The sequence below is a fragment of the Hyperoodon ampullatus genome, assembly GCF_949752795.1.
Source record: "Hyperoodon ampullatus genome assembly, chromosome: 1".
Classification (NCBI taxonomy): Eukaryota; Metazoa; Chordata; class Mammalia; order Artiodactyla; family Ziphiidae; genus Hyperoodon; species Hyperoodon ampullatus.
Genome location: NC_136914.1, coordinates 80,234,182 through 80,378,360, shown reverse-complemented (window position 1 = coordinate 80,378,360; position 144,179 = coordinate 80,234,182). Strand labels below are relative to the sequence as shown.

Genomic DNA, 144,179 nt, shown 5'->3' with positions numbered 1-144,179 from the left:
AATTTAAAAGGCAAGATCTGGGAGAATATAGGAAACCAGAGGGTTGATTCTCACATTTACAGCCACTTTTTTCCTACAAGTATTTGTTCTGAGATGCTTCAGAGCCAAGCAAAGCTTTCAAAATAGCTGCACTTCTAAAGAGGGGGGGAAAAAGAGAATTTCAGGACTTGACAAGGAGGGAGGCTAGTAAATAAGCAGGCTTTTGGTTTGGACCCCAAAAGTGAACTAGAAATATGCCAGTCCTCACAAGGGTGAAAGTCCAGCTCTCAATCTCCAACTCTGATTGGATTAGGCTGGTCTCTGTAACCTGACCATTTGTCAGAAACAAAGGTAAATCTTTTCTGGAACAAGATAATGTCAAACAGATCCCAACAATTATCTCTGATTTGTTTTATATACAAGAGACAGGTCATGGATTGATAATTAAAAGAAAAAATAGCCAAAGAGCCATAGTTACCAAGCATAGACTTTAAAATAATTATACTTATTTTTTAAAATATTTAAAATTCCGCTTAAACAACTGTGAAACACAGTTGAGATTTTGACTGAGAACTAGAAAATAGATATAAGAAAATAACCATACTGAGGCAAGGTGACAAAAAGGATGGAAACTAGGTATTTTAAATATAAACCTTATCAAACTAATGAAGTTCCCTTTTGTTACTAATTTTCTAATTTTTTGTTATGGATAGATGTTGCCTTTTATCAAATGTCTATTCTTCATCTATTGAGGTTATTCTATAATTTTCCCCTTTATATTATTGGAATTTTCATATTTTCTATTTCTTACATAAGTTTTGATAATTTTTTCGTAGGATTTTGTCCATTTTTATCTAAATTTTCAAATTTATTGGCATTTTAAGTTCTGTAGGATATTCTGTTTGTAAACTCTAATTTTGGTTATTTGTACCTTCTCTCTTTTTTTCTTTTCTTATATCTATTATTTTTTTCTTTACAGTTTCCTTGAGTTAATCTGCTGTTCTTTTTAAAAATCTCTTACATAAATTTGTTCTTTTATCACTTTCTGGGTAACGCAAGAAACTTTGACTGTTTCAACTGCTTTAAACATCTTCCAGCTAATATTATATAGACGTTAGGTATTTTAATTTTCTATATACTTTAAATGTCAAAAGACTATTTTCTTTTGTTTTGTACAGTAGAAATTTGGCATTTATTTAGATTTCCATGAGTGTTTGTGCTTTCCATTGCTAGTCATTCCTTCCTGCATCTGTGACCTTCTTCTGTCCAGGATCATTTTCCTTCTGAGGGTCTCTTTAGTCAGGTTCTCCAGGTGGTGAATACTCAAGAGTTTCTGTTTTTTTGAAAAGATCATTATCTTCCTTGTTTTTTGAAGCGAAATCATCTGTTCTGAGTATATGTCTATTTGTTTGTTATTTTTTATGAGCCCTTTGAGAATTGGGGGAAAAGGGAGAAAAGAAAAAAAACAAGGTCATGTGCCGTGATTTGAAGCTTGTATGAATAGAGGGGGTGAGCACAGCTGAGACTAGCAGGAAATGAGACCACAAAGAGATTTAGGACTAAATCACGTAAAGTTTTAAGGATTTCTTTCTTTTAAGGTTTTTACTCTAAATGAAGTAGAATGTCACTAGATAGTTTTGAGCAAAAGGTTCACATGAATTTACTTATATTTTTAGACAAAATTATCTCTAACCTATCTTCTGTACTTAGAATAGATTGGGAAGTGATTTGAAAACTGAGATCCCATTTAGGAATCCATTGTAATAATCTACATATAATATGATGAAGAGTTGAGCTAAGATGATAACAATGGAGTGGAGAAAAATGGTTAGATTAATATATTTTTAAGGTAAATCCAAGAGGTTTCACTGATGGATTGAAATGTTTGGTATGAGGAAAAGAGAAAAAGTCGAAAATAACTCTAGGGACTTCCCTGGTGGCACAGTGGTTAAAACTCCATGCTTCCAATGCAGGGGGCTGGGGTTCGATCCTGGTCAGGGAACTAGATCCCACATGCATGCCTCAATTAAGAGTTTTCATGCCACAACTAAGGAGCCCACCTGCTGCAACTAATACCCTGCACAACCAAATAAATAAATTAAAAAAAAAAAACTCTTAAGTTTTTGACCTAAGCAATACAAGAGGGAGATTTTCCAATTAATACTTGGATGGTAAAGGGACAAATATTAGAGGTAAAAATCAGAAGTTCATATTGGTTATAGTGAAGAGGGAACAAGACCCTGCTTTCAGACTGAACAGATACTAAAATGTTGTTCAGTTCACCCTAGGACCAAATGAGTAAGTCTGGAAACATTCTGGTATTTGCCAAATTGATACTGGAAAAAAGGCTAACTCATTATAATTTCTATTTTTGCATTTTAAAAATTCATCCAATCATTTCAAAATTAAAAAGACTCCTCTGGGGAGGGGTGAATGAGTGGAGCACAGAGGATTTTTAGGGCAGTGAAAATACTCTGTATTATACCATAAGGATGGATTCATGTCATTATACATTTGTCCAAATCCATAGAATGTACAACACCAAGAGTGAACTCTAATATAAACTTTGAACTTTGGGTGATTATGATGTGTCAATGTAAGTTCATCAATTGTAATAAATGTACCACTCTGGTGAGAGATGTTGGTAATGGGGAGACTATGTGTGTGTGAGTCAGCTCTGCTCATTTAAAGTACAGAACTTAATTATGGTACTTTCTTCCCCTTGTCTATATGTGTTTATCCACATCTAAATCTTAACCACCTCCTGAAAAGACTACTATTTTTTATTGCTCTTACATTATAATCCCAATTCCTGTGTCTCACTGGTTAAATGGTAGTGCTTCATTAAAGATAGTTTAGAAGTTTTGATTCTAACCAAGTTTTCCAGCTCTGTGGAGTTCTAGGACAAAATGGGATATAATGTTGTATCTTACAATGGTCAGCCTATCCATTTGGTTATAAAATCTGTCTTGCAGTGCACTATGGAACTATCTCGCACAGTTAATCTAACATATAAGAGGTGGAAATGAACAAATCAGCTTCTTAGATCTTTTAAAACTTGTAGGTGTACCTGTGCAAATTGGCTTATGAAGATTTAAAAGGGCTTATATAAATTTAAGATATGAGAACTGACAAATTTCCAAAGGAAAAAATAACTTTAATGCTTTAAATATGCTCATTATTTAAGGGGAAAAAAGTTATGCAATAATAACAATGGCCTTTTGAATTATTTTGAAACCTCATAAAGCCATTAAACTATGGGCTGTGGGTGCATTCATTGTTTTTAAGTGATTTAACAAGTTTCAATAATTGGTATATAGCTCTAAAAAGGGGCACATTCAATTAATATATTTAATCAAGATGAATTATTGGAAATTATACTGGTTTAATAATATGCTTTCCCTCTGATTTTATCAGAATATAAAAATAATAAAATGTAAAACAATGCTAGAAAATATTAATATTCTAACTTATGCAAGACTTTTCTTACTTTTTCAATAGAAAGCCTAAATAACTGGAACTTTCTAAGCTTCCTATTCTGGCTTTACTGGTCAAATGCACTAACACTGATGTTATATATATTTCCAATTATGAAAATAAAAACATGTTTTTAACCAAATTTATACATAATAGCTAAAGTTTTTATAAAACAGATTGATTATTACAACTTCCGATAGTGCTGTAACTTATGTGAATCTAGAGAGCTATCCTACTCAAATAATTTAGATAAATTCTAAAAAGTACTTTATTTTTATAGAACTTTGTAATGTCAATGTCAACAGTGACCATATTGTTTTTTAAAGAATGACTCTAGGGCTTCCCTGGTGGTGCAGTGGTTAAGAATCCTCCTGCCAATGCAGGGGACATGGGTTTGAGCCCTGGTCTGGGAGGATCCCACATGCCACGGGGCTACTAAGCCCGTGCACCACAACTACTAAGCCCGCGTGCTGCAACCACTAAATCCTGCACACCATAAAGCCTGTGCTCCGCAGCAAGAGAAGCCACCACAATGATAAGCCCACTCACCGCAAGGAAGAGTAGCCCCCGCTCGCTGCAACTAGAGAAAGCCCGCACGGAGCAATGAAGACCCAATGCAGCCCAAAATAAATAAATAATAAATAAATAAATTTATATACCAAAAACTCTAATTTTCTCTCTAAGGCCTGCAACTGAATTTGAGTACTTGAAAGTCATTAGTGAATAATTTTTTATTACAAAAAATAAAAATTCCTATAGAAATCAGTCTCCCTAAATCAAAGAGAACAATATATCCCTAAATCAGAGAGAACAAATATACAGACTTGTCATATAGTATTACTTACAATCTTGCAAGAATATTCTTGCATATACAGTTGACCCTGAACAACATGAGTTTGAACTGCACGGGTCCACTTAAATGTGAGTTTTTTTCACTGTGTCCATACTAAAGCATTACACCGTCCATGGTTGGTTGAATCTGCAGCCCTGGAACCTCAGATTGGGAGGGCCAAATGCAAAGTTATATGTGGATTTTGCGAGGGAGGGTGTTGGCATCCTTAACCCCTGAGTTGTTCAAATGTCAACACACATCTATGCATTTGTGTCTTATAAAGGTTAAACCACAATGCTAAAATCAGTTGTATATAGACAGTCTTATTTATAAATAAGTTTAATTATATTTTAAGGCCAAAAAACAGAGAAACTTTAAATAATATTGTCATCTAACATTGTACAATATGACTATGCTTTATGTTTAAATATATTATGCCATATCAAAAAAAAGAAAAAAAGTCTTAATTATAATAAAAAGGAGAGAGCTGATAGGTAAATGAAACATGTGGCCTTAGATTATACTTTTAGCTTTTAATATGAGGGGGAAAAATAAGTACTGTTTGGCACTTATGTAAATATTTTACTCAGTAAATCATAGCCTTTTTTTTTTTTAATGTAGACTTTCAAGTCTCATGAGTCTAATTTTGTGCTTTCATGCTGTCTTTTACCACGCCCCTAGTTGGTTTTAAATAGAGCAATAAGAATTATTCACTCTAAGAAAAACTAGAATATTCAATATGTATTGTTAAACTGTGCATATTTATTTTAAATATTACATGTTATTCTGACTAACAAAGGGGGCAACACACCAAAAATTCTTTGTGTTTTGAGCAAAACGTTCTGACAATGATTTTTAATAATGTCTTTCCTAATTCTGACCCCAGTTGTTTAAAAAATGAAATTGTTATGGTATTTTTTTTTTTTTTTTTTTTTTTTTGCGGTACGCGGGCCTCTGACTGTTGTGGCCTCTCCCGTTGCGGAGCACAGGCTCCGGACGCACAGACTCAGCGGCCATGGCTCACGGGCCTAGCTGCTCCGCGGCATGTGGGATCTTCCCGGACCAGGGCACGAACCCGTGTCCCCTGCATCGGCAGGCGGACTCTCAACCACTGCACCACCAGGGAAGCCCTGTTATGGTATCTTTTAAACCTAAACTATTACTAGATTTTCTCAGGTGGCCAGTGGCCGACCATAAATACTAGTTCATAAAAGGTAGGACAGAGGAGTTCATAAGTGGCATACTCTTCGAATTTTATTTATTTTTGATTTGTTAACTCAAAACAATTTGAAACCTCTTTTGGTTACTAAATACAGGATTCAAAAATACATTCACAAATCAAAAGAGAGTTCATTCCTCCTGAGTTAATGATATATAAGTAATGTGTTATTAAGACATTACTTTTCAGACCGAAAACAGGCATACTCATGCTCGCATAAAAGACTGACACTGTATCTATAATTTGATAACAAAAATGATTTTGCTCCTATATTTAATTGACTTATAATTGTAACATAATTTATACTAGAAAAAAAAGAGCACTAGCACTTAGAACGCTGGGGAATGGTGCCAAATTGGGGATTCAGTGTTGGTTTTTACAGGTCAGACTATTCTGATTACTGCTCTGGGTCCATTGTCCATCATGGTAACCACACTCGCTGTGTCTTTGGTGCCACCACTTGTCCCCTGCCACCCCAGGATCCCATTATCCTCATTGAACTTAGAGATCCCAGTTTGATGATGACAGTTCCCACTGGCATTTCTGACCTGCAGAGAAAAGAGACCACAGAGTTCTGCAGGGTTACGGGGCTCCCTCACAATTTCATCTTATTCAGTTGCGGAGGAAGGTGCATCCTCTGGCCCCTCCCAAGGTGGGTGAGCACATCTTAACGTGATAAAAATACTAACTTTCCAGTCTCCTTAAGCCGATGAACACCCTCCTCTAAAGTATACCAAGACAGTCTTGGCATTTCAATTTCCTTTAGTGTAGGCCATGTTTGAGTCCATGTTTCAGTTAACCAACCAAACAACTAGAGCTTTTTCCAACCCCTCAAGCTAAAACTTTGAATCCAGAATCTCTTATATTGGGCTCATATCAATAAATTTAGCTTGATCCAATTGTATATTCTCCCACCATGATCCTAAACCTTTAAGATCCATTCTCACACACATTCCCAAGATTTTTGTCTATATGAATGGAAAAAAAAAAAACCATACAGTTCTTTTGATCTACAGTGAACCTCTTCTTGGGTTACAATCTCTACCTTAGCCTTTGGAGCCTCCTGTGAATTGAGTCATAATAATAGGCTTAGCATCAAAGAGGGGTGGGTAGTAAGGGGCTTGTCCTGAGAGGAATTAGTAGGTACCTTGTCAGTCAACTACTTCTGGGAGGCCATTATGGTTTCTTTAGGCAAAGATGAAAGGGCTGCTTTTCCTGGCAAAGAAGACTTGGCAGAATTTAGGGGTTCAGTAGCCCCTAAATTATTGGGACCTACCTAAATGACCCTCTTTTAAATTTTAGGATTTTATTACTTCCCAGTCAATGCCCTCACTTTAACAGAAGACACCCTGGGAGGTTGGGAATTCTATTTGTATTGTAATTCAGTCAGTCACAGGATGAGACTCTGGGTTTGGTTTTCAGAAATCTTAGCCCTGAAACTACAGTTGACAAAAGTTTCTTTTAGGGAAGATATAGAAGCTTTAAAGTTATTTATACAAAGCTTGTGCTGGGAATTTGAAGTCTGGAGATTATCCTTTTCTTTCTCCACTTTCTATAGTTCAGTTACGGGCTGACAATCAATTTCATTATGCTACTTAGTTTGACTAAAACGCCCTATAATAGCAAATACATGCTCATCCAGAACTTTTCCTTCTGTAGATATTTGACTAGTAATGTCCAATGCAATATTTTGCATACTTCTGTTGCCACATCAAGCCATAGACTAGGTGCTCTCTTTACTACTGGAAATGGAGTCATTAGTGCCTTAAATCTATCAACTAGAGAACCAATTCCAGAAAACCCAGAACCAATTCAGAAAACTCATCTTTCATATTCTGTTCTTCTAACCTACCAAAATTTGTATTAGTCGGTGTTCAACAAAAGAAACAGAACCAGTAGGAGGTATATAATCATAGATTTATTGTAAGAAATTGGTTTATGTGATTGTCAGGACTGACAAGGCAAGTCCAAAATCTGTTGGACAGGGTGTCAAGAAGGGCAGCCTGGAACTCTTAGGCACATACTGAAGTTGCAATCATCTTCAGGGAAACTTCAGCTCTGCTTTTAAGACATTTCAACAGATTGAATCAAACCCACTCATTTATCTAGAATAATTTCCTTTACTTAATGTCAACTTAATTTGGACTTTAATCACATCTACAAAGTACCTAGATTAGTGTTTGAGAGATAAGTGGGGACTGTAGCCTAGCCAAGTGAACACATCAAAAGACCATTATTTGCTTCTTTGTTTGTTTGTTTTTTTAGTATAGAGCATGTACTACTTTTGTAATTAAAAATAATTATGACTGAAAGCTTCTCTGTTTAAATGACAGCAGACATGTTTAGACTGAAGTTTGTTTTCTTCTTTGTACTTTACTTAGGCAATAACATAATTGGATCCCTTTTTCTTCCCTCATTGACCTTTCTTTCATATTTGGCCCATTTTCCTTGTGTTTGAACTGTCAAAGACGGGTTATGTAGCACACTTAACAGTTTTTAGATGGTGGTTCCAAATTAATACAACTTTCATAGATAGATTTCTTTTCCTAAAATGATAGGTTATACCCTGAGATAATTTTACCTTTAAGTCCCAGAAGCTCCATCAAAGCCATGAATCATTCTTTATAATATTCTCTATAATATTCTGAACTTTAGGTGAATAAATAGTGCACAGTGACTATTGGTTAATGAAACAAAAGACACATTAATTTAAAAAATAAAGGGGGAGGCACTTTGCCCTAGTTTCTGTAACAACAGAGGGATAACCCAATTCTACACAGTTTGATATTCAGACTCTTCATTAGCATGGGCTTATTTCCATGGTAGATTCAATTATGCTAAAGGCATAATGCGAAGTCTTTTTAACACATTTTATATAATTTAATTTTGCTCTGTAATCTTGTTTGGTCTCTGTCATTTTCTAAATAGTTCAGCAGCAAGATTTCAAACAACTATCCACATTCACATTGATTCACTTTCCAGGAAATCTCAGTGCTGTCTCTTTTCATTAGAAAAGAAATGACTAACCAGTCAACCAGCAATTTTTGGTGTCCTTGGCAACAAAACAGGTGACTTCTTTTCAATAAAGACCCTAGAGAAAGTCATTTGTGTTCCGAAAATATTTTTCTCAATATTTTTAAAGGAAAAAAAAATGCCATTCTACTAATTGGATCACCCTGGACAGAAGCCTATTAAAAGTATAATGAGAAACAAATCACACTTAAAAGAATGCATAATTTTAAAATAGGAGGAAGATGTTGCATAGAAATTAACACAGAGTATCCACCTATTTGTTATTTGTGAATTATTAAATAGGTAACTGGTTTTTACCCTTAAAACTTTTTAGTCTATTCCTGTACTTTTTCCTTTATCATCTTCATCAAAAACTGAGAATAAGTTCTGAGGATCAAATGTACAGCATGGTGACTATAGTTAATAATACAGTATTGTATACTTGAAAGTTGCTGAAAGTAGGATTTAAGAATTATCACCACAAAAAGCTGAAAAAAAAAGGAGTTAACTATCTGAGGTAATGGATGTGTTAATTATTTTGATTTTGGTAATTATTCCATTTTATTCCGTGTGTGTATGTGTATATATATATATATATATATATATATATATATATATATATATATATATATTCATCTCATTGTAGACTTTAAATATATACAATTATTTGATATTTGTGAAATATTCATCAATAAAGTCAGAAAAAAAAAAAAAACTGAATGGGAAAGCTGTCCTATATAGAATTGCTTCCTAAGAATTATTGGTTTGAAACGGAAGTCTTTTCATACAACTTGACCTCCAAGCAGTTGTGGAAGGAAATTGTTTATATTCAATTGGTGTATTTGTCGTCTCTGTCTGAAAGACATGGGTAGAGCTTCCTGCCCAAGAATGATCTGATGCAATCTGAGGTAATGTCTGTAAGGAGATGTTATTTTCGTCTCCCTGAAACAGAAGATTCCCAGGCTGGGTGGGGTGAACCAGGATATGTATATAATTCTTTACAATTTACAAAGCATTTCCTTAAAGTATCTTAGTTAATCATTTAATCCTCACAGTAATTCAATAAATTAGACACTATTGCCTATGTTTTTAAAAAGAAGTATTTGAACCTTTGACAAATTGAGTCCCTTGCCCAACTTCACATAGCATTTAGCTCATTTCTGACTCTCAATCTCATAGATTTTTCTGTTAGAATGACCTTTTCTCTCAGATGAGATAGTTTATGCAATGCTTCTGTGTTAGTCTGCTAGGGTTGTCATAACGAAATACCACAGACTGGGTGGCTTAAACAACAGAAATTTACTTTCACACAGTTCTGGAGGTTGGAAGTCCAAGATCAAGGTGCCAAAAGGGTTAGTTTCTGAGGAAGATTCTCTCTCTGGTTTGTAGACAGCTGGCTTCTTGTTGTCCTCACGTGACCTTTCTTCTCTGTGAACTCGTGGAAAGAGAACTCTCTCACCTCTTCTTATAAGGACACCAGTCCTACAGGATGAAGGCCCTACTCATATTACCTCACTTAACCTTTATTACCTCCTCCTACCTTTGTAAGCTCTATTTTCAAATACAGTTATATTGGGAGTTAGGGTTTAACGTATGAATTTGGGGGTACACAATTCTGTCCATAACAGCTTCCTTACAGAGAGATAAGAATCTGTGTGCTTCATATAGACTCAAAGATTTTTACAGTCTGAAGGAAATTCATTTTAAAGTAAAATAGAGGCCCAGAAAGAAAAATAACCTATTAATATAAATCATCTAGTAATAGTAGAATTGGGACTAGAACTCTGTCTTTAATTTTCATAGCACTACCCTTTCCATTAAACAATTCATGTCTTATGATGTTATTGTTCATATGAAGTTCCACACACAAAGCAGAAAGTAGATGCAAACTCATCAATTTGGAAGGGACTTCCAAGGAGACCAGTGAAATTGATCTAAATTGTAAATTGATCTAAGGCAATGTGGGCCCTCATAGTTGCTGGCTTTAGTTTGGTATCAAAGCATCCAGTCTTTATTGTTAGGTGAGTGCTAAGAGCTCTCCTCCAGACACCTATGGCCAGGTATCAAAGCAATCATTAGAATAAATTTTGTACACATACAAATGTTAATTAGCAAACAGAAACTAAGACAGCCATGCAACCTGTCCCCTTAAGCTCAGTGAAATCCCAGCTTTCTGTCCATGGTTAAATGCTTTGACTATGCTTGGCATGAAAGCTTCTCTGAGAGAAAATGTGACAATATGCTAGAGACAGGAGTCTGCTTATTTATTTGTAAGCAATGTACAATTAGATTCTTTCAAAGTAGCGACTGAATACCAGCCACCTTGGGAATAAAAATCCGAGACCCATCAAAACCACACAGATTGCTGGGTTCACTCTTTGTGTGAGGGCCAGTGTCTCTATGGTGTTTCTAACCAATATAGTCTTGACCATTACTCACTCCATTAATGAAGTCTTTTTTGTAACATCTGTGATGCTAGGTAAATAACACCTTGTGTTGATTAGATAAATAAAGCTCAAGTCTCCTGACAATATCTCAACAATCTCTTTCTTCATCACTTACTCTGTTCTTAGCCCCACTAACTTTCACTAAATTTCTTATTTGAATATACCAATGGCATTCTAATATACATTTATATTTATAATTGGTTCTGTTTCTCTGGAGAACCCTGACTAATACATCTATGTGTGCCCCAAGACTTTAGTGATATACATATATAAGACATTGTTCTTACACTGCTAGGATTGTATTACTAGGATTTCTTAAAAATATCTCATCTAGGGACTTCCCTGGTGGTCCAGTGGGTAAAATTCCACGTTCCCAATGCAGGGGGCCCAGGTTCGATCTCTGGTTGGGGAACTAGATCCAGCATGCATGCTGCAACTAAGAAGTCCGCATGTTGCAACTAAGAGGTCTGCATGCCACAACTAAAAGTACCGCATGCCACAACTAAGACCCAGTGCAGCCAAAATAAATAAATAAAATTAAAAAAAAAATCTCATCGAGACAACCCCTGGTTATATAATACTATGAAGCCTTAGACATAAAAGAGAAGTCTAAGGGCCAGTCACTTGGTTTAAGAAAAAGGCTACAGTGATGACTTTTAATCACCAGAGAACACCACTGGCTCAGCCATTGGTTCTATAATGAAGAGATATTTTATTATCTGGTGCATAATTAAGATTCCTTCACTTATTCAAAAAAGCAATTACTGAGCACAAAATATGTTCTAGGTCCTGGGGGTTACAGCAGCGAATATGAGAAATAAGGTCTTTATTACTGATCTTGTTTAGGTTTCACTCAAAAATGATGGTTTGGGCAGCCTAAACTAGTTAGAATTAAGACACAAACAAATGGAAGGAAATCCCACACTCATGGAATGGAAGACTTTATATTGTTAAAATGCCTATACTACCAAAAGCAATCAACAGATTTAATGTAACACCAATCAAAATCTCAATGACATTTTTTACAGAAATAGAAAAATCAATTTTAAAATTCATATGGAACCACAAAGGACAAGGGATAGCCAAATCAAACTTGAGAAAGAAGATATCCACAACTGATCTTTGACAACAGTATCGGAAATACACAATGTGGAAATGACAGTCTCTTCAAAAAATGGTACTGAGAAAACTAATCTCCAAAATATATAAGGAACTCCTACAACTCAATAGCTAAAAAAAAAAAAAAAAAACAAAAAAAAAAACACTGGTAACTCAATTTTAAAATGGGCTAAGAAGTTGAACAGATACTTCTCCAAAGAAGACATACAGATGGCCAGCAGGCACATGAAAAGATGTTCACCATCTCTAATCATCAGGGAAATGCAAATCAAAACCACAATACCATATCACCTCACACCTCTCTGGAAGGCTACTATCAAAAAAACAAAAGACAGCAAATACTGGCAAGGGTGCAGAGTAATTGGAACCCTTTCACACTGTTTGTGGGAATGCAAAATGGTACAGCTGTTATCAAAAACAGTATGGAGGTCCCTCAAAACTTAAAAATAGAACTATCATATGATCCAGCAATCTCAAGTCTTGGCATTTATGTAACATAATTGAAATCAGAATCTCAAGAGATATTAGCACTTCTATGTTCATTGCAGCACTATTCACAGTAGCCAAGATGTGGAAAAAACCTAAATGTCCATCAGCAGATGAATGAGTAAAGAAAATGTTGTATATATATGCAATGGAATGCTATGCAGCCTTGAAAAAAGAAAACTCTGCAATATGTAGCAATATGGATAAACCTTGAGGAAATTATGCAAAGTGAAATAAATCAGTCACAGAAAGACACATACTACATGATTCCACTTATAAGAAGTATCTAAAATAATCAAACCTACAGAGTCAAAGAGTAGAATGTTGGTTGCCAGGGATTTGAGGGAGGGAGGGAGAAATGGGGAGTTGCTAATTAATAGGCAGAAACTTCTAGTCAAACAAGATGAACGTGCTCTGGAAATCTACTGCACAACATTGTACTTATAGTCAACAATAATGTTTTGTACACTTTAAAAATGTTTTAAGACTGTAGATCTCAAGTCAAGTCTTATAACAATAAAATAAAACAAAAATGATGAAATGCTGGGGCAGGGGAGACTACTGTATGCCATTGTATTTGGACTGGGTATTCAACAGTGAACAAGACAAGGTTGTCTTACTTATTGAATTTACAACATAGTAGGGAACACAAAATTAATTTTTAAATGTCCAATTATGACCAGTGATAAGATGGTAAATAAATTGCAAGGTGATACCACAATACACAATAGGGTAACTTTTTAGAGTTTAGCAAACGCTTTTCTGAAGAAGGTGAACATAAGGATGAGTAGAAATAACCTGCAAAAATTTTTCCAGGAAGACATTCTAGAGAGAAGTAACTGAAAAGAACTCAGTTAACCATAGCATGATATGAGAATGAAGGAAGAACTATCTAAGCACAAAGAGGGTCTGGCATAGAAAAGTGGCTGCTTAGGAAGCTCTTCTAATTTTCTTTTCTTTGTGGTGTTCTGGGACATAGCTGTTAATCTGGCACCTAATCCAGAGTAACCTCAGCCTTAAAACAGCCCCATGACCAATCCAGAGCCATTGACTTTGGGACATCTGGATGTTGCTTGTCAAAACAAAGTAAAACTCACTGAGGTTAATTAGAATGAGACTGACTTTAGACCTATAATAAGTTAAATAACAATACACATGACTCATAAACGGCCAATGATACAAAACACGCCTAGATCCAGGACAAAAATGCAAGATAACACTACACAATCAAAATCAGTTCCATTTTAAGTTAGAATGGCAATTAGTATCTCAAAGGTACTAGAGATAGGGGAAGGACCAATAAGAAATCAAGGTACTCTCATGAATCTGAGGGAATGTGAGATTAGAGATTTCAGGTATATTTAGTTAGCTTCACGAATGAAATAACTAAATTTGTTATAGTTCTGCTTTTTAAAAATAGACCCAAGAAATCACTCTTTTTTGAAAAGTGAAATTCTTTTGCAAATAATATATATTATTAAGCTTACATATTTTTTTTTTCTTTTGGCTTCCTAGGAAAGTGATTTGAAAACTGGCTGAAATTAAACATTAAAAGAAATTTCTTTAAGAAAAGACTCACAAAAGCTGAATAAGAAGATAAAAGAATGCCAAAACAGAGACAGGGAAAAAAGGATAGTAGTACATGTAATTATTTAGTATAATTAGTAATCATCTGTTGAAGACCCACTAAGTGCCAAAAACTGGATTAGACTCTGAAAATGAAATAATGACAGTATTTTTTGAAGTAATGTTTGCATCTTATCATTAGGATTTTCTGAGTTTGATCGGGGCAAGAAATATAAAAATAATCACAAAGCAACATGATAAATACTGTAATCCAGAATACAATCCAAGGTCAGGTGTGAGAATAGTTAACTACCATTATTTTTGCCTTTTCAGTATTTCTTACCCCTCCATTCTCAGGTGACAGAACTCTTCTTTTCAGAGAAAAAACATTTCATGTGGCTCTGTAAAGCCATTGGAATATTTCTTATGACCCCAGTCTAGCCAAACAGGGCTCTGTAGAGCTCTGGTCAGAGTGACTAGTTCAGTAATGATCATGTGCTACATGCCAGACAAATATGTCTTTTTGTGGACTTTTCTTTAAGGACTATCCTTCCACTGAGGTCAGTAAGCTTGAAAGATATGTGTAGGGCTTCTGGCAGCCATTTTGTGAATCACTGCAACAGCAGAGATAACAAGAGATACAGAACCTGAAGGAGCCCCAAGACTTAGCCATGCCTAAAATCGACCATACCTCATCACATCCAAGAAATTTAGCATGAGGTTTTTTTCCCTCCCACTTGTAAGTAAAAATAATTCTGACTTACACAGTGGACATCACTATACTACAGTCAACTAGTATATACATTTTTTTAAAAAGAAAACTATCTTGAATTTCAATCTTGAATATTTCATTAAGGAATTATAAGGTCATAATTTTTCCATTCAAAGGCAGACATGTCTAATGACTTCTGATTTTTTTTGCTTTGTTGTTAGGTATATCTAAAACAGTTCAGAAACATAAAAGAGAAAAGCAAGTTTAAAAGCAAGTTTATGAGATATTAGAATACAGGACTGCTGAGATTATTCAAACAACACAATGGCTTGTGCTGGATTTTAAGATTGTGAATCTGGCATGAAGGTAAAAATACACACAGCAAATGAGGTGGATTATTGAGTGTGTGGAGAGAATCTAATATAAAACTCATTGTAAAATTTACCTATTAACAGCTTAGTCCACTACACATTCACTCATAAGTGTATCTTAATAGACCACAAAATGAAAGAGAATGTATGAAGTGTTTAGCTCCCAGAATAAAGCTGCTGGAGTTGACAAGTTCATTTTTAGTTTTCTTTTTTTTTTTTTTTTTTTTTGCGGTACGCGGGCCTCTCACTGTTGTGGCCTCTCCCGTTGCGGAGCACAGGCTCCGGACGCGCAGGCTCAGCGGCCATGGCTCACGCGCCCAGCCGCTCTGCGGCATGTGGGATCTTCCCGGACCGGGGCACGAACCCGTGTCCCCTGCATCGGCAAGCGGACTCTCAACCACTGCGCCACCAGGGAAGCCTGGCAAGTTCATTTTTAATATTTGATTTGAAAATCTTGGGCACAGCAGTAGCAAGTTAAGATGCAAATTAAATTTTTCAGGAAACAGCAGAGATGCACATTTTAATTGAATTTCCCATGAATAAAAGGTTATAAAGTCCCCACTGGAGGGGAAGCATCATTGTTTCACAGCCTGAATTTCACTTTGGGTGGTTTGGGAGGAAGACTTAAAGTTATCTTTTTTCTTATTTTGTTCTCCAGTTTGAATTAAGAATCTCAGAATATTATCAGAAGGACTAGCAGAACATAAGCTTTTTTAAAAAGCAGTCAAAGGCAACCAGGTGAATGAGTTCCATGTGATTTGAGACCTGAAGCAGATGCCTTGATAAAGGCAGTTCATTCCCTCAAGGACACCTGCCCAGGTAACGCTGGGCTAGTATTTGCATTTAAATGCCATCTGCAAATTTTTCTCTCTGAAAAATCTCAGTGAGCCTAAACTAAATATTAAATCCCTTATTCTTTGACCACCTAAGGGTAGCCAGCCTTTTCTCCTCATGTACAGGTAGCTCTTCACAGCTTCATATTCAACTTTTAAGACAAATACAAAAGGTTAAAAATGCTATTATCAACTCTACTAATGTTGTAATGAATTACAATATTCTTTCCCTGAAAGACCCAGAGGCTCACACATGATAGGCTCCCATTTCGTGTCTGATGCTTTCTCCATAATGCTATAAACATACAGATGCATGAGAGTTTGCTAAGACAAGAGCAGTAGAACGAAAAATGGTATCAGGAATTGCATCTTGAAAGGGAAAAGATTATCATGTTCTTTTACTGATGACAGGGATGAGATTTCGGAGTGAAGCTCCCAAAACAATATCAATAGAGAAACGACAGGAAGGGAGGTGAGAGTGTGGCTTGGGTCCAGAGCCCAGGGCTGTAATGTTGCAGCTGTGTGAAGTCAGTCCAGTTCCAGGCTGAGCTGGTCACCACAGTGACAGCTGGGACAAGAGAGGAATGAGACTGAGAGACACTGAAGCCGTGCAGAAGAGGTGTTTGCTACATGGGGACTGATGGAAAACTTAGATCCAGGTTTGTAGCCAATGAATGCAGAGAACATATGCCATGCATTGTGTATATTAACTCCAGTTGTTTTAAATTAAAATTTTAATTTTTCGGACCTTTACCCAAACTTACTCCATTTATTTTTCTTTGCCTTGAAGCAAGCAGGACTTTGCACCTGTAACCAAATTTGTAACAACAACAGCAACTAAACCCCACTGTGGATAGACTATACTATATGCAGTTTATAAAGGGCTGGTAAAATTCAATGTTGTATACGATGAACAAAGAAAAAATCTGACATTTCGTTACATTTGAGATAGTTGGAATTCTACCAGTACAAACCTATGGTATCAGAAACTTCTTTTCCCTCTTATAACAAAAGACTTTTAATATATTGAAAATGCATTTTGACTTTCACCTTTATATGTTATTTCTATCTTAGAAACTCAATAATTATTTCATAACTTCTGAAATGTCCAGAATTAAGTTTTTATTATATGTGTGTAAGGATATGTAGAGTATGTTGTATGTACTACATGACATAAATACAAATAACATATATATACATATACATATATATGTATATGGAGAGAGACAGAGAGGAGGAGTTGGGGAGATTACATACACTTTATTATGTGCTACTCTGATGAAAACATGAAGTTGATGTTTATATCATTTATTCTAATTGGTCTAATGTGCATTTTAACAAATTACATTAAACAGAAAGCCAGTTGCACTTCAGTAATGGCACTGTCCTGATTAACAATGATCCAGAGAAGAAATTACATTTCAATTTAGTCTGCAGCTATTCCTAGGAAATGTAAGCTATTACTGTGTGGAATTTTGCACATTTAAATATTTATGATTGGTTTATAAATATTTTATACTTTAATAATTCTGTAGATTAAAAGTAAATGAAAACCTGCTATAAATACATACTAGAACTGAACAATTATGTGAATGGATGGTGGGTGGTAGGTGCCAGGTTTCTCAGTGTTATAGTGGAAGGTTACAGATAAGCAAAGCCAAGAGGCTATAATGATCTACATGGTAGTGGATTACAGTTGGAGACATCACTATGACTCATTTAGCTTAATGTAGTTTCAAATGGTTACATGTGGAAGTATATATAGATATGTGTATATACATAGGCTAGTATATACACATACATCTTGCTTTGTCAGCTGAGAAGGTCTAGAAACAACTTGGTAGCAACAAGCACACCTAGTGCCCTGATCTTGGTTGCTGATACCATTCTCCAGTAAAAGACACCAGGGCTCCTTGGATCCTTAGAGAAAGGGTTGACAGTAATATGGGCAGGAAATATACAAGATGAGACTGGAGCATTTTGTGGTGTCAGAAAGTTAGGAAGTGCTAAAAATTTTAAAAATAAATATAAAAACTATGTTGATGGGAGTATGTTAAAAGCACTATAGGAGCCTAATGAAAGAGCTCCAAATGCCAAAGTTAAGCAACAAAATAAGGTATCATTAGATTATAACCCAAAGTATAAAGCAAGTACCAATGAGTCCACCCTAATATAAATAAATGGGTTAGACTATAACTCCCCGCTCTTTAGGTGTGCATTGCATATAACAACTGTTATGGGTTGAATTATGTCCCCCCAAACTACATGTGTTGAAGTCCAATCTCCTAGTACCTCAGAATTTGACTTTATTTGGGAATACGGCCATTGCAGATGTAATTAGTCAAAATTAGGCCATACTGGAATGGGGGGGGCTCCTAATCTAATATGACTAGAGTCCTTTTAAAATGCGGAAATTTGGACAGAGTCACAAGCACAGGGAGAACACCAACTGAAATGAAGGTAGAGATCGAGGTGATGTGTGTACAAATCAAAGAACTTGAAAGATGCCAGCGAACCGCCAGAAGCTGGGAGAAAGGCATGGAACAGATTCTCCCTCACCACACCCAGAACAAGCCGACTGCTTGACCTCAGATTTTCTCACCTCCAGAACTGTGAGACAATAAATGTCTGATATGTAAGCCAGCCAGATAGTGGTGTACTTTGTTACGGTAGCCCCAGCAAACTAAACTGAAGCGACTTCCTTTCAAAGAGTAGAATGTGGAAAGAAAAAAGAGTAACTTTACAGTGGAGGAACCTGACAAACACCATCTCAGCCAGGTGATAGAGGTTAACATCAATAGTGATGAGTCACATTTATTTAGCCTTAATGTGATGTGATGAAAAGGGCACTTTCCCTCTGTGGTCTTCCTCACAAAAACCCATAACCCCAGTCTAGTCATAAGAATAATATCAGACAAATCCCAACTGAGGGACAGTCTACGAAATACATGACTGGTACTCCCCAAAACTGTCAAGGTCATCAAAATCAAGGAAAGCCTGAGAGACTGTCACAGCCTAGAGGAGTCTAAGGAGACCTGATGACTAAAGGTAATGTGCTTTCTGGATGGGCTCCAAGAACAGAAAAAGGGCATCAGGATAAAAGTAAGAAAATGTGAATAAATTATAAACTACAGTTAATAATTTGTCAATATTGGTTAACTAATTATAATAAAGGTATCAAACAATATAAGATGTTAGTAATATCTTATTACTTATTAAAGAATAAGAAACTGGGCCTAGGTTATATAGGAATTCTCTGTATTCTCAACTTTTATGTTAATCCAAAACTTTTCAAAAATTGTTTATTTTAAAAAGTAAATGAAAAAAATTGGATCAGCTACACATCTGGTACTGTACTTAAAATGCGTAAAGCAAAGTATTGTGAAATACAGGTATATTTTATATGAAATTCAGTTTGCAGTAATTCCCAACATGCTCATAAAAGCCAATGTGAACATTAAATAAAAAATAGTGTGATCATGAATTATTAATACAAATTATGCAGTTCAGTGAGGCAGAATGACATTTCAAACATGATCTCTAACAGTTTTTGTATCCTTTCAAAATTGAGACTAGTAAATCGTTTTTCCCTGTCAGTTTACTATCATAATATTCTTTGACATATTATCTTCAGACAGTTACATAAACAACTTCTGCTTCATTTCATTTCAGTTGAATAATTTTTTATGTTCTATAGTAAAGACTTAAAAAAAGCAGAGTCAAATATTTATCAGTATTTTTTAATCCTGTGTATTACATGCAAAATCAGGCCTGTTTTGGGATTTGGGACAGACTTGTCAATTTCAGGCTATTGCTTTTTAAAATCAACAGAAGGCAAGGTGGACAATTTTAAAAAGCATCTGAACCTCTAAACTACTAAGTCGTGTATTATATTAACTTTCCCAACAGGACAAATTTTTTCCATAATTACTTTGTGTGTGTGTGTGGGGCAACATTTAAAATCTACTCTCTTAGCATAGCTTTCAAGTATATAATACAGTATTGTTCACTGTAGTCATTATGCTACGTATTAGATACCCAGAATTTGTCTTATAACTGGAAGTTTGTACACTTTGACCAATATCTCTCCATTTCTCCCAGCTCCCAGCCCCTGGCAACCACCATTCAACTCTGTTTTTATGAGTTTTATACTCTCTACGAGTTCAGCATTTTTGGATTCCAAATATAATTGAGTTCAAAGGGAATTTGCCTTTCTCTGTCTGACTCATTTCACTTAGCATAATGCCCTCAAGGTCCATCCATGTTGTCACAAATTGCGTGATTTCCTTCTTTTTACTACTGAATAATCTTCCGTGTGTGTGTATATTATTCATTCATCTATTGATGGACACAGGTTGTTCCCATGTCTTGGCTATTGTGAATGATGCTACAATAAACATGGGGGTGGAGATATCTTTTCAAGATAGGAAAAACTTTTTTTATTACTTTTTAAAAATTGAGATATAGTTGATGTACAATATTATATAAATTACAGGTGTAGAACATAATGATTCACAATTTTTAAAGGTTATATTCCATTTATAGTTATTAGAAAATATTAACTATATTCCCTGTGTTATACAATATATCCTTGTAGCTTATTTATTGTATACATAATAGTTTGTACCTCTTAATCCAATACCTCTACCTTGCCTCTCCTCCCTTCCCTTTCCCCACTGGTAACCACTAGTTCTCCATATCTGTGAGTCTGTCTCCATTTTGTTATATTCACTAGTTTGTTGTATTTTTTTAGATTCTGCATATAAGTGATATCATACAGTATTTATCTTTCTATGTCTGACTTATTTCACTTAGCATAATACCCTCCATGTCCATTCATGTTGTTACAAATGGCAAAATTTCATTCTTTTTTATGACTGAGTAATATTCCATTTTATGTATGTATGTATACCACATCTTTTATATCCATTCATCTGTTGATGGACACTTTGGTTGTCCATATGGAACACTTTGGTTCTGTATCTTGGATATTGTAAATAATGCTGCTGTGAACATTGGGATAATGTATCTTTTTGAATTAGTGGGATTTTTTTTTTGGATATACACCCAGGAGTGGAATTGCTGAGTCATATGATAGTTCTATTTTTAGTTTTATGAGACACTGTCATACTGTTTCCCACAGTGGCTGAACCAATTTACATTCCCACCAACAGTGTACGAGGGTCCCCTTTTCTCCACATCCTTGCCAACAATAGTTTTTGGTGGTTTTTTTGATGATTGACATTTTGACAGGTGTGAGGTGGTATCTCGTGGTTTTAATTTGCCTTTCTCTGATGATTAATGATGTTGAGCATCTTTTCATGTGCCTGTTGGCCATCTGTGTGTCTTCTTTGGAAATATGTCTTTTCTGGTCTTCTGCCCATTTTTCAATTGGGTTGTTTGTTTTTTTGGTGTTGAGTTTTATGAACTGTTTATATATTTTGGATATTAAGTCCTTATCAGTCATATCATTTGCAAATATTTTCTCCCATTCAGTAGGTTGTATTTTTGTTTTGTCAGTGGTTTCCTTTGCTGTGCAAAACCTTTTAAGTCTAGTTAGGTCCCATTTATTTATTTTTGCCTTTATTTTCTGTGCTTTAGGTGATAGACCCAAAAATTGTTGCTTAAATTTATGTCAAAGAGTATTCTTCCTATGTTTTCTTCTAGGAGTTTTAGATATCTGTCTTACATTTAGGTCTTTAATGCATTTTGAATTTATTTTTGTATATGGTGTTAGAGGGTGTTCTAAATTCATTCATCTACACGTAGCTGTCCAGTTTTCCCAGCACCACTTATCGAAGATACTGTTTCTTCCCCATTTTATATTTTTGCCTCCTTTGTTGTAGACTAATTGACCATAAGTATGTGGGTTTATTTCTGGGTTCTCTATTCTGTTCCATTGATCTGTGTATCTGTTTTTGTGCCAGTACCATACTGTTTTTTTTTATTTTATTTATTTCTTTTTGCGGTACATGGGCCTCTTACTGTTGTGGCCTCTTCCATTGCAGAGCACAGGCTCCGGACGTGCAGGCTTAGCAGCCATGGCTCATGGGCCCAGCCACTCCGCGGCATGTGGGATCTTCTCAGACCGGGGCACACACCCGTGTCCCCTGCATTGGCAGGTGGACTCTCAACCACTGCACCACCAGGGAAGCCCTACCATACTGTTTTGATTACTGTAGCTTTGTAGTGTACTCTGAAGTCAGGGAGCATGTTTTCTCTAGCTCCATTTTTCTTTTTCAAGATTGTTTTGTCTATTTGGGGTCTTTTTGTTTCCATACAAAATTTTAAATTTATTTGTTCTAGTTCTGTGGAAAATGCCCTTGGTATTTTAATGGGGATTGCATTGACTCTGTAGATTGCCTTGGGTGGTATGGTCATTTTAACAATATTGATTCTTCCCATCCACGAACACAGCATCATCTTCAGTTTCTTTCATCAGTGTTTTATAGTTTTCTGAGTACAGGTCTTTTACTTCCTTAGATAAGTTTATTCATAAGTAATTTATTCTTTTTGATGAAATGGTAAATGAGATTGTTTCCTTAATTTCTCTTTCTGATAGTTTGTGGTTAGTGTATAGAAATGCAACAGATTTCTGTATATTAATTTTGTATCCTGCAACTTTACCGAATTCATTGATAAGCTCTAGTTTTCTGGTGGTGTCTTTTGAGACAACACTTCTTAAGAATAGATTAGAAACATTTTATTGAGAATTATATGTCTGGAAATAAATAATTTCCATCTTGCTTCTCATGTTAATCATAATTAGCATTCATCTTTTGTTGGTGAATCATCCCAGTTTCAATGAGCAGAGAAGTGTCAGTCTGAGTGTTTTTGAGCTATTATAGGAAGTAGACCTTACAGAATTGTTGAAAAATACAGGTCCAGAAGAGGTGTTGGATCAGAGGTTGAGTCACCAACCAGTCAATTAGAGAAGCCATGTCCTACCAGCCATAGATGTAGGACCATGAAAGGAGAGTTTGTGGAGAAGACTGTGAGCAACCATTGCTTCTGAGTAGCTGCTGAATCACTGAGTCCACAGCCAAGTGTCTGGGGGAGACCCTGAGGTCACTGCTGGTCAGCATGGCCAGGAGCCAAAGAGGAATGACCTCAAAAGTTGCTGTGAGGAATAATAATGAATGTCTATGAAAACTCAGCACACAATGTTTGGCACATGGTTAGTACTCCATAAACATAAGATCCATGAAGGCAGGGATTTTTTTATCTGCTTTGTTCATTACTGGAACCACAGCTCCTATCCCTGCTTAGTTACATTTTATATAATTAACTGATTAATAGCAGCTGCTTATATTGCTGTTTTTGTATTTGTTGTTAATGTAAGGTCACGTGGTTTATGACGTTCATGAAAAGTAATATCATGATTTCTTTTTAATCTCCAACCCACCTAGGCAGGGCCCATCCTTAAAATATTTAGGGAAGACAGGTGTGCTGTTGAGTTTCCAATATATCAGGTGTTTCTACCTTCTTAGTCTATGAGAATCAGTCTTTTCTAACGTCCTTATTATTCAACAGCATTTACCCCTGCCCCCCATCTCCCAATTCGTCACATGAATGCACTCTTAAAGGCTTGTGGTAGTCACTTTTGATTTTTACTTCTCTCCTTAGGCATTGTAGCATAACCTTTGCTGAACAAACTTCTGTTACTTCTCAGCTCTCAGAGTCTATGTGTAATACTTTATAACACTTAAAGTCATGTGTCATGCTTTCTCCTCTCTTCCTGTTAGTTTCCTGGGTGTATGCCCAGCAAATGCCATTGTTGTTTCACCTAACCCTTGCAGTGTCCAGCATATAAAGTGGGGACAAAAGTGTGCCCTTTTAAAGGCTACAGCCATTTCTAAATTCTAGGGTGAATGCCAACATCCTCCCTTTGCTCTTTTAAAGAGCTCTTTGATGACTCTTTTAGCCTTGCATATATAAGGACATGAGAAAGTGAAAACACTCATGCTTCAGACCAAGCTATTGCTAATATTTAATCATATAAAAGACTGCTTATTTTGAGTTGAGTTAGTCTTTGCAAAGATTATTATGTTGTTAGGATACATTGTTTTCTCTGGCTAAGAACAAGTAGGGAGGGTGAATTAAGAGCTGAGAAAAGATGAATTTATTCCAAAGAAAGAGAATCAAGCTCCATTAATATGGAAATAAGCCAGCAGCTGACAAAGATGTGTCTAGTGGGAAAATTTAGATCAAAGATAATGAGCCAACACATTAGAGGAAGAAAATTATCAGAGAGCCAGTTTTAACCTTTCATTATCTAGATTATAATTCCCTTCCATTTAAGAGAATGGACTCTACAGGCAGATTGCCTGGGAATGAATCCTGGGTTGATCACTTATTAGTTAAATGTCTTTGGGAAATTTATATATCTTCCCCATGTTTCAGTGTCTTATCTAGAAAGCAGGGATAGTGATAATACCTTTAGCATAGGATTGGTGGGATAAATAAGTGAATATATATACAGTGTCTAGTCCTAGCAAGTGCTGAATGTATTATTGTTATCATTACCAACATTATGATTATCCCCAAGAGTTACTAAAATAATAAGGATAAGAGTATCGCTCTAGCTATGTTTAGGGGCCTGTGTCCATGTTTTGGGATGAAGTATGTTCAGGAATGAGAAAGTGGTGATGAGACAGCTGGAGGCAACCTGTAAGACAGAAAAGAAGTGATATGCAAGACAAAATGGATTTCTAGGACACACAAGGAGTGATCTCAGAAATACTTAGGAAGAGAATTAGACTTCTTGCAGTTATGTAGTATTGGAGCTCAGATTATTGTTGCATGTATATTAAAAGTAATAAACATACTAGAGGGCTGAAGAACTTCAGGACACTGAGGTTTTGATTATTATTTTAATATTTACATATGTCACAGACAATTTATTGGTCACTGTGTGAGCCTAACACTTTCTAGGTGTTAGAGATACAGCTGGAACTTACATTTTGGTTGGAGAGAAAAATAATGAGCTAGTAAACAAATACAGACAAGATAATTATGGATGGCGATAAATGCTATTAAACAGGGCATAATGATAGAGAGTAATTTCTAAGCACATACTTTCCATAAGGTTATCAGGAAAGGATTCTCTGAAAAAGAAGTATTTAGGCTGAAACCTAAAATATGTGAAAGACGGAGCCTAAAAAGCCAAGAGAATAGTTTACCAGGTAGAGGGAAAGCCAAGTGCAAGTGTTCTGGAGCAAGAAAAGCTTGATGTGTTCAAGGCACAGAAAGGAGGCCAGACTGGCTGGAGTTTAGTGCAGCATGGAAAGCAGTAAGAGATGGTGCAGGCAAGAGAGGTAGAACCCAGGTCATGCTCAACCTTGAAGGCAAGGGTGAGGATTGTGGATTTTCTTCTAAAACAAGGAAAAATCATTCATAGGTTTTAAGTGGGGCGGGGGGTGAAATAATATATTTTATGCCTTTAAAATACCGTAGATGAATTTCCATGTTTCTAAAGCAAATCTCTCCACTGATGCCCAAGATCAAGGATATCAAATTGTCCTCTCTAGTGGATTTTTCCCAGTAACACTCAAATATGCTTTTTTTTCTACCATCTTTTAAAAAATGTTCTCAATCCCCATTCCCACTTTATTTACCATCTAATTTCTCTCATTTCTTTTACATTAAAAAGAAGGAAGGAGGGAAGGAAGGAAGGAAAAGGAAAGGAAGGGAAAGAGAGAGGAAGGAAGGAAAGGAAGGGAGAGAGAGGGAGGGAGAGAGAGGGAGGAAGGAGGGAAGGAAGGAAGGAAGGAAGGAAGGAAGGAAGAGAGAAAATGACTTGAAAAAGTTGTCTGTACTCTTCTACTGCAAGGTATCTAATTCCATTCTCTTTTAATCCCATTCTAAATAGACTTGCACCCCCACTCCACAGAAACTGTCCTTTATCATGGTTATCAATGACCTTCATGTTACAAAGCTACCTTGTCTGTTCTCGGTGTTTTATCTCAGGTGACCTATCAGCAACTGTTGCCGCTGTTCATACTACCTCCTCCTTCCGTCACTGGCTTTCAGGATAACACGTTCTCCTAACATCCCTCCGACTCTTTTGGATCCTCAGTCAATTTTGATGGTTTCTTCTTGTCTCCTCAGTCTCTAAATGTTGGCATCTCCTGCACCACTATTCTATCTATATTCCCTAGATTACTTTATCCATTCTTGTACCTTTTAAATATCATTTATATTTCTGAAGTCTCTCACATTTAGAGCTCCATCTTGAACCTCTACCCTGAATTTCAGACCCACATATGTAACTGTCTACTTAACACCTTGGATGTCTAACAGAACATGTTAAAGCAGCGGTCCCCAACCTTTTTGGCAAGGACCGTTTTGTGGAAGATGATGTTTCCACGGCCGGGGTGGGCGGGGAGATGGTTCAGGCGGTAACGCGAGTGATGGGGAGCGGTGGGGAGCGGCTGATGAAGCTGTGCTCGATCACCACTGCTCACCTCGTGCTGTGCGGCAGGGTTCCTAACAGGCTGCAGCCCGGTACCGGTCCGTGGCCTGGGGGGGTTGGGGACCCCTGTTTAAAACGTAGCTCCTGGTGCCTGTCCCCCACCTGCACAAAAAGAAATGGCTCCGTTCTGTTCATGGTAGTTTCATTGTTCCAATTGCACAGGCCAAAGCCTTGAAGCCATTCTTAAAGCCTCTTTTATCCACTTTATTGTCAAACCTGGTTGGTCCCACTATCAAAATATATTCATAAGCTCTCTGGTTATTTTTACTTCCACTGTTGCTATCCTTGAAAAAACCACTATTATCTCTTGTGTAGATGCTTGCAAATTGGCTCCTAAATGTTACCTCTGTTTTTATTTTTGTTCCCCTAAATGTATTCTTACTATAGCAGCCACAGTGATACTTTGCAAACAAATTTCTCGTCATATCACTCCTAGATTTAAAGAGGAGTGGTTTTGGTAGATTCAGTGGTGTCCCTTCCCACTCAAAACAAAAACCAAAGATTTTTTTTTTTTGTCTGTAAGTTACGAGGGTGTACATGATCTGGCCCTTTTTGACATCTCTAAGTATTTTCTTCTCACTTACTCTGCTCCAATCACAGCGACTGCCTGGCCATTTCTCAAACATTCCAGGCATGCTTCTGCTTTATGAGCTTTGAACTTGCTCCTTCCACTGCCTAGACAATTCTTCACCTAGACATTCACATGGGTGGTTCACTAACTTTCAGCAGATAGTGATCAGCCCGGAAACACAAACCAAATGAAATCTTTCAACAGAGAAGATTTGATATGGAATTGGTGAAGCAGGTGAAGGACAGGAACAGCGAAAAGCAACAGTAAGGTTAACACCAGATAGTAAAGGCAGGAAGCAGCTACCACCTCTATAAGTAGGAGAAGCGAATGGAAGGGTTTGGGGCTATCAGAACCCAACAGCTCAGAAGAGTGGCCATGGAGATGTGGCTCAGACACCTGAGGCTGGCGTGCTGATCATCTGGTGTTGGGACCTCAGGAACTCAGAGGAGGAACCCAGAAGATTTGGTCCCATATTGCAGAGCAAGAACCATTGCCCACATGCACTGATGCCTCAGAGGAGCAAATGAGGGGGCTGGAGAACTGAGACCTAGAACTGTGAATTGGATGTTGTCAGGGGTCAGAATGAGACTGGTTCTGAAAGTGCCAACAAAAATGGAAAAATAGAATCAACTTTCTTCCAGAAGGTGCCACTTCTAGAGTGATGCTGACAAGAATAGAAAGCAAATAGGAATGAAGAAATCCCTTCCTTTCTTTTCCTGCATTCCAGTATCTTCTTAGTGAACTCTGTTGGGAGAAATGGTAAGAAACCAGCTGACAATAGAGAAATATAACTTATAGAGCTCCAACCATTAACCTGCAGATTATAGAATCACAATGACTTGATTCCTGGGCTCTGTTCATAGAGAGAAAGTCTGACTCAGTAGATGTTAAGTGAGTACCAAAAAATCCCAAAATCAGTGTTGCTGTTGTTGTTTTTGGCTGCACGGCATGCGAGGATCTTAGTTCCTTGACCAGGGATCGTGCCCCCCTGCAATGGAAGCACAGAGTCCTAACCACTGTCTGTCTGCCAGGGAAGTTCCCCCCAAATTTGTGTTTTTAAGGTATCCAGGTGATTCTGAAATTCAGCTAGATTTGGAAACCCTGACCTGGAATAACCCTTCATTCTCTAGTAAGGAAACTGAACAAAGAGGAGAAGTGTCTTATGGTCTATGATGGCTTATTTTTATGTGTCAATTAGCCTGGGCCATGGGGTGCCCAGCTATCTTAGTCAAATGTTATTCTGGGTGTTTCTGTGTTTTGGGGTGAGTTTAACATTGAAATTGGTGGACTGAGTAGAGCAGTTTGCCCTTAAAAATGTGAATGTGCCTCATCCAATCAGTTGTTCTATTCAGGCCTGCATAGAATAAAAAGGCTGACACCTCCCTGATTAAGAGAGAATTCCTCCTCCCTGACTGTCTTTGAGCTGGGACATTGGCTTTTTTCTGCCTTCAAACTGGAACTGAAACATTGGCCCTTCCCAGGTTTCAAGGCTGAGGGCTTTGAACTAAATCTACACCATTGGCTCTCCTAGGTCTCCAGCTTGTTGAATGCAGATCTTGGAATTTTTTTGTTTGTTTGTTTAAGGTGTTTTTTTTTTTTAAACTGAAGTTTAGTTGATTTACAATGTTTCAAATGTAGAGCAAAGTGATTCAGTTGTATACATATACATATATATATATATTTTTCAGATTCTTTTCCATTGTTGGTTATTAGAAGACATTGAATATAGTTCCCTGTGCTATACAGTAGGTCCTTGTTGTTTATATATTTTATATATAGTAGTGTGTAGCAGATTTTGGGATTTGTCAGCCTCCATATTTGCATGATCTCATTTTTTTTTTTTAAAGAAGATGTTGGGGGTAGGAGTTTATTAATTAATTTATTTATTTTTGCTGTGTTGGGTCTTCATTTTTGTGTAAGGGCTTTCTCTAGTTGTGGCAAGCGGGGGCCACTCTTCATCGCGGTGCGTGGGCCTCTCACTATCGCGGCCTCTCTTGTTGTGGAGCACAGCCTCCAGACGCGCAGGCTCAGTAGTTGTGGCTCACGGGCCTAGTTGCTCCGCGGCATGTGGGATCCTCCCAGACCAGGGCTCGAACCCGTGTCCTCTGCATTAGCATGATCTCATTTTTATAATAAATCTCTTTCTATGTATATTGGTTCCGTTTCTCTGGAGAATCCTGACTAATATATGGTCTATAACTCTGCAGTAAAATGTAAGAAAAAAATGAAAACTTCTCTTCCTAAGTATTTGTCATCAACAATCACTGCGTGCTTAGCATGGATCATTTGTTCTTCTATAGTTGGTTTATTGATCCACTGGGTATAAATTATGTTTCACATTCACTTGAATGAAAACATAATCACACATATTAGATTATAATGATACACTGTAGTTTTTCCCAAGTAATTAGGAGATGGCCATTAGGGCACCACAAAGCCCAGCGTTTAGCCCAGTGATGTCTAACAAATTGTTAGACGTTAGACAATGTTAGATCTGGAAGAGAGAAAGATAATAGCAAATGTATAAAATATGTGGGTGATGCAAAGATTATAAATGATACAACTAACAGAAAGGGAAAAAATGGAGTAAGCATTACTTTCAGGGGATTTTATGTATACAGAATGAACAAAGTGGGATTGAATATGGAAAAAATATCCCAATCAATGTGGTATGAAGTGAGGAAAATATTCCAGTAAGATGCGAGCCATTTGAGAACAGGGTATGATTGTCCTTTTCTGTGTGACTGTGGGGAAGCTTCTCTGTGTGTTAACAAGCATGTTTGGTGGCAATAATAGCATGTTTTCAGTCTAGAGCACTGTGTCATAAACCTATATGATTTAGATTTAAAAATACCCCAGACTGTTGATCAAAGGAACAGAATCAATGCAGGCGAAAGGCACTCTAAATTTACCCTGTCCTCCATACATTTTGGAACACCATAGTTCTAAACTATGAAGGCTAGAATGCCCATGGAGAATAATTAGAATAATTGTACTTTAAGATTCAAATCTGGGGCTATCTGATTACTTCTTTTCCTGATAGTTTCTCTTCTCACCAAATATATTAAATATCTTAATATATTGCTCTTCTTCCCCCCAATATATTAAAATATAAACTATTTTTATTAAACTTGCTATTTATTCTCAAAGAAAACAGAGATAATTCTTGGTATTTCAAACCTATGAGAATTTTTCCTTGATTTCATACACTGCTGTTCTACTGACAGCAATAAGTAGAAAAATACATGCACAGGACTTTGCATGACATCTGCTGGTTAAGAGTGTACATTATACAAGAGCTCATGTTTCTCCAGACACATCAGTGAGTAACTTCTCAAGCCTGCCCATGTAAAGACAATGCCCACAGGACCAGAAGGCTTCCTTTCACCCAAAGTGTTCCATAGATCCATTCTTTAAAGGGCAGAATTTCATTTTACATAAGTAAACACTAATAAATTAGAAACCAAAAGACAGTCTAATTGGGACATCCAAACCTCCTCATCTCCTGTATCTGATTATTTTTTTGAGTACCATAGCATTTCCTCTGAAAACACATTAACTTAGCAAATCAGCAACTGCAGCTAACTTAAAAGTTGGTGAATGACTGAAAGCAGCAGTGAGTTCTAGTAACACAGAAGGTGTGTGATAGGGATGCCACCTTGTAAGAGATCAGTATGATCTGAGGGTCAAGAGGTAGCCCTCACCAGCCCAAGATATTTCTTATCATTACCTTAAGTTACACTATTAGAAGATTATATCTTTAGTTTAAGGTATATCCCTTATTAATATGCAATAATATAGTTTATCCATTTGCAACATAATTAGAATTACTTTTGTACTCCTAACTCTCCATTTGCCTCTCATCTGGATCCAGTCTCTGACCTCTGCAACCCCAGGTCTTGACCACAGCAGACTGCATCACCCAGGCTCCCTTGCTGTCTGGCTTCTGGGTGGGTTGGCCAGTGTGAGGCAGCAGCAGGAGAACAGGTGGCAGGAGGAGTGAGATATCATGGTGTTTTTCTTTACTCCTTCTCTGCTTGGGTGCTGTGCCTTTGGCAGGGGCTGTGTCTCTCCATGAGCATAACTCCTATCTAGGGTTCTTCCTTCTGGGTTCAGGAACTTGCCATTGTTAGTTTCTGAGTGTCCCCAACATCCTTTGTTATTCCCGTAGCTTTGATCATGCCTCTTTAAGTAATGGCTTCAATAATGGCCCTTTATTTGAACCCTATCCTTATTTACCAGGACCTTTAATGATAACGTTCTAAGGGAGACCCACTTTATATAAAAGGGAAGAAACAAAAGGAGAGGAGGGGTAATAGAAGAAGGAGGAAGGGTGATGAAAGGTCAGGAGGCTACAACGGTGGGCTCCACACTTTATTTGGGATAGACTTTCCCCAAATGACAACACCTAGGTATGTGATAGCTCCTACTCTCCAAATTAATATTCTGTGTCTGGGGGTGATTTTTGTATATTACTCCATTAGAACTTAAGCTCTATGAGAGCAGGGTAGTTTTTGGTTTTGTGTTGTTTCTTTTTGACTGTTTTGTCTACTAATAACCAAATAGCTAAAACTGAGCACATAGTAACTCAACAATAAGTATTTGTTAAATTGGAGAAGTAACTGGATTATTGTTGGAATGCATAAATTAATGGATGGATAGATGAACAGTCATTCGCTGATTCATTTTCTTTAAATAGCCTACATATCCTTGGATCCTATCCTGACTATTTCTTCGAGACACAGTGATATGTACCAACTAAGGTGCACTCATAAAAAATAGGGGATGCTGAAATGATGTTCTGTGATAGCAAAGGATTCTACTTAATTACATTTAACATAAATACACTGTACATCAATAAAAAAATTAAACTTCCCAGTTATTGCAAAGATTAAAACCATGCATTATAACAAACAGGTTTTTATGTTTGTTTGTTTTGTCGACTGGGTCATTCCATCATTGGATGACTTGAATAATATATATATATATATATATATATATATATATATATATACACACACACATACATATATATACATATATATATATACACACATATATATATATACACATATATATATATATATTTATACAGCAGGTTCTTATTAGTCATCCATTTTATACACATCAGTGTATACATGTCAATCCCAATCGCTCAATTCATCACACCCCCACCCCCACCCCCCTGCCACTTTCTCTGCTTGGTGACCATATGTTTGTTCTCTACATTTGTGTCTCAATTTCTGCCCTGCAAACCAGTTCATCTGTACCATTTTTCTAAGTTCCACATATATGCGTTAATATATGAAATTTGTTTTTCTGACTTACTTCACTCTGTATGACAATCTCTAGATCCATCCACGTCTCTACAAATCACCCAATTTCGTTCCTTTTTATGGCTGAGTAATATTCCATTGTATATATGTACTACATCTTCTTTATCCCATTCATCTGTCGATGGGCATTTAGGTTGCTTCCATGACCTGGCTATTGTAAATAGTGCTGCAATGAACATTGGGGTGCATGTGTCTTTCTGAATTATGGTTTTCTCTGGGTATATGCCCAGTAGTGGGATTGCTGGGTAATATGGTAGTTCTATTTTTAGTTTTTTTCAGGAACCTCCACCCTGTTCTCCATAATGGCTGTATCAATGTACACTCCCACCAAGAGTGCAAGAGGGTTTCCTTTTATCCACACCCTCTCCAGCATTTACTGTTTGTAGATTTTTTGATGATGACCATTCTGACTGGTGTGAGCTGATACCTCATTGTAGTTTTGATTTGCATTTCTCCAATGATTAGTGATATTGAGCTTCCTTTCATGTGTTTTTGGCAATCTCTATATCTTCTTTGGAGAAATGTTTATGTAGGTTTTCTGCCCATTATTGGATTGGGTAGGTTTTTTTTTTTTTTGATATTGAACTGCATGAGCTGCATGTATATTTTGGAGATTAATTTTTTGTCAGTTACTTCACTTACAAATATTTTCTCCCATTCTGAGGGTTGTCTTTCTGTCTTGTTTATGGTTTCCTTTGCTGTGCTAATCATTTTAAGTTTCGTTAGGTCACATTTGTTTATTTTTGTTTTCATTTCTATTTCTCTAGGAGATGGGTCAGAAAGGATCTTGCTGTGATTGATGTCATAGAGTGTGCTGCCTATGTTTTCCTCTAAAAGTTTTATAGTGTCCGGCCTTACATTTAGGTCTTTAATCCGTTTGGAGTTTATTTTTGTGTATGGTGTTAGGGACTGTTCTAATTTCATTCTTTTACATGTAGCTGCCCAGTTTTCCCAGCACCAGTTATTGAAGAGACTGTCTTTTCTCCATTGTATGTTCTTGCCTCCTTTATCTAAAATAAGGTGACCATATGTGTGTGGGTTCATCTCTGTGCTTTCTATCCTGTACCATTGATCTATATTCTGTCTTTGTGCCAGTACCATATTGTCTTGATTACTGTAGCTTTGTAGTATAGTCTGAAGTCAGGGAGTCTTATTCCTCCAGCTCCATTTTTCTTGCTCAAGATTGCTTTGGCTATTCGGGGTCTTTTATGTTTCCATACAAATTGTGAAGATTTTTGTTCTAGTTCTGTGAAAAATGCCGTTGGTAGTTTGATAGGGATTGCATTGAATCTGTAGATTTCTTTGGGTAGTATAGTCATTTTCACAATGTTGATTCTTCCAATCCAGGAACATGGTATATCTCTCCATCTGTTTGTATCATCTTTTATTTATTTCATCAGTGTCTTATAGTTTTCTGCATACAGGTCTTTTGTCCCCTTAGGTAGGTTTCTTCCTAGGTATTTTATTCTTTTTCCTGCAATGTAAATGTGAGTGTTTCCTTAATTTCTCTTTCATATTTTCTATCATTAGTCTGTAAGAATGCAAGAGATTTCTGTGCATTAATTTTGTATCCTGCTACTTTACCAAATTCCTTGATTAGTTCTGGTAGTTTTCTGATAGCATCTTTAGGATTCTCTATGTATAGTATCATGTCATCTGCAAACAGTGACAGTTTTACTTCTTCTTTTCTGATTTGAATTCTTTTATTTCTTTTTCTTCTCTGATTGCTATGGCTAAAACTTCTAAAACTATGTTAGATAATAGTGTTGAGAGTGGACAACCTTGTCTTTTTCCTGATCTTAGAGGAAATGATTTCAGCTTTTCACCATTGAGAATGATGTTGGCTGTGGGTTTGTCATATATGGCCTTTATTATGCTGAGGTAAGTTCCCTCTATGCCTACTTTCTGGAGGGTTTTTATCATAAATTGGTGCTGAATTTGTCGAAAGCTTTTTCTGCATCTATTGAGATGATAATTTCGTTTTTATCCTTCAGTTTTTTAATATGGTGTATCACATTGATTGATTTGCATATACTGAATAATCCTTGCATTCCTGGAATACACCCCACTTGATCATGGTGTATGATTCTTTTAATGTGCTCTTGGATTCTGTTGGCTAGTATTTTATTGAGGATTTTTGCATCCATGTTCATCAGTGGTATTGGCCTGTAGTTTTCTTTCTCTGTGACATCGTTGTCTCGTTTTCATATCCGGGTGATGGTGGCCTCATAGAATGAGTTGGGAAGTGTTCCCCCCTCTGCTACATTTTGGAAGAGCTTGAGAAGGATAGGTGTTAGCTCTTCTCTAAATGTTTGATATAATTCACCTGTGAAGCCATCTGGTCCTGGGCTTTTGTTTGTTGGAAGATTTTTAATCACAGTCTCAATATCAGTGCTTGTGATTGGTCTGTTCATATTTTCTATTTCTTCCTGGTTCAGTCTCGGAAAGTTGTGCTTTTCTAAGCATTTGTCTATTTCTTCCAGGTTATCCATTTAATTGGCATATAGTTGCTTGTAGTAATCTCTCATGATCCTTTGTATTTCTGCAGTGTCAGTTGTTACTTCTCCTTTTTCATTTCTAATTCTATTGATTTGAGTCTTCTCCCTTTTTCTTGATGACTCTGGCTAATGGTTTATCAATTTTGTTTATCTTCTCAGAGAAGCAGCTTTTAGTTTTATTGATCTTTGCTATCATTTCCTTCATTTTTTTTCATTCATATCTGATCTGATATTTATGATTTCTTTCCTTCTGCTAACTTTAGGGTTTTTTAGTTCTTTCTCTAATTGCTTTAGGTGCAAGGTTAGGTTGCTTATTTGAGTTGTTTCTTCTTTCTTGAGGTAGGATTGTATTGCTATCAACTTCCCTCTTAGAACTGCTTTTGCTGCACTCTATAGGGTTGGGTCATCGTGTTTTCATTGTCATTCGTTTCTAGGTAATTTTTTATTTTCCCTTTGATTTCTTCAGCCATCTCTTGGTTATTTATTAGTGTATTGTTTAGCCTCCATGTGTTTGTATTTTTACAGATTTTTTTCCTATAATTGATATCTAGTCTCATAGTGTTGTGGTCAGAAAAGATACTTGATATGATTTCAGTTTTCTTAAATTTACCAAGGCTTGATTTGTGACCCAAGATGTGATCTATCCTGGAGAATGTTCCATGAGCACCTGAGAAGAAAGTGTATTCTGTTGCTTTTGGATGGAATGCCCTATCAATATCAGTTAAGTCCATCTTATTTAATGTGTCATTTAAAGCTTGTGTTTCCTTATTTATTTTCATTTTGGATGATCTGTCCATTGGTGAAAGTGGGGTGTTAAAGTCCCCTCCTATGATTGTGTTATGGTTGATTTCCCCTTTTATGGCTGTTAACATTTGCCTTATGTATTGAGTTGTTCCTATGTTAGGTGCATAAATATTTATTTACAATTGTTATATGTTCTTCTTGGATTGATACCTTGACCATTATGTAGTGTCCTTCTTTGTCTCTTGTAATAGTCTTTATTTTAAAGTCTATTTTATCTGATATGTGAATTGCTACTCCAGCTTTTTTTTGATTTCCATTTGCATGGAATATCTTTTTCCATCCTTCTCTCACTTTCAGTCTGTATGTGTCCCTAGGTCTAAAGTGAGTCTCTTGTAGACAGCTTATATATGGGTCTTCTTTCTGTATCCCTTCATCCAGTCTGTGTCTTTTGGTTGGAGCATTAATCCATTTACATTTAAGGTCTTTATCGATATGTATGTTCCTGTTACCATTTTCTTTATTGTTTTCGGCTTTTATTGTAGGTCTTTTCCTTCTCTTGTGTCTCCTGCCTAGAGAAGTTCCTTTAGCATTTGTTGTAAAGCTGGTTTGGTGATGCTGAATTCTCTTAGCTTTTGCTTGTCTGTAATGGTTTTAATTTCTCCGTTGAATCTGAATGAGATCCTTGCTGGGTAGAATAATCTTGGTTGTAGGTTTTTCCCATTCATCGCCTTAAATATGTCCTGCCACTCCCTTCTGGCTTTCAGAGTTTCTGCTGAAAGATCAGCTGTTAACCTTATGGGTATTCCCTTATATGTTATTTGTTGTTTTCCCCTTGCTGCTTTTAATATTTTTTCTTTGTATTTAATTTTTGAAAGCTTGATTAATATGTGTCTTGGCATATATCTCTCTGGATTTATCCTGTATGGGCCTATGCGCTTCCTGGACTTGATTGACTATTTCCTTTCCCATGCTAGGGATGTTTTCATCTATAATCAATTCAAATATTTTCTCAGTCCCTTTCTTTTTCTCCTCTTGTTCTGGGACCCCTATAATTCGAATGTTGGTGCACTTAATGTTGTCCCAGAGTTTTCTGAGACTGTCCTCTATTCTTTTCATTCTTCTTTCTTTATTCAGCTCTGTGGTCATTATTTCCACTATTTTATCTTCCAGGTCACTTATCCGTTCTTCTGCCTCAGTTATTCTGCTATGGATTCCTTCTAGAGAATTTTTACTTTCATTTATTGTGTTGTTCATCATTGTTTGCTCTTTTTTGTGTGTGTGTGGTACGCGTGCCTCTCACTGCTGTGGCCTCTCCCATTGCGGAGCACAGGCTCCGGACGTGCAGGCTCAGCAGCCATCGTTCATGGGCCTAGCCGCTCCACGGCATGTGGGATCTTCCTGGACCAGGGCACGAACCCGTGTACCCTGCATCGGCAGGCAGACTCTCAACCACTGCACCACCAAGGAAGCCCATTGTTTGCTCTTTAGTTCTTCTATGTCCTTGTTAAATGTTTCTTGTATGTTCTCCATTCTATTTCCAAGATTTTGGATCATCTTTACTATCATCACTCTGAATTTTTCTTCCGGTAGACTGCCCTTTTCCTGTTCATTTGTTTGGTCTGGTGGGTTTTTGCCTTGCTCCTTCATCTGCTTTGTGTTTCTCTGTCTTCTTATTTTGCTTAACTTACTGTTTTGGGGTCTCCTTTCCACAGGCTGCTTGTTTGTAGTTCCCATTGTTTTTGGTGTCTTCCCCCAGTGGCTAAGGTTGGTTCAGTGGGTTGTGTAGGCTTCCTGGTGGAGGGGAATGGTGCCTCTGTTCTGGTGGATGAGGCTGGATTTTGTCTTTCTGCTGGGCAGGACCACATCTGGTGGTGTGTTTTGGGGTGTCTGTGACCTTATTATGATTTTAGGCAGCCTCTCAGATAATGTGTGGGGTTGTATTCCTGTCTTGCTAGTTGTTTGCTATAGGGGGTCCAGCACTGTAGCTTGCTGGTCGTTGAGTGGAGCTGGGTCTTAGCATTAAGATGGAGATCTCTGGGAGATATTTTGTTGTTTGATAGTACATGGAGGTGGGAAGTCTCTGATGGACCAATGTCCTGAACTCGGCTCTCCCACCTCAGAGGCACAGGCCTGACCCCTGGCTGGAGCAGCAAGACCCTGTCAGCTACAGTGCTTAGAAGAAAAGTGAGAGAAAAAGAAAGAAAGAAGAAAAAATAAAAGTTAATCAATTTATTGAAATAAATTTATTTTAAATTATTAAAAATAAAAATAATTTTAAAGTACTGAAAAAAAAGGAAAGAAGGAAATAAGAGAGCATCCAAAGCAAAAAGTAAATCCCCTGATGATAACAAGTACTAAAAAGTATAAATAAATAAATAAATTAAATAACGGACAGACAGAACCCTAGGACAAATGGTGAAAGCAAAGCTATAGAGAGAAAATCACACAAAGAAGTGTACACATACACACTCACAAAAAGAGAGAAAGGAAAAAAAATATATCTTTTGGGATGTCTGAGGTCTTCTGCCAGCGTTCAGTAGGTGTTCTGTAGGAGTTGTTCCACATGTAGATGTATTTCTGATGTATTTGTGGGGAAGAAGGTGATCTCCACGTCTTACTCCTCCACCATCTTGAAGTTCTCTCAGGGTATCTAATTCTAACTTCCTGCCCTGATATTTAGGGATGCCAAATGTCAAAGAACAAGACTGTCTGCTGGAGGGAAGTTTCCATGACAAGAAATCCAGCTGTGTCCCATTTCTATTCCTTTTAGGCTCTTTTTGTACTGTTTCAGTCATTTCAATATGAAAAACAAAGTGTCCTGAAAACAATATACTGATAAAAAGGGACATATTTGTTACTGTTTCTCCACATTTTTATCAGTTTTATATCTATAACTCTACTTTTCAAATTTTATTTTGCATTGAACCTAATATACGTTTCAGCATAATATACTGATATGGTAAATATATATCCGATTAATCAGTTTATTTAACAGCCTTCATTTCCAGTACTCCTCCATGTAGGAAACAAGCTTCTTCCTTCTTTGTCTCTCTGATTCTTTAGTTCTGAAAGAATAGGTTGCCCTGCTTGGAGAATTTAGCCTACAGCTCCACCTAGAAGCCACAGAGAATCCATTATATTTTATTAGTATTCTTGGCAAAGTATTAAAAGGAAAAGTCCAAAATAATGATGGCAGACACCTGGCCATGTCTGGTTTTGTTTACAATTATATCCTCAGAACCTAGCAAAATGTATGGCACATAGTAGACATTCAAATAATATATGCTGAATGAAAGAATTACTGAATGAAATCTTCTCTAGAAAAAAAATGTTTTCAAGTTGTTGAAGTCACAGCATCTAACACTCTACCCAAATCTAGCTGATTGGTATTCAGTAATTAATTTGATGAGAAAACAATCATGAATGAATAAATGCAAGAAATGATCTCCTTTGAAAAATGCACAGATGTTCAACAGGGGTGGATACTACCTCACATTTGCTTTTCTCTATTAAGAGAGAGATTCAAAAATTGTAATCTGTCTGCTGACTCTATCATCCTAATATAGTCAAACGAATACAGTCCCTGTTTGTCTGGTGAGCAGAGTACTATGGAAGCCCCAAGACTGCAAGCTGATGAATGGAGAAGTACTTTCCCGTTGATCCTTCCAAGCTGTGCAGGGCAGCTTTGGCTCTGCATCTGTTTCTGTTGCTCATGGTGCCGGTATCACCACAGGTGTACTTGCTGACTTCTCAGCTGCAAAGGAAAGTATATTTTCAGAGTCCAAGGAAAGATGGATGTGTTTTCAAGGATATTTCTGGTGTTCAGTTGTCAGATTAATGAATGGAACAGATATTTCTACTAAGGAAAAAAAAATGATAGAGTGGGTGTTTTTCTCCAAAGCAAGGACCACATCCCTCAGTCTCATGCTTCTGCCAGAGCTCAATAGTGAGACACACTCCTGTTCTTACCTACTTGGCCTCAGTGTTGATCCAGGTGCTTGCTATTCAATTGTAGAGCCCTTTATAGTCAGCCATAAGTTATCTCTACTTTGACTCCCAATTTACAGGAAAAACCATCCCAGAAGTAATGTTTCTTTTAAAAACATTGACATTTAGGTATTCTACTATTCAAAAAAAATTTTTCCTGAATGATGAGCAGACACTAATTGCACTTCTGATCTATCTACAGAAAATTGAAGTAGAGGTATTATATTATAATTCTTCCACATTAGAGTGGGATCTTCTTGAGGAAAACAACCTGATGTATTCATCTCTTTATGCCTGATAGTATAGATGTTCAATAAATGTTTGCTGATTAGTTTGATGAATGGATGGAGAGACAGATGGACAGATGGGAGGGACCTGCATATACCAAGGCCAAGCAGCCCTCAACATGGAAACAGTGTGAGGAGGAATCATCTCATTTATTTGCCCTTGGTCCCAGAGATGTAATGCTAAATAAAACATCTTCCCAGTGCTCAAAGAGCTTACAATCTAGCTGATAAGTGATGCAAGTGATGGAGAGTTTGTTCACTAACTAGTCTTTTGGAAACAGTTCCTTTAAATGGAAATTCTAAAACACTTTTGGAGAAGTGGTATCAGGTAGGTGATCACAGCAGTATCTTTCTCAGTCAAGAATGAGCGGGGTGGCAGGTGAGGTACTATAGGGAGGTAATTGACTGCCTTTGGCCTCAGTTGGGATGAATCATACTTAAATTAGAATATACGGTAAGTGAGAGGTGATTCAGAGCCTTCCCAGAAACCAGGGCTGAGATCATTGCCAGGCTAACTGGGAAACATTTTTTAAATTTGAGAGCATGCCATTTGGTCTCTTTTCTTCCAGTAGAAAATATTCTATACTATTACATGGAACTTTTTACCTCTTTATGTTCGTGTGAATTTATTGTCTTTTTTCATCAGTAATGATAATAATGGTAATAATTTTTACTCACACTTTTTGTATAAAAATTGAGTTTCATGTATGTTTCATAAAAGATTTTGATGGAAATGTATGAAAAATGCTACCCCAAAAGAGCAGCCTCACAATTAGGCAAATTTAGTAACCTTCTTTGTGGCAAGAACTGAAGGAGGCCAAGAAAGCTCTCACACACTCTACCACTGGCCAAAATGTCTGAATTTGCCCATTGAAATATCTATATATTACTATTTAAGTGTTTCAGGCATTCAGAGGCCCCTTGTGAGACTGATAGCAATTATTAGTATCAAATAGTCTTTAAGTTGAATTTGCCAGATATGTGATACATGAGCCTTCATGACATAATCACTCCCTCCTTCACTTTTAAATTGGTCACAGCATTCGTGGTGGTAGAATCCTCAGAACAGACTTCTAGGCAGCCATGCCAAGGGATTAGAACTGAACTACAAAATGATACATATTTGCTCTCCCAGCTCTAAACAGATCTACCGAGAGCTGGCAGAGATTAAGAGATTCACCTGCCTTGATCTCAGTATAAAGCAATACAAGTGATCACAGAAAAAAATCCCTGTGACAATTTTGTGATTATCAATTATCAAAATGTTAGTCACTCCAAAGGAAAATATAGCAATAATCTGGGCTTCTCAACACTTGAGATAAATTAGTGATGTAAAATTAAAGAAAAGCACAAGGAAGCATTCATCTTCGTACAAATTGCTTGTATGAATAAATGCTCCATATCCATTTTGAACATTCTCATAGAGGACCCCAAGGGAATTGAGTAAGCATATATGTTTTGCCGTAATGAAGTTTCCAATCAGAAGGAAAGTTATATTGTTGAGCTGTGAAAACATAAAATACCATTAAGGAACTGAGTAAAAATATAAACCCAGGACTGAGAAATTCAGAATTTAAAAAAATAACTTGACAAAGCAATCTACAGATTCAAAGCAATCCCTGTCAAACTACCAATGACATTTTTCACAGAAGTAGAACAAAAAATTTCACAATTTATATGGAAACACAAAAGACCCTGAATAGCAAGAGCAATCTTGAGAAAGAAAAACAGAGCTGGAGGAATCAGGCTTCCTGACTTCAGACTATACTACAAAGCTACAGTAATCAAGACAATATGGTACTGTCACAAAGACAGAAATGTGGATCAGTGGTACAGGATAGAAAGCCCAGAGATAAACCCACACACATATGGTCACCTTATTAAAGGAGGCAAGAATATACAATGGAGAAAAGACAGCCTCTTCAATAAGTGGTGCTGGGAAAACTGGGCAACTACATGTAAAATAATGAAATTAGAGCAGTCCCTAACACCATACACAAAAATAAACTCCAAATGGATTAAAGACCTAAATGTAAGGCCAGACACTATAAAACTCTTAGAGAAAACATAGGCAGAACACTGTATGACATCAATCACAGCAAGATCCTTTTTGACCCACCTCCTAGAGAAATGGAAATGAAAACAAAAATAAACAAATGGGACCTAATGTAACTTAAAAGGTTTTGCACAGCAAAGGAAACCATAAAAAAGACGAAAAGACAACCCTCAGAATGGGAGAAAATATTTGCAAATGAAGCAACGGACAAAGAATTAATCTCCAAAATATATAAGCAGCTCACGCAGCTCAATATCAAAAAAACAAACAACCCAATCCAATAATGGGCCAAAGACCTAAATAGACATTTGTCCAAAGAAGATATAGAGTTTGCCAACAAACACATGAAAGGATGCTCAGCATCACTAATCATTGGAGAAATGCAAGTCAAAACTACAATGAGGTATCACCTCACACCAGTCAGAATGGCCATCATCAAAAAATCTACAAACAGTAAATACTAGAGAGGGTGTGGAGAAATGGGAACCCTCTTGCACTGTTGGTAGGAATGTAAATTGATAGAGCCACTATGGAGAACATTATGGAGGTTCCTTGAAAAACTAAAAATAGAACTACCATACAACACAGAAATCCCACTATGGGGCATATACCCTGAGAAAACCATAATTCAAAAATAGTCATGTACCACAATGTTCATTGCAGCACTATTTTCAATAGCCAGGACTTGGAAGCAACCTAAGTGTCCATTGACAGATGAATGGATAAAGAAGGTGTGGCACATATATACAATGGAATATTACTCAGCCATAAGAAGAAACAAAACTGAGTTATTTGTAGTGAGGTGGATGGACCTAGAGTCTGTCATACAGAGTGAAGTAAGTCAGAAAGAGAAAAACAAATGCCGTATGCTAACACATATATGGAATCTAAAAAAAAAAAAAAAAATTGGTTCTGAAGAACCTAGGGGCAGAACAGGAATAAATACGTAGATGTATAGAATGGACTTGATTACACAGGGAGGGGGAAGGGTAAGCTGGGACGAAGTGAGAGACTAGCACTGACATATATACACTACCAAATGTAAAATAAATAGCTAGTGGGAAGCAGCTGCATAGCACAGGGAGATCAGCTCATGGTTTGTGACCACCTGCTACCTAGAGGGGTGGGGTAGGGAGGATGGGAGGGAGATGCAAGAGGGAGGGGCTATGAGAATATATGTATACCTATAGCTGATTCACTTTGTTATACAGCAGCAGCTAACACAACAACGTAAAACAATTATACCCCAGTAAAGATGTTAAAAAAAGCAAAAAAATAAAAATTAAGTAAATAAATTGACAAGTAACATGGCATAATAGTCACTTAACTGTTTTAAATGCAGCATTTCCCAAACCTGTTATTTCCAAACGATCTTCAAATGTTTTATCATTTCTGCATACTACTTGTATAATTATTTAAATGAGATTTAAAATTAAATTATTGAAGTATACATTTTATTTTAGAAGAGTTTTAGATTTTTAAGAAAATTGTGAAGATAGTACAAAGAGTTCCCATATACTCCACATCCAATTTCCCCTATTTTTAACAGCATACATTACTATGATGCATTTGTTACAATTAATGAACCAATACTGTTATATTAATATTAGCTGAAGGCCATGGTTTATTTGGAATTCCTTAGTTTTAACTTAATTTCTCCTTCATGTTCCAGGATCCCATCCAGGTTACCACATTATGTTTAGTCATCATATCCCCTTAACTTCCACTGTTTTGATAACAGTGACACTTCAGAGGAATATGGGTCATATATTTTGTAGAGTGTATCTCAACTTAGATTTGTCTGATGTTTCTCTTATGAGGAGTTATCAATTTTTGTGAGGAAGACCACAGTGGTAAAGTACCCATTCTGCTTGTTACTACATTGTTGCTAGTCTGATGGTAGAAGGAAGCAGGATCCACCATTGCCTTGATTAAGGTTCAGTCTTAGGTAGGCTCTGTATCACTGCATCTCAGGTCTTTTAGTGATCCTTCCCCTCCCTCAGTGGTAAAAGATATCTTATGGCCTGGGCCCTGGAGATTTCCTGCCCGTACCAAGATGTAGAGAGCTTTTTTCCTTTTCCATTTTCCAAGCCACAGTGAGTCTTGACCTGTGACCTGGATGTGGCAGGATTTGCTGCCTATCCCTCAGTAGCTCAAGGCTTTTTTTTTTCCCATGGGGAGAAGCATCCAGGTGGACCCTCTGTCTTTCCCCTAGTAGTGGCCCTTCCCCTTTTCCACACCTGGACCATGAGGGAAGCTTCCTCTCTATTCTTACCTCCTCCCAGTCTTTCTGTGCGCATCCAGTGGAGAGCTGTGGAGAAGAGCCTCTGGGTGGGTGCAAATTCCCCTTGCATCTTCAGCTCTGAGGGGTTCTATACTCTCATACTCCACTTTTAGCAGCTTTTCACTAAAATTTTTAGCTGAATTTCTCCTACCAACATGCAAGAAATCCCCATCTTCCACATGTGATCTTTCCCATGAGTCAGTGCATAAGGCCTGTATCTCCTTGAAAGTACCTGTCTTTCCTTTGCATTCAGGCTAGTTGGTGGACTTGCAACTTCGTCTCTGATGGATTCAAGAAAATGTAGTTAATCTTTCTGTTTCTGGTTGTTAGGGTATAAGCAATGCCTTTCTCAGACTTTTATATCCTAAGCAGAAGCCAGAAGTTCCCAATGCATTTTAAAATGAATGCATAATAATTTTAGTGTTCATCCATATCCACCTGGAATCATCTAGTTTACTGCCAGCATTGTTAAGTAGCAGAATTTGAAATATGCTACTATACTGATAGGTAAATGGACTGGATATCAAGAAACTTGGATCTACTCCTGCTTTGCCAATAATTAGGTGCATAGCCTATGGAAAGTTATTAAAATACCCTAAACTTTAATCTTGTCATTTGCAAAATGGAGGTGTCACGTAGATCCCTAAGAGCCTTTCCAATTCCAACTTCTGTTATATTTCATATTTTTGTAAGTAAACATATTTTTCACTTGCTTTTAATTGTGTGCACATTGTTTATTGAATAGAGAACTGAAATTAGAACTCAGAGAGACAAATTTTCCCTAAGAGCAAACTACTTCCTGGCAGCAAGTTGGATACTTGATAAATTGCACCGAATGTTAATTGTTACTTTAATAAGTGAAGATATTAAATAGCCCACAAAAAGTTCCTCTGCTTTACTAGCTGAGACCATTAATTTAAAAAATTGACTAAATATTGGCAAAATGTAGACAACAATAACTCCACAAGTTGAAAAATTATAAAAAAGTGAGTTTTCTCTAAATAACTCCCATAGAATTATACCCCAGATTTCTAAGAGTTTATAATTCACTTGAAAGATTAAATTATCAAGAATCTGAATATTTTCATAAGATGTTATATGTATTTGTGTTCACTTTAGTGTTCATCATTTTATCCTAAATGAAGTATCCAAATAAATACTACTTCCAACTATCCAAAAAAAAAACCTTAAGTGTTATGTTTATCTGTCAAGATTTCTATTTGTCTTGACTTAAGAGATAAATAAGAATTACTTGTTGAATATTTACTACAGTAGAAAAGCACAAGATTTAATATAATTTATAATAGAGGAAAATATATGCTAGCATATTTATTCTTTGGTTGTCTCCAGTAGCAATATTGAATTTTTTCTTTTTTTTAATTGAAATGTAGTTGATTTACAATGTTGAGTTGGTTTCAGGTGCATAGCAAAGTGGTACAGATATATATATCTATATATCTAGATAGATATATAGATATATATAGACATATATATATTACTTTTTTAGATTCTTTTCCATTATAGGTTATTATAAGATATTGAAGACATGTCCCTGTGCTATACAGTAGGTCCTTGTTGGTTATTTATTTTATATATAGTAGTGTATATATTTTAATCCCAAACTCCTAATTTATCATTCCCCACCACTTTCCCCTTTGGTAACCATAAGTTTGCTTTCTATGTCTGTGAGTCTATATCTGTTTTGTAAAGTTCATTTTTATCATTTTTTTAGATTCCACCTATAAGCGACATCATATTATATTTGTCTTTCTCGGACTTACTTCACTTAGTATGATAATCTCTAGGTCCATCCATGTTGCTACAAATGGCATTATTTCATTCTTTATTTTTTATGGCTGAGTAGTATTCCATTTTGTGTGTGTGTGTGTGTGTGTGTGTGTGTATCTTCACATACACATCTTCTATTGATGGACATTTAGGTTGCTTGCATGTCTTAGCTATTGTAAATAGTGCTGCTGTGAACATTGGGGTGCATGTATCTTTTCAAATTATAGTTTTATGTGGATATATGCCCATGAGTGGGATTGTGGTATCATATGGTAGCTCTATTTTTAGTTTTTTTAAGGAACCTCCATACTGTTCTCCATAGTGGCTGCACTAATTTACATTCCCACCAACAGTGCAGGAGGGTTCCCTTTTCTCCACACCCTCTCCAGCATTTATTATTTGTAGATATGTTTAGTGATGGCTATTCTGATTGGTGTGAGGTGATACTTCACTGTTCTTTTGATTTGAAAATCAAAGCAATATTGAATTTTTAATCTACATTGAGTCTCTTCTTATTCTCAAACTTTATCTGATAAATGTTGGCATAGAATTTATGTGAATGTCTAATATTACATTAGAAATATTTTTTATTATGTAGCTAAAATACAGGTTTTAATCTGACCATCCCACTGACCTATCATACTGAGTATTCCCTGATTCTTGTGAGAGAGCAGTGCTCCTGACTGACCTACATGATGGTTTCCAGGTGAAATGTGAGGCACAGTTCCCTCAGTGTCTGAAAGCAAGACTCAGATTCCAGGTGAACCTCCCAGATGTGCTGGTCCCAAATCCCTACCCTTCTCCTTTGCGGTGTTGTGTCAAACCCAGTCACATTTGTTGAGTGCACGCTATGCACAAAATATCAAAAGTGATGATATAGTGAGCCTTAAATATAAGTGAGACAGTTTCTCCTTTTAATATGCTTACAGTGTCAAGAAAAACAAAGGAAGACAGTACCCAACACTGCAAGGATGAGTGTCAAACCCAATACAAGAAAGCTCTTTAGTTTCAAATATCATACCATATATTTTTACAGTGCTTCATAGCGATGATTCTAAAACCTAACTGATAGTCAGAAAGACATAAAGGACCTATAAAATCAGGACAACCAGCTTTGGTCCCAGGAATCTGAATTTTTAGAAAACTCAACAATGACTCTGATAGTCAGCCAGGATTGGCAGCCACTCTTAGAGTTCAGCAAAGTGAGGAACATTTTGTTTAACCAATTTTTTTCTTCTGGTAAAATGACCACATTGGTATTGAGTGAAATGCCTTAATTAATGCTTAAGTGTAGAAAGAAGGTAAGGTTCTCACCCAAGGTTGAGGTTGATGGTACCAGAGCTTTAAGGGAGAAGAGATGATGTTCATCATAAAGATGGAGGGGTGTGTTGATCACTCTGTTCCTTGTCACCGTGAGTGTCCCAGAGCCTGGTACCCTCCTGGTCATGAGGCTCTATTGAGGATGGTCCAAATACTATGAGGTGGAGGTTTTATCATTCATTTTGGGTGAGAATCTTTCTCTTCAGAAACATGTGAAAGAATCTAGGACAGTCAGCGCTCTGTATCCTCCAGTTCCACATTCATGAATTCAACTAACAGTGACTCAAAAGTATTCAGAAAAAAAATTCCAGAGAGTTTCAGAAAGGAAAACTTGAATTTACCATGCATGGACAACTATTTATGTAGCATGTACATTGTATTTACAACTCTTTACATAACATTTACGTTGTATTAGGTATTATAAGTAATTTAGAGATAATTTGAAGTATATGGGAAGATGTTTATAGGTTATTCACAAATACTACACAATTTTATAAAAGGACCTCAGTGAGTTTTGGTATCCATGAACCCACTGGTATCCTGGAACCAATCCCTCAGGAACACTGAGGGATGACTCTATGCTACAACCATGGGTGAAGCCAGCCTGTGTTTAGGACAACACATTGACAACAATGGATTTGAGAGAATCACTGAGAATTAGTATAAAAACTCCAAAGCCCTCCCTTTATAGGAGAGGATGCTCTAAATTTTTCCCAACTTGTACACTTAACTGACATATTCATTCTATTATCTTAACTACTTTGAGTTAAATTTTGCCTTTCTTGTACCCTAAACCGACTTAACCAGTTTAGTTATTAAATATTTACTGAGCGCCAATTTTGTGTTACATACTATTCTCAACACTTGGGAAATATTAAAGAACAAAATAAAGAACCTGTCTGCATTTTGGTGACCAATAGCCCACATGTATACCACAGGTTACTATTAACTGGAAATAACTAGTTGCTTCTTTGGCGGTGGGGCTGCTATAGTGTTTGCACGTAGCCAATAAATCTAGTTCTTCGATTAATGTGATCATTCATTCAGTAATGATTTATGGAAGCCCTATGAACTAATCATAGTAATTAATCTATAACCGTATTAATTAATCCATATTAATGTATTTTTTGGGTAATGAGCTTTCTTTCCTAGATAATAGACTATTTTAACACAGTTCAAATGCCTCTGCTTCCAGGAGGAACTTAAAATGAGAATGAAGAGGTTTACATATTTCAACTTCCTACGGAAGATTGCCTGCTGTGTATAAGAGAACAGACATTATTTTCACTCTCATCCATGAGTTAGGTTTGCGATGTTTACGCAAAACATGATTTTGAACGGGATATATGTTATATTAAATGCTACTCTTTTCCCACTGGCTGGCATTTCCTTCAGGCCCCCATTAGGTCATCTTTCTCTCTACTTTCTATCAAAGCTCCCTCTAAGGGAAGGCTTATAAATACATGTTGCCCTGGGGGAAGACTGTAGCCAAGGCCTCTTTTGCTTGGTCAGCATCGGAATGAAGTCCAGTCTAGCTGACACTCTCATATTCTCCGACACCATGAGAGCTTTGCACATCTACATTTTTTTAAAATAAATTTATTTATTTATTTTTGGCTGCGTTGGGTCTCCATTGCTGCGCGCGGGCTTTCTCTAGTTGCGGCGAGTGGGGGCTACTCTTCGTTGCAGTGCACGGGCTTCTCATTGTGGTGGCTTTTCTTGTGGCGGAGCACAGGCTCTAGTCACGCAGGCTTCAGTAGTTGTGGCACTTGGGCTCAGTAGTTGTGGCTCGCGGGCTCTAGAGCGCAGGCTCAGTAGTTATGGCGCCCGGACTTAGTTGCTCCGCGGCATGTGGGATCTTCCCGGACCAGGGATCGAACCGGTGTCCCCTGCATTGGCAGGTGGATTCTTAACCACTGCACCACCAGGTAAGTCCCTGATATTTTAATAATTATATTCTATGGGCTATAAATTGTTTAAGACAGAAAACCTTTTGGTTCATAATCCCATTCCACTTTTTAAAATGGAAGACATCAAAGTGTTTTTTTCTTGTTGGTCATATCTGGCTATAGTTACCATATTATAATTAAAACAAAGTTCGTGAAATATTTATTAATTCATTTAAAAATACAATTATAAGTCCATTGTATGTTAACAGAAATAACATTTTCTTTAAAAATACTATATTTTCCAAAACAGAAAAATAATAGGGAAGAGTGGCATGGTTTAAATTTTTGCAATTTAAACAATTTACATTATGTAGTCTCTGGGAAACTCCACTGTATATTAATATAAGAATGAGAATGAAAAAGGCAAATAACATGTTAGTTATATTGCTGAGAGTTTTGACCTCATCTTCTGAGACCCTCTGACAGAGTTTCAGGGACCCCACCACTACCACCACATTTTGAGAACTGTTGCCCTAAGCGATAGTTAAGATAAAAGAAATATCAGTGGCATTTCACTGTAGTGTCATCTACAAAAGTAAAAATAACATGGGAAAGGTTAAATTTAATGTATAGTTTCACCTGTCCGGTCATGTAGCTTGATGTTTACCTGCTCGGGTTCAAAGATGAGAGAAAGGCTTCCCCCAGCACCTTCTGTTCTGTTGCTATCAGATCTTTGAACGGTGCTGGTACAATCAGAATGGTCCTGGTAGGTGAAATATGACTTGATCTCAAAGTCTTTATTATACCCATCCTTTAGGAAGGGAGTTCACGTCTCCTGTCATGAAGCCTCAGGCAGATAGGGGAAGCCTATGACTTCTATTCAGACTGGTGTTTTCCAGTTTAAAATTAAATACATAAAATTACAAAGGAGAAATTATATTGAAGTTAAGGCATCAATATATTTTTAACTGAGATAGAATAGTCTCTGTTCTTTTAGCAACTCATAAAATAACAAAATCTAATGAAGTAAAAATAACCAATGTCATGTCAAAATAGCGATATGCATAAACCTTATCTTAAGAAACTGAAATCTGAAACAATTTGAAATAATTGGAAGGTGATAATAAAATATCCCTGATTTCTATTGTGACAAGGCCAGGTGCTACTACTATTTCTGTGATGTATTGCCTATATTCAGCATTGGTTAGTAAAAACACAAATATAATTTTTTTTCAAATATAATTTTTAACCCATCTTTTTTCATGAACTCTCTGAATTCTATCCATAGATACCTTTGAGATCTATGAACTCTAGGTTAATGAATATTCTTTTAGGGAGCAGTGTTTCTCAAAATGTGATCCTCAGACCAGCAAATCACAATTACCTGGAAACTTGTTAGAAATACAGATTCACGTGTCCTACCCCAGATGTACTGAATCATTTACCGGGGTCAGGGCCCAGCAATCTGTGTTTCAACAGATGCTGATGCACACCAGTGTTTGGGAACCACTGCCCTAGCAGTCCATTCTACTCAGGAACAAAGTATGTCCTACCTTAAGGAAGGGGCAGGCAAGCAAGGCACATAGTCAAGAATTGGAGCAAAATGGGACCCTCTTTGAGGTCACGCAAACTTCCTTGTATCAAAAGGTGCAACAAGAAACATAGAACACTGGAAAAATAGAAGAAGATTTGGGAACCGTCTATTCCAGGAGTGTTATATTGTTTCATGTTAAATGATAACTCAATGTTAGAAAGTATATTGAAAACCACTGAGTTTAAGAATGAGGATTTTGGTTGAACTTGAATGAACGATTGTATGAATTGTGTCACGATAAACTATGTGTTATGGATACATGTAGAGATGAGAGAATAACAACCCTCAAGTAGTAAATATGCTATCTCAAATATATCCAGTCCTTTCAACTTTAAGTGAAAAAAAAATGAGACAAAGATATTAAGGGACTTGCCAAAAGTCAACAGTGAGTGAATTTCAGAGCCTTAACTAGAGATTCAGGACATCTGACCCATAATCTAATACTGTTACTTTCACATATGTCATAAGGCAGTAGATTGACAGCCCATACTGTGCAATTTTTACATACTCTAACCCAGACTGTTCTCCAAAAGGCAGAGTTGCTCCTCTGCAAGATTTTATAAACTAGGTAAATATAACTCCTTATTGTATTCTATTCAGTGACTAGAAGTGGCAGTTTAACTTCTTTATACGTTATTCAAAACAGTGCAAGGCCCAAACAGACAAGACATGCATGAACTATTCTCTTCTAGAAAGACAACTTGAGACATTAATTGAAACAATGTTACCGAATCCAAAGGTAATTACATTCCCAAATACATAAGAAGAACGAAGAAGAGGGGAATTGTTTTCTTGAATAGAGATACATAATTCAGTGTAATGAGTTAAAAATGAAAGAAAAGGAAATTGAACCTGGATGAAGGGCATCCTGACAGCAAATACTAATGAATAATGGAGCACACTTCAAGAGAGACACAAAGAAGATCCATTACTTAGGAAGCTTAGACTACTTTCTCATGGCAAGATTTCCTTTCATAAAACTGTAGGATGGAAAACCAGTTTACTGCTTTTATGCCTTATTTTTGTATTTGGAGTAATATTTTACATAGATCTTGGAATGGGGAAGGGAGTCTCTTAAAATAAAGGTCATTTATTTTCCACGTATTTTAGTTTAATGATATTTCATTATAGATACATATTATGAATAGGGAAAATTGAAACTATTCATGAAGCTTTTGTTACAGAAGAATAGTAAGGTTAAATAAGAAAGGATCTTGAACAAAAATTACAGGGATTTGTCCAAAAAATTTCAAATTGCCAGTGAATATTTAACCCATGCTAGATAAATAAGAAGAAAAGAAAAAACATAACTGAAGAGAAGTCAAGGTTATGGTAGAAAATACATACATTGACATAAAAGACAATAGTAATGAAAGTGCCCTTATACTTGTTCATACTATTCTTGGGGGAAAAGCTTTTGCACAGACTCCTGAGTCTCACATAAGGAAATAATGAAGAATTCTAGTCCAACTGCTGCAGAGACTTGTGTAGTCATAAGAAAGTTTTAAAAATGGAAATGTCTAAATTAAATTTTCACAGCCCTGAAAAATATCTCACATTCAAAGTTATATATTATGGTTGGACCACTACTGCCACAAACTTTTACCTAGAGTCAACGAATAACTCAGTGTATCTGGAAAAATTAATAAAATTCATAGAATAACTTTGAAAAGAAGGGACTTGAGAGGTCATGAAATCATAGAAAATATAATCATAAGCTCTGATTTAGAGGACAGCTTAGAGATCCTCTATTATATTCATTTCTCATTGCTTTTTCTTTTTCCTTATTTTGCCTTGTTCTTTATTGAACATATTTCTAAACCCTACTGTCATACTTTCCTACCTTTTCAAGCAAATAATTCTGAACATAAATTATAGTTTGATTAATGATGACTCAAAGTTATTAGCCTAAAGGAGAATTCATTAGTTTTCTCTTGCTGTGTAGCAAATTATCACAAACTTAATGACTTGAAAAATACCTATTTATATATTTATAGTTTCCATGGGTCTGGCACAGTTTAGCTAGTCCTTCACTCAAGCTTGGTCTCAGAAGCCTGAATTCAAGATGTTGGCCAGCTGTGTCCTCATTTGGAGGTATCGCTAGGGAAAGATACACTTCCAAGCTTCATCAGGCTGTTGATAGAATTCATTTCCTTGTGGTTATAGGACTGATGCCCCATTGTCTTGCTAGCTGTCATCAGGGACTGCTTTCTTCTCCTAGAAGCTACACTTAGATCTTTGCCATGTGGCCCTCTTTATCTCAGGAATTGAGAACCTTCCTTATCTTGAATTCCTTTCATGCTTCAATTCTCTCTGACTTCTTCTGAGATCAGCTCATATGACTAGGTCAGGCCCAATTGAATAATCTCCTTATTTTAAAGTCAACTGTGCCATGTAACATAACCTAATTCTTGAGTTAAATCCTTAATATTCATAGTGCTGGGGATTATTCAGAGTATGTATGATAAGAGAGTGAGAAATCTTGGGGGTCATCTTAGAATTCCATCAACCACAGAGTCAGATAGAGAGGGATTTAAAGCCTAACTTCACCACCCAGTAATATAATAGGTGCTTAACAAATACTTCTTGATTGGGAATTCCCTGGTGGTCTGGTGGTTAGGACTCTGTGCTTCCGTTGCAGGAGCACTGGGTTCGGTCCCTGGCCAGGGAACTAAGATCCTGCAAGCTGCACAGCATAGACCAAAACAACAACAACAACAAAACCAATACTTCTTCATTGAATAATGAGTTAGTGAATAAATGAACAAATGAAAAAGGGAATGTGTAAATGAATTAACATTTCAAGACCTCTTTCATCATCTAGGAAAGAAAAATAATAGCATCTAATTGAAGGATACTTATGAGAATAAAATGAAATGACATGTAAAAAGCTCTTGGCACACCGTCAGCATTCAATAAATTGGTATCTATTACTAGTCTTTCTTCAGTGCCATAGCATTTGGACTTGTCCTACCTATAATGACTTTCACTTCCCCCCATTTGCTAGAGCAGTCTGCTGTTAACACCAACGATTCCAATCGTTGCATTTTTGCTGCCCTTCTCTTCACTTTTTCTTCTTTATGCTTTCCTTATAAAGCCCATGGCTCCACTCCTTTTCTTAAAGTCTGATAGCATTGATAACCAATCATACTTTTTTCTTCCTTATGCTTGGTAAATTAATTGCATCAATCAGGAAACCAGGGAGTTACAATGAAATATATTTTTCTCACATACTTTTTATGCTGTGTGTCACAAATAGGCTATGAATCTCTTCCATACTCCAGGATCCAGGCTGATAGAACATTCTTAATTGAGACATTGCTGATCTCAAAGCAGAGAGAAAAGAAACATGATGGAACCACTCGATGGCTCATGTAGCTTCTGATCAAATATAATACTCATATTTCACTGGGTGCTCTAAATCACATGACCAAGAGTAACAACCATGGGGCAGGAATGCATTGCTTTCCCACAAAGAGAAGTGGCAAATGTTTTAATACAATCAATCACATTTTAGTATAGTTATCCTTATATATTGACTGTTTTCAGCTCTGCTTATTTTTGCTTAATGTTCAGGGGCTGCTCTATTGCCATCACACTGTTGTTGGTTTATGTGTTTTGTGATGCTTTGTGGAGGGGTAATATTCACCTTTTTTTTTCAGAATTTAATCTCAGAAATACATTATATTAAAATCACAACTAAAAATATTCTGAAAAATATCATTTGATTATTTTTAAATAATAATCTTAATTCAGAAATCCACTTTGAATGTATGTAAGCCAATTTTACTTACTGGCAAACCATAGCAACACTTTATTCAGAACATTTTAAAAGCTAGAAGGTAATTATTTAGAAATCAAATCAGTTAAATCTGTCTACTTTCTTAGAAAGTGAAGTGAGTCAAAAATACATTTATTCCATAATACGTTCAATAGTTTATACTTTTAATTTTTATTACGAGATAATTTCAGGGAAATTGTACACAACATTTCCTATGGTCAGTAATAGACTGCAGTCTTATTTCCCTTGCTTTGACTGAAGAAACATAAGATACCATGTAATATAAAGGCCTCTAAAAATGCAGGAGTTTCTATATACTTTGTTTCTTTATATCAAATGAGAAGTAGACATTTCAGAACATTAGAGCAGAATTTAGCCAGAAAATGATGTACGATTACACTAACAATATATTGGCCATAAGTGAGGTTATGCCCCAGAATAACTTATAAAAAAATTTGTAAGCATCATGCAAAACAATCCCTTGACAACATAAAGGGATTTCTCTGTAGTGTTGAATGTTTCCTTAATGTTATCTGAGACACAGAGGCCCTCTTGTGGTGGCATCTAGGCATTTGCAGTGACTATTTTTTTAAGTTTCAACTTGTCTGGCACAGACATGGCCTTGCAGGTGGAGCAAGGCCTGGGTCACTTTCAATTTTTGAGGCCCTCAACATATATAAAAATGGACAAAAAGATGTCTACAAAGAATATAATATAGTGCATTTAAAATTTTTAGCACACCTAATACAATGAAATATAAATTTGCTCTTTAAAATTAGACAAAAGTTCAAAAATACTAATTCACAGTGTACAGTTGGGTGTGTAATCTATTAATGGGACCAAATTTAAAGGCATAGAATAATCAGCTTCCAGGGGAGTCAGTTCATCTTTGTGATTTGGGCACTACTGTTCTCATTAAGACAGATTACTAAAACTCTGTATTTAGTTCCTCTGGGTCAGATGTTCCTCCTTCCCAGTTGTCCCAGTTCCCTGCCTCAGCTCTTTATGCCACCCTGCCTAGTCTTGTGAACAAATGAATTGTCTCAAAAGAAGACTATAAACTAAGAGAAAAAAAATCTTTTATATTCAGCACAGCACAGAACCTGCTCTGGTTTTTTTTTGCTTTCCTTCCTGTGTTACTCTTGGGTCCATGCTAATCATGAAAAATAACAATAAAGTGCTTTGGGCAGGAAGTAAATAGAGTAGGCAACATCCTTCAATTTCTACGTATGTAAACATCACTTAAGGTATTCACTGAGAATACAGATTCCTCAGGTCTACTGCCAAAGTTGCTGACTTAGGGGGCTGAGCTGTGGTCCTGTGAAACTGAATTTTAACACCCATTCCGGTTTTTCCAGATCCATTTGGCCAGAAGAATGATTCTTAGCCTTGGCTGCAGAATCAACTGTGGGGGATGGGGGGGCGTGCTATAAAATTCTGATTTCCGGGCTTCCCTGGTGGCGCAGTGGTTGAGAGTCCACCTGCCGATGCAGGGGACACGGGTTCGTGCCCCAGTCCAGGAAGATCCCACATGCCGCGGAGCGGCTGGGCCCGTGAGCCATGGCCGCTGAGCCTGCGCGTCCAGAGCCTGTGCGTCCAGAGCCTGTGCTCCGCAACGGGAGAGGCCACAACAGTGAGAGGCCCGCGTACCGCAAAAAAAAAAAAAAAAAAAAAAAAAAGATTCTGATTTCCGGGACTCACTCAAGATTACTTCAATCAGGATTTCTCAGGATGGGTCCAGGAACCTCCTGCTGATTCTAACATGCAGCCATTGAAAACTACTGGATTAGAGCACAGAAGCATGGATGTCGGAGCCCAAACAGCCTAGGACTACCAGGCACACACTTAAAGTTCAACAAAGTTGGGTTGATTGACTCATTGCAATGAGGGAGTTTACACACCAAAGGAACAGTGGTGTCTCAGTGAACAAAGGCAAAGACAGAGTTATTTTAGGTCATAGACATAGGATGGAGCTGAGTGTTTTGACCGGCTCAAAGCAAAGCAGAGCTTGTGTAAAGGGATCAACATCAGGTCTGCACTGCAAAGTGGGCCTAGTGTTCTGTTTCCTTGGAAACACTAACATTAAGACAGATGTGCAGTGTTGTATCCAGAAATCCTTTATTTGATGCTCTGCATCCAGGTTGTCAATCAAGACTGCTTTTCTTTGTCAAAGTGACTTAAATCCTCCAGGCAAGAGAGGGATATTTCTTTCTTATGGATATGATTTCAAACAGCAAAGTTTCTGATAGTCTGTGATTTTGGAGAACAAAGTTTCTCAGCGTGTAAGAAAGCAGTCACTCAAAGAAAGGGACACTTTACAGCTGTGGTGTGTTTGGGGGAGAAAAATCGGATCCTGGTAACTTTGCAGCAGGTTTCATCTGTGTCTGTTATTCCAACCTGATGAATGACAGAGCAGATGTTTAGAGTCCAAGCTAAATTTTACCTTTTCAGACAGAATATCTGCCCACACCGTGTTGCTTCCAGAAGGAAGATGGAACAGGAAAAGAGGGTCCAAGCATGTCAGTATAGAGATGTCATTCATGCATTAAATCAACAAAGACTTATTGAGTCCCTACAATATGCTGTGACATGACAGGGTAATGGAAATTCAGTGATGAACAAAACTCAGTCTCTTCCCTCAAGAAACTTACAGACTGGTTGGAGAAAAACACAGATAAATAGGCAACTACAACAGGGTAATAGAAGTGCTATAACTAGACTTAAGAATAGGGTGCCAAGGACAATTAACCGAGTCTTGGTTATTCAGGAAACTGGAAAAACGTTGCCCGAGGTTATGGAAGAGAGAGGGCTATGGACAGGAGAGGGGCGAGGGAGCCAGGGGCAGAGTGTTGGAAGCAGAGGAAAAAGGACTTTGTAAACAGAATCATCTGGGGTCTGATCCAGGCTCTACCACTGACTGGGTATCACTGTAACTCTGAGCTGCAATTTTCTCATCTGTAAAATGAGAATAACAAAACAGAGAGACATTCAGTGAGTGCCAGACAGGGTTCTAAGTAATAGGATTACATCAATGAACAAAAGGAACAAGCTCCTTGACCCTTGCATGACATACACTAAGGTGGTGATTTACAAAAATAAATAACTGTAATTGAAATATGTTATTTAGTATGTGAGGTAATAAATGCAAAGTGAAGAAAATTGAAAGTGCCAGTGGAGGACACCAGGGAGAAGAGGCGAGTTGAGGATAAAGGATGTGATGTCTGTCAAAACGCCTTGACGTAGCACAGGGGCATTCTGAGGAGGTTAGGGCCCAGAAGCCGGTTTAGCCAAGATACAGGGGAAACCCGAGACCTGCGTCAGCCACTTTTTCGACCTCACTCAATATTTCCCTTTTCTTCTGACCTACTACTCTTCCAAATTCTTCTAAATTCAGGGAGCCTGACTATGTACCTTAGATGAACTTCTCATTCTAAAGCACAGCTCTGGGCTATACCCAAGGGAGAACCCTCATCGGGGATATTTCTGGGCATGTCATCAGACAGCAGTTGACATTTCTTGCAAACACTGATAACAGTGAGAGTTTAAGCTAGGACCCTCTTTTGCTCATAAATTTCTAAATTTCCTTTAACTTATTCTTCCCCCTTTCTTTTATGCCCTGCTTCAAGCCAAAAGTTGATTAAGACAGTGGTTCTCAGCACCTTCTTTCAAGGTTCATGACACCCTATTTTTAAGTCCAGTGACAGTACTTGTACTCTCCTGACCCCTCTCTCCCATGCCTGGATGTATGTGGAAGGAATTTTGTTTCTCATACTTACTAGGGTCGGGCGGAGCTCTGTGTATTTGGTGGGCAGAGCTCAGGGTGCTGAATGGCTTACAATGCATGAGCCAGTTCAGGTCACTTAAAAAATATTCCATTCAGGGCTTCCCTGGTGGCGCAGTGGTTGAGAATCTGCCTGCCAATGCAGGGGACACGGGTTCGAGCCCTGGTCTGGGAAGATCCCACATGCCACGGAGCAACTAGCCCCGTGAGCCACAATTACTGAGCCTGCGTGTCTGGAGCCTGTGCTCCGCAACGAGAGTCCGCGATAGTGAGAGGCATGCGCACCGTGATGAGGAGTGGCCCCCGCTTGCCGCAACTAGAGAAAGCCCTCGCACAGAAACGAAGAGCCAACACAGCCATAAATACATAAACAAATAAATAAATAAAATTCAAAAAATATATTCCATTCAAAATGCCAGTAACACCCCCACTGAGAAACACTGGGTTAGGAAAATAGAGCTTTCCTTGCAAATTTTAGCTATTTCAAAAGTTGCATCATGATGCCCTCAAAGTCTACCTCACTTGCTTATTAAGGTATTTCTATTTTACTCTAAAATACTTCAGAATATACAGTGTGATATTGTGTATGCATTCATTTAGGTTACATTTTTTAGGAATAATCAATTGTTCCAGTCATGAATTTATACCCCAGATATGGTAAACATCTGATCAAGATAACTATGATGTAACATCACAGGTTTTGTTCCTTAGAATAATAAATGTTAGAAGTATTTTAATTTATAAAATGTGGTACTTAATGATTAGCAAAATGATGGTTGTAATGGGTTTTCATTAGTGAAATTGATATTAATAGAGCTATGTAGATCAGCTCTAAATGGTAGAAGCATTCTTACCCCTTTATGGTATAAAACAGGCATGTCGGTAATGATGCCCAAGGCTTTATTGCTAAATGGTCCTGTTTGGCAGCCACTATTTTGAAGCACTCTTGATGTGCCTGAATAGCCAAGTTGTGGTAATGTGGCTCTACTTATTGGTGATTACTGATACCTACTGCAAATAGCACAGTATTTGTGCATCACCAGTTTGTGGTAGGTCAATATGCAATATGATCCTAATCAGTCAGTCTCTTAAACAAGTCTAAGAGAGCATTTAACTAATTGAGTTGGGACAACTATCAATGATCACAACCCCTTCCCACCTCCCAGCCCTTCCCCCATCCCCATCCTCAAAACTAATATCTGTTTGTACTGCTGATATGAATTAGAAATACTGTTTTGCAAAATGAGAAGTAGGAATAGAGAAAGTTTAGGCAACATGATATGGTGGGAACCAAACCAACAACCTAACTTTGAGTCCTGTGTCACTCACCTGTGACCTTAAACAAGGCACTCAATCTTTCTAATCTCCAGTTTCCTCTCTTGTAAAACTGGGCTGTGGACCTACCTCGTAGGACACTGGGAGAATTAAATAAGTGAATACTTGTAAAGGGCTAAGCCGAAAGAACTTGGTTCATTACAGGCAGTGAACAATATGATGATCTCATTCATTCGATCTCCCTTTACGCAGAAAGCATAACCCAGGGGACTGTCTCTTACTCATTTTTGTACTTCTGGCATTGAACAGATTGCCGATTGCCTGACCCAGTGTTTGCATTCAGTAAATATCTGTTGAATAAATGAATTTAACATTCCTTTTTTTGGAAATTAGCTATATTTGCTAAGTTCTCTGACATCCTGGAATCTGTCCATATGCTATATTACTCCTCCTTTTGATACTTTTTAAAGATGGCAATGCCACTAGAATATGCTCTATTCATTAATAGAAGAAATATTGTAAAATATTTAAACCAATGTCTGTTTTTTTTTTCCAATAAAGCAATTGAAGACAATCCAGGCTTACCTAGGATGTAGAATTTCATGTTATGTGCCTCAAGTTGATTAATTTATGTAATTAATGTACTTAAATATACTGTTTTCCTAAGATTCCTCATAACCTGATGATTAGAATATAAAATGGCAATTTGGCAATGTGTTTCAGGAGCCTTAAAAATGTTCCTAATAAGTAATCCCATTTCTAAAAATGTATCCTAATGAAATAATAATTTATATACATATGTAGAAAGATGATCATTGCATCGTTATTTTTATGAGAAGAAGGAAGTCATCTGAATATACAACAAGAGGGGAAAGGCTAAATGAACTATGGTAACCAATTGTAGTACTCTTTAAGTATATGTTTGGAAGAAATTAATATATATGTTCACTAAAATGTGTCTGAAGAAAGTTCATATAAACCCCATTTGTGATAGCTCCAAACTGGAATCTACTGAAATACCTATTTACAGTGAAATGGATGTATAATATATAGTATCTACATATAATAGAATATTATTTATTAATGAGAAGGAGCAAACTATGGCCACATAAACAACATGGATGGATTTCAACAACATATATTTGAATTTGAAAGCCAGACATAAAAGAATATATACTGTATTATTTCACTTCTTAAATTTTCAAAAATAGGTAATACTAAAATTAATTATTCTATGGCTATGAAGTGAGATATTATACAGCTATTAAAGCATTTAAAGACATTGGAAAATGCCCATAATTTAATAAAATTCAATAGTATTTAAATAATAATATATGACCCCTATTCTGGAAAAAAAAAAAAACATGTAAGTTGCTATTAGAAGTACCAGTCAGGGTCTCAATAGGAAACACATGATACACTCAAATTAGGATAATTAGAGGAGGCTTTGTCTTAAAAGGGTGGGTAGGGTATGGAGAACCACAGGGAACAGTGCAGCAATATGGCTGTCACTACCGCAGACTGGATGGGACATGAACAGAAGTGGTTCCCAATCCCAGGAGAGAGCTGCCCATAGAGGAGAGGGGCAGTGGCCTTTGGGTGAGGGATGCATCCCAGCTTCAGTGAATTCAAGGGAGGAAGAAAGGGGATCATCTAACTCACTCTTCTCCCTCCTCCCAGCCTCCTGCTGGGGCTCCCATTAACCAAGGCCACCCAGAAGCCAGAGCATCACCAATGTGGTCCCTACAGTTCAGCCCACCAGACAGAGAGCAGGATGCACAAGGGTAGAGCATGGATGTGGCACACATGCCACATAAGGGACTGATAATTCCTTTGGTTACCCAAGGGAGAGGAGGTGCTGCAGAGATGATCAATTTTTTTTTCTTTATATACCTTTATATTATTTTACTGCTGCCATAATACATGCATTTTTTAAAATTCTGGGGAAAAATGTATGTCAGCATGTGTGTGTGAAGGGATATGTACCTGTGAGTGTATGGATGTAAATGAGTTTGTGTGTGTGTGTGTGAGAGAGAGAGAGAGTGCAGGTGTGTGAGGATGTGTGTGTATGTGAAGGTGTACAGGTAATGTGAGAGGGTGTGTGTGTGTGTGTGTGTGTGTGTTGGGGGGTATGCATGTTGACGAGCATATGTGTGCGTGTGCTGCAGGAGGGTGGTGTGTATGCATGGGTGGAGGCATATGTGAGGGTGTACACGTGAATCTGAGACTGTATGTTGTGTAAGGGTGTCTGTGCGGGGGAGACGTATATGAAGAAGTGTGTCTGTGTGAGGCGGCAGGAGTGCGGTGTGTGTATGTGAGAGTGTATGAATGCAGGTGAGAAGGTACAGGTGGATGAGAGTCTGTCCCTATAAGGGGCAGGAGTGTCTGTAACAGGTCTGTGGGAGGCTATGCGTGTGTCTATATGAGTGAGCGTGCTTGGGGGGTATGAGGACACAGAGAGGGGGTGTGAGGAAATGTGTGAGTGAGTGATATGTCTGAAGAGATTTGCATGTATTTGTGCATAAGTGTGTGTGCACATAGGTGTGTTTATATACATCTGCATACACAGAAGTAGAAACCTTTCCTTCCAGGAAAAAAGAAAAACTGGAGGAAAATATTTTCATAATAGTAATCTCTAGTGGCAGAAAAAGAGGCAAATTTTATTTTTGTGACTTCTTTTTTACTTCGTAGTCAGAAAAACAATGAACATTTTAGTCTGTTTTCTTCATTCCAAAGATATGTGACAAATATTGTACCTTTCTGGAAACATGTAAAAATGATAAAAATCTTGACTGCTGAAAGGTTTCTTAATAGGAACGTGTTTGAAAATTGGAATTTTCTTTTTTAACATATAACCAAATAGATCTCTAAGTCTCTGGTTAATTTAATAGAAGGAAATCCTGCCTTTAAATCTGAGAACCATATACATGTTTAATTTTTCATGTAACTAATGTAAGGCCCATTCATGTCATGCTGTTACAGGAAGCTAAAGTGCTTTAGGGTTTCCAAAGCCTCAAAACATAAACATTAACAGGAATTATCAATGATGGAAGGGCTTAGGTAATTATTATCTTTTTCTTTTAGTTCTTGTTTTTTGACAGGTGGTTTTTTTAAAAAAATAATGCTCCTGTAGGGCTTATGTAATAAGGTTTCTGTCAAACTGATTTAGTAGCAGGTTGTTTTCCTAAGTCGGTGCAAAAGGCCCTGAGTTCTTTCACTTATGCTCCATGGTCTCTGAGCTGCCCCATTTTACTAATAACATACGAGGTTTTCCCGATTCTAGGCTAAATCTTATTAATAGTTTGTGGGAGTAAATGGCTGAAGTGTTCTTCTATTTTTAATTTATTTCAACCTTAGATGTTTTCTTAAAGTGATTTGCTATCATCAGCATCAGGCGTCTGCAGCCCAATTTATTTTGTATTGTTATCTGTGGGCTCCATGGTATGCACATAATGTGAATCAGTTGCTTGGAGTCCTGGGTAACTAGTTTACTTTTATGTAGATAACAATAAAAAAAAAAAGGGATTCTGTATACCATACCTTTCCTTTACACTTAAAAAGCAACCCCAGCTATTAAAATACACACAGGGCAAACTCTATTACAAATGCTATTAAGTTTGGCTGCAGAACATGTATCACTGAACCATGAGTGAGGATTCAAACCCACAGATGCTTTTTATTGTCTGATTAGTGCTTCTTCATTTGTCTCAATAACACATCTATCAAAAAGATTCACTCCAAACAACAATACTTGGAAACCGCTAGTAAAATGTTGACAGTCTTCAAACCAACTATGACCCTTTTTCTAGGGCAAAAGAAAGAGCAACGGGGCTGAACTCTGCCACATCAGACCACTGCTGGGGTTCAGTGGACACTTTATTTTCCCACTTGAATTTGAGCTCTTCTGAAAGGTCACTCCTGCCGATCTTGCGGAGATGACGAGCCAGAAGGCGAAGTTTGTCCGTGGAATTTGGGAGTGATCTTTTCCAAAAGCAGAGAAGTTCGTGGGTCTGTTCTGTGAGATCATCAGGGTTCTTCAGTTTGATGAGCTGAACTGTGCTGCGACGAAGGGGGAGGGCTGAGGAGAGACACAGGACGTTTTCTTCTGAGAGCTCGCCTGCCAGCCAGTAGAGCAAGTTGTCCCACAGGGCTTCTGCCAGGCACACGTGGGACACTCAGTGTTAGGACCCTTTCATGGAGGGTGTGCTCATCTAACCCTCCAACTGTTCACAGGAAACTTAATCTCTGGTTTGGCCTCTGAGAAGCAGAAAGATTTGGGACCACCCAGATGGACAGTTGAGAGCCTTTGAACCCCTGCCCTTTCTGGGGTCTTCTTCTGAGGGAACCACCTATTGTAAAGGGTTAGAAATGCTTCTCAAATTTTAACTTCCCTGAGATCCAGTAGGGCTCATTAAAATGGTGTTTAGGCCCCCACTCCAGATAGTCTAATTAAGTAAGACTAGGATAGGGGCATTTTTAACAAGTTCCCAGATGATGCTGATGCTGAGGTCCCCAACCACACTTCAAGTAGCACGATATTAGAAGACATTTTTAGATTCAAAAACTACTTCCCTTAATTTGTACTAACCTGATGCATAAATTATAGCAGCAGCTAGTCAATCCTCATGCCCCAACCCCCAACTACACACACACACACACACACACACACACACACACACACACACACAAACTCACCAAAATTCAATATCCAAAGAGAAATTCTGTGGAAGGTCCATTTCACCAACATTCCCCCTGGCTTCTGGATTATTTAGAGCTACACACATCTCTGAATATATCCTGTAAGTTCAGCATACCCCTTCCCTTACCCTGTGACTCCTGGCTACCACCTAAACTCAAGATTCCAATTTTCTGTTGTTTGGTTGTTATCTATTTTATTGTGTAGTTTAAAATCCATCACTCTCAGCAAACCCCTCAAGCCCTTCTCTCTCCTTGCACACATCAGCCCTAACCTGCATCACAGTCATTTTCTCCCACTCATGCAAAACTCTGCTCCATTTTCCCCAGTTTGGTGTCAGAAAAGAATTCTATGTCTGCCACCTTTTACTCTGTTCTTTCCGTCTACCTACTCACATAACTTGCACCTGCTTTTACACTCTAAATCATGCCACTTTTCTGTGAAAGCTACGCAGGAAATGGAGCCAACACATCCTTCCCCTCCACTGCCACTTTCAAACCAACAGTCTGCTTCCCCCTTGCAATATATTCATTTTAATGTCCATGCTACATGGGTAGGCTTTCCTCTCCCCATCCACATCATCTGTCTTCTGCCATTGGCAGGCAGCAGCAACAGCAACCCTGTTGATAGTCAGTCATACCTCTGACCACATGATTTCTTAATCTTGTCAACATCACTGACCTGTGTGGTGTCTCCATATTAAAAACTGACTTACATGGCCAGTTCTTATGTTTCATCAGCAGCCAGAACTATTCCACTTCCATGGCTTCAGCTGCTCAATATTACTGCCCTAAACTTCCACAGCTTCTCTTCCTTTGTTCCTGCTTAATATGTTTCTTGCCCCATCACTAATACAGCAAGTCCTTTGACGCACGCAGTCATTCCATCATCTCTGCCTAATTCCATACTGCCCTAATGATCAGCTGTGTAGGTCAATAATGGTCTTGCATCCACCTTAAAATCTGTTGTCCTCTTTAGCTTTCAATGTTCTCAATTTGTCAATCGCCAATTCTGTCTTACTCACATTGCAGTCAAATACAGGGATGCCCAGGGTTATGAAATGATACTGAATGTGATCAACAAGTTCTATGCTTTGTACACAATTTAAGCCTTTAGCAGCTTACAAATCCATTAAAACTCTGTTTCTTGAATTCACTTTAAACTTTTCCAGAGCAATGACATAACACTTTCCTTCCATCCTTAAGCCCCAATCTCACTCTTATTCTGTTTCACTCGGCCAGTGTCAGTCTCTCCTAACTTTCCCCAAAGCCATTTGACCTGAGTTCTCATAACCTCATTTTCATTTCAAAATCACTTTCTTACAGAATCTCACTCCTCCATGTTTGCTGGGTGCCATCCTCACAGTGTTTTTCATCTAATAATTTCCCTTCACAACTCTTCCTTAACCTCCTCATCAGGTTCTTTCCATTCTTCCCACAGGCACTCTCAGGCCTCCCCTTTCCTTGCTTCTGCTGCTGTTTCAAGCTCTCAGGCTATCTCTCCCCGTCCTTTTACCATAAAATCTTTTCATGCCTATTGTAAATCTGATGCCTTAAGTCCATCACTATCAACTCACTCCTTAAGCCCTTGCTTTAGAGGTTATATAGCCTCTTTAAAAAAAATTATTTTATTAAAATATAGTTGATTTACAATGTTGTGTTAATTTCTACTGTACTGCAAAGTGATTAAGATATATATATATATATTCTTTTTCATATTCTTTTCCATTATGGTTCATCACAAGATGTTGATATCCTCTTTTAAAACTCTATTAAAGCCTTATTTTCCAATCTTTTTAGAGCCCTCCTAAATACTACTTAGAGCAACTGATTCTCAGTCTACATCTTCTCCGACTTCCACAGAGCATTTTACTCCTTCCCTCGGGCTCCATGGCCTGCCCTGCTCTTCCTCTTCCCTCTCTTTTCCCTTTGCTGACTGTCTTCCTCCTGATTGTGCTGAATTACTGCTTCCTATCTCAGGCCCCTTCTATTTCTGTCCCCTCCCCTCAGTGAATTCACCAACTGCCTTAACTATCTCCTCTACGTGAAATATCCCATATCTACTATATCTTCAGCTTTGACTCTGTTTCCCTAAATCCTGGTACAGGCCTACCTTATTTTCTTGTATTTTGCTTTATTGCCCTTCATGGATACTGTGTTTTTTACAAATTGAAGATTTGTGGCAACCTTGCATCAAGCAAGTCTATGGGCACCATTTTTCCAATGGCATTTGCTCACTTTGTGTCTCTGTGTCACATTTTGGTAATTCTCACAGTATTTCAAACTTTTTCATTATTTTATTTGTTATGGTGATCTGTAATCAGTGATCATTGATGTTACTATTGCAAAAAGATTATGACTCGCTGAAGGCTCAGATGATGGTCAGCATTTTTTAGCAATAAAGTATTTTTTTAATTAAGGTATGTACATCGATTTTTAGACAGAATGCTGCTGCACACTTAACAGACTACAGTATAATGTAAACATAATTTTATATGCACTAGGAAACCCAAAAATTCATGTGACTCGTTTTATCATGATATTTACTTTATTGTGGTGGTTTGGAACCAAACCCACAATATCTTCAAGGTATGCCTGTATACCATTTACAATATTCATCTCCTAATTGTCTTTACCAGTTTATACTAGAGCCAATTCAAATTCCACATTTCTAATTTTTCTTTATTGGGGTATAGTTGCTTTACAATGTTGTGTTAGTTTCTACTGTACAGCAAAGTGGAGTTCCCTGTGCTATACGGCAGGTTCTCATTAGTTATCTATTTTATACATATTAGTGTATGTATATCAATCCCAATCTCCCAATTCATCCCACCCACCCACCCTTTTAGCCCTTGGTGTCCATACGTTCGTTCTTTACATCTGTGTCTCTATTTCTGCCTTGCATTCCTCTGCACCATTTTTCTAGATTCCACATATATGCGTTAATATATGATATTTGTTTTTCTCTCTGACTTACTTCACTCTGTCTGACAGTCTCTGGTCCATCCCACACTTCTAAAATTGAAATCAACTTTTGTCTTTCCCTCTCTCCACCTGATCCTTCACTCTGTTCACTTTCTTAGTGAATGTGACCACTCAGCTGAGTATGCTAACACATGAAAGATTATTCCCATTTCTCAAAGCCTATTTCTTATCACCTGTACTCAAGTTTTACTGGTACTAACCCTAAACATATCTTAGATATTTCCTCCAGTTTCCAGCCTTACTGACTCAATCTTAATCATGTCCTACCTCTTTTTTTCTGGAGTACTCCAAGAACCAGGGTTCTAACTCATACCCCTGCTATCAGCGTAGACTGACTTTAGTTTCCTACACAACTAATAGAGAGAAGTGTTCAAAGTTTAATCTGATCTTATTCATTCCTTGTTAATACATCTCTTGTAGCCTCCTTCATTGTCTGAACTTCTTAATTTGCATTTAAAACTTTCATAGTTTTGTCCTGCTCTAACCTCATCTACCATCATCCTGCAACAGCTCAGATGGCATTGGTCATGCAAGACCACATTGTATAACAATTTAGGACTTCCTGGTACACTTAGGAAAGATCACTATACTCTTGTGGTTGTTGACAATAATAGTGGGAGTACTTTTATTTGAACATCAAGTTCTTCAATAGTTAACAACATTATAAACTTGCTGGGCTTTCACCTACTGCTATTGTTGTTTTACTGGGTTTTTTTTCTTTTCGTTTCTGGGGTTCGGGCTTTGGTATTTTATGTTTTGTTTTTGCTCTGTCACCTGCTCTCTCTTTGAAAATAATTTTATTGCCTCTGAAAGAGTGTATAACTCTAAGGTTTATTTCTAACCTACTCACTTCTAATAATTCAGCAAAGCTTGTATATTTTCTGTACAAGTCCATAAAGATAACCCCTGAATGAAATGTTAAGCCATCAGTGGTGAGACTGACACAGTAGTCAAATGCATTCAGCGATGTCTGTTGAAGACTAATAGATTATCACAGTAGTAACAATTAACATCACAAAATGAATTGTTTCAAAGGCTAAAATAGAATAAAAGTGTCAAATTCTACCCTGAAATATGCATCATTGTTATGTAATTGTATTACTTATAACCACAATCAAATTTTACATGTTTCCTATGTGGTTTCATACCTCCATATATACCTCTATTTAAAATCTATTTTAAGATTTGAACCCTAATAATCAACATTTCAGGACAAACTGTAGTAGTCTATTTACCAAACAAAGTAATTACTAGTTATCTTAGTTCAATAATACTTAGTAGAATTCATATTTCTTGTAGATTTTAATAAAATTTTAACTACATCTACATTCAAGAATGTTTTTGTTTATATGTGCATGACTTAAAAAGGAAAACTCATTTATTAGGCTGATAATAAATGATTATTTATTAACTTATTGTTAATTACAAAGTTCTCTATTCTTTCTTACCAAAAGATTCACATAACATATAAAATATAAGAGAAAAATAGCACCATCATAATGAAGACAGAGCAAGTATTCCTTACCTAGAGGATCTGTAGAAATTCTTTTGGTACTCTGTGGGCGGTTGATTAATTTTTCATGCTTTAGGGAGAAAGGGACACAGAATAAGCAGAAGAAATCATTAATTTGTGAACAAGCTACATATAAAAGTCCATCTGAACTTCACCCCTATTTGGAAAAGTCCTGAACTGCATGCCTTGCAAAATTAGGTTGTGTATTTGTGCATGCATGCTCAGCAATTGCTTTCCTAAGATAAGGCAATATATATTAACCCAAATCTTTCAGAGAATTTAAATTTAGGAATGCACAATTAAATATTATTTTAGCATTCACATTAACTCTCAATAAACATTTTCTAAACTAAAATTTAAAACTGTTAATACTAGCTAACAAAGATCAAGTTACCTCTATGCTACAAACACAGTATTTTGTAAAAGCTGTCATGGGCCAGGCATCTTGCCTCAACACTCAGCAACAGGCCTGGTACTTAATGGGTACTCAAACATTAGTTTTTGTGAATAAATGAGTGAATCAGGGTGCAGACATGGTGCTAAAAACAATCAAATCTTTAAGCAGGTATTATTCTGAAACCAAAACTTTGTCAAGGAGAAATCAAATATATAATCATTACTTTTCTACACTGTCTGCAGTTTGTTCTCATTAATATGGGATCATGAAAACAGCACAGGAGGTAAAGTAAAAACATCTGGGTTTGGAAACCTGCTCAGTGCTCTGGACAATTGATTTCCCCCCTCGGTCTCAGCTCTGAAATGTGATTTCTTATCATGCACACACACACATCAAAAAAGCCTGAGCGCAACTTTATTTGTAATAGCCAAAAATTGGAAACAACTAAAATGTTCTGCAATAGGTGAATGACTAAACAAACTATGGTACATACACAAGATGGGATACTCTTCAATAATAAAGAGGATAAATCATTGATAAATGCAACAATTTGCATGGACCTCAGGGTACTGTGCTGAGTGAAAAATTGCAGTCTCCAAAGTTCACATATTCTGATTCCATTTATGTCGTTGTTGAAATTACAGAATTATAAAGTTATAGAACAGATTAGTGATTTCCAGGGGTTAGGATAGTGGTATAAGACCATAAAAAAGTAGCACAGGGGAGGTCTTTGTAGTGCTAGAATAATTGTGTATCTTGAATGCAGTAGTTACACAAATCTACACATCTGATAAAATGTTATAGTACTATACATAAACATTGTATCAATGTTAACTTCCTGGCTTTGATATTTTGCTAAAATTATGTAAGGTGTAACCACTGAGAAAAACTGGGTCAGAATATATAGCGCCTCTCTGTACTATTTGGCAACTTCCTGTAAATCAATAATTATTTCAAAATAAAACAAAATTTTTAAACATTTACTCATAGCAATGATACCAGAATGATGTAAGTGTTCTATGTTAATGCATAGCACACTGGTTCATAAAAAACACTCAATACAGGTTTATTAAATCTGAATATAATATTTTGTAGGTATTCTTGTCATACACATTACATAAACATGTATACACAACTTCCATTAAGGCATATGAGCAAGATGGCAGCATAGAAGATCCTGAACCCACCTCTCCCCATGGACACAACATATCTACAACCACATATCAAATAATTCCCTCAGTAAGGGACTAAAACTGGACGAACAATGCCTCCATGACAAAGCATAAAAGGAAAACATTGAGACAGGTAGGAGAGACAGAGATAAAAGTCTCACCAAGGAAAAATCCAAAACCCAGCCACAGTGATCCACAATCAGGAGAGATCATAAAGTACAGATCTTTTCCCTGAGAAGTGAGGGAATCGAGCTCTACATCCAGTACCCCAAACCCTAGATCCCACACAGGAGAGATGAGCCCCCAAAACACCTGGCTTTGAAAACCAACAGGAAATATGTCCAGGAAAACAATAGAATTAAATGGAACAAAAAAACCTCTTAAAGGGCTTGTACAAAGCCTTCCTCAACTCAAAATCAAGTGTAAAACACCAGGTTAAAAAACATATGGACCATAGGTAAAGGGGGCTGACTTACCACTCTTTCAGAGAGGAAGCCACCAGTTGGGATGTTCGCTGGGGACTGAGACACTGGTAGGAGCCATTTTTGTGATCTCATGCTATCTTGTGAATGAGGGCACAGGTGGATGCCATTTTGGAATTGTCCCTCTAAACTGTTACTGCTAATGGGGGTACCCCACTGAGAACTCTGCCCATTCCTGCACCTCAGCCAGCCCTCACAGCCAGCTGAACAATAGCCCCACCCACCAGTATGCACAGTAGTAGCAGGTGGGCCTTGAAGCTGGTGGGAGTCCAGTTCCACCAACCAGTGCCCTGCAGCAGCAGCAGCTGGGCCCTGCCACAACAGGAAGGGGATATCTCTCGACACTTGGCTCTGGTCGCCACATGGGATTATGCTTCTGAGTCCCACAGGACATTTCCTAAAAAAGACCATCCTTCAAGACTGGGAGAGATGGCTAATCTACCTAATACATAGAAACAAACCCAGAGAATTAGAAAAAATGAGGAGAAAGAGAAGTATGTTACAATCAAAAGAACAAGACAAAACATCAGAAAAAGAATTAAATGAAATGGAAATAAGCAATCTACCTAATAAAGAGTTCTGCATAATTGCCATAAAGATGCTCACCAAACTTGGGAGAAGAATGGATGAACACAGTGAGAACTTCAACAGAGACAAAAAATAAAATAAAATACTAAACGTAAGTTATAATTGAACTTAAAAATACACTTAAGGGATTCAACAGCAGACTGGATAAGGTAGAACAAATCTCTGACCTGGAACACAAAGAAATAGAAAACTGAGACTGAGCAGGAAAATGAAAAAAAAAAAAAACAAAAAAAGAAAGAAAAGGAATTTTTAAAAGTAAATATACCTTAATATACCTTTAGGAAAACATCAAATGGAATAACTTTCACATTATCAGGGTCCCAGAAAGAGAAGGAAGAGAGAAAGAGCCAGAAAAATTCTTTAAAGAAACAGTGGCTGAAAACATCCCTAATCTGAGTAAGAAAAGAGACATCAAGGTCCAAGAAGCTCAGAGATTTACAAATAAGATGAACCCAAAGAGACATACATCAAAACACATTACAATTAAAATGGTAAAAGTTAAGGATAAAGAGAGAATCCTAAAAGTAGCAAGAGAAAAACAACTTGTTACATGCAAAATAACCCCCCATAAGTCTATCAGCAGACTTTTCAGCAGAAATTTTACAGGCCTGAAGGGAAAGGCATGACATATTCAAAGTGCTGAAAAAAAATTTTTTTCCAACCAGTAATTCTCTATCCAGCAAGCTTATCATTCAAAATTGAAGGAAACATCAATAGTTTCCAGATAAGCAAAAGCTAAATTCCATCACCAGTAAACCAGCCCTGCAACAAATATTAAAGGGACTTCCTTAAGCTGAAAAGAAATGGCACTAATTAATAGTAAGAAAACATACAAAAGTAAAAATCTCATTGGAAAAGGTAAATATATAATAGGGGTAGTGGATCAATCACTCGTAAAGCAAGTATGAAGAGTAAAAGACAAAGGTAGAAAATTAAAATTACAATAATTAGTTAAGGAGTACATAAAATAAAAAGATGTAAAATGTGTCATCAAAAATAGAAAATGGGGGTGGGAAGTAAAAGATAAAGATTTGGAATGTGTTCATATTTGAGTAGCTACCAACTTAAAACTGGGTACTATTTACATTGAATGTTCTATGTGAGCCTCACAATAACCACAGGAAAAAAAATAATAGTGAATACACAAAAGAAAATGAGAAAGAAATCTAAACAAAACACTAAAGAAAACTACCAAAACACAAGGGAAGAGAGAAAGATAAGAACAAAAAAAACCTATAAATATAGCCTGAAAACAATTAACAAAATGGCAATAAGTACATACCTATCAATAATTACTTTAAATACAAATAGACCTAATGTTCCAATCAAAAGATATAGAGTGGCAGAATGGATTAAAAAAAAAAAGACCCACCTATACACTGCCTATGAAAGACTCATTTCAGAAGAAAGGACACACAGACGGAAAATGAAGGAGCAGAAAGATATTCCATGCAAATTGAAATGAAAAGAAAGTGGAGTAGCTATAGCCGTATCAGACAAAATAGACTTTAAAACAAAGACTGCAATAAAAGACAAAGAAGGGCATTACATAATGATAACAGGATCAATCCAGTAAGAAGATATAACATTTATAAATATATATGTACCCTACAGAGAAGTACCAAAATATATAAAACAAATAATAATGGACTTAAAGTGAGACATTTAAGCAATACAATAATACTAGGGGATTTTAACACCTCACAACAATGAATAAATCATCCAGATAAAAAATCAATAAGGAAATATTGGACTTAAATGACACATTAGACCAGATGAACTTACTAGATATACACAGAACATTCTATCCAAGAGCAGCATACACATTCTTTTCAAGTGCACATGGAACAATCTCCAGGATAGATCATATTCTAGGCCACAAAACAAGTCTTGATAAATTCAGGAAGACTGAAATATTATTGAAGCATCTTCTCTGACCACAATGGCATAAAACTGGAAATCAACTACAAGAAAGAAACTGGAAAACCCACAAAAATGTAAAGATTAAACAACATGCTACCAAACAAACAATGGATTATTAGGAAATCAAAGAAGAAATATGACATACTAAAATCTATGGAGGGGCTTCCCTGGTGGCGCAGTGGTTGAGAGTCCGCCTGCCGATGCAGGGGACACGGGTTCGTGCCCCGGTCTGGGAAGATCCCACATGCCGCGGAGCGGTTGGGCCCGTGAGCCATGGCCGTTAAGCCTGCGCGTCAGGAGCCTGTGCTACGCAATGGGAGAGGCCACAACAGTGAGAGGCCCACGTACAGCAAAAAAATAAATAAATAAATAAATAAAATAATAAAATCTATGGAAAACCACCAGCAAAAGTGGTTCTAAGAGGGAAATTCTTAGAGATGCAGGCCTACTTCCAGAACAAGAAAAATCCCAAATAAACAATTTAACTTTATACCTAAAGGAACTAGTAAAAGAAGAGTAAACAAGTAGAAGGAAGGAAATTAGTAGAAGGAAGGAAATAATAAACATCAATGCAGAAAAAAATGAAATAAAGACAAAAAATAGAAACAATCAATGAAACTAAGAGCTGTTTTTTCGAAAGATAAACAAAATCAACACATCTTTAACTAGACTAACCAAGAAAAAAAGAGAGAGCACTCAAATAAGTGAATTCGGTAATGAAAGCTAAGTTACAACTGATACCACAGTAATAAAACAGATCACAAGAGACTATTCTAAACAAATATATGACCAAAAATGGGCACTCTGGAAGAAATGGATAAATTCCTAGAAACATACAATCTCTCAGGGCCGAATTATGAAGAAATAAATCTGAATAGACAAATTACTAGCAAGGAGATTGAAGCAGTAATCAAAAAGTTCCCAACAAACAAAAGTCCAGGACCAGATGGCTGCACAGATGAATTCTACCAAATATTCAAGAAGATTTAATACCTATCCTTCTCAAGCTCTATCAAAAAATTGAAGAGTTGGGAACATTCCCAAACTTGTTTTACAAAGCCAGCATTACTCTGATATCAAAACCAGTCAAGGACACCAAACACACACACACACACACACACGCACACAGTCCAGACCAAATCCCTTGATGAATGTAGATGCAAAAATCCTCAACAAAATATTATCAAGCTGAATCCAACAATGTATTAAAATAATCATATACCACAACCAAGTGGGATTTATTCCAGGAATGCAAGGATGATTCAATTAATCATTAGCCACAAATTAATTAATGTGAAGAATCACATTAACAAATGAAGGATAGAAATCATTTGATCATTTCAATAGATGCGGAAAAAGATTTGACAAAATTCAGCATCCATTTATGATAAAAAAAACTCTTAACAAAGTAGGTATAGAGGTAACATACCTCAACATAATAAAAGCCATATATGACAAACCCACAGCTAACATCATACTCACTGGTGAAAAGTTGAAAACTTTTCCTTGAAGAACAGGAATAATACAAGGATTCTCATGATCACCACTGTTATTCAACATATTATTGTAGTCCTAGCCATAGCATTTAGGCAAGAAAAAGAAATAAAAGACATCCAAACCAAAAAAGGAAGAAGTAAAACTATCATATTTGCATGTCCATGGATTGGAACAATTAATATTATTAAAATGTCCATACAATTCAAAGCAATATACAGATTCAGTGCAATCTCCACCAAAATTCCAATGGCACATTTTACAGAACTGGAACAAATAATACTAAAAACTGTATGGAACCTCAAAAGATTTCAAATAGCCAAAATAACCTTGAAAAAAAAGAGCAAAGCTGGAGGTGTCATGCTCCCTGATTTCAAACTATACTACAAAGCTAATCAAGAGTATAGTATGGCCATAAAAACAGACACACAGATAAATGAAACAGAATTGAGAGCCTAGAAATAAACCCACATAAATATGGACAGTTAATTTATGACAAAGGAGCAAAGAACATACAATGGTGAAAGGATAGTGTATTCAATAAATGGTGTTGATAAAACTGGACAGCCACATGCAAAAAAAAAAAAAAAGAAAGAAACTAGACCACTATCTTACATCATACACAAAATTGAACTAAAAATAGATTAAAGACTTGAATGTAAGACCTGAAACCATAGTAATCCTAGAGAAAACCATAGGCAATAACCTCCCTGACATCATTCTTACTTATGTTTTTGTGGCTCTGACCCAAAGACAAAGGAAACAAAAGCAAAAATAAACAAATGGGACTATATAAACTAAAACACTTCTGCAAAGTGAAGGAAAGCATCATCAAAATGAAAAGGCAACCTACTGAATTGGAGAAGATATTTGCAAATCATATATCTAATAAGGGGTTAATATCTAACATACATTTAAAAAACTCATACAACTCAATAACAAACAAATGATTTAAAAAATTGGGCAGAGAATCTGAACAGACAGTTTTACAAAGAAGACAGAGATGGCTAACAGGCACATGAAAAGATGTTCAACACTTTTAGGGAAATGCAAATCAAAATGACAATGAGATATTACCTCACACCCATCAGAATGGCTATTATTGAAAAGAGAAGAAATAACAAATGTTAGAGAGAATACAGAGAAAAGAGAACCCTAACTGTTGTGGGGCTGTAAATTGGTGCCACCATTATGGAAAACAGTATGGAGGTTCCTCAGAAAATTAAGAATAGAACTACCATATTTCCACTTCTTGATATTTATCCAAAGAACACAAAAACACAAAATTGAAAAGATAGATGCACCCCTATGTTTATTGCAGCATAGAAACAACATAAGTGTCTATTGATGGATGAATGGATAAAGAAGATGTGGTATATATATACACAATGAAATATTACTCAGCCATAAAAAAGAATGAAATCCTGCCATTCGTGACAACATGGATGACCTTGAAGGTATTACGCTAAGTGAAATAGTTCAGGCAGAGAAAGACAAATACCACATGATTTCATTCATATGTCTAATCTCAAAAAACAAAACAAAGGAACAAATAAAATAAACCCAAAACAAACTCATAGATACAGATATCAGAATTGTGGTTTCCAGAGAAGAAGGGGATTGGAGGGTTAGTGAAATGGGTGAAGGAGGTAAACTGTATGGTGATGGATGGTAACAAGACTTGTAGTGGTGATCACTGTGTAGTGTATACACATGTTGAATTATAATGCTGTACACCTGAAATTTATATAATTTTTTAAAAACTTACATTAAGAAGTTTTAATGGGAGGAGGTTAAGAATCAACATAAGAACAATGTAAATTTAAGTATATTGATACTGTAGCACTGTAAAATAAGTGCATAGAATTTTTGAGATATTAACTATGTACTTAATACTCTCAAAAAATTGAGAAATACCAACTTAAATAGTGCAGCAGATTCTATCATTCCCATCAACAGGCATATGACCTGAATTGAGTCTAGGACAAGAGGTGCACATTGGATTTTTTCTTTTCTTTGTGTAAACAATTTACCCCCCTCAGTCATTCTTTCTTCACAGATGTCTCATAGCACCTTGATGCACTGAGAGTGATTCTAGTGTTTAAGTATATGTATTTTTTCACATACATGAAAATTCAAGCCACATTCTTTATCTGGTGCCCAACCACAGAAGCAGTGGATTGTGGATGCACAGGAAATCTTGGGCTCTTTTACACTTCCAGGCACTGTGCTGGTCTCCCATATAGCCTTGTTATTCAGGAATTTTCAGTGCCCCCTTCCTATTCCTTCCCTTCCCTTTTCTTTTTTTAACCCCATGGTTTTTTTCTGTGCACTATTTTTGCCTTGCATACCACCTTTTAAATTTCACTGGTACTCAGGGTCAGCTCCAAGCCAAACAGGGAAGCCTCTGTTTGTCCTGGAGTGTCCCCTCCCACAGATTCTGTGTCTACATGTGGTTCCTTGGATGCCTTCATTGGCAGGACTGGCTTTAATTTTTCCCTACTTTCCTCTCTTCCCTTCTTCCAATCAAAAAGTGCTATTCTGTTGCAACTTCTGAGGATCTACTATTTGCTAAAGGAATTTTTATTATTCCTCTCAGGTAACCTGATTTTATGTTAATATTTTATATTTTATTTTGCTTAATGCAGTTTCTAAAATGTCACTGTCAACATGTTACTGCTCAGGAAGATTGTCTGGCAAATTTAAACCTGGCTCTCAAGTTCTCAGTAATACACATTACCTTGTAAAAGGGTGTAGTGGGGCTTATGTGGCAGTTTTTCTTTCACTGTAAGTCTTTCAAGGGCATCAGTATAAAAGTATAAATAACTCGGATATGTACAGATATGTCTTATTTATGCTGCAAAGCACAACAGAGATCTCATTGACTTAGAAGTGTTTTTAAAAGATTGGAACCAAAGACAGGCACTCACACCTGGAAGGGGTATGTGTCTTGAAGTTTAAAGGCCACTGTTTTTTAAGACTCCTTCAATTACTGACTATTCTTTCCATCCTTCTTAAGTACAACCCTGTTATTGAATTCTTAAAACTAAGCAAACTATTTTTTAGTTCAGATCATACATGTAGCAGCTTGATCTTTTGTGTGCAACCCAATAAATTGGACTTGGGCACAACCTTTATTTTACCCAACATTGTTTTCCATGGCACATCTTAAAGTTTCCTTTCGTTGTATCTTTACACCACTCCAAGAACCAGCCATGATCAGTCTTGGCTGTACTTGTTAGACTGCCATCTCCTTGAGGGCCAATAAGTTATCTTGTTCCTATATTAATTCTTCACCATGCTTTATGTGGTATTGACATATACACATAGGGTAGTAAAAACTGTTTATATGATACCTTCTCTTGACTTGAATGATCTCCTCCTTCAAATACTACCATATTTTCAAAGCCATTGGTCAAATTCCACCTCTTTTATCAACTACTCTAGTCCCTGGTTTCTTATTTGTGAATTTATGTACTGCCACTCAATTTATCTCTTAACTCAATATTGTCTTGTGTTGTCATCAATGCCATTCATATATCCTTATTCGCATATGTTTGTTTTCCCTCCCCAATTAGACTTTCAGTAATTTTTATATCCTTTTATTTTCAATCAAATAAATAATTTTGTTAACATAATAATTTTTTTCCTCATCATAAAGTTTTGATCTCAAATAACTGTCAGGTCTGCTACTCAAATGAATTTATAGCTGGACAATTTATGGAACCCTGAAGATACCTGTTCCCTGTCCAGGCTAGTGTCCATTGCAGATAGTTCTCACTTTCCTTCTCCAGCCCCTCAAAGGCCTTTGCAGATATCTCTTTCATTTTATGCCCAGAATCCCCTGAAATGTATCAGGGTATAACATCAACTTGTACAGAATACCAAGATCTCATCTCCTATTCTAGTTTCCCTGTCAAAAAAGCTGAGTTAGGCTATCCAAACAAACTGGCCAGACAGATTATATCAGATAGTGAAAATTTAAATTTTCAACAAAATACATCTTTCCTTCTTTGGTCTCACACAGAAACTAAAGTCCCAAAATACAGAAAATACCATCCTCCACCCCTTCTTCTGATTCATCAATCTTAGCCAAGTCAGCCCCATTCACACTCCCAGTAGGAGTCTGGTCCCCTGTTCAGCTTCTTTAGCAGTTGTTGCATGAAATCATCTTCCAATAATAATGCAGATCCTTTGGCACCTCCAGAGCTAGAGAACTCCATCTGTGAGTCTCATAAGCCACACACACAGACCCAACATTCCAGGGAGCTATCTGGTCACACAAGAAAGAGCAAAGTACCTCAAAATTTAGAAATAACCCAAAGCCCAGGAACAAATGTGATTACAAGATTCCTTACAAGAAGCTTGCAGCTTCTCTTACCACTGCAAGAGCCTTAGGCACTAATTCTCATATGTAAGAGCATTTCCCAAATAAAAGTTACTTCCCCAAACAAAAATTCTTGACAGTTACAACTCATATTGAGGTCATTAACCACAGACCATAGCAGAACCTTAGTGTAAGTGAGGACAGTGTGTAAACAGAGAGAAAAAGAGAAAACAAAAGACTCTCTTGCTTCAGCTTCTTTAGGTTGTCAGCCAATCTCCATTGCTTGACCAGAATCCATTAGCTATAAACGGCTGACCCTCTTTCAAGACAATTGCTTTTCTTTATCCACTGGACTAGGTCAGCCAACATCTATCTCTGCTATCTTTGCAGTTTCCTTCACCTTCTCCTCCACCTTTTCACACCTTTCGATCACTCTGCCCTCAATTCCATCATCTGGATTCTGAAGATAACTCAAATTGCTTTTCTCCAAGGCTTCCACCTGGGTTTTTATTTGGATGAATATATTGTCCATCTCCTACAACTTGTTCCTATTCTGCCTATATGCTCTCCTGTGCACTCCAGTGCAAGACACAATAGTCTCCTGCATCTTGCTGATGACTGGAAACAGGAACTGCTCAAAATATTCCACAGGCCCCAGCACTTTCACTTTCCCTGGTTCCGTCAGTTCCATGACGTCCAAGAGCTGCATTTCCCCTGCTACTTTAGAATCACAGTGTGGACCTGAGCACAGAGCAGTGGACAAGCAGTTGACCTAGAGGTCAACCAGAGCTCTGAGTGTCATGGCCCCTTTCACCACAACACTGTGCCTCTATTGAAACAAAGCTCCTTTCCACGGTGCTACATCAGCAAACATTCATGTCCCTGTAAATGCTCTGCTTGACCAGAAAGGCAGTGTATCCAGTCAGCCAGTCCCCAAAGGCCAAGCCAGCTATGGGTCTTCTCACCCCCAACAAGAGTGACTATGTGACCCCAGCCAATCAGATATTTTCTATTTGTCTCATCCTTGTTCTTTTTCTTTATCTTATGAAAGTTTCTTGCCTTCCGCTCCATTTTGTAGTTCTCTGAAAGGAGACTGTGCACTTCATGAAGTCTTAAGTAAAGTTTATTTGTATGATGTAAATTGTCTTCTTCAATCATTTTAGCACCTCTTACAGTCATGCCACTGGTAGAACCTATTGTATCATTTTCTGTGTTTTCTTTTATATCAGCACTTCTATTTGCCACAGGGTTACCACACCATACCCTCAATCAATTCCTGATAGCTTCGCGGACTCTCTGTGGACAATTATGAAGATTATTATCACCACAAATTTAAAGTCTGTAGTTTCAGCTGGGCACCAGGGCTGCTCAGCAATATTTTTATGTATCCCTGGAGATTTCTTCCACCATTCCCTACAGAAGACATAGCAACTCTTTACTACTCTTTGCAAGACCTCTACCTCACCCTTGGCTACCACTCCCACCAAGGAGTTTGGTCTTATACTCACTGAGAAAATAAGGCAGTATTCTCAAAGCTTAGTATTCATAAAAATGAATCTTGAGAAAAAGGCAAAAAAGTAAACCCACATTTTGATAAAATTGGTCTCAGATAAGGCCACATTTATAACATGGGTGATTCTGATAGCGAAGTATTGTGGCTCCACTTAGAAAAGAACAATCAAGTAGGAATTACATCAATTATCAAGTTGCATTCCAAAGGTATCCCAGCAAATGCATGGAAGAATGAAAGAAATATCTTTATCCAAGAAGTTATGAAGATTTTCAATATCATGTCAGCACCAAAGTGAAATTCTGATTTCACTTTAGTCCTGATGCTATAGAGATATAGTAATAAAAATAATTTCTGATTTATAAATTGTCCCATAGGTGTCATACAGATGACCTAGCTCTGGTGCATTCCTCCTCATGCAGGAACTCCAACTCTGGCAAAGTCCTCTCCAGGTATTTCTGGCAGTCCTATGGGCTTTATTCTCTTGGTATCCACATGTTCCACCAGGTACACCACAATTCTCAGCCAGGAAATGCAGCCATCCACGCTCTTTTTGTGGGCACAACAGTTTCCCTTCCTGTGTCTATCATGGAGTCTATCATGTGCACTATCACATAGTGCACCATGTTGGTTTCTACCCATACCACAGTTTTGCTCCCAAGGTAACACATAAGCACAGTTGTTCCACATCAGTGGTCACCACAGGTTTGTTCTGCTGCAGCCCCAGCACCGTTCTGCTGGATCCTTCTAGCAGTGTTACCATTCTGACCTACTCTATATGAAGCCCATGATCTCTCCTACTTTTCTCCCAAGCAAAGCAATTCTCCATTAGTGGCCACCCTAAGTCCTCTTGGTACATAAGTTGTATGGTAAAGTGTGATAGAATGAAGGGAGTATTTTTGTTTGTTTGTTTTTAGTAAATTTATTTATTTATTTTTGGCTGCATTGGGTCTTCGTTGCTGCGTGCGTGCTTTTCTCTATTTGCCTCGAGCAGGGGCTACTTTTAGTTGCGGTGTGCGGGCTTCTCATTGTGGTGGCTTCTCTCGTTGTGGAGCACAGGCTCTAGGTATGTGGTCTTCAGTAGTTGTGGCATGCAGGCTCAGTAGTTGTGGCTCACAGGCTCTAGAGTGCAGGCTCAGTAGTTGTGGCACACAGGCTTAGTTGCTCCATGGCATGTGGAATCTTCCTGGACCAGGGCTTGAACCCATGTCCCCTGTGTTGGCAGGCAGATTCTTAACCACTGCACCACCAGGGCAGTGGTTTCCCATTCTGCACTTCATAATATGTGTGATATCATTGTTTCCCAATGGACAGTGGGAAACAATGATATTCTTGACACCTAGAGCAATATCCTATCTCTTTTTCTCTTTTACTGAAGTATAGTTGATTTACAATATGGTGTTAATTTCAGGTGTACAGCACAGTTATTCAGATATATATATATATATATATATATATATATATATATATATATATATATATATATATATATATATTATATATATATATATGGAGAGAGAGAGAGAAGAGTTCCCTGTTCTACACAGTAGGTCCTTGTTGTTAATATATTTTATATATAGCAATGTATATATGTTAATCCCAACCTCCTAATTTATCCCTCCCCCCACTTTTCCCTTTGGTAGCTATAAGTTTGTTTTTTATGTTTGTGGGTCTATTTCTGTTTTATAAAATAAGTTCATTTGTATTTTTTTTTAATTCCACATATAAGCAATATCATATGATATTTGTCTTTGTCTGGCTTACTTCACTTAGTATGATAATCTCTAGGGCCATTCATGTTGCTGCAAATGGCATTATTTCATTCCTTTTTATGGTTAAGTAATATTCCACTTGGGCATATATTCATAGAAAATTATAATTTAAAAAGATACATGCACCCCAATGTTCATTGCAGCACTATTTACAATAGCCAAGACATGCAAGCAACCTAAATGTCCATTGACAGATGAATGGCAATATCCTATTTTAAATTGTAACTTGGGTGGTCACTAATTTCAGGGGCACCTACAAGAATATACTATTGCTATTTGATGGATACAGAAATAACAAGTGGTAGAGTTTTCTTCTTTAATTTCTACCTGCCTACTGGCTCTTGGAGTCTCTACTGAAGAACCAGTTTTTGTGTAAGGTAACATGCTAAGAACTTTCTGATACTTGAAGCACCACCTAACATGGGTGCTTCACAGCCTTACAGCTAAATGTCATTGTAACACATCCAACAACAACAAAAAATGTGATGCTAGCATTAACATTTTTATCATTTGCCCTAAGGCACTTATCCATGACGAGATTTTTCACAGGTGATTACTATAATATCGTGTGGCAACAACTCCTCCATCCAGCCTTAACCCCATACTCCTCCCACCTCCACGCACTTATTGTAGATTTTTCTGATAAATAGCTCATTTATTTTGCAGTTAGAAGATATAGAAGTGAGAGTGGTATGAATAATAAACCAAGGGAATATACATAATTAGTATATTTCCATGTATCTTTACCACCGATTTTACCAGAAGACTTTACAATACCATAGCCAACCAAGTACCAGTTTTCACTGCTTACTCTGCTCTGTATTTATTTCATATAGAGGCCTCTTCACCTAAGTAATAGTTGACATTTGCTTAACTTGAGTTCATTTATTGAATCATCATAATAAACTGTAGAGTCTCAAATTTATAATGTATGACTCCTATAAGATTCTTAGTGGGTTTACATTGTAAATACATTAGAATATTGATCAAAGAAGTAATCTGATACAAAAGATTAATGTCAGCATAAAAACCCTGTGCTTCAGTTGTGGGTCCAACATAATACAAATCAAATAAGAGCTTATATCAGTGTTGGGTGAGGACATACTGGCCTGAAGAAGTGGGCTAGACTTTCGGTTTCCAGTCTAACATGTGAGAGGTAAGAAGTTGCCACTCTGTCCTAAAAAGTAAAAAAGCGGAACAAACTGAAAAATCAACAACTCTCTTTAAATCTATCAGAGAAATAAGGTCACAGGGCAAACCTCTGCACCAAATTTGAAGAGACTGACAGGCAGATACAGAGAATCCCCACTTAACGGAACAGAAACCCACAAGCAGAAACCACCATGGGAACTAGGGCCAGGGTAAGGAAACCTGAACCAAAATTGGTAAATTGCTAGAGGCTCAGTATGGATAAGTCCAAGAGTTGTAAACTCCAGGGGGACCCCATCATGGGATAATTTCCACACTTTTGTGAATTTTAGCTCCAGGAGCTTAATCAGGTTCTCATAGTGAACACCTGAGAAAAATCCCCTTGTGCTTCCTGCAGGGAGAAAGGAGAGGAAGCATTCTGAAATATCCCCAAACACTCTGTTCTTCTGAGCCAGGCCTGCCCTCTGAAGAAACTATTTAACCAAAGCCTAATCTTTTGGTGTTTTATCAGAGCCTAACTGACCTGGGGAAGGGAAATACCCAACTTCAGGCCCCTCTAGCCATCCTGTCCTGACAAAGCTGGGGGTGGGGAGGAGACTGAGACTGAGAATCAGGGAGACTGAAGTTCACAGGCTCACTGAAGACTGAGACATAGTCACAGGCCTATAGAACACTTCCCTGCCCTCACACTTACCACCACATCACAGGAGGGCTATTTACAGCAGTTCTTTTTACCCAGTACATTGCATTCAGCTATCAAGAAAAACAATTACAAGACATACCAAATGGAAAAAAACACAGTTTGAAGAGACAGAGCAAGTGTCAAAACCAGTCTCAGATATAGCAGGGATGTTAGAATTATCAGATAAGAATTTTTTAAAACTATCATTAATATGCTAAGGGCTCTAGTGGAAAAAGTGGACAGCATACAAGAACAGATGTGCAATGTAAGCAGAGAGATGGAAATTATAAGAAAGAACCAAAGAGATATACTAGAGATCAAAAGCACCGTAAGAGACATGAAGACTGTCTTTAAAAGGATTATTAGTACATGTACATAGCTGAGGAAAGAATTTGAGCTTGAGGATATCTCCAGAAACCCCAAAACTGAAAAGCAAAGAGAAAAACACAACATCCAAAAACTGTGAAACAACTATGAAAACATATGGATAATAGGAATTCTAGAAGAAGAAAAAGAGAAAGAAACAGAAGTATTTGAAACAATAATGAGTGAGGGTTTCCCCCAAATTAATGTCAGACACCAAACCACAGAGCCAGGAAGCTCAGAGAATACCAGACAGGGTAGATGCCAACAAATGAGCTAAATGTGTAACTGTATTATTTCATTCCAAACCCTTAACAGTAGTCTGAAGAATTGTCATCCCCATTTCACAGATGTAACTTCTCCAAGGTAACATGGAACTAATCTTGAAATCCAGGTCTGGCTAAAGCCCTGACTTAAATCATGAATATTATTGCCTCCAGATAATGATATGAGCTGCTATTTTAACTACTTACCATGTACCAGTAATTATTCTAATAACTGAGAATATATAATCTTGGTAGAGTCTAATACATCTATAACCTTGTGAGGTAGTTGTTATACTTACTTTACAACTGAGAAAACTGAAGTTTATTTTTTTAAATTGAAGTATAGCTGATTTACAATGTTGTGTTAATTTCTGCTGTACAGCCAAGTGACTCAGTTATACATATATATATATATTCTTTTTTCATATTTTTTTCCATTATGGTTTATCATAGAATGTTGAATATAGTTCCCTGTACTATATAGTAGGATCTTGTTGTTTATCCATTCTACATATACCAGTTTCCACCTGCTAATCCCAAACTCCCAATCCAACACTCTCCCAACCCCATCCCCCTTGGCAACCACTGGTCTGTTCTCCATGTCCATAAGTCTGGTTCTGTTTTGTAGACAGGTTCATTTGTGTCATATTTTGGGTTCCACATATAAGTGATATCATATGGTATTTGCCTTTCTCTTTCTGAGTTACTTCACTTAGTATGATCACTTTTAGTTGTATCCATGTTGCTGCAAATGGCATTATTTCAATCTTTTTTATGGCTGAGTAGTGTTCCATTGTATACATGTACCACATCTACTTTATGCATTCATCTGTCGATGAACATTTAGATTGTTTCCATGTCCTTGCTATCATGAATAGTGCTGCTATGAACAAAAGAGTGCATGTATCTTTTTGAATTATAGTTTTGTCTGGGTATATGCCCAGGAATGGGATTGCTGGATCATATGGTAATTCTATTTTTAGTTTTCTGAGGAACCTCCGTACTGTTGTTCATAGTGGCTGCACCAACTTACATTCCCACCAACAGTGTAGGAAGGTTCCCTAGAAAACTGAAGTTTAGAGAGAGAAAATAGTTTGACTAAAAACATACACACTAAGTGGCAGATGTAATATTTAGCTAACATTTATAAGACTATGGATCCTTTATTTATAACCTATAAGTTAAAACATACATAAAGTGAAGGATGTGAGGTAAGTCTTTCCCTAGGCCATTCTAGTACCTCTTGCATTATGCTCACCATTCACAAATATCATCATCACTGCTCTGGACTTAGAAGCAGTATTAGATGGAGGGAAAGAGCTCAACTCCTAGTCATATTACCTTTAACCTTGTGATTTTATAGGTTTGTGCCTTGCTTGCCTCATTCATAAAATGACCATGATAATAGTATCTGCTTCATAGTGCCATTAAAGGAAACCTTTAGCCATATCATGTAACTTAGAGCAGGACACCATATGTAATAAGTACTCAAAATAATAGCTGCTACTACTTAACATTTTTCTTTAGAATTACTTTTTTACCTACACAACTACTTTTTAAAAGAAACTATATTTCAGTCATAGGCTGAAATACTATATAACATGTATAAACACACGGAAACCTTAAAAACACAGTTAAAGCAAAACTCTATTATTATATTCTCTTGCCAGTCAAGATCTCTGAGCCTGAGAGTTGTTCCCTGTTTGTTAACAGGGAAGTTTTGCAAGTGTTAGAGAGAGATAAAAACATGCAAAAACCAATCTGAGATCTACTCAGAAGATCATGTATTAAAAAGGATTAAAAATAAAATAACTGCCTCACCATGTGAATCCATTTTATTCAAAGCTGGTATGTTATTGTCCTAAAAAAAAGTACGTACAATTCCAAAATTTAGGAAAAACATGACTGAGCATTGACTTTTATTTGCCAGGAATCATATCTTTTACTGTAAACGTGCATGGAAAGTATATGTGTTCTTTTAAAACCATAGAGAACATTTTGAGGGCATCTGAGTGATAGATCATCAAAAAAAGCAAGGAATGTGAAATAACCTAAGCCAGAGAAAGCTGGAACCTTCATCATGTTAAAGGGATGGCCATTATCTCTGCTCTGAAAATGAGGAGCTATGAGCTGATGTCACTATGTGGAAAGAACAGAGGAACTTATTGGGCTGTTTAGAAGTGACTATGCATTTAAAACCAAGATGATAGAGAAAGTCTGCTTCTGCCTCAAGAGCTAAAAATTCCAAATAACAAAGGAAGCCACCATCTGAGGCTATGGTTGCTCTATTATTTTCAGCAAAACGTACAAGCACTCTGGCTCTCTGGAAGATCTAGATTTGTCAAACACACTGAAGGGGGACAAACAATATGTGAGGCTATATGACACAGTGACAAAAGTGGCAGACATAAGGAAACAAAAGACCCAGCTTGCACACGGAATGGGGGGAAGTGGAAAAGCATGAGAGAAGAATGACTTTGAATACTGGGTCCTCACACAGCCTCTGTCCCCGTGAGGTTATACAAGTCGAGGCAAACCATCTAAAATGTTCTTACTAAAGTCTCAGACTGCTGAAACAAAGATGATGGTTTCTGCCTCTGAAGTATGCTATGAGGCTAGATTAAGATGATGTCTGTAAAGGACGTCACCTACACTGAGAATTCAACAAGGGGTGGAGGAGACCCACAAACCAAATGCAATGTGTGGACAATTTTTAGATGTTGTTTTTGAACAAATTAACTATAAAAAGAGAAAAGTAAATCAGTAGGTGAATATAGGGCTGGGTAGTAGATGCTATTAAGTAATAACTACTAATTTTATTGGGTTTTGCAATGGTTTTGTGGTTATTTGTTTGTTTTAAAAGTCCTTACCTTTTAAAGAAACTGATAGAATTATTTACAAATAAAGTTATAGAATAGCTGGGATTTGCTTTAAAATACTTAAACAAACAAACAAACAAGAAACCCTATTACATGAAACAAGAATGGCAGAAAAATGATGAGTGATGGCTCCACATAGGTTCATTGTATAGTTCCTCTATTTTTGTGTGCCTCTGAAAATTTACACACACACATTTTAAAATAAATATATAGAGATTAAAATACACCCGCATCAGTTAATAAATATCCTGTTATTGTTTTCATCACAGACATTGTTTTAACTACATACTCAGTGTAGACTTCCTGTAGGTTTGGTCCACACAATAAAAGGAAGGGCTTCTACATAAAAAGATCTAAAGACCAGAATAAGCCCATGGAGAAGCAAGACTACTGTGGAAAAAAAGTAAAAACTGAGTTTAGAGCAAGAAAAACTGACCCAGAGTGGTCTCACTTGGAGATAAATCTAGGAATTAAGATTTTTGGAAATGAAATCAGGCTGTTACCAATCCCAGAAGAATGTCCATCCATATCTTTCTTTAGCTCGGATCTTTTTTAGTTTTAAAACTGTACACCTTTTACTGCAGCCAAACTTATATTTTGTTCTTCATTATTTTTTCAATTGCTCCTTAGAAAATGACTCTTTAAGGCTTCAATTTGATTATGACTTTGTCAAGAGGAAGGGATTAAGTATCTCTCAGCCTTTGAAGGAGTCAGTCACAAAAGAAGACAGCTTTAGGAAACCCAGGAAACCAGATAGACCAATTCAAGGCACCCCAAATGATCTAAAGAGCTGGCAGAGATAGAAGGAAGGGGCCCTAGGGATGGGTGCAGGTATAAAGTAATCAAGGTCTGGATAATTCAGGAAATATATATGTAATACACATGGAACCAGTAAAGGAAAGTTGTCAAAAGCAGTCTGGAATAGGTAAACCTAATTTCTAAATTAATGTCTCCAGATTCATTTTTTTATCTACCAAAGGGTGAAGCAGTAGACATACTACGTGGGGTTGCAGTGAAGATTAAATGACATAATGCACAGAGAATACTTCAAACATGTCTGGCACTTACAAAGCACTCTGTCAGTATTAACTATGGTGAATATGGTTAAAATTTTGCTCACTACCAAGCAGTTCTGGCCAAAGCAGATGCTTTTGATGCATAAATGCAGCTATGTGTGAGACCATATTGATTTTAAAAGCAATTCACCAAATCAAAGATACACAGCACTATTAGAACTTGCATAAGCTTCTACCTTCTCTATTATTTCACTTATAAATTATAATCCCAACAAGTTTTTGTCAGTCATGAAGACCTGTCAAGTTTCCTGCTCAACTCTGAGCAAAATTCTTTCTAGAATATTCTAACAGATTTTTTTAAATTTCCTGATTTTTTTTTTTTCTTCTAGATAGGAATAGCCTTTCTGACAGAAAGGGTGATGTGAATGTGCCAGGAAAGGCCTGGATAGCTACAAACATCTTCCTCCCATATCTGGCCAGAGTGTGTGAAATCCCCACATTAATCATTCCTTTGTAGGCATGAAAAGCTACTCCTAAATGTAACTGCTAGCTGGGAAAGGATACACGTAAAGCTTTTGTCAGCTATTAAGACTCCACCTTTAATTGTTTTATCAATTTCCCCAGCATGCATTCATTTATTCTTTAATAGTTCAACAAAACATTATTGAATGTGTACTAGAGATGGGATTACAAAATTGAATGAGCTATGCTTCCAGCCCTGAGGAACTCTATCACAAAAGAAGACACTGGGTATAGTGGTTGGGAGTGCCACCATTGGAATCAAACAAACTTGGGTTCAAACAGTAGCTTTGCCATTCTCTACTTATTTCCTCTGGAGCAAACCTCTCTGTACCTCAGTTTCTTCAACCACTGACCTTTTTAGTAAATGGCTTAATAGGTGTAAATGCTTTATCAAGTTACTATCAGGGAATAACAATAAACATTAGTTATTATTATCATTACTTTTCTTATTACATGAATTAAAATTATAACAGACCATAAGTTAGTACACATTCAAAGTGCTTTGGCTACAGATACAGTGTAGTACCTTATTCTGCCTGGGAAATTTAAGGGCTTCTTCTAAAGAGATGATAATAGAGCTAAGTGTGGAGGCAGTGCTGTCACAAGGGCAGCTGTGGGAAGAGCCACGAGGCAGTTAAGACCACAATATGTAAAAGAAATGAGACCTTAAGTGGAACTAGGGCAAAAGATGTTAGTTGGGTAAATGTAATATGAAGGGTTTGTAAGGGTAAGTTGTGGGGCTTTGTGAAGGGCCTTATAGGCCAGGGTAAGTGGCTTGGACTTTGATCAAGAGATAGAAAATTCCAATTGAGAAGTTTTAGGAAAAGAGTGAAAATCATATTTGCTTTTGAGAAAAATGACTATCACTTGTATAGCCTAGAGCAGAAAAGGGGACTGGTGATAGGCCTTCAAGGAGAAAGTTTCAATCGTCTACTGGATGGGACAAGATTAGGGGGAATAGAGATGAAATGCAAGTTTGAACACACTTCCAAACTAAAGTCAGTGAAACACCAAGTTGTATCATAGGACAGCAGCACAAACCAGTGTCCTGGGAGCCACCCTAGGAAGCACCCACTCCACAACTTCCTCCATCTCCCAGTGCCCTCTATGTACCAACCCCCATATGTGTTTACTCTATCACCAAGTCCATTTGATCCCAAGGCCTAAATCTCTCTCCAGTTCTGATCTCTACTTGCCATCCTTACTGCTATGGTCTGAACATCAGGCCATCGCCACCTCTTCCAAGGACTATGTCATTAGCCCTTTATTTCACTGTTGCTAAGCTTATCGCTTTCTAATTTATCCTTATAGGCTGTCACAGTGATATGCTAACAAAATTTGATCATGTCACCCTCCTGGTTAAAATTTTCCAATCACTTGCCTCTACCTATAGGACAAAAGATGAGCTCAATGAAAACTAACTAGATACCTACTTCTTCATCCTCAGTTATGGCCAGAGTCATTCCAAGAATACCAGTGGCTGAGAGATTTTGTTGTTTATTCATATGCTAAGGATCTCTGGTTTGAATCTCTTCTTTGCACATGATCATGAAATCAATCACATTCTTCTGACAAATTTTGACAAAAGGATCCCCCTATAAAAATTTCACAGAGACATTTGGATGACCTAAATAAGACATTCAAGGCCCTCCATAATCTTTACCCATCTTATTTCCAATATGATTTTTCCAAATCTTTCACTCAAGCCACAATAGGTCTATTCATCGTCCTTTCTTGAAACACACCTGGTGCTTTGCTACTTCTAAGTTTCAGCTCATGGCATCCCTCTTATGTGGAACCCACTGCCTCTTTCTCTCTTCCTCTCCAGAATGTAAATATTCTCTACATGTGTCTTGCTCTGTGAAGTGTCCCCAAGTCACCTCAGCCCACCGGAACCACTCCCTTTTCTGAAGTGTCCTAGTACTTGCCATCTCGGCCACTTATTTGCAATTTATCATCAGTTCCTGTCTTGTGATATTACTGTATTTTTGTATTCAATTATTTATCTCTTGCACTGTTTTATAACTTTTAAAAAGTTTATGTTTTATTTCCTGCACCAGAATGTAATTTCCTTGAAAGCTAGGACTTTGACATGTATTACTTTATATATATATATATATATTTTTTTATATATATATATTTTATATATAAAAGTGCCTCCTCCTTTTTAAGAGGGCCTAAAAAGAAATCAAACATGAGTAATATGTATATAGTAGGCACTTAATTAGTAATTAACAATTAATTAGTAATTGTTAATTGACATGGCTGATATAGCTACAGGAGAAAAAAGATTTGTAGTTCATGAACTAGAAAATAGTTTGAATTAATAAACATCATTTTTTACTTATTAAATGTTACAATTTTAACAGAATATATCCAAATACATCAATTACCTATTTTTGTTACGTTTTCCCAGACAGGAAAGAATGTATGTGCTTCCTTTATAAAAGAATTATTGAGGGCTTCCCTGGTGGCGCAGTGGTTGAGAGTCCGTCTGCCGATGCAGGGGACACGGGTTCGTGCCCCGGTCCGGGAAGATCAAACATGCCGTGGAGCGGCTGGGCCCGTGAGCCATGGCCGCTGAGCCTGCGTGTCCAGAGCCTGTGCTCTGCAACGGGAGAGGCCACAACAGTGAGAGGCCTGTGTACCGCAAAAATAAAAAAAAAAAAGAATTATTGAAAGTCATATGACACAAAACAGTGCACAGTTCTTAGTTTTGTTATACTGCCCACTGAGCAGAGAAAACCTTCCCTTTTATGGATAGAGGGTTAAGGAGGAAGGAGGAGGAGGGACAGAGATGGGGGGAGAAGAGGGGAGAATGACAAGGAAAGGGAGGGGGAAGCAGAAGAGGAAGGAGAAGGAAAAGAGAAGGGAAAGGTTCTCTTCTGATTAAATCGGTGGACAAAGCACTTTCCAAAAAAGAATGCAGTATCCTGTGGCTGACTAAACCAGTTTTGCTCATTTTCTTCCTTTCACATGTCATGTACAATATAAAATCTATTTTTCACTGACATGGTCAAAACTGTGTCTTTGAAGGTCATTCTGATGGCTTAGAGGAAGTTTAGACTACAGGTAGGAAGGGCATGTCTGGGCAGTGCCAGGGGCGCCAGCATTGAAGCACCGGGAAGAGTGAGGAGCCTTTGAAAACTTTCCCAGGTTAAAGGAATTGACATGATAACTCTACTTACCAAGATTCTAGTGACTTTCTTCTATAACTGGTAGGGGGTGGAGTATGAAGCAACATAGTATTGTAATTAACTCTTGTACAGAAAGCATGAAACTAAGTTATCAAAAAATTTTAAATTACTATTTTAAATTCACTATTGTTATTTTAAATTCACCGTTCCCCCCAACACACACAACCCTGATTTCTCTTACAGGTTTTTTAAGATCCATGCTTTTTCTAATCTGCTTTCTTAATAGTTACCAATAGTGTTAAAAGTTCCATTTCATTGTTGAACCTTAATATAATTTTGTAAACTATTACAACTAAAAAGCCTGGGTAGAATTGAAGTGCCTGTGAGTGTAAACATTTTCAGTAGTGGGAAACTTCTCCTTTATTTAATCAAGGTTGTTCTCTAGTAGTTAATATCATTAGGGGAAAAAAAATAATCAGATAGAAAAGAAAGTCAAGGGACTTCCCTGGAGGTCCAGTGGTGAAGGTTAAGACTCCACGCTTCCACTGCAGGGGGCGTGGGTTTAATTCCTGGTTGGGAACTAAGATCCCGCATGCTGCGCAGTGCGGCCAAAAAAAAAAAAAAAGAAAAGAAAGTCAACCCTGGCAGGGCAGGGATATGGCAATGAAAGTCCAAAGTGGTAAGAAAGTGGTGACTCTGAAGAACTGAATGTCGCAACAGCCTCTCTTTGACACATGCTTCCTCTCTTTGACACAGCAAGTTATTTAATGTGGTGAGAAAGTAAGTGTTGAAGCAGTATCATTATTTACTAGAAATCACATGTCAGGAGTTCAGTTTAAAAAAATAAAGGGGAAGTTCAGGCTAAGCAAAACTTGGGTCAACAGTTGGCTTACGTAAATGTGAAGGTTATGTATGACTGGGATGCTGCAGCCTCAAACAGAGTCCACAGAAGCAGCCACCTGGAGCCCTTCTCTCCTTCAAAGCAAAGCCTCTGAGCAGACAGGAAGAGTCAGCACTCAAAGGCAGCCACAACGTGAGTTGGTGCAAATAACGGAACAGCACAGACAGTCACCTATGTGACTTGATTTCAGAAGCACACACGCATGCCACTTCCTGCAACCTAAAATAATCTTTGACAGTTCTCTGAAACTTGCCTTGTTTCTGCCAAAGCACAAATAGACATAATCCTCACAAGCATGAAGTAATGAACTGAATTGACTTGAATATTCTGTAAAATGAGGAAGTTTGAAGCATAACTTAGGAAAAATTTAGAGATAAATCATCCTTCTTTTCAGCCATACATTTTCACATATATTGACTATGTGATCGTTTTCAGAAGATCATATTGAAACGTGAACTATCACCAGGACCCTCTTTGTCTCTCAGACCTCATCCCTTTTCTCTGTCCCTCATGTGTGCATTCACCATGATAGTCTTCCTTCGAGTCCTTGATGAGAAGCTTATACCCATTGCAGTCTGGGTGCTTGCCATTTGCCTCCCTGGGTGCTCTCCTGGCCGCATGAGCACACAGGCCTCTTGTCACTGTAACTCCTCAGCCCAGAAGAACCTCCACAGCGAAGCCCTTACTGGCCATCCCATCTGTAAGTGTCCATTGCAAATTCTGTTTGTCCTCTGATGTTAATTTACTTTTCTTTTTGATGCTTCTTATGTTCCTCTTTAAACTTTTGGTATTTAACACGCAAGCTCTTTTTATGAATTCACCCATTTAACAAACATTTGTTGAGCACCTAACGTATGCCAGACATTATTCTAGGTCCTTGTGATTCATCAGTGAACAAAACAGATAAAGGTCCCTGCCCTCAAGGAACTTATGAACTGATTGTGGAGTGGAGGTGCTCCTATGATAAACATAATAAATGAGGAAATACATGTTCAAAGATAAAAATGCTTTCGAGGAAAGAAAAAAATCAGAGCAATTTAAGGAGGATCAGGAGTGTCAGGTTGTGTGTGTTGCAGCTGATTGCAATAAGAAATAGAATCAAGGTGGGCCTCAGAGAGAAGATGAAATTTGATCAAAGTGAAGGAGATGAAGGTGTTAGCCATGCAGATATCTGAAACCAAGTCATTGCAGGGTTTGGAGCAGAGGCAGGAGTTGGCTGATGGTTTAAAGGCTCACTCTGCCCTCTGAGTTGAGAGTAGTCTGTAGAGAGGCAAGGGAAGAATGAGACCATATACATAGGAACACCACTGTATGTCTGGCCCATGAAGACAAGAAGTGTTTGTTGAATGAATTAATATATGAATGAATGGAATATGGAGGCTGAAAAATAAGAGATCCTCACAAGCATGAAGTAATGGGTGATATGTTCACATCTTTGGGAAACAGACATAGTACATTAAGGTCACATCTTATCATTATTTGTATGTGAATATGTGCGTATTTATATCTATATACATATATATGAATATATACTGCTTGCCTTCTCTGTGGAAAACACTTTGAGTTTTGACAGATGCCTTCACCTAATTTATGCCACGTCCATAAATGTGTGCATAATGTAGTTTTCATTAATGCTAAGCTCCGTATAATGTGACTACTTCCATTTCCTGAAAAATAGCACATCTTAATACTGCGTAGCTGAGATGCCTTTTTTTTAAATTCTGAACTTTATGGAAGAAGTCTGTTCTCATAAAAACAGAGGTCATGGTTTCAATTCTCATTTAGGTATGTTAGTTTTAAATGAGGAAAAAAATTTCTCCAGTCACAGATTCTTTCTCAACGCCAAAAAGTTACTTGTGAAAACTTAGTTTAGGCATGAGAAAGGGCCAAAAGAGTGAATCTGGAAAGCCCTATACAAACCAATTTGGAGAAAAAAAAAAAACAAAACAGGTGGCATACTGGCTATAGATTAATATATGAAAGGCAGCAGACATTTAAAATGTAATGTTTTTTAAAAATGCCAATATAGTTTCAAGATGATAAATTTCAAGGTTGGACAATTTTAAGGTTTGAAAAATTGTCTCATTTATCTAATAATGTACAAATAATTATCAAACGTGTACTATGCCTGGCACTGACAATACAAATTGAGCACGACACTGGATGTGTTTGTATGGTTGATTGCACTAATTCCCAACCAAGGTAACATCACTCTCAAGCAGAGAAAATTTGCTCCTGGGCAAGACAAAAAAGCTTAAACTTTTAACGTATAAAACATAGATATACATACAATGCATAAACAGACATACAATCTAAAGATCCCTTAGGAAGGCAAAAACAAACAAAAAAAGGTTGAGAAACATTTGTCTATTGGAAAGCTAGGGATTATGATAAAATAAGATAACTGCACTGATAGGAAAAGTATAGAATGTTGTGGAAACACACACCAGGAACACCTAACTTGGTATGAAGGGGAGGTGAGGAAAGGCTTCCAGGGAGAAGTCACACTTCAGCAGAGCTGTACGGGATGACCAGTAGGGACTGCTCAGGCAAGCAGGTGGAGAGTGTTGTTCTAGAATCAAAGCAGAGGAAGAGCTCATGCAAAGGATATGGGCAATCACTAGCACAGACTTTCCTTGAGGAAAACCTATATAAACCCCTTAATTATATAGCTTGGCTAAGTTGGCTAATTAACTCACAATGTCAGATAGGCCACAGAGAAAACACTGCAAACTGAAAGTTGAATTTAGGTCACATTTTGTACCTCAAGTGTGTCCTCTCTCACATAGGAGTCTTTCTTTCCATTGTCCACCATCATCACAGTGAGACTTTCACCACTTCCTACCAGAGAATTCCAACACCCCCCCCCCTTACTTGTCTCCCTCTGCTCACCCCATACATCAGAACAACACAGCGATCTTAGGAAGTAAAGTGCTAAATCAAGCTACCAAGAGATCACCCCTGATGTATCCTTTCTCTGCTCTCAAATCTTCATGTTGATCCAAATCAGCTCCTTGGCCTGCCAGCTAAGTGTTTGAATAGCCAGGCTCTAAACCACTGACGTGAGAGAACTCAAGTATTCCTTTAAGTCAACAGTTCCTAAACTTTTAGAATCTAATGAACTCTATAGACCTCCCTGCATTCATCCAGTCACAAATATTTAGAGTGCCTACAACATGCCCAACACTGTTCTAATTACTGACGCTAGAGCCAGAATAGGGTAGACAAGGTCCTTAACTCATGGGACTTGCTCTCTCAAGGAGGAAAGTCAAGTCGAAATTAAATAAACAAATAAATAAATCTAATAATTTCAATTGATGATAAGCATTATGAAGGAAGTTTTAAAAGGGTCAGGAGTTAAAGAGTGACTTGAGATAAGGAGATGGAGGAATAAGGATAAGGAGGTGATAGTTGAGCTGAGACCTGACTAATGAGAACCAGTTACATTACTATCTGAGGGAAGAGACCCCCAAACATAGGGAACAGAAAGGGCAAAGGCCCTAAGATGGAAATGAAAACTCTCAGAGGAAAAACCGATAGTGGGTATACACTGCCCTAGCTATACCATTCTTAAAATATAATTTTCACTATCAGTCGTTTACTAGACTATGCTACCCTACACATGCCTCCCAAGAACTCCAGGATCTCCCCAAAACCAGCAAGTAAAGGGTTAATGTCTCTAGGACCCTGCTCAAATGGCTACTTTCAATGTGAATGATGAGAACCCATGTCCTATCATCTGTGAAATAATTTTAATATCACCTCTACACTAAAGCATGGTATACGTGAAATTGTCACACAACTTCCTGGGAGAACCCGAATGTCCTAAAATCCATCCTGTATCCTTGACTAAGAATCCTAGTGTTATCTGCTAAAGAGGAAATAGCACACAGTGGTTGCCTATGTGTGAAGCAGATTTTCTGGGTATGAATCCCACTTCTGACACTTACTTAGTTACGGGTCCATGGGCAAGTTACCTAAAATTTCTATGCCTCAGTTTCCTATAAAATGAGAATAGTGATAATGCTTCATATGATTTTTGTGAGGATTTAATGATACAGTGCATGGAAAGCATTTGAAAGATCTTTGGCACATTAGAAATTATTTTAATGGTGGTTATACGAATTCTGAATTCCTGCCTACCATCCCCGGTCAGACTCATTCCATTTCCTCAGCCTAACATACTTTTTTCTTCATTCCCAATGGCCAAATTTCTACAAACTTACAAAGCACAGATAAAAGGCCACAACCACCATGAAACTTCTACTGATTTTAGCTTCCAGAAAAACAATTTCCCTCCTCTGAATAACTATTCATACACTGTTTATACCATTAGTCTAATTATTCACAATCTTACAAGGTGATTTTGTATACATGTTTTGCATACTCTGCTAGATTGTAAACAATTTTGAGCAATGATGTCCTATAGAAATATAGTTTGAAACACATAATTTCAACTATTCTAGTTAACCACATAAAAACTTTTTAAGTATATGAGATTAATTTTAATAATATATTTTTGTTTAACTCCATAACCAAAATATTATAACTTACTATGAAATCACTATGAGCAAAATAATGAAATATTTTCTATCTTTTTGTACTAACTCTTTGAAATCCAGTGTGTATTTGACACTTGCAGTGCATCTAAATTTGGACTAGCCATATTTCAAGTGCTCCATAGACACATGTGGATAGTGGCTGAATCCAGGACAACATAGCTTTAGGGCATGTATTATCCTATATAGCTCTGTATTTATCAGAATGCCTAGCATAGCACATTTCCTATTTCAGAAGTTCAGTTAATATTTGTCAAATTAATGACTTACTTTACTAATTTATTCAAAATCAGTACAAGATCTTATCCCGTAGAAAACATGTTTCTGCTATTCATAACACAAGTAAAACCATGTAAAACTACTTCTGGCTTTCTTTAAATGATAAAAAGTTTGTTCTTCCTCTGGAGTGATAAATTTTTCAGTTATATTTCTCAGTAGAATGTAATTTAGAAGTACAAGTCCTGGATCACTGAAAGAAATAGTACATACAACAATAAAATTATTTACTTTTTGTTTCACATGTTGAGAGAATTCATTCCTACACTCCTGATAAGAATAAGAATTTTAGAAAAAAGTAATTAACTATTTTAAAAAAGTGAGGTAAAATTTGTATGTTATCAATACATTATATACGATTCAGGTGTACATTACAATTTGATATCTGTATACACTACAAAGTGAACAACACCAAAAATCTAGTTACCAATCATCACCATACAACTGACATCTTCAACCATTTTGTCCCCCAAACCCCCCTCCTCTCTGGTTGGTAATCACCAATCTGTTATCTCTATCTATGAGTTTGTTTTTGCTTTGGTTTGTTTGATCATTTTTTTGTATTTTAGATTCCACAGATGAGTGAAATCACATGGTATTAGTCTTTCTCTGTCTGACTTATTTCACTTAGCATTGTACCATAAAAGTCCAGCCATGTTATTGCACATCGCAAGATTTCATTCTTTCTATTGCTGAGTAGTATGCCATTGTGTATATATACCACATCTTCCTTATCCATTCATCCATCAATGGACACTTAGGTTGTTTCCATAGCTTGGCTATTGTAAATAATACCGCAATGAAGATAGGGTGCATATATCTTTTCAAATTAGTATTTTTGTATTCTTTGGATAAATACCCAGAAGGGGAAGAGCTGAATCATATGGTAGTTGTATTTTTAATTTTTGAAGAATCTTCATACTGTTTTTCATAGTGGCTGGATCAATTTACATTCCCACCAATTTACATTCCCACCAACCCCAAAGTGTATAAGGGTTCCCTTTTCTCCACATCCTCTCCAATACTTGCTATTTCTTGTCTTTTTGATAGTAGCTATTCTATACAAGAGGTTTGAGATGATATCTCATTTTGGTGCTGATTCTCATTTCCCTAATAACTAGTGATGTTGAATATCTTTTCATATGCCTATCAACCACCTGTATGTCTTCTTTGGAAAAGTGTCTATCTGGTTTCTCTGCCCACTGTCTAATTGAGTTGCTTCTGTATTTGTTGTTGTATTATATGCATTCTTTATATATTTTGGATATTAACCCCTTCTCAGATATATGATTTGTGAATATTTTTTCTCATTCAGTAGGTTCAACTTTTATTTGGATGATGATTTCATTCACTATGAAGAAGCATTTTAGTTTGATGTAGTTGAATTTGTTTATTTTCATTTTTGTTTCCTGTGCCTTTGGAGTCAGATCTACAAAGACATTGCTAAGACCAATGTCACAGAGGTTATGCCTATGTTTTCCTCTAGGATTTTCCTGGTCTTACATGCAAGCCTTTAATACATTGTGAGTTAATTTTTAGGCATTGTGTAAGATACTGGTCCAGTTTCAGTCTTTTGCATGTGGATGTCCAGTTTTCCCAACATGATTTATGGAGAAGACTATCCTTTCTTTGTAGTATGTTCTTGGCTCCAATGTCATAATTTAATTGTCTATATGTATGGGTTTATTTCTGGCTTCTCAATTCTGTTCCATTGATCTGTGTGTCTATCCTTATACCAATACCATACTGTTTTGATTATAATAGCCTTGTAATATAGTTTGAATCAAGGTGCTTGATCCCTCCAGCTTTGTTTTCATTCTCAAGATTGCTTTCAGGGCTTCCCTGGTGGTGCAGTGGTTGAGAGTCCTCCTGCCAATGCAGGGGACCCAGGTTCATGCCCCAGTCCAGGAAGATCCCACATGCCATGGAGCGGCTAGGCCCGTGAGCCATGGCTGCTGAGCCTGCAGGTCCGGAGCCTGTGCTCTGCAATGGGAGAGGCCACAACAGTGAGAGGCCCACATACCACAAAAAAAAAAAAAAAAAAAAAAAAAGATTGCTTTGGCTATTTGGGATCTTTTGTGTTTCCACACAAATTTTAAAATCATTTGTTCTACGTCTGTGAAAAATGCCTTTGGAATTTTGATAGGGATTGCATCAAATCTGTAGATTGCTTTAGTTAGTATGAACATTTTGACTAATTTAATTCTTCCAATCCATGAGCACAGGGTATTTTTCCATTTATTTGTATCTTCTCCAATTTCTTTTATCAATGTCTTATAATTTTTACTGTATAGGCCTTTCATCTCCTTGGTTAAATTTATTACTGGCTTTTTTTTATACAATTGTAAATGGGATTGTTTTCTTAAATTCTCTTTCTGATAGTTCATTATTAGTGTATAGAAATGCCACAGATTTATTTATATATTGATTTTGTATCCTGCAACTTTACTGAATTGATGAATTAGTTCTCACAGCTTTTGGTAGTGTCTTTAGGGTTTTCTATATATATTATTATACCATCTGCAAATAGTGACAATTTTACTTTTTTTTAAAATTTGGATTCCTTTTACTTATTTTTCTTGTCTAACTACTGTAGATAAGACCTTTAGTACTAAATTAAATAAAAGTGGCAAGAGTGGGCATCCTTGTCATGTTCCTGATCTTAGTGTAAATGCTTTCAGCTTTTCACCATTGAGTATGATGTTTGCTGTAGGTTTGTCATGTATGGCATTTATTATGTTGAGGTAAATTTTCTCTATACCTGCTTTGTTGATAATTTTTATTATAAATGGATGTTGAATTTTGTCAAAATTTTTTTCTGCTTCTATTGAGATGATCATATGATTCTTATCCTTTATTTTGTTAATGTGGTATAACACATTGATTGATTTGCAGATGTTGAACTATCCTTGTATCCCTGGGATAAATCCCACTTGATCCCGGTGTATGATTCTTTTAATGTATTGTTGGATTCACTTTGCTAACATCTTGTTGAGGATTTTTGCATCTATTTTCATCAAGCATATTGGCCTGTAATTTTCTCTTTTTCGTGGCGTCCTTGTTTGGTTTTGGTATCAGGGTAATATTGGCTTCATAAAAAAATTTTGGAAGCGTTCCCTCCTTTTCAATATTTTGGAAGAGTTTGAGAAGGATAGATAGTAAATATTCTTTTGAATGTTTGTTAGAATTCATCCATGAAGCTGTCTGGTCCTGGACTTTTGTTTGCTGGGAAGTTTTTGATCATTGTTTCAATCTCCTAACAAGAAATCAGTCTATTCAGATTTTCTATTTCTTCATGACTGAATCTTAGAAAATTTTTTTGTTTCTAGGGATTTATCCATTTCATGTAGGTTGCCTAATTTGTTGGTATATAATTGTTTGTAGTAGTTTCTTATGATCTTTTTTATTTTTGTGATATCAGTTGTAACTTCTCCTCTAGATGTAACATTTATAAATATATATGCAGACAGTATAGGAGCACCAAAATAAATAAAGCAAATATTAACTGACCTAAAGGGAGAAATTGACAACAATACAGTAATAATAAGGAACATTAATATTCCACTTACATCAATGATAGATCATCCGTACAGAAAATTAATAAGCAAACATCAACTTTAAACAACACATTAAACCAAATGAACCTAATAGATATATATATAGAGAAAGAACATTTCATCTAAAAGCAGCAGAATACACATTTTTCTCAAGTGCATGTGGACCATTCTCCAAATAGGTCACGTGTTAGGTCACAAAATAAGTCTCCATAAATTCAAGGAAATTGTAATCCTGTCAAGCATCTTCTCCAAACAACAGTGACATGAAACTAGTAATCATCTACAAGAAGAAACTGAGAAATTCACAAAAATGTGGAGATTAATCAACATGCTACTGAATAACCAATGAGTCATTAAGAATTCGAAGACAAAATCAAAAACTACATAGACAAATGAAAACAGAAACAGGACATACCAGTATCTATGCTAAAGCAGTTCTAAGAGGAAAGTTCATGACGATACAGGCTTATTTCAAGAAACAAGAAAAATTGCAAATAAGCTAACTTTACACCTGAAAGAACTAGAAAAAGAAGAACAAAAAAGTCCAAATTAATTGAGGAAGGAAATAATAAAGATTAGAGTAGAAATAAATGAAATAGAGTCTGAAAAGACAGTATAAATGATCAATGAAACTAAGAGCTCGTTCTTTGAAAAGATAAACAAAATTAACAAAACTTTAACTAGACTAACCAAAAAGAAAAAAAAAACCTCAAAATCAGAAATGAAAGAGTAATTAACTCTTAAAACAAACGTGCAGGATTTGGTAAGTCTCACTGAAAATATTTTGATGTCATTTTCCTTGTCACCACAGGATTTTTCAAAAATTGTTGTATTCTGAAAGGTATTCTATGTTTTTATAAATGATTTTTTTAAGTTACTCAGAATCAGTTATAGAAAATGAATGACATTTTTGCAATAGTCATTAACAACATACTGTCAGGACCAGACCAACTTGAATTGTTCCTATTACAAAGTTGATATGGAAGAAAGTAGAAATCCTGACATGAATTCTATCACTCTTGTATCTTATCCTTCCTTATCAACATTATTCCTATCTCTCCTTTCAACCATAAGTATCTGTATTTATGCAATATTGAATTTGGTAGAGAATTATAGAGAATTAACAAAATACAGTAATTAGGGAAGTAAAATGACTCACCTTTGGCAATTTCAATGGTAATTTGCAAATTGGCAACTGATAATTGTTTTCATTAAGTATAAGAGATTGATCCAAGTTGTGGACTATCTTTTCTTTAGGTACTTTATAAACTACAATGGTACCCTTATAATGAGGGCAGCTATAGTTTCCAAATTCATCCACCTCTTTGATTAGGAGTTCCAGTCTAGGTTTCCTTTGTAAATGAAAAATAAGCTTGTAGTCTTTTCCATAATCCTTCCCATTGCCTAAATAGAAGTAAAATGCATTTGTTACTATTAATATATACTACATTTTTTACTTATTTTTAAAAAATCCAAATAATCATTCATTTTAAAAAATTTGTCTTTTTTGTGTCAATACTTCTTGTCAAAACATAACCTAATAAAGCAGCACTAGGCTGAGACTGTATAAATTACTAAAATGATTCTCATCTATACTTGGACGAGGTGCTGTCTGGCTGCTTCTAGATCTAATAATCTTTGATTTTCTTTTTCTTTTTTTATGCATTTGTGGGAGTCATCATTGATCTGATTTTCTTTTTCTATTCCATTTTGCTACAACAAGAAACCATTGGAAATACTCATCTCTTTCTCTACTTAGAAAATCATTTTCACTTTTTAAGAATGATATTTTTCCTTTCACTTAACTATTCATATCACGTTGCACACTATCACGACCTCACAACAGACATTCTAGAACAGTGCTCTCCTATACGGTAGCCACTAGCAAAATGTGGCTTTTAAAATTAAAGTTAAAACTAATTAAGATCAAAAATTCAGTTCCTTAGGTGCTCTAGCCACACTTCGAATGTTCAATAACCACATCTGTCTAGTAGCTACCATGTGGGAGAGTACATATATAAAACATTTTCACCATGCAGAAATACAGTGCTGTTCTAGAACTTCCAAATGGAATAGTCTCTAGATTTAATAGTTACTGAAATTTCTATTAAAACCCGGTGAATTCTCCCCAAACAAGCATATGTAAAAGTCTTCTCAACTGTCCACTGAAAATAATGGAGCTTTAGTGAACATAACATTTCACTCTTGGGGGTTTTACCATGACAGGATATTTCACATTCTCATTGCAACAGTAAAACAGACACTATGATATTCATAAGGCAAGTGTGCATTACCCTTAGCAAAATTTAAAAGTAAGCTGTAATGTAGCGGTTATAATATGTTTCTGACATAAAGATCTAGATCCATGTTCAGCCTCTAATATTTACCTATGCCATAATATTTAACCAGTTCTTGCACATCTCTGAACTTCTTGGAGCCTTAACTTCCTTACCTTTAAAACGAGAAATAAAACTTACCTCCTAGGATTGTTCTGGGAATGAAATGAGGTAGTATGGATAGAATGATTGGCACAGGGCCTGGCACATAATAAAGGCTCAGTAAATAATAGCAATGACAGCAAATGAGAAGAACGAAGATGGATTCTTACATTGTTTTGAATTTGTATGACAAAAGAAACCCACTTAAATTTTTTAAAAAATTATCAATATGAAGCTTTTATATCTAAGTTGCAACTTTCTGCTGCTCTCAGAGGCCTGAAAGTTGACTGCCCAGAGCTTTCTCTTTCTCTCTCTCAAGGGAAGCTTTCCCTCTTGCATTCTGTGAGAGATGTAGATGACACTAATACTTTTCTCCTTGTTGTGACTGCTAGAGGTCATTTTGGTGAATTTCTAAAGCACAATTAAATCTACAATTAGAATAACTCAAGGTTATGGAAGGTATAGGAGTATGTCCCTTTGCTTAAGTCTACATTTTAGAGGCAACCTGGCTCCTTGAATAAAACAGATTCCTAGGACATCCTAGGACAGGCATGACTAGCCAGGGTTTGCTTTAAAAGTTTCATTCTGGTAAGAAAGAAAAAGAAAGGGAAAGAGAAAAAAAAGATAAATTATTTGGAGTCACTGAAATGTCATCTAGCAAATAGTAAATTAGAGTTTCTAGATCACTGTGGGAACACTTAGCAAACTTCTACTTCCATGCCACTAGAGTACTACCAAGAAAAATGTTGCTACTTTTGTCCCAACAGAATATAATTTAGTAAATTTCTCCTTCCACCCCTTGAATCATACTCCCTGCCAGGTATACAATTACTCATAAGGGATAATGTATATCAGTATATAAAGATTGGAGGATGAGGCATAGTCACATTGGTTCTACCTATTTCTAAAACCTATCTACCTTGTATTGCCAGTTAATTAAAAAAATAAAGATTTGTAATGTAAATCTCTAAGAATCACATTTATATATGAAATAAGGATGAAATTATTGAGGATTTACTGATAATAAATAGCATGATCTTAGTGTTATCAAAGAAAGTATTATGTAGACTTAAGTTGGAGTTTCATTGTTGCTAAGATGTAACACTAGATTTTGAAGACTCTTTGTCACAGAAAAAAAAAAGAACCAAAAAAGGAACAAATAGCACAAAGAAATTACATTATTTTATTTTTTTCTCTCACTCTGGCATATTTAGAGAAGTAAAACCAAAAGTCACTCATTACATACCAAAATTATGAAAACAATCATTAGTTGACATTTTGAGAACCTCTTTCTCGTCAACATATTATGTACATAGTTCCTAGTACGGATAGTAGGATAGGAGCTATACAATAAATATTTGTCATTTAAAGAACTAAAGAATTTATTTATTTATTTATCTTTTGTGAGTTACTAGATATTTTTTATAGCAATGTATTTTCTTCTCAATAATGTATATTGGAATATTTTTCATTGAAGACATAGGAAGTACAAACATAGACCTATATGCTTTTGCTTAGAAAAGTCACATGAAGAAGTGACATGCTACCAACACAGAGAACCAGAAGACTTTCATGAGAACCACTGGCTCAGGATATTTCTGTGTCCTAACACATCTCCACCAGTTCTAGGTACTTTCATCATAAGCATCTTTGCTGTAGACATCTTTGCCACAAGCCTTTTTTCCACCACATTTTTGCCGTATAACTATCTGGCCATAAGGCAATTTTTCTGTAAAAGATAAAATAACTGGTTAACAGTTTGGTTTGACATATACAACAAAAAAATCATGACAGATGACTATGTTTTACCCCAAGAATTTGTTTCTTATTTTGAAACACACTACACTGGGGGAGAAAGAGGCTGAGACTGAGAGCCTGGCAGGCCCAGAGTTGAACCCACATTTCCCATAGAACTTTGGAACATCTGTCAACAAACATGTGACAATATGCAAAGGACAAACAGTGTAGAAGGTTTTGCAATGCAACACAAAGCTCAGTTACAAATATGCGTCCTAGTATATGGAAACCGATACCTCTCTCAGTGAAGGATGAAGTTTTAGTGAATAAGAAAAAGTGCGATGCCAAACAGAAAGACAAATAAACAAGTTAAAAAAATGTATAAAATACTATGAACAAAAGACTTGGAAGACAAGTGCTTAGGTACAACCCACAAAATAAAATCAGTTATCTGTGCAGCATTGTCATGAATCTACACACATTTTAATTGTATTTAAATATTTTGTGTCGCAGTAAAGTATTTATAATTTTGTTATTCATTTTTCATGTTTCATTATGTGCTTTTAAATGTCCCTCTTTTATTTTTTGCCATTATACCTCTTATAGCAAAATTGTCTCATGGCTAATTAGTTATGCAGTAAAAATACTTGCGGCAAAAATGTCTATGGCAAAGATACTTATGGCAAAAATACCAGAAACAATTTCTAATACCTTTGCCTCTAAGCCTCCATCATCCCTTGCTTGATTCATTGCAATGGCTCATTAACCTGTCTCCCTGCTGCTACACTTGCCTTATACCATCTAATCTCAACACAGATATAATCTGACCCAGATCATGTGACGCCCCTGTTGAAAACCCTTCTTGGCTCCCCACTTCATTTAGAATAAAAAGCAAAGTCCTTGAAATGGCCTTCAAGGCATGACCAGTACCTACCTCATCTCCTCCAACTCTCCTCTCCCTCCCTCTCATCCAGCCATCCCAGCCTCCTTGCTCTGCCTCGGACAAATTCTCCTGGGATAGGATTATGGCTTGCTCTCTCATCTTCAAGTCTCTGCTGAAATGGCACTTTCTCTGATGAGTCTATTTAAAATTGCAAATCTGCCACTCTCTCTGAGACTTTCTATTTCCTTTCCTTTATTCTTCTGTAAGGAACTTTCCACCTCATTAAGCTATACATTTTATTATTTATTTGCTTCTTCTCTGTGTCTCTCCAGTAAAATATAATGTACATAAGGACAGGGAATCTTTGTTAAATGAGTAAAAGGAAGGTCATTCTGACATTCTAACACATGTGTCTAGGAAAACTATTTCTCTGGGCCAAAGGGCATTTGGGGCAACTTGGACACACACAGACCTCTTTGGGGCATTACTCGATGTTATGAGTGGTGCTAAGGTGTCATTATATAAAATTCTGTCTGCCCGTTTCCTAGCACTTTATGGATTTTCTGAGCACTGGGGGCTTAGATGTGATGCAATAGAAAGCTTAAGTGCTGAATCAACAGCTCTAACCTAGAGAGAGAAAGAAGATTCTAGTTGTGTCCAGAAGAATGCCAAAGGCCAACATAAAAACCAAAGGAATACTTACCTTATTTTCTCTTAGAAGTAGAAATTATCTCCATGTCCCAAGGTCCTCAGTCAAAAGAATCATCTGTATTCTATATAAGGAATATAGAGATTTTGATATTTCTCAGAGGGCAGTCATCTAAATGTATTAATTAAAGTTTTAAATACTTTTAATCACATAATACTATAATATTAAGTTTGTTCCAAAGCTTTTGTCTTCATTCTTCAAACAAATACTTCTTCTAGCTTTTAGGCACCCCCCTAAAATAAAGCAGGCCCACCAATAAAACAGGCCCTCCTTTCATGGCACTGTAGTCAGAGACACTGACATTGATCAAGCAATTAAAAAATAAATAGAAGATTATATCTATGACCATGTGCACTAAGAGAATTACATAAGGATCTGAATAAGTAAAATAAGAACAGATGTAATCAGGAAAGATAGGAAAAGCTTCTCCAAACGTGATCATTATAAGTGAGATAGGAAAATACAGTAGGAGATGACTAGAGAAGAGGGTGGGGATGGATTGAGGGGAGGACCTCCAGGCAGACAACCTCTGGCAGTTTGTATCTGAGATTCACAGAGGCTACAACAGGCCCTGCTGGAAGGATCAGGTATCAATTCTTTACTGAGGGTCTTGCTCCTCTTAGATGGAGAAAATCCAGTGAAGCTCCAGATCTGGCCATGAGTCTCTAGAAAAGGCAAAGGAGAAAGAATCCTGGCATCCTGACTGACTCATTTTCTTTGAGTGAAGAGGAGTTCTTCATTCCTATATGGAGGGACCACACACATGCTGCCTGTCTCCAGGCACTCTTATTTTAGCATATACTCCCTATTCCCCATTATAGGCAATACTACACTCAACCATTGCCTATGAGAAGCACAGTAACTCTCTCCTGTTTGGAGCAGGAGGTAATCACAGCTGCTGTCCCAAGTACTACAGGAAGTCATTTGCATTACTAGTTTGGGTGGGACACTTCCAGGTTTTGACCCTCTCTTCTTAGAGGGATTATCCTAGCGTAGTTTCTACTCTGGAAGCCAAGTAGGAAGGGATATCTTCCACCCTTCCTTCCTCTCCTCCTCTCCTTTCCCTTCCCCTTTTTCTGACATTCTGTCACTCACTCCATAGGTCCCATCAGCTGGCTCAGATGGCTGAGACTCTGCATGCAAATGTGGAAGACATACTTCAAATTGGGACATTTTGAATCTCACTTATTTCTGAGATACCAAAAACAGGGCAGCCTCAGCTTTAAGCCACATCGTTTTTGAAGCCACAGAGAACAAAGAGCCAGTGGAGCTTAATTTCCAGAATTAGAGAGAAAATAGGCACCACTTAAGAATGAATGAGATCTATATTAATTTATAAGTAAACAGAGACTCTTACTTCAAGTCAAGTCTATCACAGGACTCCTGGGCCAGAAATTCCCACAAAACCCATTCCTGAATTTCCCCCACACCTCATCTTTACATGCATGCTGTTCAATATTATTCTGCCTCAAGGAAAGGAGTTAGAAAGGAAAAGGGGTTGAATCAATATAAAAGAAATTGCTGTGATGGCAACTCCCCCAAAGCTCTTTTTCTCTCTTCTTTCACACAGCTGTTTTCTCTCTGTCTTCTTCTTTTTCTTCCTTTTCTCTTTCTCTCATAGTCACTCACCCTGTTTGTCTTCCTCAGCATCATCATATATTCATTCATTCACTACATATTTATTGAAAGCCCTTGATATACCAGGCACTATTCTAGGCTCAAGGGTACACAGCAAGAAAGACACAGTCACTGCCCTAATGGAATTTACATTCCAGTGAAGAACATAAATATAGGAATGAAAAGTATATAAACAAATAAGTAAAGTAATTTCAAGTTGTGATAAGATTTATAATGGAAATAAAAGATCACTAGATAAATATAAAGATAAGAGGTAAGCAGGGGTGTGTCATCTGGATCTGAGGTTCTTAATCACTTCTGTGCTATGGTCTCTTTTGGACTTTGGTGAAGCTTATTGATTCCTTCCCAGCGTAGTCTTTTAAGTATATAAAATAGAATAACTGGAATTATAAATAATACAGTTACGCTGGAATATAGTCTATCCACACATCTCTTGGGAGTCCACTGACCTCATGTTAGATTCTTTGTAGGACAACATAGAGTTTGGGTATTATTTAAAGTGGAATAGGAGGTAATTACAAAGTTTTAATCAGGGGAGTAATAAAGTATGACTCATATTTTTAAAAGATCACTGTTATTACTCTATGGAAATATTGATACATTCCATTTCACATGGCTAATAGTGAAAACAGAGGAATATTTATGAGACAATGACACTGACACTAGGAAAGAGATGATCCTAGCTTGAACTCAGCTATACAAATTATGGAGAAGATTATTTCTAAAAGTGTCACTTAGGGTCTGCCCATTAAGGAATGTGCATGCCCTAAAAAGAGAAGAAGCAGACTGGAAAGAAAGAAGTAAATAAGTCCTTTTTCTCTTCCTACTTTTCCAAAGCTTCCCCTCAGTTCTTTGAAGATTTCCTTAGTAAAACCTGTTTAGTGGACTCCTTCTGAAGCTTGTGGCTGATAGCCCATAGCATATGCAAAAAGATTTCTTGATACTTACTTGAAGCAAATATGTTTCCAGTAAACCTTAAAAGGAGTTGTTCTCCTTCTTTCACTTGGAAATGGCGAGATGGCTCTGGAGGACCACTAGACGCTTCCAAGCGTAAGTCCCTAAGCACCTGATGTAAATCTTTAGAAGGCACCACTAAAATAACGATTCTAGGGCTTCCCTGGTGGCGCAGTGGTTGAGAGTCCGCCTGCCGATGCAGGGGACACGGGTTCGTGCCCCGGTCTGGGAAGATCCCACATGCCGCGGAGCGGTTGGGCCCGTGAGCCATGGCCGTTGAGCCTGCGCGTCCGGAGCCTGTGCTCCGCAATGGGAGAGGCCACAACAGTGAGAGGCCCACGTACAGCAAAAAAAAAAAAGAAACAAAAAAAAAAAAAAAAAAAAGAAAAAAATAAAATAACGATTCTATGTGGGTTGTGTTTCTGGTGATAAAGTACAATGCAAACAGTGATGCTGAGCATGGCTTCCTCCAAAGACTTCACAAAAGAAACCAAATGGCTATTGTCCACAATGGAAGACGGGTGAAGCACTATAAACCTGCATGGAAGAAAGAAGGAGTAACCTGAGGGAAACAGCCAGTTTCAAAAATATCAAGAATAACTAATAACACCCCCAAAAAGCCATTATTAACCAAACCTCCTTTAAAAATCAAGCATTCTGATGACTAATTGATTAAATTCATGAATGACTTGAATGAAACTCTTGGCAGTCAGGAAACCAGCTTAAACAAATCAAGTTCTAAAACAGATGCCCATAAACAAAGAAGTCATCCAGCCTCAGCTTAGCTCTAAATATGGCAGCATATTTTAAATTATATTTTAACTAGCATTACCAAAGAGTATTACTTCAAAAAGAGAAAGATGATCCAGATAATCTGTTTACTATCAATAGGACACAAAATATATGTCATTATTAAGTGGGGATTGAAATATTCATCTCTGTCACTGTGTGATAAGAGTTGTTATGGTGGACCCTGTATGGGTTGAATTGTGTCCCCTCCACCCAAATCCTGTGTTGGAGGCCAAATCCCCAGTACCTTGGAATGCAACCTTATTTGAAGATATGGTCTTTACAGAGGTAATCAAATCAGTGTGAGGTCATTAGAGTACATCCTAATCCAGTATGACTGGTGTCATAAAAAATAAATTTGGACACAAATATGCATACAGAGAGAATGCCATGTGAACATGAAATGAGCCATCTATAAGCCAAGGAAAGAAGCCTGGGACAGATCCCTCAGAGTCCTCAGAAGGAATAAACCTTGCTAACACCTTGATTTTGGACTTCTAGAATCCAGAAATGTAAGACAATACATTTCTATTGTTTAAGCCACCGTGTTTGTGATACTTTATGATGGCAGCCTAGCAAACTAATTCAAATCCCTCCTCCTGGTTTGGCCCACCTGTTGCCCAACTGTTCTCCAGAAAATTGCTCTATAAGAGCCCCCTCCCCCAGAACAGCACCACATCCACAGACAAAGACTAACTGATGCAAAAGTGTAAAGCCAGACTCCTTGGAACTCACACTTCAGAGCTCCCCTGAGGTATCAGGCTGAGGTAAAACTTAAGCTTAAGCCATAATTTCTCCCATTTCTTCCCTTACCCTCCCTGCTTTCTTTCATCACTCTACAGGAGTCCTCTGAGAGCCCTCTCTCAAAGAATCACTTGCATTCTCATCTTAGACTCTTTTTCTAGGGAACTGACCCAAGACAATTATAGATGTAAGCTCTTCCTTTATGAGATAAAGGCTATCTTTGGACATGTGATTGCCCTCTCTTTATGAGTGTCTACTTCTCAGGAACCTTAACACGTCTAAGTCTTCTCATAATGAGCTGTCTAGAAAACATGGAAATGAGAAAGCAAAATGAGGACACTGGAATAACAAATTCAGTTTATATATACATAGGAGATAAGCATAATATGAATGGTTAATTACTATCTCCATGAAACTTCAGAAATGAAGGTGCTATTTTAAAACTATTTTGGAGTTAGAAGAAAGGTGTAAAAATAAATTTAAGTTAAGAGTGGTTTCCAACAGCACCTATTAAACTATCATGAATGAAATTACAGATAGCATATTCATGTCAGGCCTAGTTTGCATTTTAAGCACACCCTAAAGGACTACTCATATTTCTATTTGAGAAATAAAAGGTTTAATCCTATGATTCTACTTCTGTAAACATCAATTACGAACCATCAGGATATAATATCATCAATATTTATTGTTTACTGTTGTATTACCTCTCCAAATGTTCACGCAATTCAAATAATATCAAGCCACTTTGCACGGTTCTCACTACCATACCATCAAGCACAAACCAACCACTGTCTTGGCTTCTGAATCCCAATAATTTCAAAGATTCACAAGTATTGTTCCCAGGTTTTCTTATGGAAGTGCTTTTTGTCCTATAATCCGGAAGCAGAAGAGAAACTGGTAAACTTTGTGTAGCATAAATCATATTTAATGCATTCATTCTTTCATTAAGTGAATAATCCAATAACAATTCATTAAGTATATATTATGTGCCAGTAATTATGCTGTGCACCATGAACACAAAGATAAGGTGTATATTGCCCTTGCTCGACAGAAGCTCACAGTATTACAGTACTAAACAGTCACAGGACAAGGTGATCTGTGTGGTAATGAAGAGAATGTACAGGGTGGTTTAACAGCAGAAAGAAGGTGTTCAGGAAAGCTTGCAAAGTGAAAATGCTAGTATTGAAGATGAGCTTTGGAGAATGAGAAACATTTTACTACTGGCAAAAGAGTTAAGGGAATATCCCAAGTCAATAAATTCACTGATGTAAACTGATGCTCTAGGATAGCCAAGTCTCGTGGTATAGCAACCATAGACTCTGGAGCAGTACTGCCTACTTCCAAATTCTGAGTGGCTCTGCCTCTTACTAACTGTATGACCATGAACAAGTTATTTGACCTCCCTATATTTCAGTCTTCTTATCTGTAATATGAGTGTAATAATACTATCCACCTCATAGGATTAAATGAGTTAAAATTTGTAAAGCACTTAAAATTGTAGTAAGGATAAATGGTATTGATATTCTCATCCTAATTCCTACAGCAGACATGACCAATTAGCTTTCTTTTACAATTCTCCTTGCTAACCTGCCCCACCCCAAAGCCTTAAAAGAGGCAGCTGTATATACTATATGATACTTACCCCCAACCAGAGCTGATTTCGCTAACAGTAGATCAACTTCCAACACACAGCCAATTTGATTTCTTTCTTTGAAATTTGACTAAGAAAAAGGCCCAGAGATTGTAACTTATTGTCCTTTGGCCGTAGTACCCTGGGCTATGAATATGAATAAGCAGAGAGATTATTAAGAAAGGAAAAACAGAGCAGATGCTAAGAGAGAAAAGGAAAAAAACCAAGGTGAAATAATTAGGGTAATTTTAGAGATGGAGAAAGCAGAGAGTACCTATTGTAGCCTTACAATAAACTCTTCTTAAATTCACTTAAATGGGTATCTTAAATGGGTATTCACTTAAAAGCTACAGAAAGAAAAATACTTGATACTGAACATCTTACTGGAAAAAGGAAAACAAAACCTGGTCTAATGCTGCTGAAACCCACAACGGGGACAGAACCATTCTAGCTAGGTACTAAAGAATGAAGACATAAGTGTGAATCCCACATCTTTATTTGTGAATAGAATTAGTTACGGGTTTAAAACCACTTTAGTTTCACAGGTTTAGCTGTCCTATAAATCATAAATTAGGAACTGAACTAGATTTAAAATGTCTACTTTGAAAACTTTAGACTGTGTTGATCAACCAGGTTAAAATCAAGAGGATAGGGGAAAATATAACAGTTTTTGGCTTTTGGTTTATAACCAAAAATATGGTAAAATTTTTAAAACTTGGAAGTTAATAATCTATTAACACAGGAAGATATACTCATACTGAATCTAGAACTTTGGTCATTTACTAGAACTTGACTTAATTATATGTAATATATATTTTTTTCTGATAATAACTCCTACTTTTTTCCTAATAATAGTCTGTTTTCTGTGAAAACCTACATGTTTTCAGCTGCAGTGGGGCTGACCCTACTCCCAGGTCTAGGTGGGTATATGACCTGAGCCAATTATTACATTTGGCATTCATCAGTGTTGTTTTCAAAATACCCAATTTCCCCCTACCATTCTGAGCACATGATACAGTTTCACTTCCTTGTCCCCTATGGTTGAGTGGGGCCATGTGACTTGTTCTGGTTAATGAAGAGTGAACAATGTCATTTTGTCATTTCCAGGCTAAGCATTTAATTACTAGTGTGGGTCTATCCAAAGGTCTTTCTTCTGCCACCATGACAACAACCAAACAGTGGCTGCCCTTCAGCTTAAGTCTAGGAGTGGGACGACCAAGCCTGTCTTTGATGAATCAGGTTTGTGTTACCATGCCGTAAACTAGGCTAGCCTGCCTTGTACAGCACATCTTCCTTTTGGTTTTAGTGATCTGTTCAGTGATGGGTTTGTGACAGATTTGGAGTAAGAATAAGAGCCAGGGCTTTTATGTATACTCATGGGGAAAAGAAGTTTCCTCTTTTCTGCTGAACTTGGAGTTTTGAAGACATAGCAATAGTACCAGCATGAGGAATAAGCATGTTGGAGGATGGAAGTGGCACAGAGGAAGCAGAAAGAGAGGAAAGACTGGGTTTTTCCTGGTCCAAGAGAAATATTAAAATAAAAATATCCCCAGATTTGTAATTTATGTGGACCAAAGAATTCTTTTTTTCTTAAGCACTTTGGGTTTGTTTTTCTGTCACTTAAAATCAAAAAAGTCCTTAATGATATTAAGGTCAAATTTAAACTATTTTTTTCCAGTTGAGATATAATTGACATGTAAGTTTGTGCAAGTTTAATATGTACAATGTGATGATTTGATCCTTGTATATATTGAAAATTATTACCACAGTTAGGTTAGTTAGCACATCTATCACCTAAAATTTAGACTTTAATATGATAATAGATACAACTCATATTGAAATTAAATAATTTACTGGCATCCTTATTTATCCCAGCTGTTCTTAACAGCACTGCAACTAAACACTTTTTTAAAAATACATATTATTAGCAAACTTTGACAACTAGTATCGCCAGGCAGTGAATAGCCCTTGATTATACTCCACAAAAGATGACATTTTGATGTACTAATAGTTCTGTAAAACATAATCAACCTTTATTAAATCAACTTGTTTATTCAAGAATAACTGACTTTGCTCTTTCTTGAGTTCAAGGCTCTTTCAATGTCCAAAATTCCAAGCATTAAGGGAATTATGATTGGCCCATTTGGGGTCAAATATTCAAATATAATGAACAGGGACATTGAAGAACATGGAAGCTCCTTTAGATCCACTAGGATAGAACATATAATTTCCAGAATTTCTGGTATAATTACCCAGAAATAAAATAGCAGTATAGACAAACCAGCAAGTGTCTTCCCCAGGCTGCCTTTTTCAAGTCTAAGAGTGTCCTGATGCATCATTCCCAGGTACAGGCCATAGTGCCACACAATTAAGATTTTCCCCTGAGATAAAAAAGATTGTTCCAAGGTACCTCAATATTTTGTCTCTGCAAGTAGAAGTAGACATTACAGGGAATTTTACAAGGATAGTTTCTTTTCTTGTTTTTTAGACTATATATTATTAAAATTTTTATTGGAGTATAGTTGCTTTATAATGTTATGTTAGTTTCTACTGTACAGTAAAGTGAATCAGCTGTACGTATACATATATCCCCTCTTTTTTGGATTTCCTTCCCATTTAGGTCACCACAGAGCATTCAGTAGAGTTCCCTGTGCTATAGAGTAGGCTCTCATTAGTTATCTATTTTATACATGGTATCAGTAGTGTATACATGTCAATCCAAATCTCCCAATTCATCCTACACCCCCTTCCCCCTTGGTGTCCATACATTTGTGCTCTACGTCTGTGTCTCTATTTCTGCTTTGTAAATAGGATCTCTGTACCTTCCTCTCAATTTTGCTGTGAACCTAAAACTGCACTAAAAATATAGTCTAAACAACTAATCCATCTCACTGATGACATATGATGTGGACCATCTTTTCAAATGCTTATCTGCCAACTGTACATCTTCTTTGGTGAGGTATCTGTTAAGGTTTTTGGCCTATTTTTGAATCAGGTCTTTGTTTTTTTATTGTCAAGTCTTAGGAGTTCTTTGTAAATTTTGGATAAGAGTCCTTTATCAGATGTGTCTTTTGCAAATATTTTCTCCCAGTTTGTGGCTCACCTTCTCATTCTCTTGACATTGTCTTTCCCGGAGCAGAAGTTTCTAATTTTATGAAGTCCAGCATATCAATTATTTCTTTCATGGACTACGCCTTTGATGTTGTATCTAAAAAGTCATTGCCATACCCAAGATCATTTAGACTTTCACCTGTGTTATCTTCTAGGAGTTTTATAGTTTTCTGTTTTACATTTATGTCTACATTCTACTTTGAGTTAACTTTTGTGAAGGGTATAAGATTTGTGTATAGATTCTTTTTTTTTTTTTTTTTTTGCATGTGGATGTTCACTTGTTCCACTGTCTTTGCTCCATTGTATTGCATTTTCTCCTTTGTCAAAGATCAGTTGACTATATTATGTGGATCTATTTATGGACTATTTATTCTGTTCCATTGATCTATGTGTCTATTCTTTTGTCATCAATACCACACTGTCTTGATTACCGTAGTTTTATAGTAAGTCTTGAAGTCACGTAGTGTCAGTCCTCCAGTGTTGGTCTTCTCCTTCAATATTCTGTTGGTTATTCTGAGTAATAGTTTCTTTTTGATTTGGAAATTAAATTAAATTCTTCCTCACTTGGCTTTCCAATCCACAGGTAATATTATACGTTCTTAAGTATAAAAGTATATAATAAATTAAAAATATTTCTAGTATACTACCTCCAAATTTAATAAATGTGAAAAATCATATTTGCTCAGTAAGCACTTACCTCAAAATTTTGCTGAAATCATTTCATTCTATTAAATGAGATTAACCTGTGTCGACAACATTGTACTGGCTGATCAGTACAGAGAAAAATATGGCATGTGTGGTTTTACTTTTTATAAAATTACCATTTCTTAATGTAAAACATGGTGATTATAGTTGATAACACTGTTATATAGTTGAAATTTGCTACGAGAAGAGAGCAGAATTTAAATGTTCTCACCAAAAATTTTTTAAAAAGATTAATATGTGAGGTGATGAATGTGTAAATTAGCTAGATGGGAGGAATCTTCACAGTGTATCCATATATAAAATCTCCAAGATGTATGCTTTAAATATTTTACAATTTTCTTTGTTAATTATACCTCAGTAAAACTAAAAAGTAAATAAATAAAATGACTTTTTTAGGTGGAATCTTTTAAATATTATAAATTAAATATACAAGACACAAGATTATAAATAACAAATTGACACTAAGTAATCTAAGTTCTCTATCTCCCTAAGGCTAAACAACTAAATCCTGATAAATATGCTTTCTAATGTGTTTATTTTTTGGCTTGCAATAAGCAGGAGGAATCTTAAGGGAATGTCCCAAATTCCCCTCCAAAACATCTGTGAAGCCAGGGTCAAATATCAGGGGGCAAACAGCCAGGAATTATGGGATTACTATGAGGACAAATTCCCTTCCAATAACTTAGATACAGGAGAATAAAACTGTAAGTGATAATCAAGTGAGCAAAACAAGGAGCTGTGATCCTTGAGATCTTCACCATAAAAGGTGAACTTGAGAACTTGACCAAGACTCTCAAAGAGGTTGAAGTAGTCCCAGGTAAGTAGCACCTGGTTCTCAGCATAGACAGAAATAAATGCCATCTGGAGGAAAGCAGCTCCGTTTACACCTGTAGAAATCTCATATATACATAATCAAAAACAAAAGTCCCCAAACATATAAAGAGATAAATACCATGAATAACAGCCAGCAGAAGTAACAGGCAACACCCTCAAAAACTGCAGGTATCAGAATTAGTAGTTACAGAATGAAAAAACAACTATATATGAAAAGTTTAATAAGATAAAGGACAGTATCATAAAAATAAGCAGTCAGCAAGAGACTATTGAGAATGGTGAGGGAAATCTGAATATGAGCTAAATAGAACCTTAAGATATAAAAAATATAATTGCTGAAAACAAAAAGTCAATGATAGATTAAAAGTATATTTTAAAGTATATAATATTTGTGGCAATTGAACTGATATGTGAAAAAATTACACGGAATATAGCATACAGAGACAGGAAGATGGAAAATGTAAAAGAGAAGAAAAGAAATATGGAATTTAGAAAGATATGGCCTAATATACATCTCACTGGAAATCCAGAAGAATGGAGTACATAAAATGGAGGTGAGGCAATATTTGATTAGAAAACATATAAGAATTTTTCAGAAATGTGAAAATGCTGTATGATAGCATTTATATGTGGAATCTAAAAAATACAACAAACTAGTGAATAAAACAAAAAAGAAGCAGACTAACAGATATAGAGAAGAAACCAGTGGGGAGAGGGAAGGAGGGAGGGACAAAGTAGGCATAGGGGAAAAAAGGGTTATTATGGGATTATATGAAATCATGTGTGTGAAACTTTTTAAAATTGTAAAGCACTATAGAATTTTTAAAAATCTTTCATTTAAATAAGTAAATAAAGTCCTTCAAAAACACAAATGAATAAGTAGTTACAAGAAGGTCTAAAAGCAATAAAATTTATTTTTTAAATCTAAAAAAAAGATGTAAATCCACTTATTCAGAAAGCATAATGTATTGTATTCAGAAAAAGTGTTTAAAATTTACATCTAGATACATCATAGAAAAATTCAGAAATCCAAGTACAAAGAAAAGATATTAAAAGCAGCCAGCAAGATAAAGCAGATCACCCAAAATGTTATGAAAATAAAATTCACTGAGATCTTCACGGCATCGATAATTAAGTCCATGAACAATGGCATAATATCCCCAAAGAAATTAGGAAAAAATCAATATAAATCAAGGATCTTAAGCCAGATCGGTAGCTGGTCTCCAGAGATACTAACCATACCTCTCAATATTCATGTCACTGTGTAGCACTCTCCCACAATGAACTAGAGACAGTTCTGAGACTGGCTTCAATCAATAGAATATTTCAGAAATGGTGATCTGATAACTCCGGGCTTAAAAATTAAGAAAGCCTGGCAGTGTCTACTTTTGTACTTTTGAAAACCCTGATCCTCCATGTCAGTAGTCCAGCTATTCTTCTGGAAAGAGCCCATGACAGAAAGAGGCCATAAGGAGAAGTCAGGTGGAAAGAAACAGACCTTGAGACTACCTGGAGAGAGAATGAGGCCCAGCCATTTCAGCATACCAGCAGAGTCCAGGCTTCCAGCTACCACTGCCAGGGCTCCAGACATGTGAATAAACCCATCTTGGACTTCCCAGCCTCAGCACCATCTTACTGCAATGCATAACAGACCCAAAGCAAGATAAACCAAAGAACAGTCCACCTGAGACCCCAAACAACCCACAGAATCAGGAGAACTAGTAAAATGGCTGTTGTTTGGAATAGTTTGATATGAAGAAATAGATAACTGAAACACACAGCAAAATTCTATTTCAAGAAAAACAATATACAAACAAATGCTCATGGATTGGAATAATTAATATTCCATACTACCCAAGGTGATCTATAGATTCAATACAATCCCTATCAAAATCCCAATGGTACTCTTTATAGAAATAGAAAAAAATTTTCTAAAATTCATATAGAACCAAAAAAGACCCTGAGTAAGAAATATTGAGTAAGAACAAAGCTGGGGGCATCACATGTCCTGATTTCAAAATATATCACAAAGCTACAGTAACAACAGTATGGTACTGGCATAAAAACAAACATAAAGACCAATGGAACAGAGTAGAGAACCTAGAAATAAATCCACACATCTATAGCCAACTGATCTTCTACAAGAATACCAAGAACACACAATGGGGAAAGGCTACCCTATTCAATAAATGGTTTGGGGAAAACTGGATATTCATATGCAGAATGAAATTGGACTTATCTCACACCACATGCAAAAATTAACTCAAAATGGATTAAATACATAAACATCCTGACTGGAAGGAAAAACAAAACGTTCATTGTTTAAAGTCGATGCAAGAGAGTTTACATAGAAAACTTGAAGGAATTCTCGAAAACAAATATTAGAAATAATGAGAAGGTTTAGAAAGGCGGCTGGCTTCAATACCACTGTAGAAAAATCTAATGCATTCATATATAAATATTTATATGAGAAAACAAAAATTTTGCATATCATTTATAATAGCAGTTTAAACTATAAGGTATCTAGGAATAAGCCTAGCAAAGCATGTGTAGTACATATGTGGGACTTTGATAACACTTCATTGAAAGACATTATAAAACTACACAAATTGAAGCATATATTATAGGTAACAGATTTAAAGACTTAATATGCTAAAGATGTCATTTTTCTCCAAATTGACCCATACGTCAGAGGAAATTACTAGCAAAATCCCAACAGAGTTCGTTCTTGCGGACCTTAACAAACTGATTCTTTTTTTTTTTTTTTTTTTTTTTTTGCGGTACGCAGGCCTCTCACTGCTGTGGCCTCTCCCGTTGTGGAGCACAGGCTCCGGACGCGCAGGCTCAGCGACCATGGCTCACGGGCCCAGCCGCTCCGCGGCATGTGGGATCTTCCCGGACCAGGGCACGAACCCGTGTGCCCTGCATTGGCAGGCAGACTCTCAACCACTGCGCCACCAGGGAAGCCCAAACTGATTCTATTTTATATGAATGGGAAAGTTTCAATAAAAAGAGTTTGAATAAAAAGAATATGATATGGCTTACTTATCAGATATCGACTTTTTAATTATAAAGCCTTAATAACTATGACGGTGTTAGATTGGCTCAGAACTATGTAAAAAGACTGACCAATGGGACAACTCAGAAGAAGAAAACTTGTTATGTGACAGAGGAGGCTTTGCAGATTGTTAGGAAAAGAAAGAATCATTCAGTAAATCATGCTGGTAAAATGTTATCCACATGCAAAAAAGAGAATTCCTACCTCACACTGTATGTAAAAGTCAATATCAGATGGATTGAAGACTTCCTTGAAATTCAAACTTTAAAATTATAAGATAATAAAGAGGACCATTTTTATAATTTAGGAGATATAAGTATTTTAGGACTGGGCAAAAAGCACTGATCATAAAAGTAAAACATGATAAATCTGTCACATAAATATAAAAATACAGGCCACAAACTGGCAAAGGATTAACATTGAGACCATAAACAATCCTACAAATCAATGTAAAAAGTTCAAAACTGAGCAAAGAAATTAAGATACTTCACGTATAAGAAAACACAATGTCTAACAAAAGCCATTATGAAAGATGTCACATCCACTCGCCAGCTGCACTCCCTCGGTGAGCCCTCAGCCTCACCTCCTTTCTGTCGGCCCCCGCCCGTCCAGGGTCGCGAGCCCGGAAGTGGATAATGCTGTTCAGGGGGGGAGAGGACGAGGGGGGAAGGGGAAGTGCTTCCGGGGAAACGGGTCCCGGGTTGGTGTTTGTAAACTTGCCTCGGTTCCGGCGGGGGCGGTGGTGGCCACGGGGTTGGCACGGCGTGCTGCGGCCCGGAGGAGGGGCCGCGCGGTGGGGGAGACAGCAGGAGGCCGCGCCTGGCAGGTTTCTGAAACAGATCGTGAACTTCATCTAGAGAATTCAGCTGGATAACCAAGACTGGAAGACTCTTTTTCTTCAGACAGTAGGCAGGAGCCAGGCAGAGACCAGGGATTCTTGGAACATCTATCTTCCTTTTGGAGGACACTAAGTTCTGTTTGAAGACAAAGACAGTTCAGTATGGCAGCAGGACTGAAGGGACACGAAGGAGTTGTTACAGTGATTTGGTGACAGTTCTTCAAACAACAGTGTCTTAAGGAGAGGTGGATCGAGAAACTCCTAAACTTTTGGGTTGCATTAAGTGAGAAATCAGCATGGCTCAGGCAAGTCTCCTGGCTTGTGAAGGCCTAGCAGGTGTGAGTTTGGTTCCCACTGCAGCCAGCAAGAAGATGATGCTGAGCCAGATTGCCAGCAAGCAGGCCGAGAATGGAGAGCGGGCAGGTAGCCCTGATATGCTGAGGTGCTTGAGTCAGAGCCACCGAAAAGACAGCGATAAGTCCCGGAGCCGCAAAGACGATGACAGCTTGGCTGAGGCCTCTCATTCAAAAAAGACTGTTAAAAAGGTGGTGGTAGTGGAACAAAATGGTTCTTTTCAAGTAAAGATTCCCAAAAATTTTGTTTGTGAACACTGCTTTGGAGCCTTTAGGAGCAGTTACCACAAGAGGCACATCCTTATTCATACTGGTGAGAAGCCGTTTGAGTGTGACATATGTGATATGCGCTTCATCCAGAAGTACCACCTGGAGCGTCACAAGCGTGTACACAGTGGGGAAAAGCCTTACCAGTGTGAACGGTGTCATCAGTGTTTTTCTCGGACAGATCGATTACTCAAACACAAATGGATGTGCCAAGGGTGCCAGTCCAAGACTTCCGACGGGCAGTTTTCTCTATAGGCGCAAGGGGCCCCGGGTGGTGGGAGTGATCAGAAGATTCTACCGAAGAGCGCACCCCTCTGGTCTGATGGTCCCACCACCACCCCGTCTGTACCTGTCCCCCTCCTGGAGGAGTGGATCCAGGAGACCAGAAGAGTGCATCGGGGACAGCGGGCCCCAGAGCTTCAGCTCTGTAAATAATCTGTAATAATCTGAGACTATGAGTATCTCGGGGAAGTTCCTTCAGCATTCCTGGGTAGGGAAGCTAGTCCCTGGACCCTTGTCTGAGGTCATAGGTAGGGACCAAGACTGAAGTGTGGCTCCCACAACCTTGGACTCCAGCTGGCAGCTGAAGTGGAAAAGATCGGGGAGAAGGATTTGTTTGTTCTGTTCTTGTTTTTGTTTATCCAAAAACAATTTCAGCAGGTGCACTGTGGAAACAGGTAATATGGAGGTATAGAGTCCTGGTCAAAGTAGGGACTGTGGCTGGTCCAGCCCTCCCCCAAAATTGAGTTTGTAGTTGCAGTTGATCCTCAATGTTCCACAGCCCTGTACCTCATCTCCTGTTTGAAGGAGAATAGGATCAGGGATGGCAGCTGAGCTTACTTTGGTCTCCTTATACACTGTAGGGACAAAAGGAAGAACAGTGACAGGAGCAGACAAGGGCTGGATCCAAGAAGAGTGGACAGGTACCTCTCATTTCCTTTGGGGAAGAGCAAGAGTTGTGGCCATGGCTGTTGTAATGGCCCATGCCATACTGGTACCTAATGGGGTCAGCTCAAGTGCCTTCTGGAGGAAACTTGGGTGACAGTGGCCCGTGAAGCCCCTTTCCTTTCTCTCTTTGGGCAGTTGGTCTTGGAGATAGTTTTTGGCTACCTCGCTGATATTGACTCCTAAGCCAGACCGATGTTGAGCAGGAAGTCATGGATGTCAAAGTGGGTTCTCTCTCCTTGTGCCCTCTTAGGAGCAACCCAAGACTAGCCCCAAGTTGGGTAACAGCTGTTGAAGAAACGAAAGGAATTTGGTATCCCCTGACATGACTGTTGAGCAGTGTGAGCTCTTCTCCCTGCCCAAGTCCTATCACTGTATTCAGGTAGAGGAGATAGGGGTCTGGCCTTCAGTCCCAAAGAACAAGGTCTTGGCTTCCTTCTTGATGGCTATCCCTACCCAACCAAGAATTGCGGTGGGTGGGGATGCTGCAGAGAAAAAACTGAGGAGGAAACCTAACGTAGGTTTTACACTTAACTGTACTCTTTGCTCCTCTCTGCTCCGACCCCACACCCTGTCCAGCCCAAAAAAGCGATCGGGGGTTGTGTGGGGGTGTGTGTGTGTGGTATGTGAGTGAGTGTTTTTGTATGCTTGGAGATGGCATATTATTGAGCCAAACCCTTCTCTAGCCCTCAGCTCAGGGGAGGATGAGCATAAAACAGCCTCTCCTGACCACCTCCCCCACCCTAACAAATCTGAAGGGTGCTTGAGGTCCCAAGAGAAGCTGAAGAACTCAACTTAGGGGACTGGAGGGCTTTGTTTTGGAGGGGTTTTTTAAGATTGATTCAACAGCCTGGTGGTTAGGATGTTTCTAACCCAAACCAGGGCTTGTGAATATGAATTTTCTAAAGTGAAATAAAAACTCTCTTCCTGCTAAGGAAAGGATCCTTATAGGAGGTTCTGGGTTTGGTTGACTCCCCCCCAAAAAAAGAAAGATGTCACCTTCATTGTAATCAGAGCATTGCATATTAAAACCACATGAGATCCATTTTACACCTATTAAAATTTCCAAATTACAAAATCTGACAATATGCAAGGCTAGAAAATATAAAAAGCAATAGTGGGAGCATGAAATTTAGTTCTACCAGTTCGTAAAACTTGTAAAATTGTACATGTGCGTACCCTATGACTGCACATGACTTCTAGGTAGATACTCTAAAGAAGTGCTTACACAAATACACTTTGAGTGAAGAATAATCATAATAGTACTATTCGTTTTAGCAAAAAAATTGAAACTACCCAAATGTCCATCAGTAAGAACACTGATAAATAAAATACAAAGTTATTCAATAGAATATTATTTAGAAGTGAAAATGAAGTTTACACAATTATAAATGGAAAAGCAAGACTATAAGACTATGCACAGTAGGGTACCACTTTTACAAACAGTAAGCACAAAGAAAACCAAACAAGGTATTGTATAGTGATGAATAAAAATATATTGATAAAACTAAAAAATAAAAGCAAAGGAATGATTCATAATTTCCTAGTAGTGGTTAACTTTGGTGAGGATGAAGAGCAATTAGGGTAGCGAGGTAAGGGATGGGAAGGGGAGAGATAAGTAAGGAGATGTAATTGTATTGATAATATCTAATTTCTTAAGTTATGTGGTAGCTTTACAAGTTTCTCCATTTTATTATTTTTTGTGTTATGATGCATATATTGTACAAATATTCTTGTGTATGACTCACATATTACATTTTAATAAGATGATCTTAAAACCAAAGCATTATATAGAAATGGCATTTTTCATGCAAAAAATTTCCCATCTAACTCTCTAAAATATTTCTTGCATAATATGGAATAAGTTTCTATTTAAGAAATTAATTTCTCCTTTCATTACTGTCAAAAAATCTTTTCTGGATCATAATTAACTAACTCTCATCTTTTCCCCAGAAATCATTCACACATGAAGGAATGAACTGCAACAAAGACCTTTTATTCTTTATATTCAAACTATGTTTTGGCCTCAAATCGTTTTTGTCTTTTTAATCTTCTGAGGTATGGATCGCTTCATTGTGTTTCTATTTCCACAGAAAGTGTTCAACTGGCTTTCACCCTTTGATGAAAGAATGTTAAATAAATAGTTCACATAGGTTCTCATTTAATTGTTTTATGATACACTGGATGGGGAAAATGCACCGCCCATGTCTAGCTCTAATAGCAACAGAGCATATTATAACTTATCGATTTAGTATTGCCAGAAAGTATAGAAAATTAAAGACACAATTTACTTTTCCACAAATTTACTCATTAATTTATTTAATTCACCTAATTCAACTTAGCACCGACTATGTTATAATTATGCTGAGGGATGATAAATGGAAAAGGGAATTTAATAACACTATGGTGTGATTTAGGACATACAAAAGAATAGAGCTGGCACAAAGAGAGGAGTGTTCAATCACTCCTGGAGATCAGAGACTGTCTTGACAGATAAGGAAAGAGCTGAGCTTCAGCTTATAGAATAAATGAGAGTTCTTCAGCTAAACATGGTAGAAAAAGCGAAGAGATCATGTACTAAGGCAAAGAAGTGGAGAAGAAAAAAGAAATTGACACTGGCTAGTTGAATTGATGACAAATGGCAATCTTAGAATGCTGGATGAAATGTCACACACTCACACACACACACACACACAAGTTGGAGGAACTCAAAAGCTGGAAAGAAAATCCCCTAGATCTGGGGGAAAAAATCTCCAAAAGCTAGAATCCTCTTTCCTTCCTTGGGAACATGAGGGACTGATTCTGTGAATCCTCCCACCCTCATCAGCCTGCTCCCCCCAACCAACCATGCACACACACCAGATGTGTGCAGTCTAGAGTCTAACCTGTACTCATGCACATTAGATACAGCCTCCAGCTGTCAGCTGGAACTAACTCAGTCAAAAAACTGGAATCCCTAAAGGGCAACACTGGCTATGAAATGAGAAACAACAAAATCAACCAAAATCCCTTTGAACACTAGCTCAAGAAAGCAACAAAGAAGCACACAGAAGCTGCTCTGGGTGGAAGGGATGGGGAGAAGAAAAGCTGATCTGATCAAAAATTATAATCAATAATCAGAAATGAATTTCTAAGGCTAAGAGTCATAGAATGGAATTAGTATGATAGTTTACTAGATTAAGCATGATAATAGATAACATAGTTAATATCATGCTCATAGGTGATAGAATAATCTGAATGAAACTTTAAAAAAAAGTGTTTACAATGATTAAAGGAATAAAAGAAGAAATAGGAAGCATAATGAAACAAAAGAGTACCTTGGGAAAAGTTTTCTTAAGACCTTTAAAATATAGCAATAGCCTTCTAGAAATGAGAATTTTAATTAATAAAATGAACAGCTTAAACAATTGACAGTAAAATTGGTAATATATATAATAAATCTAAGGAAACCTCTGCAAATACAGCATATAAAGTATTAAAACATATTTAACATTAAGGTGGACAACAGAATAAATTATGTTTAGCCCATTTATATTTATTTAATATAACTGATGATTTTATTTATATGATATTTTCTCTTTAATGTCACCATGCTGTTTTCTTGTTTTCTTTCTGTAGCCACTTTGCCATATGAATTTTTACTTTTTCTTTTGCTTTTATATTACTTATATTCAATACCAGATATTTGAAAATAAGAATTACTCTCCTATTCTTGATTTCTTAAATTTTATTTTATCCTTAGCTCATTAATTTTATCTATTTATTTATTTTGCTAAGAATAAGTGAGTAGTACATTTTGTGAGCCCTTATATTAAAAAACAAAAAAAAACTTGTTTGTTAGGTGAAAACCCTAATTCCACAACATCTTCCCTTCAAATCTTTGAAGGGTTTAGTCCATTTTTCCTTGATATTTCATGCTGCAAAGAATGAGCATAGGTCTAGACTAATTTTATTCCTTCTTAATCTGTTTGTGCTGAATGGATGCTTTTAGAATTATGGTTTATTTAAATGTACATTTCAATTTGCCATGTTTTATCTAAGTATAGGTTTCTTTTTGGTAAATTTTGAAATCAACACTTTCTAACTCAAGGTTTTAATCAACATCAGAAAATCACATTTTCATGCCTTTGATTGTTGCTTCTTGTATGATTGTTTTGGTCTCTTTCAATGGTACTTATAATTATTAGGTTACATCACTTCTGATGAGTCCTTATCATCCCTTGGTGACTTTTCATCTGAGCTTTTTATCTTTGTATCTCATCCTGTTGTTCTTCATTCTTTTCCTGGTCTATCCTGATGGCTTTCTGTTTCTCAGAAATTTTGCTTATTGAATACTACTTAAACTTACAAAATAGATTTCTATAAAATCCTCCAGGTAACTGTAATTCTCATTATTCAAATTACTGTGAAATATCAGGATGATATTCTCTTTCCTTATTTCTATAGTTTGTTTTTTGTTATTTTTGTTCTTCTTTTGAAGTCTTGGTACTGATTGGTATTGTTTTTTTTTTCCTTAAGACATCATGGAGGACTTGGGTTTTTTCTTATCCTTGAAAATATTTTTCTGCCCACTTTCAATTTGGTCACTGTTTGAATCTCTTTCTTAGATCTAGAGGGCAGATCCATGTGCATAATTTCTAAACCAGTTTTCAGTGTCTAGTCGTTTTTACTGAGTATAATTTCTCTGGATGAAGGTGTAACCTACTCCTATCTGTGCTGATTGGATTTACAATGCTTTGAGTTGACTAAGTGTATGAAAATGTGCCACACTCCGAATGCATATCTTTTAGAGATCTTATCGCCTCTACCATTATCCCTATACTTCAGGCAATTTCATTTTTGGCAATGCAATACGCTGCCTCTAATTTCTTTCCACATTCTGCCCTGTTGTTTCTGAGGGATATGGAAATAAAGCAAAGGAGAGGCAAAGAAACACTGATCTAGTCACTTCCACAAATGATATCTGTGTATTACAGGGATACATTTTTATTCTCATTGGTATATATAGACTATGGGATCAACAATCAGGGACAGGCAAATTGGTTTTCTATTATCTTTCTGTCAAATAGACCTGCTTTGTTTTATGATGCAAAGTACATGTCAGGCACAAATTATTTTTATTAATCCTTTGCAATCTACTCTATAGACAGTAGAAATACTAGATTCTAGCAATAGGTTACCAGTCAGGATCAATTTTTAGAGTAAAGCTCTCATCTTTAATATATATATATGTATATATACATATAAAATGTATATGTATATGAAGTACATATTTCTATATATTTTAGGGGCTTTTGAAAGAGAATGTCTTAATCTGTTAGACTAATACATTTAAATAGGGAGCTCCAAGATATTTCTTCTTTTAAATCTTACCTTACCATGATATACAGGAACATGGATTCACTCAGTGCCAATTGGGAGAGATATATATATCCCAAGTAGCGAAAGCAGGTACAAATGGATCGTGTTTATATTTCTATGTTCTCTCTCACTTACCTAATACTAGGGAGAGTTTAATTTCATCTCCTAGCCACAACACAATGTTCTTCTATTGTCAGCTTCCTAAATTAGAAACAGTGGTAAAGAGCAAATAATCCACTTCTCTATTTCTAGTCTTGCAACCTCAAACTAAATAGATGATGGCTACATAGAGCCATGATTAAGAATAGAGATATGTTGAGTCCAGACCAAGCTTGCACACTTCTCACGTACAGTCCTTCCTTGGTATCCAGATGCAAGAGATTGATTCTAGGACCCCCAGAGGTACCAAAATCTGTGGATGATCAAGTCTCTTATGTAAAATGGCGTAGTCTTTGCATATAACCTATACACATCTTCCCATATACTTTAATCATCTCAAGATTACTTACAATACTTAATACAATGTAAATGGTATGTAAATAGTTGCCAGTGCATGGCAAATTCAAGTTTTGCTTTCAGGAACTTGCTAGAATTTTTAAAAAATATCAACCAACAGTAGGTTGAATCCTCAGATGTGGAACCTGGGGATAACTGTACAAGTTCTTAATCTCATTGAGTTTCAGACTTCTCACTGATAAAATGAAGGTAGGGTGGTGGGGAGATTGGATGAGATAATGTACATAAGGAACCTGGCAAATAGTAACTTTTTAATAATAGTTTTTATTTCTTTCTGAACTTGTTTCTCCCTCTGATGTTTTTTCAAAGAAAAAAATTTCCCTTTAGAACCAAAGAATAGAAAGGTCCCCTTCTTTTTTTTTTCCTTATTAGGAAAAAAAAAAGTAAGTATTAAATGAAAGGACAGAAAATAAGATCAGGGTTACTATTATTCAGTGTATCCTATTTGTTGTTAGCATTTCATTTCTGATTTCATTTCTGGCTGGTAACTCAATATGTATATTAGTTTTATTTGTGGGGATTTTTTTGAATTATAAAAATTAGGAGAGAAAGGAAACTGCCTATATGGCAAATATAGACTCAAATTTAATTTATTTTTAAAAAGATCAGGTTAATCTTTTCCCACATCAACAGAATGCTCTTAAACATAGAAATTACAATCATCATATCACATCTTTGTATTTAACCATATCATAAATTTTTTGAAAACAAGGATTAATTTTATCTCTTTTGTGTCAATCTTTTCACATAGCATACTTGTGAACCCGTTACAGCTAAAATAATTACCCTTCTGGATCCACAATATTTTATTTCCATATTAAAAATATTTCATCATATTTCAATACTGATATTTAAATACATCTGATTACACTTTTAATCATTTAAGTTTCTTTGTTTACCATCAAGTCAACTAGAGACATTAGGGTCTAACTCACCAGTTGAGGTATAAAGGTATGATTCTGTTTGTTGTGACACTAGCTGTTCTTTTATGATCTATCTCAGACCCAAGATTTTTTTTATCAGGGTGTGGAGAACAAGGTAGGAATACAGTGATTGGCTTCTGGAAAAGATGTGTTGATGGGTGCTGAACATGAATCAGAGGGCTTGTGGATAGTACTGAGTAGGAAGTATCTTGCTGAGTTTTTAAATATGCCACCAGAGATGGGTCAATTGGTTGGACCTATACAAAGAAAAAATAGATATATATTCCTAATTTTAATAGCAGAAGATACAAAGTATCAGCACATTTCTAGGTCAATTTCCTGAGAATTTAATAGAGCATAGTTTTATACATTTTTCTCTACATTGTTGGTTGGAATCTACACTATATTAATTTTTAAAAGATCACAGGATTTGGTCTTCTTTTTACAAAGTCTTTCTGAAATCTAGGTTCCTTGCTCTATGTTATAAATAACTGAGAAACACTCTTAATTGTAGGCAAAAAAATGACCTAGAAAACAAAATAGACATTTAATATAATTTCTAATTAGAACTATTGTTAGATCAAGTGATCTTCAGAAACTAGAAAAACAAGACTATATTTATTTGTTTCCTCTCACATAAGAATGGCTGATAAAAATAGCTAGCATGATTCCAAAATTTCAAAGTTTATGGAAAATATTCATGAATAAATTGTATATAATATGATTTCTTCCTAACTTTTCTTCTTTGCTTACCACTTATGGTAACAACTGGGAGAAATTAGGAGAGCATGAGGGAGAGTTAGGCTAGAAGGAAATATTGAGGAAATATGTCTTCTAAAATGTACATTGATATGTCATTGTACACCTTGTAAATAATGTTTGTATGTATTCTCATCCCAGAAAAGTACTGTTTAATAATTAAATATAACCAAATATTTACAATCATAAGTATTTTCATTGATTAGCCTCTCTTTTAACCATCCTCTCAGGTGGAAATCTTGAATCATATGAAAGTCCCAATGTCTGGCATTAATTCTATCATAGATACTCAACGTTTGTTTTTGTCAACAAATATCATAAATAAAACAACACAAAAAATTAGCTAGAAAAAGCTTTAAAATAAGACAGGGATTTATTTTGGAATGAGATTTAATATGCTCCAAATCATCACTATATCAATGATGACACTGTAAGTTAGGTCATTAAAAGTATAAGAATTCATTTACTGTTATATTAAATATTTGTATCTTCTCCAACCTTTTCAGATGATGTTTGATGACCCACAAAATCTAGGAGAAGAAACTCACCAGTTTTTAATATTTACCTTTAGTTGTACGAGTACTGATGAGCTGAAAACTCCTGGAGGGTAATTTAAGGATATTTGAGAATCTATGCTTGGCTTAAGAGTAAGGCCTTTCTTTGTTACTGTAAAGGACTCTTTCTTTAAACAAGACACAACAGAAAAGATACCCAACTTATAAACTTTCACTTCAGCACAGGTGACCTGTGTGGATTTAAGGACATTAAGACAATGACATTAAAGGACATTAATAGTGCATTGCTCTGGAAGTACATGCTGTACATATTCTCTGGCTGTGGGAAAAAACAACAACAACAACAACTATATGCTGTCCTTGTAATCTCCCACAATTGAGAATTACCTCATTAACCCCAAATGGATGGTCCTTTCATGAGATGAAGTAGAAGTAGAAGTAGATACTAGGAGTTTCTCAAATTTGAACTACACGATAGAAAATAAATAAATAAATGTATTTTAAAATTTAAATTATTCCCCCCAAAAGGTAAACAGATAATGGGCAATCAAATTTAGTGTTTTCACAAATATTAATTATATCTGGAATCCTATCCTCCTTTACCAGAATGGACTTGGACTTTAAATATTGGCCTTTATCCAGAAGATTTAACAATGTTTTAGGAATTCCAAGGACTGAAAAATTTCATCATTTGGGTAGTTTACACAAATCCTACAGCACCTGTACTATCAGCAAATTCTTCCTGCTGACAATTCACTATCTCTTGATAAAGTCATTTTCTCTATTTCTCTCTTCCATGCAGGGGGAGCAGATGATTGCAAAGAGACACATTTGTGTTTCTTTTTTATATAGTGACATTTAAATTTGGAATGCATATATGCAGGGACATATTCAAGCTTTTTTATCACAAAAAAAGGAATTGAGTACATAAATGAAAACAAAATTATCTACTCATATAATCACCAAAGCTTAAAACGAAGAGGAAGACTTAGAAGTAATCTGGTCTATTCATGCTTCCCTAAACACCAGCTGGGCTCCACCCAGGCATGAGAGGATAATCATGCAGACACACACAAAAACATTTCAGGGACAGTAACAATGGAAAATAATCTATCATTTGAAAACTGACTAAGGAAGAGATTTCACAATGTCATGTCATGAATCCATTGTTGGGAAAATTCAGGGCATGATGGATGTTCTTAATTGGCTGGAGAGAAAATGGTGAGAGGTAAGAAAGAAAGGTTTTCTGGGAACTCATTATGGTTGCCATGCAGTTAGAGTACATTTGGTAGGTTCTGGGGAAATGGAAGGGTTTTTAAGCAGGGAAGTGTCAAGAGCAGAACTCTGATGATGGTTTATCTGACTCCAGAATTAGAATTCTTAAATGTTGTATGAACCACGTAAAAATTTGGAAGGAACCTAGAGTTTAAATTTTCTTGAGCTAAATATAGGGATAACAACCATTAGAAAACTATAAAAGAAAAGTATATGCTTTTATTTTTTTCAGTAGACAATGGCTCTCTTATTTTTTTCTTTTACATTTTCTATTTACTAATCATCTTGCCTACCCATTTGGTGAAAAGCATATGTGCTATGAACTGTTTTTGTTTTTATTATGATAGTCACACAGACGGGTCAATATTAAAAAGCCACACATAAGGGCAATGATAACTAGACTATTATACTTACAGACTTCCTAGGCTAAATATAAAATGTTTTAGTTGCATGAATTGGCATAAATAATTAGAACAGGCTTAGTTTTCATATTCAACTGTATAACTTTGTTTGGAACTCAGAAAAGACCCAAATCAGAAGAGATAAATTAAAAATAACTGTTTACATGTGTGGCATTTTCTTTACATTTATTCCCTGCCCTCTTCCTCAAATAATGATAGCTTATATAAGATGAAAAGACAAATATTTTAATTATTTAAAAGTAAGTTCAGTGATCCACAGAAGAACCTTAAACTTTAACTCCCATCAACTCTATGCTAAGTTTAATAATTATGTATATATTCTTTCCTCAAAACATATGAATTTGTCACCATGGATGGCTTGAGAGTAATTATAAGAAAGTTTACCATGAAAATGATAATTTATTAACTACTAACATGTGTTTATAGACTTCCTTTTATCTTCTTAAGTGTATTTTCTCATTTAATCCTTATCACTCTCTCCGTTAGACACTATTATTGTATTCATTCTTTAGATGAAAAAAATTAAGTCATATCAAGGTTACATAATTTAGTCAAGTTCACATAGCAGGAAAGTGTAGGAACCAAACTTCAGACCCAGCCAATCTTCTGCAACAACCCAGATCCTAACTACCACATATACTCTTTTCCACGTACAGACTAATAACTAGACTTAATAACTATCTCAAGGCATACACATATACACACACACAAATTGTTTAGTTTTTACATATTTTCCCAACCCATGAATGATAAAAATAAAGCTGTCATCTAGGTATTCTAGAATTCTTAAATTTAGACAGAGGTCCATCCCATTAGAAATGTTAGTCTAAATCTAGTCTAAGGTGTGAAGCTAATTAAACCATGATGTTGGCTTTGCTTCCCAGGCAAAAACTATAACACTTGCTGGGTCTTAGACTCAAGTTCTTCACTCCCAAATTTGACCAATAAGCTCTGCTCTTTTATCTTTATGGATAGCAAAACAAAACAAAACAAAACAAAACAAAAACACATGAATTCACCAGCATAAATCTTAACAACCCTTCCATTTTATACCAATGGAGTAATTGTATCTGTACTATGATCTGGTAGTCTGAGTAATAGTTAGAAGTCAAACAGCAAATGTATGTGTAGTCAAGGATTTACCAACCTTGTAACTTCTTCTCATTCCTTCCAGGGAATTTGGAGTCAGGTAACTTGATTGAAGGTCTACATCAGACACTTTCACCATGATGTCTCTGTAATTTCCCCTGTAATGTGCAGTAAATGGAATGGCAACGCATAGTGGAAATGGAATTCTCTTTTCCATATCTGAGCACTCTACAGTGATAACATTGCTGACCAATTCTTCATTATCACTCACTATTAAGGAACTCATGTTATTAATTATCCAGCATTCTAGATGTTGTAGAACATTGGATGGTGCTGTAATATAACAAGACACTTGGGTGACAGTATCATCACTCAGCACATCAAGATACCTGCAGGGGAAAAAAGGACATCATTTTTTCAAATATTTGATTTATAGACTGTATAGTGAAATGCCTAAGAGCACAAGCTCTAGAGACACGTTGTCATGGTATGAATCCCTGCTCTCCCACTTAGTAACTCTGTGACCTTGGGCAAGATTCTTAACCTCTCTATGCCTCAGTTTCCTCAACTGTAAAATAATGATAAAATAATGCCTATCTCGTAGGAAGACTGAGAATTAAATGAACTATTATACAGTAAGTAATTAAAAAGCTGTGCCTGGCACATAGAAAGTACTATATATATTAAGCTATTGTTACTATTGTTATTACTATTATTATTTAAGCAGACAATTCATTCCCATTTTGTTCACTTCAAATATAAATCTGAAGATTGCTGAAGCTTCTTGATAAACCAAGTACTAGTGCCTGAATAGTCTTCTAAATTTTGAGGAAAGGTATAGATATGGTACTGGAATTGTTTATTACATATTTAAGAAAAATAGAGAAAGGTACAAAAGTACTGTGAATGTATGTTTAATCAAAGTAAATAGAAACCGAATATTTACAGTTCTCAAAGAATCAATACAAAAACTGATTTTGACAATTGGTTTTACTCTTGCTTTTTGTACCATCACCTTTGCCTAAGATTTTAGAGTCTTATAAATTTGAATTCAATTTTGAGATCAGTCACTTACTATTTGTTTGACCTTTAACATCAACTATTATTATTAAAATGGCTAATATTTTAGATCTTTCTATGTACCAGGTTTTAGGCTATACATTATTTCTTTCAAATCCTTACACCATGGGTATGAGGTACTACTCACCCATGGGCAGGTACTACTGTCATTACTATTTTACAGATAAAGAAACTGAAGTTTAGAAATTTTAACTTGCTGAGGATCACACAGATGGTAAGTTGTAGAATCAATAAATGAGTCCATCTATCTTTAACACAAAAGCCCAAACTTTCTAATATAATATCATACTTCCTCAAATCATTCCAAAACACTGGTTACTTTATCCATTACAAACTGTAACGAATACCAGATCCACAATAATGTGAGGGTTGAATGAGATAAAATATTTCAGCTTCTTATAATTGTGGGTTAACATAAAAGAGTGTTCAATAAATGTTAGCTCTCTATATTAAAACTACCAGCTTGCATTTCCTCTCTTCTCACTATTTCTCACTTCATACCAGTGAAATGATTGAAATATAAACAATGTCAAAGAGAAATAAGAGGATCTTTATAAAATGCAGCATTAATATCAAGTTCTAGAATAATCAGCTTTCAACTATTTTTCAATTAGTAAATTGAATGTTATAGTGCCCCTTAACACAGAAATCTAGAAAATATGTTGAAATTTCAGAGAGGGTTATTTATTTATATTTACAATTCTGAACCCATAAAGTTAGAAGGAATAGAAAATTATCCAGCACATGGGTCTGTTTGAGTCTTCTCTGATCATGGTGATAATGGTATTTCAGAAAATTAGATACATTGTTTAATATAAGATACAATGTTCCAGTCTTTTTTTAAATCATCATAGCATTACTTTATTCATAAATTAATTTGTTTTTAATATCATAAAATAGACAGTGTTCAAATTTCCCATTGTTGTTTTTAGTTTCTTTTATCTGGATCCAAATAAAAGCCACAAATTGCAGTCAGTAGAACGGGTATTTACGTCTTTTGCATTATATATGTTTCCCCTCAATTTCTTCTGTCCTTCCTTCCTCCCTCCCTCTCTCCCTCCCTTCCTTCCTGCCTTTTGGTCTTACTATCACTCTCTTGGTCTCTTGCTCTCAGGCTGGGGGAATACTACAGATCCAGTCTTGTATAATTTCAAAAACAACTCTCTTTTGTGCCCTGGAAACCCAATTCAATACACTCTTCTTGCAAAAGACTGACAGACGAAGTAGGGCAAGGGGCCCTGTAAATGCTTCCATTTCCCCTAGACCTAATCAAATAGATCTAGTCCAGCCACTAAAATAATCACATTGGTTTATTCTAGTGTCGTTTCCCTTTGTATACACTAAGACAACTACCCTGGAAGAGATAGGCTTTTTTCAAAACACTCTCCAGTGAGGAATCACAACAGATTGTGAGCTAGATTTGTTTATGACTCTCATCTTTCTTGTGGCATGATGGCTTCCTAGCCTGAGGAACTGCAATGAGTAGTCATCTTCTGAAACATGCAAGCCAAGCAAAATTGGTTTTCATGCCACAAAGAGGAAATCACTAACTAGGAAACACCTAAAGGAGGTGTTAGAGGGAGTGGTTCAGCAATGACTCATTAGTTGATGCTTTGAGTCATTTCTGAATGTGAGGATATGAAGTGTTAATATTTTTCTCAAGTGAAATGGGTAACCGCATATTGACTATTTTCATAGTTGTTTTGCAGGAGCAGTAAGCCTTTCACACCAAGGGGGTCTTTCATGGGTTAAATATTACTCCTATGACACCTATAGAATTCATTAGATTTTCAGACATGCAGGGAACCTTTCAGCTAAACCAGCTCAACCTCTTCATTTTATAGATGAGACAACTAAGGTCAAAGCGAGCAAAATGACGTGCCTGAGATCATAGACTCATTCATTGTGTTGTCCTGGAAATGGTATTGTATTCTGAAAGAGCAGACAGGGGATAAGTGAAGTTTGGTGGTGTGTGGGAGTGGAGAAAGTGAGGGTTGTTGGGGGTGAAATAAATCAACATACTAATATTTAGCTGAGAGTGAACATCTGCCAAGCAACAAGGTGCTAGGCCCTTTAGGTGATTTTCTCATTTGACCTTACCAAATAATCCCAGCAATAATTTCTATAAATAAGAAAATGGGGCTAAGAAATGGAACAAGTTGCCCAGGGTCACAGAACTAGTAAGTAATAAAACAGGAGATAAATTTAAGTCTTTCTGTCTCCCAAACCAATGATTTTTTTTTATTCCCCATTACCTTCTAAGGGTCTTAATTTTACTGTGAAAATATGGCTTGTGAATATTTTAATTTATTTGGACAATTATGGATTATTATCCCCTTGTATAGGGGAGATAATTCACAAAATAGATCAGACAGTTTCAACATATTTTTTCGAAGTTATGGGCTCTTTGAGAATCTGGTGAAAGCTCTGGACCATCTCCAAGGAGATAAAGTAGGTGTGAAAATATACATTCAATTTTAACAACCTCCTGAAGCTTATCCATGAGCCCTCCCAGAGTTCTACAGATACGGGTTAAGAATTTATGATGATTTATAAATAAGATAAATGTGAGAATTCATTTGAGAATATAAATAAAATAAATCTGAGGCTTGGAAATTCTCTTCTAATATTTGAACTCTGCAGTCTCCTAGTTTTTTCTTATGATAATCTAAAGAGTAGTGATTTAGGAATGTGTCCATGTTCTTGACAATTGTTCATTTTAAATACTTTCTTATGCGGTCAATTCTTTCTTCCTTTAAAGAAACCTTTAATATTTTTCCTGAGACTATAAGAAACAAACAATATTAGTAATAGCAGCCATAAACATTTTTATGGGAGTAATTTAAACTGAATTATTGATTTGTAATATCCTTTGGAGATCTGAAATGTAGATATAAAATTTTATTCATGTATAAATATTGTTTTATATACAAGTAGAAACACACTTATAAGCAGGAATATACAAGCACCTCTCACATTGCATTTACTTAGTCCTTTTCCATGATGTTATGCTTTTGCTTTAGACTCTCTGAATCACTGGGAAGAGGACTATTCCCATATTTACTGGAGATATCACATGTTATTGAGGATGTGGTAATCTCTTCACTTTGGCTTTCTGAGGCCTCTTGAATTTCTCTTTCTCTTGTCTGGATTATGTCATGCATCTCTTCCCTGTTGCCATTTATGTTCTCAACAGTCATGTGTTCTATTTGTTTATCATCTTCATTTTCTGCATTATCTGGGAACATTTTGTTCTGTGACTCTTCTTACCCTGTTACATCTCCCTTCAATGATGTATTATTTTCTTTTCCCACTAGTTCTGAACTCCTATGTATTTTTTTTTTAACTGGACCTGGTTTGTGTAATGACTTTCCTCTCCATTTGTGGGAGAAACAGTAGCTGTTTCTATGACACTTTGTTCCCCTCTTGCAGCAATGTCTGTTGCTTTGATATCTTGAATGGCAGACATTGTCTGCAGTGGAGTACATTCATCATGCATGCTGCATAAATTACACATCTTTTCTTCTTTCTTTAGAAATGTAGCAGTGCTCCCCAAATATTCACTTCTTTTCATGAGACAATCTATGAATGCAATGATTTCTACACACATATACACACAGAGACACATTAAAAAGAGTAAATACAAAACTAAACCAAATTATGTTTCTCCACTGACATGTAATGAAATATGGAGAAATCACCCTAGAAATCTACAGAGACCCTTACTAGGCTTTTAAGCCTACCTCCCTTCTGAAGAAGTCATTTGCACAACTTTAATTCTTTTAACACATCTAGAAGTTGGGGATAAATTGCTTTTTAACATAGTAGAAAAGACTAAATCTAATCCCTCTTGCTTGTGAAAATGCTTTGAATATTTGCAGAAAGATATCATGACCCCCCTCCATAAGATGCCATTCAACTGAAGTCAATATCTCCCTCAGTCATTCCTCATTTGGTATGATTCTGAGAATTGTTTTTCTTCTTTGGATGTACTATGCAGTTTATCAATGATCCACATATAATTATTCACCTAAAGTTTAGCAGAGCTCTCCAGATGAGACTTGGGTAGTAGACATACCATAGCTACATTATTTCTGCTGATGCAGATGCTGTATTTTATTTGTTTATATTTTATTTGTTTGCTATTATGATTGGATTAGGTTTATACTACTTCTCCTGCTGGACTTGTGATGACTGGAAATTTTCAAATGAGTCTTTCAAAAATAGCTCTAATTATATCAATTCTCTGATTAGAACCTGGCTACTCAAGGACTAATAAACCAAGTGAAGCCTCTTTGCTCTGGTGTAAACCCTTACCATGTTCTGATCTGATATAATCTCTCACTCCATCCCCATTTCTTATTATTTTCCTATTTGTTCATTCCTCCTCTCCTCACAGCTGGGGTCACCTGATGGCTTCTTACAGGCTTAGCAACTCTGCAATCTTTAGAATTCAATTCTGAACTCAAGAATATGTAACTTAAGGCCCTATAGCTCAGTGTTTTCAAAATCAACAGTAAATCATCTTTAACTAGTCTAGCCTTATCATTGGGCTCCAGTTCTGACAAGTTGTTTTTTTTGTCTTGTATCTGAGACCCTGTCTTTATTTTGAACTCCTATTCCGGTAGCTGAGTCATCATCATTTTCCATGAATGATCATTTGTGTTGCCTAGGACCACATTCAGTTCTCTCCAGAGATTCCATTCCTGGCTATGAGATCCAGCTGATGGTCTCTAGGTCATGCTGCCTTTGGACAGATTTCCCTCATGTCCACAATCTGCCCTCTAGACTGAATTTCTTAACATTATCTGGATTCCTGATTGATGATACCTACCTGCTTGCCTTGACACTACATTATTTAGAGTTAGATTTGATGATGCCACCTATCTCCTTATCTAGAGTAACTTGTTGTTGTCTGACATCATAGACATCAGATACCATGTTCTTCCTGCCATGCTGTATTTCGCATCCATAACTGGCCCTATTCCCAAGAACCTGCACCCCACTTCGTGTGTGTGGGGGTCTAATTTCATATCTCATTCCATCCCATTCTTCCCAGTGTTTTTTCAATTAACAGGTTCAAGTTCAAATAAGTCTAAAAATAGAGTGTCATACTCCAATATGAAAAAACTGCTTGTCCTGCCTCACACTAATCCTATATTTTCCTACTTCTAAGTGTTGGGTCCTACTAATAACATCTCTGCTGGAATGCTCTTTAAGGCGCCCAGTTTCTGGCTGCATAAATTCATTCCTTAAGCTTCAGATTAGATACTGCATTTGTGCTAGTGAAATTCCCCACTCTAAAAATGGAACCTCACCTATTTCTGAAGACTTAACGCATTTCATTTTTATGTCTCTAATGGAATTAGCCTCAACGTCCCTTGCATTATTGTGCAATTGCCTTAACTGATTTCCCATGTTAAATTGTTAGTCCCTTGTGGACAGAGACTCTATTCTGGTTTTTGTATGCTCCTTAGCGCTCTCACAGTGGTTACTCAATCAATATTTCTTAGAGAAAGAATAAAGGAAATACTTGCCTTGTCTCCAGGTACAATGATTCTCTTTGTCAAGCAGTACATACAGCTGCTGGCAGGTGGAGTGCAGAGTCCCTGCAGTGTGTTCCAAGAGTTGGTGAAGGGCCTCACTGAGTTCTTGACCCAGAAAGACCACTGTGGCTATCCAAGTGGCCCCGCCAGCCCCTTCACAATGGTCTTCACCCAGGAGCGCCTGCTTTAGCATCAGGTTTTGTCTCCAAATCTGCTTCAATATTTGGCCTAGTTTACCTGAGCCTATGTCTTCTGTATCCATTTTGTGCTCCACAGGTGGGATGTTTCCTAACAGCAAAGCCTAAAGGTTTAGCAAATTCAAGCTTGGCTGTGGTTTTTTTCTTCTAAAATCTAGGAGATGATCCAAGTCAGCTAGCCAAGTGCTTTCCTGCAACATAATAGTTTATTCAGCTTCTTGTTGACCAGTGAAGTTACTAGGTGACCAAAGGAGGGACATTCCTGCACTGTGGGTACTATGTACAGAATAGATTAACCACAGGGATGGAGTTAGCTCACACAATCCCACTTTACATGTAAGTTTTACACTTTCGATATACTATGGAAGCCTCATATACTTTTCAAGTTTTGAGGCAACAAAATATGAATTCTGTGGTAGGATGAGGAGTATATTAATCAAAGGTGAACTCTTTTAAAAATACTGCTAATAATAACTCTATATGAAACTCAAAAATACTTATGAATTAACTAATATGTTGTCTGAATTGCTTCAAAATAAGCTGGGAGTGTGGGAGCAGTGTATAGATGAAATAAGATTGGCTGTAAGTGAATAATTGTTGAAGTTGGATATGGTTACATGTGGGGGTCTTTACAATTCTCTCTAGTTAGCATAGAACATTTTTATAATAAAGAATTTTAAAAATATTACTCTGCTGGAGCAGAGTCTATTACCACTCTGCTCTGTTAGGTTAGTCAGTACCTTCTTCTATGACAGGTCTGCAGTGAGATCGAGATAGGTACTTGGCCTCATTCCTCTCTGATCATTTCTCTCTAATTGGATAAAATGCTCCTCCACGAACAGAAAGAAAACTTGAAGAGTGGCCCTCTCTGAACTAGCAAGGAATCTTCACCATGTGTAATTAAAATTCAGTCACAGCACGTTCTCACTGCTGCTGGCCCCTTCGTCAGCACATTGTATGTGACACGATGGCGTCACAGGACCTGATACCAGGCGGAGACCCGGGGTCCGCGGAGGAACCCAGAGCAGCCTGCTTCTTCCTCTGCAATCCCCTCCTCTCATAAGGGAGAACACGGCACTGGAGGGAGAGGGCGGTGCATTCCGGAAGGGCTTATGTTCTCTCGGGGGCACTGGAATGAAATGAAAGCTCCCAAAACACAGCCCGAATCCCTCCTGCCCGCAGCCATCACCTTATCTCATCTTAAGCACTGGGCCTCTTAGAGCCACACTCAAGAAAAAGGAGCCACACCTGAAAGAGGAGACGGGGAAACAGAAACCCAGTGAATAAGGAATAGAAAACGAATGCCACCACAGGCGTAAATACTGCCCAAGCTGCTTGTGGTCTGCAGAGGCTGAAGGAAAAGGAAAGGAGCGGCGGTACGAAGAGGGTTGGTGAGGGTGAGGTTCGGGGTGCGGCCTCATTCTCTACTGGAAATCTTATTTTTCAGTGAACTCTGTTCCTTTAACGCCTGAAATATATGTGTAATTCGCATTATGATGCATACGTGGCTTTAATTTGATGCCGATTGTGAAAACTTTCTGTAGCATGTGCTGTGGGCCAGGCACTCTCTACCTGCTGGGAACTTCAGAGAGACTTCGGAGAGAGGCAGGCACCTGAAAAGATGACTAAAATCAGCTCAGACTGTGTTGAGAGCTAGAACAGAAGTATGAATTAAGAGTATTACCAAAGCTTTGAGGAGTAAAAATTTCATTCGGATTGGAGGACTGGGAGATGTTTAAATTAGGAGCTAAATGATGAGCAGGATTTGAGCAGGCTTGACAACAGAGGGAAGGAACATTCCAGATAGGAAATAATATCATCAAAGGCAGGGAGGCAGGAAATGGCACGGTGTGATCAAAAAGGGAAAAGGATGGCTCTAGAAGAGGGTTTATAAGTCTGGGAAGTGGCAAGAGAAATAATTATGGAGAGTCAGGAGGAGAAGCTGGAATTTTGTTTTGCAGACAAAAGAGAGAAATTAAATATTTTTGAACCAAGTAAATATATAGCCAAATCTATGCTATAGGAATGCAGATGGTTTAAATGGTAGAGACACAAGAATTAAGTGACTTGAGGGCCCATATTAGAGCAACAACAGTGCAGGCAGGGGAAGGGGATGCTTTGAGAGGGGATTTGAAGTAGAGTAACCAGAACTTGCTAAATCATCAGTTAGAGGAAAAGGAATAGAAAGCACTGAAAATCCATTCATTTATTTATTTGAGAAATATTTATTGGCTGCTGGTATAGAACTGTGCTTGGTAATGGAGTATAACTAAAAATTTTGGCTTAGGTGACTGAACAGATGGTAAACCAACTGAGTTGAGGAATTTAGAAAAAAAAACCATTCAGCTCGATTGGTAGGTAATTTGACTAATTTTGTATTTGTTGTGTTTGAGATACACAGGACAATTCTTTGGAATATGTTAGAAATTTAGAAGTCAGAATAATATTGGCACATTTGAATATCATCAGTCAATAGATAGTGAATGTATCCCTATCTGGAAATAGAAGAGATCGATGGGGAATTTACACCATGTACATTTTAAGTATTGAATGAAACTGATAATGAAATGCTGAATCACTGGACCAATATACATTTATTCCCTTCTACAGATGTGGGAAAATTCTTTCTCAGGTCAGGGGAAAAAAAACCCCAAACATTTTTCCTCAGCCTCACTGACATTTGCTATCCTCAAGTCTAAACTTGTTCTCTGTCTGGCTTCCCCAAAATATGTAATATTTGCAAAGTGAGACCTACCACAGGCCACGCTGCATTTACTCATTAAAACAAGCATCTGCATGTTCCTGCATATTGTTTTCAATTAACTGATGTCACTAACCACGGAAAGAACTGACATTTGCAATCAAGATTTGTGACACCCACAGAAGTTAACTACAAAAAAATTCATCTTGATGGGTTTAACATTGGATTAGCATCTTCATTATGGCTACTCATTATTATGACTACTAATACTTTCTT

At 36.8% G+C, this 144,179-nt stretch overlaps 2 protein-coding genes across 2 annotated transcripts; one reads left to right on the top strand and one right to left on the bottom strand.

Moving 5' to 3' along the window:
* Positions 1 to 63,509: 63,509 nt before the first annotated feature.
* DTHD1 (death domain containing 1) lies at positions 63,510 to 141,267 on the bottom strand (the record flags this gene model as incomplete). Its single annotated transcript, XM_079723237.1, is given in 13 exon segments — positions 63,510 to 63,871; positions 68,924 to 68,981; positions 103,043 to 103,287; positions 110,237 to 110,390; positions 110,644 to 110,779; positions 112,483 to 112,647; positions 130,332 to 130,576; positions 131,644 to 131,823; positions 134,438 to 134,768; positions 138,451 to 138,725; positions 138,729 to 138,805; positions 138,808 to 139,059; positions 140,997 to 141,267. Coding segments are annotated over 13 exon segments (2,751 nt in total).
* Positions 122,251 to 122,829, top strand: LOC307067059 (zinc finger protein 740-like; the record flags this gene model as incomplete). The annotated part of the gene is made up of 1 exon (XM_079724333.1): positions 122,251 to 122,829. One exon carries the CDS (start codon positions 122,251 to 122,253, stop codon positions 122,827 to 122,829), a length of 579 nt encoding a protein of 192 aa, XP_079580459.1.
* Positions 141,268 to 144,179: the final 2,912 nt, after the last annotated feature.